This window comes from Indicator indicator, chromosome 23 (assembly GCF_027791375.1).
Source record: "Indicator indicator isolate 239-I01 chromosome 23, UM_Iind_1.1, whole genome shotgun sequence".
Classification (NCBI taxonomy): Eukaryota; Metazoa; Chordata; class Aves; order Piciformes; family Indicatoridae; genus Indicator; species Indicator indicator.
Genome location: NC_072032.1, coordinates 179,140 through 290,251, shown reverse-complemented (window position 1 = coordinate 290,251; position 111,112 = coordinate 179,140). Strand labels below are relative to the sequence as shown.

The 111,112-nt window shown below is 49.9% G+C and overlaps 2 protein-coding genes and 1 non-coding gene across 3 annotated transcripts; 1 reads left to right on the top strand and 2 right to left on the bottom strand.

Moving 5' to 3' along the window:
• Positions 1 to 427: 427 nt before the first annotated feature.
• Positions 428 to 20,898, bottom strand: PTCD3 (pentatricopeptide repeat domain 3). Its single transcript, XM_054391409.1, has 25 exons — positions 20,810 to 20,898; positions 20,632 to 20,760; positions 19,626 to 19,675; positions 17,951 to 17,990; positions 17,198 to 17,243; positions 16,500 to 16,568; positions 15,907 to 16,011; positions 15,367 to 15,490; positions 14,227 to 14,345; positions 13,433 to 13,506; positions 13,072 to 13,159; positions 12,928 to 12,988; positions 12,589 to 12,671; positions 11,815 to 11,959; positions 10,770 to 10,820; positions 9,808 to 9,891; positions 7,093 to 7,121; positions 6,622 to 6,725; positions 5,536 to 5,614; positions 5,358 to 5,448; positions 4,163 to 4,248; positions 3,616 to 3,764; positions 2,961 to 3,002; positions 1,469 to 1,627; positions 428 to 849 (listed from the first exon to the last, which is right to left on the bottom strand). Exons 1-25 carry the CDS (start codon positions 20,896 to 20,898, stop codon positions 795 to 797), a joined length of 2,151 nt encoding a protein of 716 aa, XP_054247384.1. The 3' UTR covers positions 428 to 794.
• Positions 12,744 to 12,884, bottom strand: LOC128974945 (small nucleolar RNA SNORD94). The gene has a single exon (XR_008489324.1). It is a non-coding gene; the product is annotated as a small nucleolar RNA SNORD94 (small nucleolar RNA).
• Positions 20,897 to 64,389, top strand: POLR1A (RNA polymerase I subunit A). Its single transcript, XM_054391513.1, has 34 exons — positions 20,897 to 20,973; positions 22,090 to 22,294; positions 27,365 to 27,514; positions 27,603 to 27,710; positions 29,259 to 29,344; positions 29,454 to 29,560; positions 31,009 to 31,095; positions 31,734 to 31,836; positions 32,813 to 32,972; positions 35,226 to 35,399; positions 35,593 to 35,715; positions 36,499 to 36,726; positions 38,713 to 38,967; positions 40,411 to 40,602; positions 41,357 to 41,500; positions 42,837 to 43,020; positions 44,194 to 44,276; positions 44,365 to 44,523; positions 44,854 to 44,952; positions 46,035 to 46,187; positions 46,531 to 46,613; positions 47,873 to 48,038; positions 48,531 to 48,752; positions 50,580 to 50,794; positions 51,379 to 51,546; positions 53,037 to 53,172; positions 54,116 to 54,273; positions 55,139 to 55,253; positions 56,789 to 56,905; positions 58,017 to 58,286; positions 59,060 to 59,260; positions 59,980 to 60,097; positions 61,928 to 62,092; positions 64,289 to 64,389. Exons 1-34 carry the CDS (start codon positions 20,897 to 20,899, stop codon positions 64,387 to 64,389), a joined length of 5,112 nt encoding a protein of 1,703 aa, XP_054247488.1.
• Positions 64,390 to 111,112: the final 46,723 nt, after the last annotated feature.

Genomic DNA, 111,112 nt, shown 5'->3' with positions numbered 1-111,112 from the left:
TTGAATGCCCATCCCTGCAGGTGTTTCAAGGAGGCAGAGCTGTGGTGCTAAGGGCCATGGCTTAGCCCCCGTCTTGGCAGACATTGGGCTGGGTGCTCCCAAGGGTGTTTGGCAGCTGTAGTGATTCCATCAGTCTGTGCCTTCCCCCCCAGGCTGTTTTCCTTACTCCCTGCCCTGCCTCACCCCACAGCAAGGTTTTATTTATCACTTTCCCCTGGAGTGTGGTTTAATACTCCCCCCACTAGAACCTGTTCAAAACAGCTCTCAGAATAACCTTCTGGCATCCTCTACAAGCTGAGGCTGCTGAGGGACAGGTAGGGGCACAGGTCCCCTTGCACCTGTCACCACAGCCCCTGCCCTCAGCTCCAGCTGTACAAATGGGAGCAGTTGAACACCTGCAGCCCAAGGAACAGCAGAGGGCTGAGAGCTGCACAGCTGCAGTGTTTACTTTGTATATGAAGTGTTGGAGCTGGAAAGGAATTGACTCCCGTGCAGGCTGCTGCTGCAGAAGGTGCAACAGTCTTGCTCAGGCTGTCAGATCTTGTACCTCGGGGAGCAGCCTCCAGGACTGCTCAGGTCACAGGTGCCTGGCAGGAGCTAGCTGTGGATGGCAGAGGCTGTGCTGGTACAGCTCAGGTGGGTTTAAGTCACCAAGACGACAGAGGACAGCTTCCAGCTCTCACACAGCAGCCTCTCTAGTGGAAGGCTCTGTGGTGCTCAGCAGCACCTCCCAGCAGCTGTCCTCTCAGTGCTGTCACTGCTCACAGCAGTCAATTTCCAAGGGGCAGTGACAGCTACTCATGGTCACTGTCACTGCTGTCGCCGTCTGTGATGCTCTCCAGGGCCTCCCTGCAGACACAAAGCAGCCCAGCAGTCAGGCACTTGAGCCAGTCCCTTCCTAGGAGAGCATTAGGACTGTCTGGTGCCTGTACTCCTCAGGGCAGGTCCACCCACCATGGTGGAAGCCACCTGCCTGCACCACCTGCCCACAGAGTTCTGAGCCACCTGCCAAGGCGCTGGACTCTGTTTACTCATTCTCTTGGAGCAGCCACAGGCTCCATAGTGTGGACCTCCCAGGCCCATGGGCTGAGCCTGGCTGCAGCAGCTCAGGAACAAACCCTGGTGCCTGGTACTGCAGACTGAGTATGAACCTCAAAACCTGTGAGGCATGTGCAGGGCCATCCTGTACCACCTCCCTGCTGTCACTAGCCTGAACTCAGTGTCTTCTGGGTGGCCAGACCCAGCTAGGAAAAGTCTGGGGCAGATGTGAGCAGTGGGTAAGGCTAACTCCAGCATGGGGGTTACCTTCCCTCCAGGGTGGGAGTGGAATCTCCACCTGAGGGGCCAGCTGGGGGTGAATCAAGCCGAGGCAACACAAAGGCATTCTGGGGCCAGTTCTCTGCTGCCCTGTCCACAGGAACTGCCTCTCCAGCAGCCCTTGGCAGTCACAGGAGGAACTTCAGCTTACTTCTGCTCTTCAGAGAGTTCAAATTCCTTCTTCATTCTGCTTTTCAGCCTTTGGGATGAAGGCAGACCAAGGGCTGCTGCCAGCTTTACCAGCTGAATTGCTTCATCTGGAGAGTTGCTCTGTTTAGCACAGGTCAGGAACTCATCCATCACCTGGTCACTGCAAAAGCAAAGGAGCTGCCTGGTCATGGGGAGGTGGCCACCAACAGCAGATGTTTCAGAGGAGGTGACAGGCTTCCAGATCACTCTACCAGCCCAGTCCTGCTCCTGCCAAGAACACCCTCAGCACTCACCCTGTGCCCTTGTGGTGTGCTGGGGACCTCCTGTCCTAGCAGAACGCAGCACTGCTCCTTGCTCCAAACCAAAGGGCAGCAGCCTCAATAACCTTCCCCCCCTTGCAGTCCCCACATCAGGCCCATACCCTCTTGCAGGTAGCTGGCAGAGGCCACAGTACCACAAGACTCACTGACAGAGGCTGCTGTGCTGCCCTTGGGCACTGGGAACAGCTGACAGCTGCCTCTGCTCTGCCAGCTCCACCTCAGTCCAAGTACTGGCTCTGCTCCTTCACCACCTGTGACAGCTGCTGGAGACACCTCTCCTGCTTTTAGGCAGGGAACCAGTCAGTGTTAGCAGCTGGTGCTGCAGGGAGCTGGGCAGAGGAGGGAAGGCAGGGAACTGCTCCACCAGAGCAGCCTCTAATGCATTCGGTACCAGGAGGGAAACCACTTTCCTTGACTTCACATCCATCATCCCTGGCATCCAAACCAGCTCTACCACCATTTCAGAAGAATTCTCCTTTTCTTATTCCCCAGATTGAGCTTGGGGCTCTGACACAGCTGGCAGTGCCAAGGCCTCCTTGGGCCACAGCAGCAGCAGTCTGCAGCACAGGGCAGCTGCAGAGTGCTGCCAGCAGCCATTGGCACTGCATGCCCCAGGGTGTTCCCCTACCCTAGTTTCACTTGATCTAAAGCCCCCAAACCAAACACAATGCTCCTTAGCAGCTGTTTTTTGCTGCAGACAGCATTTCCCCCCGCAAAGCCAGAGGGAAGCCCTGCTGTAGGCTAGCAGTGTGTGTGTGCCCTGAGACTCAGGGCTTGAGTCCACACAGTCTGCAGACACCCAGGTACCTCTGAAGCACCAGAGCCTGGTTGAGAGCATCCTGGCTTTGCTGAGCACACAGGAACACCACATTCCCAAGAGCCCTGCTCAGACTGAGTCATCAGTGGCACTGCCTCCATGTCCCAGAGCATCACCTGGAAGATCAGGCACTTCAGCCCCTCCCTGGCCTTGGAATGTTTCAGCTGAACAAAGCCCCAGTGGTGCTCACAGGGACAGACACAGCCTCTGAAGCAGCAGTGAGATATGGACCACCACTGTCATCTTGTGCTGGGGACTGAACTGGATGACCCTTAAATGGCCTGTCCAACTCAAACTGTTCTACCAGAGCAGTGCAAGATGCCAGTAGCAGGGAGACTCAGGACTGCTGTACTCACCTAGGAATCCTGTTGATCTGCTGGAACCGCTCCATCATGTTCCTGTGCAGAAGGGAAATGGTGATGATCCCAGAGAAACCCCACCACAGAGCACAGGCACAGACAACACAGCTCTGGGACAGGCCCTGCTGAGCACTGGGGGCAAGTTTCCTTTAATGGATGAGGTATTTTCAGGATACTTCTGTTTCAAATGGATCAGTGCAAAGAGCATCTGTATTTAAGAGCAAACAGCTCAGAACCTCACACTGCAGGCCAAGTATTTTAACCAGGACCTCAAGCTGAAAGCCAGGAAGACCTAGCTACTAGAGAGTTCCAAAAATATCCTCTTTAGAGTTACTTAGGGCTAACTCTAAATAAAAGGTTTGTTAAACTCCAATTAAGCTCTTTAGTAGTTTGCATGCCAAGGGATTGCAATGGTTAGCAGACAGGAAGCTGTGGGCAATCAGCAGTGTGCCAGTGACACCCAAGCCTGCCTTGACAGGATGCTCTGAGCCAGCTGCTACAGCAGCTTCCCAACCATTTTTGAGGCAGACAATAATACAGGGAAGGCCCCACAGCCACAGGGGGCTGAGCCCCTCCCTTTGTCTGCACTGACATTACAAGGCAGCTCCTGACTTCTGCACTAGCCCAAAGCTCCAGGCAGCCAGGCACCTACCAAGCATCTTGGGTTCTCCCAGCCCTGGAGAACAGCAGAGCCACATGGCCTAGGCTGCTGCCTGTCCACTGCAGTGGGGCTTGGTCCCTTCCAGCCTGCTCGTGGGCAGCTCTGATGTCCTCAGCACAGGTGGCAAATGCCAGCTGAATCTGTGAAGAGATGCTGCTGTTAATGCCCAGACCTCTCAGGGAACACCTCCTGTCCAGAGCAGCTCCTCCTGCAGATCTGCCCCAGCTGGGAGGGCACAGGGCTGGGACAGCTGGCACCAGATGACACATGTGATGGCATGGTCAGTATCTGCAGCTGAGGGGAGAAGAGGGACGGGGGGGGGCCTTGGAGTGATGCCTCTGCCTTCCTGAGTCCCTGCTCTCCCAGGGTGGCTGGAGCCCTGCCATGCTGGCAGTGGGGAAGGAGTCCCCAGCTGCTGTGTATGCAGTGTTTGCTTCCCCTGCCAAGCTGCCTCTGTCTTTCCCACCACCACAGAGAGAGGGAATGGGCTGTGTGGGGTGAGCTGCTGGCTGGGACTGCACCCTGAGAGCTCCCTTACCTCCTGAGGGTGCTGATCCCTGCTCATCAAAGACAGAAGCTCATCCAGCAGCTCTGGTTTCCTGCTGAAGCCCAGCTGCTTCATGTCTGTTCAGAGAGAGGCAGTCAGCAGCTGTGACCCCTGCTCCCAGCCCCTGGCAGCACCACCAGCATCACCAACAATGCAAACAGCTACTCTCTGGTCACCTTATTAGTTCCCTTTTCCCTCCTTATCAGGCCCTACATGTCCTGTGCACCAATGACATAAACCAAACAGGTTTCCTCTTCCCCTCTCTGCCAGCCCTGAGATTCCTGGGTGCCAATTGCTCCCCTCATTAGTGGCCTTCAAGGTCTCAGGGATCTGGCCAAGCCAGTGGTGGTGAGAACCCCATCATAGCCCAGGGCAGCTCTGCCTGTGAAATGAAACAGTTAGAAGTTCCAGCAGACCTGAACTGCTGCTGGATACTGAGACTTGTGGTCCCCCAGTGGCCAGAGACACCTCCAATGCTGTCTGCTTCCTCCAGTGTTCCTTGAGGCCAGATCATGATTTTCATGCTGATACAGCAAACCAATTACTAAGATTTGACCTGACCTGATCTGACCTGCAGAGTCCAGGTCATCAGAAGCCATAAACTAAGCAGTGCTATGGAATTCTGAACTGTGGCACTTGTGGAACTGTGCTACACTGATTCTGCTCACAGGAATCCTGTGCTCTTCTGATTGCAAGTTCTGTGCTATGCTACTCATAAAACCCTGTTAAGAAAATAAAACTTTAATTGTGACTACCAATTAATGCTGTCATTGTTCTGTCAAGGATCCTGGCAGGGATCCTGTCTGCCAGCTCACTCTTGGCTGGCAGCAGGGCATTTTTGGTGTTGCAGCCTGGATTTGCATTCTTGTCTCCTGTTCTTGAGGCAAAGAGCAGGCAAATAGTCTAAGTGAGTTCAGTCGGGAGTGCTGGTTGAAGCTCTAACCTCTGCTGAGCATTCAGTCTTCCCAGACACTGCTGTTGAGCTGTGACACAGCCATTACCTCTCCAATGGCCTGTGGTCACCTCTACCACACCAGCCCCACCACTGCCCTAAAGAGTCACCCCCCTCAGGTCAGAGCAGCATAGCATGGCTACCCTGAGCACTGGGAAGCTGCCCAACTGCCTCCCCCTTGGCACTGCTCCAGACTTGTCAGACTGACTGCATGGCCATGTGGCTGTCACCAACCTTCCCAGACTGAAGGGAGCATGTCCAGGTGGTTGGCTGCATCCAGTGCTTGAAGGAGGTCCAAGATGTTCTTGGCACTGGGATAGAAGAGCTGATAATGGAAGAGGATGGTTTCAGTGGCTGGAGCTGCTCTCTCCAGGTGAGAGCTCTGCAGCTCACTTACCCCAGCGCAGCTTACCGAGGGGGACATCTCTTTGTACCACTTCAACACAACATCAATTTGCTCCATCATGCACAACAAGGAAAAGAACTTTGACCTAGAGGAGGAGGAAATGTTCTTATTCAGTAATGGTTGGAGTGATCAAACCACACAGAAGCACCAAATGATGGTGTTCTGCTCAGATTTGTATTGCAGACCAGGGAAACCTCACTGCAGGGCTGCAACCCTCCACAACATGAGAAAAGCAGCAGCAGTTGTCACAGGAGGTAACTGGCAGCACGAATGAGAAGTCAGACACTGCATTCTGAAATCTCCAACAGAGGCCATCTCCCTGCCTGAGGTACCTGAGTCTGTCTCAAATGCAGCCTCTAGCTCAGAACTAAATAAACCTTGCTCCTTGTGCAAGTTTGAGTGCCAGCCTGAGACCTTCATCCTGGCTCTGAAAGTGTTCCTGCACCAAGGAATTCATTCCCTTTCATTTCCCTTGAATCATTACAGACTAAATAAGGTAACATTCCATGGATCATCCCACCCTGGAACAGCAGCTTGTGTGGAAGAGAATTACTGGAGACTCTTAGTTCCAACCCTTGAAGAGGCTTTTCCTCAGACCAGGGCTGCTCAGTGACTACAGCACTCAGTGATACTGTTTCAGATGCCATGATCAGTGTCAAGTGGTGGCACTCCCTGGGAGCTTGGTGCCCAAGCACCCCTTCTGCATTGCAACCTTTCCTGCTGGGTGCTGGACCAGACAACCTTGAAAGTCTCTTCTAACAACCATCCCACAAGTCTGTGAAGCCATGCAGGCAGCTTTCTGGTGTCACCTCCTAAGCTGTCATCTCAAGTGGACAGCAGGACTGCAGAAGCTGTCAGTGGTTGGTAGCTGCTGGATGGGCGTCCAGCTAGACTGATGCTCCAAGACACTTCATCTCCTTTTGGGCAAGGCCACAAACTGGAAACCACTCCTAAGCTACCCCTGTCCTGAAGAGGGATCCAGCTCCCAAACTGCACATACAGATGTTCAGCAGAGCACCCTGGTGAGCAGTGCTGGAATCCCAGTCTGCACTCAGCACAGCAGAGGCTGGGGGCAAGGAGCCCTGCACTCACCAGTAGGTGTTGAGCCGGTCCATGTCCAAGAACCTCCAGTTGTCTCCCTTCTCCATGGCCTTGTTCAGCCTGTAGGCCAGCTTGATGTCCTTCAGCTCACAGCACTGCAGCACAGCAGGCACAGCACTGAGCACAGCCCCTGAGAACACCCCCACGCACCTATGCAGAGCACACGCTGGCAGCAAACAGCTGCACAGCTTTCTAAGCCAGGCTAAGCCCTGCAGGTGCAGTCACCACTGCAGCAGCACTGGCAGCAGGAGGTGAGGTACAGCAGACAGGTACCCAACTCCAGCAAGAGGTGAGTGCCACAAGGATGCAAGGTACCAGCTTAGGAGGTAGCAAGCAAAGAACTGCAGAATGATGGAGGACAGTCAGAGGAGGTGATAGGCAGGTGAGGAATGTGGAGAGTTGAACCTTGCCTGATAGACTGGTGGGCTCAAAGGCAGGCTGCTGCAGGGCAGGGGTACTTACCACTTGCATAGCACTGGTGAAGAAGTTGCCTGAAAGGGAGAAGAGGGAGTCTGTTAGCTTGAACCTTCAACAGGACACAGAGCGGCTCACTGCCCCAGCCTGCCAGAGGCAGGCGAGACACAGTCAGCAAGCCGAAGAGTGCAGCAGAGGTCTTCACTTGATGTGTATAGACTTTGGTGTGGCCTGAGTTTTGCTAGGCAGCCTTTTGGGGGCAGTCACACCCCCATGCTTCTAGAGACAAAGCATTTCTGCAGCTCAGCTGCTTGACTTTGGGTAGTTCTGAAGAAGCTGTACTCTGGCTTGATTCAGGAGAGCACAGTCTGACAGGCAGGCTGCACAACGAGACAGCCACACCACTCATCTGCTATTAGCTCTAGGGGCAGAGAACACACACAGCAAAGAGCTTTTCAGGCAGGTTGTCACCCCTCTCCAGTACACCCCAGAGCTGCCCAAGGACATATAACTGTCCTTGGAGATGTTTCCTTCCCGTTCTGTGGGGCTTTGGCTTCTGCGGCTGACATTTGACAGCAGCAGGAAGCCTGGTGCTGCCTGAGGGAGACACAGGAAGCCACAGCAGGAGGCAGGACATGAACTACCCTCCTCAGCAGCTCACCTCATTTGTGTGAGCAGAACTGGGGACAGGTGGGTTTGGTTTGTTGGAGGAAACATAGGGGCACTGGATGCTATCAGAGCCTGAAACAGGGGCCAGTTGTGGGGAGCAATGGAGGGAAGAACTGGAATGCAAGTTACATAAACCCAGGAAGTGCAATGCACCCCCCTTGCCCTGGCAAGGCCTAACAAATCATCTAAATATTTTTAAGGTGGAAGAACCATTTCTGTGTTATGTAGGTATTTACTAGGCACTACAACTACAGCCTACAGAATCCTCCTGGCCAAGGAAAGGCCTTGCAGGAAACTCAGGTTGCTGAAGGTTAGTCAGTTCACATCAAAGAGGGGAAAAGAAGTCTCAGTTTTGTGCCAGTCTGGATTCTGCAGAAGCAATTACCAAGAGTGCAGGAACCCACCCTGAAGGGCAGGAAGCATCTACAGAAGGTTTTGCTCAGAGAAGTGGCTTTCAGCTAGCCTATGTGAGCAGCTTCTCTGTTTTTAAAAGCTCATTAGCTCCCACATCTCAGACAAGGCCTGGATCTGCTTACAGTTCACCACTGCCTTTGCCAGCAGTGGCATTTCTGAACAGAGTGTCAAGGAGGAGAGCAGGGTCACTGCCCAGGCTCCTGGCAGCAGCTTACAGCCAGAGCAGTTTAACACATGTGGCCAGGCAGAGGCAAAGAGAAGGTGTGCAACATTCTGCCAACTTACAGGCCTCTTTCCAAGGACAGAACCATCTCTGGCAGGATGCCCTAACATAACCTACCACTGTCTTTTCATCTGTCCTTTGCTCTCTTAAATACCTTCATCAGTGATCTGGGTGAGGGGAACGAGGGCAGCCTCAGTAAGCTTGGAGACAACATGCAGCTGGGTACAAGTGTTGATCAGCTTGAGGGCAGGGAGGCTGCACAGAAGGACCTGACCAGGCTGGATCAGTGTGACAAGCTGCAACAAGGCCAAGGGCTAGGCTACAACTCCAGGAGTGCTCCAGGCTGCAGGAAAGAGGCTGGAAAGCTGCCCAGTGGAGAAAGACGTAGGCAGAGTTGATCAACAACTGGCTGAAGATGAGCCAGGGTGTGCCCAGGTGGCCAAGAAGGCCTCCAGCAGCCTGGCCTGGATCAGCAGTGGTGTGGCCAGCAGGAGCAGAGCAGGGATTGTGCCCCTGGGCTCAGCACTGCTGAAGCCACACCTTGAGTACTGGGTGCAGTTTTGGGGCCCTCACTCCAAGAAGGACATTGAGAGGCTGGAGCAGGTCCAGAGCAGGGCAACAAAGCTGGGGAAGGGTCTGGAGAATAGGGCTGGGGAGGGGCAGCTGAGGGACCTGGGAGTGTTTAGTTCTGCTAGCAGAGGTTTATGTTATACCTGAGGAACAATTTCTTCCCTGAAAGGCTTGTCAAGCACTGGAACAAACTGCCCAGGAGGTGGCTGAATCATCAACCCTGGAGATATTCTGAAGATGTGATGCTTAGGGAGATGGTTTAGCAGTGCACTTGGTAGCATTAGGTTAATGGTTGGATGTGATGACCTTAAAGGTCTTTTCCAGCCTAAATATTCTATGAAATGCCCCAAAACACACCAAATTCTCACTAGTGTCCTGAACCACACAGACAGCTTCTTCATCCCAGCACACTCAACTGTCAGCTGCTCTGCTAACACAGCACAGGTACAAAGCCCTCTGCCACACCCATCTTCAGACTGAGGCTGTGTCTACTTCTGCACGTACAGAGAGGCTGTGGATGTCCTAGGACAAACCTGTGCATGCTGTGCACAGCAGGAAGGGCAGGAAGAGCTAGCCAGATGTGCCAAGGGCAGAATCCACCCACCCTGGCACCACCTTTTATTGCAATTTCCTGGAAAGGATCAGGAAGCACTGGAACAGGAACTCAGCCACACTGAACCTGCTGACTCCGGTGTGGAATATGCTCAGTGCGACTTCCCAGCACTGGAATTTGGCTGCCTTTGTCTCCAAAATGTTTCTAAAGGCACTGATACCAGCAAGCTGCATGCATCCTTCCTAGGAGGGCAGAACCACCTGGAGTCCACCAGTAGCTTTTCACTCTAGGTTCATGCACCTGACAGTCTGTATGCAGTGAGTGAAGGCCCTACCGTCATCAGGGTCCTGCGCCGTGAAGCTCCTGTTCTCAACGTCATCCAGCACCTCAGAGATGATGCCTGATGAGGGAAGGTGAACTGCAGCACAACAAGACAAGCAACATCACACCTCAGCTGTGTCAAGCCCTTTGGCAGTGAGGAGTCTGCAGGTTCCATGTGGAACCAGAAACAAGTAGCATGGTGATTCTCATGGTGCTCTGCAAGAGCTGCAGCTTTATGGCTCCCAGTTTTGCCTCACTCTTGCCAGACAGACATGCTAGAAGAGGGCAGGGTCAGAAAGATAAAAGGACTTCCTAGCAAGGAATCCAAGAGGCCTGGCAGCCTGGCTGTTAGAAGTCTGCACTGGGAAAATCAAAGGCCTTTCATAAACAACAACACTGAAAAAGGGGAAAAAACAGGAGAAAACCCAACAAGCAAACCCTGAGAGACTCTAGGCAGCTCTTCCACACTCGCTAAAAGGCAGGGACTGCAGTTGTCACTACTGTGCCCATCCTCTTCCCATGCCCAGAGAGTTTTGGCTGAAGGGCCTCAAGCACCTGGGCTCTGTGCTCTAACACAGCTCTATCCCTAGACAGCTCTGATGCACGGAACTGTTGCAAAACCCCAGCAGCTCTGTGCAGTTTCTTCCGAGTGCTCTGCAATCAGGTGCCTTGTGGTCAGATCCAGCCTCCAGAGAGACCCAGCAGCACCTGCTCTTTAGCTTTACCAAGTGGTGACCACAAATGGAAAGGAAGCCTGCTTCCCTTCCAGCTCTGCCCATTCCCAAGGGCTTTTTCCCTCCTGCAAGAGGCTGTGATCCCTGGGAGCTTCACCTTTAGCCAGGCAGAATCAAACTGCACAGGTAACACAAGGGCTGCTTGTACAAGAGCTGCCTCACTCCATAAAGCAGCTGCCTTCCCCCACTGCTCTGGGGAAGGCTGCATAGCAGCTGTGGCCTGAGCTGGCACTGCACCTACCGCCTCTGTAGAACACGGCCAGCAGGTGATCATAGGTGGCCAGGCTGGGCTCTGGAAAGCAAAAGCATTGAGGTCACTCTGACATCCTGGGCTGGCTTTATGCCCAAGCTCCAGTCCATAGTCTGCAGCCCTTCCAGCTGAACAGCAGGCTTAGATTGACTCTGCTCCTCTTCCTGCCCACCCTAGTGCTGAACCAGCCCTCATGTGCACACACTGCAGCTGGAAGGGTGGACAGCAGCTGGAGCATCCCCCTGCTGTGAGGTGAGCAGCCAAGCCTCCTGCTCTAACCTGAGAGCAGAAACACTGCACAGCTACTTTCACAAACACATATTCAGTATATCAGCAAGTCATCGAGTCAGCTGTGCAGATATTCCCTGGTTTTGCAATGTTTGCTTGACATCAAAAACATCACCTAGATCAAAAGCCTTTTGCTGTTTGAGGTGTGGGTACAGAACTGGCCTGGATGGCTTCCCTTGCTCCATGGGAAGCCAACAGACCCAGGTGAGTGCTGCAAACATACTCCTGCTACTCACTACCCTACAGCAGTGCTACAGTGAGAAGCCAGCTGAGCAAGCCTGTGGGTGAGGGGACACTCCTCTACCGCACACACACACAAGTCCTCAAGCAGCTAGAGGTGAAAAGCAAACGTTTCCTCCAGGCAAGAATGGTAGGAGAAACCTGCTCCTAACATAACATGCTGCAGTACCAAGATGCTTTCTTTCTTGACCTGAGGGGCAAAGCCCACCCACTAGACTCTAACCAACCACCAGCACTGACCAAGGACTGAAAATGATGGTTCAGCCTGAAAGCCACAGCCACTGGTTTGCTGGGCAGCCACAGCTCAGTTCTTCAGCAGTTTTATTTCTCAGTTTTCTTGCAAAAGGAAACAAACAGTGAAGCTGAGAAGAGAGTGAGAAATGCTTCTTTCCACAGGCCCCAGACTTCTGTCCTTCAAGTAGGGATCACTGTGGTGTTTGCTGCTCAACTCCCAGCTAGCTGCTCTGGAGGTGGCTCTGGAACACAACAGCCACTCTGGCTCTCTTACCTATATCCAATGCCTCCATTTCCTTTATTACCAGCAAGGACATACCCCTGCCCACACCACCACATCTTCTCAGAGTCTTCAGCAGGGCATTAAAAGTCAGCAGATTTGGCTGCACTCCCTGTTGAGCCATGTGGTTCAGGAAGACCTTAAAAGAAAACCCCCAAACCCTTACCTAGTGCTTCACACCCAAGGATCACAGCTCAGTTTTCATAGATGCATTTCCTCAGCCTAATTCTTCTCAGCCCCTGCAAGTGACTGACTCCGCCTCAACTGATCATTTACTGAGGGCATCGTATCCAATCTCTAATTAATTTCACTAATAAACCCCCAGGCTACAAAATGACATCAGATCAGATCTTGGAGAACTTTGTCTAGAAGACCGAAGACACTTTTCAATCCCTGTACATTTCTCCTTACTGATGAACTGGAGCCTCTAACACCACACCCAAAATTCCATTTTTATCCCCATCAGGGATTACAACAGAAAGATTTTTTTCTAAAATGCTTTGGTTTTATCTCCCAGCATAACCTTCCAGTTACTTTCTGTCTGAGCAGTCCCTGGCTCAGGTCCATTCTCACTCTGCAGGGGCTGGGTGGGACACTCCTTAGCAGTCTGTATGTTTAAGCTAGTGCACTTCCTTTGCACCCAACATTAGAATCTTCCTACAAAGCTCTCCTTTGTAGTACCCTTAACAACTACAAAATTCTAGTGGTGAAGCAGTCCCAGCCCCTACACTCTCCCCCTTCCCCACCTCTTTTGCTCTACCTCCTTACCTTGGCCAACTCCCATCTTTCTAGGAACCTGTCCTTCAGATGGGGGACTGCTGCAATCAGGGCATTGAAGGTGTGCACATCAGCTGGAAGAGGCAAGAGAACTGACTGGAACTGACTGGAACCATAAGCCTCTGCAGAGAGCAGCCTGTGCTCACACAGCTCAGCTTTTGGCAAAGTCTCGTGCAAAGCTGCTTCCCGCAAGCTGGCCACATGCCGGCTGCACTGGGAGAGCAGCCTGCACTCAGCTCCCATGGTGCAGCTGAGGTCCGTACCCCTGCGCCAATCATCACTGCCATGGAACAGCCACACCAGAGGAACACAGCTCAGAGTGACACTCACCCTTGTGTCTTTCATTCAGCAAGTCGATGTACATGTCATAGGCCTTGGCAGGAGCCCCATGCTGCAACAACAGCAAAGCAATCCATGAGCCTGTGAGACTGCAGGAGCTGAGGAGCGTCCTGCAGCCCTGCAGCACAGCTTTACCTTCACCATCCCTCGGATCATGGTGCAGTAGGAGTGGGCATTCCTCTCAGGCATGATCTTAAATATCCTCTCAGCATTGTTGTTCTCCCTAGAACCGAGGGACAAACTGAAGGTCACAGAACTTAGCACTAAGAGCCCTTCAGGAAAAGGACCCAAGGTGCACAGCACAGCATGGGCTGTGCTCCTGAGAGCTGACACTCAGGTGTTCCACCATCACATACTCCATGCCCTAGAAGAGCAGCAAACACAGAGGTATTTAACAAGCAACACCTGCATGCAGGGGCTAAGAAGCCTGTAGGTCTGTTTTGCCTCAGCACTATATGTGCACAGTGCAGTGATTACAAGAGTACCAGCTGCGTACCTCCACTCAGCCCTGGACAGCTGTGACCCTCTTTGGAGCTGCCTCTTGGGAGCCTTCTGCTCTGAAGTGTTGCCCTGGAGAAATTTTGGTAGAAGTAGGTTTCTCAAAGTTATGGTTAAACATCAGAAGACATGATTTGGTAACAACACACAGGTTCAGCAGCCATTCCTATGCTAGCAAAGGTGTTTTCTAATGGCTTGGATTCAAATTTCTATGATACCGTTCAGGAATCACTAAGCAGATCAGGAACACTGGAGATGTTATGAGACACACTAACAAAGGGAGATCCTCTGTGGAGCTGGGGGAACCACTGCAGCATAGCAAATACTCTGCAAAACACTTTCCCTCTCAAGAGCCTTCCCAGGGACAAGCACTGTGTGACCTGTCTACTATTGTACCCTGTGACCTGATGCTCAGGTCACACAGGATCCCTCCACGTCACTGAAATCGAGTTACTGTGCTTCAGACTGGCAGAAAATGAACCAGCTGATGGTACACTGGAGCTCTTCTGGACTTGCAGGCAAGTATAGAAACAAGGCTGGCAGTGAGAAAGTTACTGAAACACGGCTCAGCACAACTAAGCCAAGACAGGCTTCCAGCTACTAAGTTCAGCTTTATAGCAGGTCACAGGATTGTTGCAGTAACTGCCATCTCTCCAGGGACTTGCTGACTGCAGCTGACTCCCCTCACTTCACCTCCAAGGCAGGCAGGCACAGTACAAAAATCCTGGCATCACCTTCACGTGCTCTCAGCATGCATTAAAGAACCAAAGAGAGAGAAATAGGTTTGTCAACCTCTACTTCTTCTGAATCCTCTTTTTCTTCTTTCTCTTTTTCCAGGGTAGATTCTCCATCTCCACAGAAGCACAACAAATCCAGAAGGCTGTTTGTGGTCTCCAGAGACACAGGAGTGCCTACGGGAAATGAGGATGTAGATCAGCTGCAGACCAAGCAGAAACACACCAGCCTACAACTGTATTGGATGGAGAACTGCTGAACACCTGCTTAGGCCACTGTGCTCTCCTCCAGCAGAGCAGTGCTCCAGCCAGCCACCAACCCTATGGCTCCCACAGGCCCAGTCACAGCAGGAGACAATTCAGCACTGAACTGGAGGACCTGTTCTTCTGCTGAAGCCACTGAAAGCATAGAGTTTCCCTGACCAAGCAGGAAAGGGAAGTGGCAGCTGGCAGCCAAAGCTGTGAAGTCCCACAAGCCCAACACAGCATCAGAAACTTCCAGTGCTCTTCATGACTAGGAGACACCCTGCTGTGAAGACCACTTTGTGTGCGTCACTTTCTGTGAGAGAGATTTAAAACTAAGTAAATAAAACAACTCTGTGATGGACTCCTCTCCTTTCCACCTTGTAGCAGATACAATTCTCATCCTACCAGGAAGTTTTCCTCTGTCAGAGGCTGTGGCAGTTACAGGTTCCTGTTGCCTCCTCCTCAGCCACCCATGACAGAGATAAGGTCCAAATCAAGGAAGACCTGAGAAAGACTCAGCATTTCTTGAGGGCAGGCTCACAGCAGGGGCGCTCAGCTGCTACATGACACCAGTCCAACAAAGCAGCAAAGTGCTCAGCCCCACTGTAGCTCACACCAATGTCCTCAGGGGGGCCAGAGAGCAGAATGGTATCACTCAGTCACCCAGCATCTACACACCACAGGCCCTACTGCATCACAGTTCTGCTCTGGAACACAAGGAAGGAACTCAGCACTGTACTGTCTGCTTTCTGATCAGGAAACCATCTGCATCAGGCAAGCACTGCTAAGCAGGGCCTAGTAATTCTGGACAATCACCTCTACAGACCAGAGTCAGCTGTGAAAAGCAGCCACACAGTCAGGAAATTGTCTCCATAGCCTGTGGCAGCTACTAAAATATTTTTGGCACAGTTTAAGTGGACCTCCACCACAGAATCTGCAGGTTTCCACACACCTGCTTGCACGAGCTGATCAAACAGGTCCACAGACTCCTTCACCCTTCTGAGGTAGATGTGCTCTTTTAGAGCTTCCTCACTCACTCCTTCAGTCTGAGGTGTAAGAGTCTCTGGCATCAAGCACTGAAACAAAGACTGCCAGTTAGTCACGACCTCAAACCTTCTCCAAACTATTGCTGCAACAGCAGCTAGATATCCTTACTCCCCACCCTGGGCGCTGCTTGGAACATCTCCAACCCTAACAGCATCACTACTTTTGGTGATAAGGGACCACACCCCCCCACTTCCCACTCTCATGCTAGGAAGCCAGTGCTTAAACATTTCTTTTCTTACTTTTATCTAAAGAACTTGATAGGATACTGAGTTCCTTAGGGAAAATGTTTACTCCTGAAGCACAACGAAAATACATCACTGCTCTCATGGCTGTCTGCAGAAGTTACCACAATGGTCCTTTTATGGCAGTTTGGGAGCAGTCTGACAGCTGATTTCACCACCTGACAAAGCACACATGGAATTAAAATGGAATCCAAAGAGCTTACTGGTACATTGGGCTCTGCAAAAGTCTTGTCAAAATACTGAGGGAAGTGTTTAATGATGTATCTTGCAGCATTCCTCCCAGACTCCTTTGACAGTGCAAACAGCCGCTGCAGAGGAACAGAGGGTAGAGATGGACAAACAGGGTGAGGAAAAACATCTTCCACAGCACTGAGCATGCTGCTGGCATCAGCTGAACTCAGCTGTGCGAGACAACAGCCCAGGTAAACCTGTTATTGGTGCCTAAGTGGGAATGTTTGCTCTTGAAATGAAACTGTCATGTCCTTCCTGTACCAGTGGTCTGAAGTGCTGCACTGCTACCTCAGGCTCAGAAGCATCTCTCTCTGTAAAGAGTGACAACACTCAGAAGCTTCTCTCCCTGTCATTTCCAGGTCATTTCCTACAGGGCAGGGTGGATTTGTCCAGAGAAATGTTACAGACATCATGAATTCAGAAATGCACAGGACAGACAGCTCTGAACCAAATCTGACACTTCATTTCCTTTTGTGATTGAAACTAGACTCTAGTTAGAGTCTTCCTAGGCTAAACAAAGACAAGGGGGTGAGAAGCCATCAAGGATTTGAATGGGAATACTTACAGAATTGGCTGAATTTCTCGGCATAAGGAAAGGGTCATCCTGGAACATATAATGAGCAGCAGTAGGGTCCTGTAGAAAAAAAAAAGCCAGGATTGAAAGGTTTACAGTTGTTATACAGGCAGATCACCCTGCCTCAGGGGAAGGAAGGCACAATGACCACTTCCATCACAGCCACCACCTGATGCCCATCTCAGTCAAAAGCGTTTAGCCTGCTTGAAACAGTTATTAAAAAGCATTTTTATTATACACACACACAAGCTATCAGAGTGACAACAGAAGAATCCCTCCTATAACACAGCAAGCAATAAGGGCCCTGCAAAGCAAGTAGGACCCCAACTGTAACAGGCTTGGGGGAGCTGAGGGGACTTGTAGCACTGGATTCACTTTTCAGAGCTCAGGACAGAGCTCTATGCAAAGCCTGAAAGCAAGAAGAGGCAATCTGGACTGGGAGGCTGAACTGGTAAAGGATGCTGATGTCAGAAAAAGCCTTAGCCAATCATTACAGCTATCACTGGTAGCTGCAGCTCTCTCAGCCCCCAAATGAGGCTTTGTGGGCACAGCAAAAAGGAAAACCCCCCAAGAACTGCATGTGAAAGCCTCAGCATTCATTTGGGGCTAAAGCAGGAGAGGCTGCAGAGCCAAAGGCTGCTGCACCAGATGGGCAGCTGGAGCTACTGCCTTGCTCAAGAGCTACTCACCCTTCTCACAGTGGAAGCCAAGGTCTGCAGAACTGCCAGCTTATCCCTAAACAGAAATCAGCTTTCATTAGTACTTGCCTGCAATTTTCAGCGTTATGCAGAACAGGCACAGGATTATCCTGTAGTTTTCAGTTCTAGGAAATATTTTGCTGTGCTTAGAAAACATCACTTTGTGTAGCAGGAGGGAAAATTCAACTGCAAAAATGGTCAGCTCTGGAACCACCATATAGAGTGGGAAAATGAGGAAAACCAGAAACGGATGTGTGCTTCCTGCAGTGACTCCTGCCCTTACTATGCATTATCAAAGAAAGGCCACATAGAAGACACAGGAAGGTGACCTGGAATGCTTCTCTCAGAGCCTCCCATCTCTGAGGGGTGGATACAGGAGCTCCTCTCCAAGGCTTGGGAGCTAAAAAGAACCAAACCAAACCAAACTAGATTGCTCAGGACTCCTGTGCCTGTGGGTCCCTCAGACTTTGGCTGTGTTTCAAGCAAAGAAAGGCCAGTGAAAGTGTTCAGGTGCTCTTACTGCAGCCCTGATAGCTGTTTTTAAGGAAAGGTCCACAGTCTGCACAGAGAAGAAGAATAAAGAACATTCCCAGGGCTCTCAGTCAGCAAGAAAGCCAGCAGTGGAACACTAAATCCAGGAATAAGACAACCTGATGTTTTCTTCTGCTCTCTCAGATAAAAAACAGCTGTCTCACAAAGATTGTCTTCCAGGGTGAGATACATACTCCAACAGTAAACACTCACCAGGTTTTCTTTCGGGGGAGCACAATCTCTTCTTGAACAACTATGAGGAACAACATTAGAACTGGTATTAGACACAAACATCTGCCCTGTAATGGTTTGAAACTGTCTTTTTAATTTTTCCTTGCAAAGTTCAGAACAGAGAAAGTGAAAGAGTGTAAATAAGTCACTATTGGGTGTAAGAAAGCAAAATACTGATTGTTCTAAACACTTCCATTGGATAGATAGAAATCTTTAAGAACTATTACTCAAAACAAAGTGGGCACTCTGCACATTCTGTGTTCTGCAGTGGGGGCAGTTGCTGGGCTGTCTGGCTGCTGTTTCTTCTTCTCTTCTGGTTGAAGATAACACACTGACCTTGGCAGCTAAGTTAACAACTTTCTGCTCTAACTAACTCTGCTTTCTGTCCAAGGGGGGGTCTGGGGGGGAAGCTCCTGGGAGTGGGAGGCCCCTTTGGGAAAGGTCCCCTTGCAGGGAAGCAAAGGGAGATTGGTTGTGCTTTTCTGTTGGTTGTATATATTTGCAAATGTTGTGAATGTTGTATATTTGTACATATTCATTGCATTTCATCATAGATTGTAGATTCTGCTTTGTAAATACAGCTTTCATTTGCTTCCAGACTGGGCTAGCCTGGTTATTGTCGGTGGGGGGGGGGGGGCAATTTCAGCTCACACTGACACATGCCCAAAGAAAATCCTGACCTCATGACAAGCTGATCTAGCTGGAAGTACTAAAGCAAGGAATTTAAAACCATCATCTAATGTAGGCCACAGTTTATTGCAATATTAATAGAAAAGCCTGGTGGGGAGCTTAAGTGTCTTGTGACAAGACAGGATCGGGGCCCTGGGGTAAACAGATGTCCAAGGCATTGTACTCACTTACCTAGTCAGGCTTCTTCAATCATCCTTACCCTCCTTCTTGCCTCAGCCCTTCCTATTCCCCTGCTTTCCTACTCTTAGTCCTCTAGCTCCAAGTCTGCCCTCTGCCCACTTGGCTCCTCCAGCTCAGCCTGCCTAACCACCACAGCAAACTGCCCTCTCAAGGTCCTGCTGTGACAGCCTGACTCCAGCTGCTCCACTCATGCCACTGCATGGCATCAGCCTGCCCAGAGAGGAGAAAGACAAAAGCAAAATCTAGAGGCTGTCAGTGAAGTATATTGGGAAATTCATTCACAGAGGTGCATGTGGGACCCCTGACTGCAGCCCCCAGAGGCAGGGTCTGCAGAGGCACAGTGGGAACACTACCCATGTGTTGATGCTTCATGAGCTCTTACTGACTGGCAGGAGCCTACTCCTGTGTGCAGCACGGCTGTGAGCACCCCAGGCTCACACAGCTCACAGCAGAAACAGTGTCAAGCAGTACAGGAGAGAAGGGAGAACATGAAGGAAACTGTCAAAATCAAGGAGGAAAACTCCTTACTTTTCTTTTACAGTTTATTCCATTTCAAAGAGCAACCAGACAGCTCATGGAACTGAATAACTCAATTCATTCTCTCAGAGCACAGAGCTGTTTGGAGATGAAGGCAACCAAACCAGGAAATCTCTGCACAATGAAGATGGGGGGAAAGAAAATCCAAGAAAGGGAAAGAGAACATCCATGTCTTCATCTCCTGACACACTCTATTGTTTGGAGATTAGAAAAAAACAAAGGCAAGAAATGAGTAATTAAGATATCTTACCTTCTGAACTGGCCATAGTCTTCTCCAGGGCTGTACTACTGGAGGAGCACCTGTAAACCAGAGATGCAGGGTCATGATGTTACCATTCCAGATGGAAGTTATATTTTGCTCATAGTGGAGCAGAACCTTTCCAACTTTTCCAACGGATTCATACCCTGAAAACAACCACCCCTCTTCACCCCACCCCCAAACAGTGTGGCCAGCTGATCGGGAAAGTGGTTGTGCCTCTGTACTTAGCACTGGCAAGGACACCTCGAATCCTGGGGTTAGTTTTGGGCTCCTCACTCCAAGAAGAACATTAAGGTGCTGGAGCATGTCCAGAGAAGGGCAACAAAGCCAGTGAAAGGTCTAGAGCATGAATCTAGGAGCATGAGGTGAGGAGCAGCTGAGGGACCTGGAGAAAAGGTGGCTGAGGGAGGCCCTTCTCCAAATCTCTGCAAGGAGATCAGTCTCTTCTTCCAAGGAACAAGCAATTGGACAAGAGGAAACTCCATCGAGTTCTGCCAGGGGATATTTAGATTGAATGATCACAAAAACTTCTTCTCGGAAAGGGCTGTCGAGCCCTAGAATAGGCTGCCCAGGGACGTCACCACCCTGGAGCTTTTCAAAAGAAGCAGAGACGTGGTGCAGAGTCTCCGCAACCTGGTAGTCCTGGGTAACGGTCAGGCTCCGTGATTCTCTGATCGGCTTTCTCATGAGATTCAGCTCTAGAAAGCACTTCACAGCTCAAACTCACCCCTGGTGCAGCTCCGACCCTGTGAGCGCAACCAACAGCAGGGAAAAGCCCCAGAAGAGACGCTCCCCGCCCCGTTATTGCCGACTCGACCCTGCGGCCACCACCAGCGGTCCGGCCGCATGCGCCGAGCACCGGGCACGGAGCACGCAGCACAGGCCCTGCGCGGCCTTTCCCGCCTCAACTCCCCAGCACCCTCCCCCGTCGGCTCCGCCACCTGCCACCGCTCCGGGCCCTTCTCCTCCCTCTGGTGCGGTAGCGGCAGAGCCTTACCGGTAGCGCTGCCGCCTCCCGCCCGCGAAGCAGCACGGCCTGCCCAGCAGCACCGCTCGCCGCCATTCGCCTCCCGCCAGCCGCGCCGCCATGACCCTGGCGCAGTGCGCCTCGGGAAGAGGGGCGGTGCTGCGCCCCCAGCGGGAGGCTGGGCGGGACGCGGGCAGGCCGCTCCTACGCTGCCGCCGGACCGCGTGGTGCCTCCCGGGGCGCAGCGCTTTCGGTGGCGGAGAGGTATCGGCCGGAGAAAACTCTCTCGTTCACCATGAGGCCGCCGAAAGTGGTGCCGTGGCGGCGGCTGGTTGGGGTCTCCTTTGGGATGTACCCGGCCGAGGAGATCAGGTAGGGATCTGCGGGCGGTGTGGCTGTGCTCTGCAGCCGCCCGGCGGTGCCGCTGAGGACTACAGCTCCCGGCGTGTCCTGCGGCAGGCCGCCGGCGTCCCCGGCGGGCTGTGGGCTCGCGGCCTGCCGGGACATGCAGTTCGGCCGTGCCGCGGCCCTCGCTCGCCGCTGGCATTGCCGCAGCCCCCTGAGTGTTGGGAGCCGGGAGGCTGCTGAAGTCTCTGTGGGGCTCTCAGACCCATTGCGGGGCCTAGGACGGCTGGGAAAGCAGTTCCTCGCGTGGGACTGAGCGGGGCTGGAGGAGGCAGGGAAGCCGCCCCGGAGCTGTCTCGGGGAGCCCCGCACTGCCATTTGGAGTCGGGGCGGGGAGCGGGGTACAGCCAGTTCCATGTGCTGCCGGGGCCCAGGCTGCAGCTTAAACTCACTTCGTGAGGACAAAGCACTCTTGGGCGCCTCTTCTGAGGGGATGTGCCCCTGCACCGCAGTGCCAGCAGGGCCTGCCGGAGCCTTGAAGAAGCCCTGTGCTGGGAACTTTGGGCTTGATCCTTGATGGGCGCTCTCCTGGAATGCTGGCCAGGGACCTGAGCCTGAGTGTCCCGCACGGAGACCTTGGTGATTTCTGCGAGTGGAGAATGTTCAGATATTTTAGCACCAGTGTAACTATTGTAGAGCTGAGATCTCTGTTGCAGAGGGGCTAGCAACTTTTTTGTCCAAGTCATCTCTCATGGAGTACTAAAGAGTTGTCAGCATTTCCTTAGCTTTGGTGTGTGAGCATTGTGTGTAGTCAAGAACATAGAGCTGTTGCCATCTTAGATGTTTTCATTGTTTTCATACCTCCTTTCTGCTTGAGAGGACACACGGACAAATTAACCAAGCTTCTTAATAGAGTGGCTTTAGATCTAGAAGAAACACTTCCTGTGTTACTCGTGGTACGAATGTTTGTACTCAGACAGTGAAGTTAGTGATACAGAAATGCCCACAGTACTCTCACAAACGTGCTTCCATCAACAAAAACCATCACAGAGATACTAAATGCCAGTGCTAGCTGTACCATTCAAGTATATATCACCTGGCTGTTGGCTGCCACTGACTTTTGTTCTTTTCTTTCAACTTCAGGAAACTGAGTGTGAAACAGATAACAAATGCTCAGTATTTGGACAGTGTGGGGAATCCAGCTGCTAATGGACTGTACGACTTGGCTTTGGGCCCTCCACACTCCAGAGAAGTGTGTGCAACCTGTATGCAGAACTTCAGCAACTGCCCTGGGCATTTTGGCCACATAGAACTGCCATTGACTGTTTACAACCCTCTGTTCTTTGATGTATGTATGTTTCATTGTTGTCTTGCTGGTGAAATGGGTGATGGTGCTCAGGCTGCCCTAGAGTTTGTAGTCCTTGAAAACAGCAAAGGTGCCAAGATCTGTTTTCTTTCTTAAGTGTAATTAACAGCAAACACAGTAGAAGTTTGTCGTGCCACACTACAAATAGACTCCTTTGCAAAATTCATACTTTACTGCAGATATTTTACTCAGTGTTGATGAACAAGTGAGGGGGGATGCTGGTCACTAACTGTATGGCTGATGGGTCACATCTTTAATGGATGGTGCAGTTAAACTGATTGTTGTTTCTTTTAAACAACTCCTGCAAACTTACACCAGCAGCTGCCTACTTCTTGGATACCCAGAGCTTCTTTTTGCTCTGGATAGCTGTGTTGTACATTCTGTCCTGTTGATCCTCTTACTCCAGAGTAATTTTAGAAATGTGGATCAGTGTGGGCAGAACTCAACAACCTATCCAGTAATATGCTGAGGGACATAACCTGTGTGGCAAGTAAATAGGAAAAGTGTAAGTTTGGTGGCAGCAGAGTTAAAAATGCTGACTCCATCAAGAAATCCATCAAGACTTTTTCATTGCAAAAATGTAAAAGGTTGTCAAGAAGCTTTCTGGCATCTGGAAGTCAGACAAATGCTTCTCACAGCTTTTCAACTGTTACATTTAGATGGCTTGTGGGATCCAGAGCGGAGACCTGACTTGGTGAGCATCACGTGGGACAGGTGTCACAGGCTCGTTTAGAAAGTTCCTGGTCATAGACTGCACATTTCTCCTGAGTGCTTCCTGTGGGTGCTTTTTAAAAGGGTCATCTTCTAAATAGAAAATTATTTCTGGCCATAAGGGCAGAACTTGCCTTACTTTGGTCCTCTGAAAGTTAGGTTCGTAATATGATTGTACTTAGCTCCTTCTGGAGTTTGAGGAATGGCTGTGTGCAGAGGAGGATTCATTTAGGCTGTGACAGGAACCTGCACTGGGATGACTTTCCTTCCTGAAGTGTGGATCTCCCCATGATGCTGGCTCCTGCATAGGCTGTTAATTGAGACTAAAACCCTCGCTTTCGGATGACTGCAGTTAGATGAAGTCCATCCCACTTCTAATCTTGCCCCAGCTCCTTAAATTTGACTAAGAAATGAAATCACAGAATTGTCAGGGTTGGGAGGGACCTCAAGGATCATCTAGTTCCAACTGCCTGCATGGGCAGGGACACCTCACACTAGAGCAGGTTGCTCACAGCCACCTCCAGGGATGAGGCTTCCTCCACCTCCCTGGGCAACCTGTTCCGGTCTCTCCACCCTCATGGTGAAGAATTTCTTTCTGATGTCTAACGTAAATCTGCCGTCCTCTAGCTTGGATCCATTCCCCCCAGTCCTATCACTACCTGACACCCTAAAAAGTCCCTTCCCAGCTTTCTTGTGGCCCCCTTCAGATACTGGAAGGCCACAATAAGGTCTCCTCGAAGCCTTCTCTCCAGGCTGAACCACCCTCTCAGCCTGCCTCCATAGCAGAGCAGCTCCAGCAGAGGGCCTCGTGGCCCTTCTCTGGACACGTTGCAGCAGTAATTCTTGGCCTGCAGCTGATGTGTGCAGCTACAGCAAGTTGGGTGCACAGCTGTGCTGAAGCTTGAGGAGAGTGGTTGCATGAAGAGTCTAGATGGACACTGATAGTGCTTGTGACCAAAAGTTTGCATTTTACTGGTGCGGAGTTCTGGGTACCAGGTTGTCCTTTATGGGACAAGCTGCAGTCAGTCAGAGCACCTTGATCCCAGAGCTGCTGTGGAGGTGACAGATCTGACACCTACGGATCTGTTGTGGTTTAATGAGTGCACAGATTGCTCTCTTGCTCCAAAAGGGGTGACAGAATGATGCTGCCACAAATGGATGGGATGGTGATGGAGAGTTTAAATGGAAAGGCTATTCCCAAACTACAGTTACACAGTGGTGAGCACAGCAAAGCATATAAACCACACACAGTCTAGGCTTGACACATAAGCTCATTAAGCCAAGGCAGATACACCAAACCTTCCACCAAATCAGACCAAAACCCCACTACTCCTTTTCTCTCCCCACCTAGGGTTTACCATAAGCCCCAGTGCTCTTTCTCCCTCTTCCCCCTGCAACCCTGCACTGCTAGGCTGGTTTCAGGCTGACCAGGCCCAAACTGCCCCCTTTGTTTCTCTCTCCCAAGACCTCTCAAGGCCATATTACACTCCCCATGCCTAAGCAAAAACTACACACTAAAAACACCAGAAGATAAGAGAGGTGCCTCCCACAGGAGTAGAGGCGGAAGAAAGAGAAAGAAAATCACTTTGCAGCCAGCTGTATAGGGATGCAGGATTTATGGGAAGAAACACAAAGATCTCACCTTCCAGTACACCTCCTGGACACTTGAGTTCCTGGAGGTCTCAACTCTGTAGCTCTCTTGAAGGCACCTAGGCTCAGATGGCTGCAGTGGCCCAGAGGGAGATTTTGCAGATCACTCTTTACATGTGAGTTTGTGTGGCTGGAAGAGGTCTGTGGGGTTTTTGCAGCCCAATTCTTTATAGGTAACAATTAGTCTTGATTCTTAAATTATAGCAGAACTTTATTTGAGTCACAGAATGGCAGGGGTTGGAAAGGTCCTCTGGAGATGTAGTCCAGCACCCCACCAGAGCAGGGTCATGCAGAGCAGGTCACACAGGAACATGTCCAGGCAGGTTTTGAATGATTTTAGAGGTGGAGACTCCACCACCTCTCCGGGCAGACTGCTACAGTGCTCTACCACCCTCAAAGTAAAGAAGTTCCTCCTCATGTTTAGATGGAACTCTGATGTTCAAGTTTGTGTCTATTGTCCTGTCACTGGGCTCCACTGGAAAAAGCCTGGCACCCACCATCAGCACTGATGAGGTCCCCCCTCAGTCTTCTCTTCTCTGGGCTGAAAAGCCCCAAGTCCCTCAGCCTTTCTTCCTAAAAGAGATGTTCTAGTCCCCTAAACATCTTCATAGCCCTTTGCTATACTTCTCCAGCAGTTCATTGTCCTTGAACTTGGGAGCCCAGAACTGGACTCAGTACTCCAGACGTGGCCTCACCAGCCTTCTTGGCCACAAGAGCACATTGCTGGCTCATTGCCATCCTGTTGTCCACCAGCATTCCCAAGTCTTTTTCCACAGAGCTGCTTCCCAGCAGGTCCTCCGTCACCTGCACTGCTGCATGGTTGTCCCTCACCAGGTACAGGACCCTGCACTTGCCCTTTCTGATTTTCATAGGGTTCCTCTCTGCCCAGCTCTCAGTCTGTCCAGGCCACACTGCATGGCAGCACAGCCTGAGGGGCTCTCAGCTTCCCCTTCCAGTTTGGTGTCATCAGCAAACTGCCTGCAGGTCTGCTATGTGCCCTCATTCAGGCCATTGGTGAATACAGCAAACAGAATTGGCTCCAGCACTGACCCCTGGGTGACACTACTAGTTCTGGACCTCCAGATGGACTCTGGTGCCACTGACCATGGCCCTCTGAGCTCTGTACTTTAGCCAGTTCTCAACCACCCCCCCACTGCTCACTCATCTCACCCACACTTCCTGAGCTTGCCCATGAGGATGCTGGGGAGATGCTGAAGTCAAGGTAGACAACGTCCACTGCCCTCCCCTCATCTGGTTGTCCAGCCACGCCCTCCTGTCAGATCAGTCAGACAGTACCTTCCCTTGATGAGTCCATGCTGAGTACTTCTGATCACCTTCATCTCCTGCACATGCTTTGAGCGCACCCAAAACAAGCTGCTCCATCATCTCCAGGGGTGGAGGTGAGGCTGTAGTTACCTGGGTCTTCCTTCTTGCCCTTTTTGAAGACTGGAGTGACACTGGCTTTCCTTCAGTCCTGAGGCACCCCACCTTTCAAAGGTGATGGAGGGCAACCCAAGCAAGGACTCTGCCAGCCCACTGAGCACTCAGGTTCATTCCATCAGAACCCATGGACCTGTACATACCCAGTTTTATTTCATTGATTTCTAACTTCATCCTCCTCGACCAAGGGAGAGCCTCCCTTCCTCCAGGTTTTCTCTCTGCCCTCCAGGGACTGAGGTCCAGCCTTAGCAGTAAAGACTGAAGCCCTTCTTGTTATTTTTTATATCGTTTGCCAGATTTGATTCCAAGAGGGCCCTTGTGGCATCCCTACATAATCTGGCAGTGTTCCTCTATTCCTCTCAAGTGGACAGTTCCTTTTCCCATTTACTGTGGACTTCCTTCTTCCATTTGAGCTTTTCCAGCAGCCCCTTGCTCACCCCTGCAGTTCTCTTGCCTCCCATGCTTGATTTCTTACTCAGGGATGCACTGATCTTGAGCTTGGAGGAGGTGATGGATATTAAACCAGCCTTCTTTGCCTCTTTACATTCTAGAGCCCAGCCCCATGGGATTCTTCCAAGGAGGTCTCTGACTAGATCTGAGTTGACTCTCCTGAATTCCAGGGCTGCAACCCGACTTATTACTATGCTACTTCCTTACATGATCCTGAACTCCATCATCTCATGGTCACTGCAGCCAGGGCTGCCTCCAGCCTTCCCATCCCCAGCCTGATCTTTGTTCATTAGCACAAGGTCCAGCAGCACACCTGTCCTCATAGGGTCCTCCACCACCTGTGTCAGAAAGCTCTCATCCATGCATTGCAGGAACCTTCTGGACTGTTTGTGCCTCTCTGTGTTTTCTTTCCAGCAAGTATCTCAGCGTGGTTGAAGTCCCCCATGATAGTCAGGGCGTGTGACCCTGAGGCTGTTTGGAGCTCACTGATTTCCTGATCAGGTGGCCTGTAGTGAGCACTCACTGCAGTGTCACCCCAGCCACTTGCTTACTGTGCAAGCCAGGAAAATCTTCTTCACTGTGAGTGTGCTGGAGGCCTGGAGCAGGCTCCCCAGAGAGGTTGTGGAGTCTCCTTCTCTGGAGACTTTCCAACCCCACCTGGATGTGTTCTTTGTGCCCTGCCCTGGGTGCCCCTGCTCTGGCGGGGGGTTGGACTGGATGATTCAAGGTCTGTTCCAACCCCTAACGTTCTGTGGTTCTGTGAAATCTGACAGGATAGCTTTCTTCCCCTTTTCTCTCCAGAAACTATACCTTCTGATCCGAGGCTCTTGCTTGAACTGTCACATGCTGACCTGCACTCGAGCTGTGGTTCACCTGCTGCTAAGCCAGCTGAAGGTTCTGGAGAAGGGCTTGCTTCATGCTGTCCACGATCTGGAGGTTGTTCTGAACAGGGCAAGTACTGTGTGTTTCTCCATTCCTTTCTTAGTCGAGAGTCCTGCAACTAGAGCTGTGACAGTGGCTTTTATTCTGTTTCTTTCAGTTTTTAGAGCAGTGTGCAGATGCAACGAGCTCAGAAATCGAAGAAGAGTTGAATCGCCATGTTCAGGAAGCACTGGAGAGCCATCAGCTAAGGGATCAGTGCTCAAATGTGAGTACAGCTAGCACTTCTCAGGCTCTGACAGCACTTGTGCAGGAGAAAGTCTTCCCTTCACTGTGTAGTCTCTGGAGTTTTGAACTGTGTTATATTTAGAGGACTTTCTGGGTGAAATAAAGCTTAAGAAGGTATTATTTGTTGTTAGTATAACTGTGAGGTTTCACAAAATCCACTCAGTGTAGGGAATTGTTTGGGTGCTGTAAATATCACATAAATCCAGTCTGCTGCTGCTGGCACTGCAGGTCCTACAGGTTCTGGTAAGTCCCTGAAAGGTGCTGCAAAACTTTCTGGAGAACTCCTGGATCCAGCAGAACGGCAGAATTACTTCTAGTGGCATTTCTAGAGTGAGGGAATTGAGTTCTCATCTCCATTGAAATGCAGGGTGATGGACGTGGGTAACAAAAGGAAAACAGTGAAGAAGGTAATTAGAGGTCTGACATTTTAGAGCAGGTTTCTTTATAGGCCAAGTTTAATCCCTGAATCACTTCTTTGAAAAGCAGCCTTAACCACTTCTGATGAGCAAAGGAAGTGATTTTTCTCAATCTTCTGTCATCTTAAAACTATCATTAGAGGAAAGCTTAAAAAGCTTTAAAATTCATTATTGACTTGAGAAATATAGTCTATTTGTGAAATAAATTTCAAAAGGAGGGTGGTGATCCAGAATCCCAGAACACATCTGATTGGAAGAGACCTCCAAGCTCCTCCAGCCCAACCCTCCACCCAGCACTGCAGGCTCAGCATCAAACCATGGCCCTAAGCACCAGCTCCACAGGCTGCTGGAACACCCCCAGGGATGGGTACTGCAGCACTGCCCTGGGCAGCCTCTGCCAATGTCTGAGAACCCTTCCAGTTGAGAAAGATTTCCTGAGAGCCAGCCTGAGCCTCCCCTGCTGCGGCTTGGAACCACCTCCTCTGTTCCTGTCCCTTGCCACCAAGGAGCAGAGGCTGCCCCCTCCTCACTCCAACCTCTCTTCAGGGAGCTGCAGAGAGCAATGAGGTCTCCCTCAGCCTCCTCCTCTCCAGCCTGCACACCCCCAGCTCCATCAGCCCCTCCTCTAGCCCAGGGGCTCCAGTCCCTTCTCCAGCCTCATTGCCCTTCTCTGGACAGGCTCCAGCTCCTCAATGTCTTTCCTATGTGTTTTCAGCTATGTGGGAAGGTGATGAAGGAACACTATAGAACAAGACATGAATTAACTTCCTACAAGGATGTGTGTGCATTGATTCATAGAGTCATGGAATGGGTTGGGTTGGAAAGGGCCATAAAGCTCATCCAGTTCCAACACCCTGCTACAGGTAGAGACACCTCCCCCCAGCCCAGGCTGCTCAAGGCCTCATCCAGCCTGGCCTTGAACACCTCAGGGATGCGGCATCCACAATCTCCCTCGGCAACCTGTTGCAGTGATTTATATTAGCACTGTTTGTGTTGCTAGCTCCTGTTTATTGTGGAGTGTTTAAGGAATTCTTCATATCAAATGCTTGGATTTATTTTTATTATTTTCATTATTTTTAAGTCCTTTGTTGTTTTGTTGTTTCCTCTGTCAGGTCAAAAATGTTTGTGATTGTAGGAATAAACTGATAGCAGAGTTCTGGAAAACACACATGAGTTCAAAGAAATGCCCATACTGCAAGTAAGTTTGACTACCCGAGGAGGAAAATAGCTGGTGCAAAGCTCAGCACTGTGAGTGTTGTACTGACTGTACTCTCTGCCTCTCCTGGCTTTCCTCTTTTCCCTTGAAGATCCAGGAGATCCTTGGTGCGGAAGGAGCACAACAGCAAGCTGACAGTGACCTACCCCTCTGCAGTCTACTCCAAGGCAGGGGAGAAAGGCCTGGATGAGCCTGCAGGTACAGTATTGCTCCAAGACTGGGCACTGGGCTTCCTGTATCAAAAGCACAGATTCCTAGCAGTGACAGTGCCCTTGGGACTCATTTACAGTAAGTGTCACTAAACCAGTAAGGCCAGCAGTGAGGGAGGACATAAACCTGTAAGGTCAGCAGTAGGGAGAATCTGACCTCATCAGCTTTCTGTGTTTCTGAGCCTTGGGTGCTCCTGCAGCTCTCAAGATCCAAGTGCCAAAGTGTCTCCTGCCAGCTCTAATGTGACTGGGGCACTCTGGTTCTGGCAGGAGATGATCTTCTGCTAGATTTCAAAACAGACCAGATAAAAATCTGTCATGGGAGGAAGGTGGCAACCTTACTTTAGGAAGAAAATCAGGTGATGCTAACTCTAGCAGAATTTCCTCTGAAAGAGGGAAAGAAAGTGGCTCACACTTGCCAGGCTCAGTGAACATTGTGTCTGAATCACTTCAAGCTTTCTTTTTCCCTCTTGTATCCTTGGACCTTCACACAGCCAGGTGAAACTGGAGCTGCTTGGTATTGAAGTTCAAAAGATTCATGTAGAGATCTTGCTCTCTTTGCTAATCTGTGCTTTAAATACTAGACTAAACCTGGAGTTCTGGCTGAGGAAGCACAGTGTCAGGGCTGGGTTCGGCAGCAGGAAGGGCAGGACCTGCTCCAGCCCCTCAATGTCCTTCCTGCAGTGAGGGCCCAGAGCTGAACACAGCACTCGAGGTGTGGCCTCCCCAGTGCTGAGCACAGGGGGATGGTCACCTCCTGTCCCTACTGCCCACCCTGCTTCTGATGCCAGCCAGGAGGCCTTTGGCTTTCTTGGCCCCCTGGGCACTGCTGACTCATGGGCAGTGAGTGCCAACCAACACCCCCAGGTCCCTCTCCGAGCTGCAGCTTTCCAGCCACACATCCCCAAGTCTGTAGCTCCCCATGGGGTTGTTGTGACCCAGGTGCCTGACCTGGCACTTGGCCTTGCTGAACTTCACACAATGAGCCTTGGCTCATGGCTCTCACCGGTCTGGATCCTACTGCAAAGCTTCCATACCCTCTAGCAGGTGGACACAGCCACCGAGCCTGGTGTCATCTGCAGACTTACTGAGAGTGCCTCCATGTCCTCATCCAGATCATGGATAAAGAAAGAGGACAGACCCTAGCACTGAGCCCTGGGAGACACCACTGGTGCCATTAGTCACAGAGATGGCTTCCTTTTTTAATACTGAGATGGTTTTTACTTCAGTTGTTTCATATCCCCACAGCAAACATGTTCATGATACCTTTGTGTGGATGTCAGTCAGTGTATTTCAGATGTGTTTTCATTCCTTCTCTGAGCTGGGAGCACTTACTATAAGCAAAAATAAAATTCAAAGTAACCTTTGGTGATATTTTTTAAACACTTTTTTTTACTTCTCAAGAAAAGAAAATTACTCTCCCTTTTTGTTTCTCAGCTCTTGATGATAGCCAGCTAGGGAAGAGAGGCTACCTGACACCCATCACTGCCAAGCAGTACATCATGGCTCTGTGGAAGAATGAAGGTAAGGAGCAACATTACTTTGATTTCTGTATCATTTACTGGACAGTCTGCAAACATTGCCCTCTGGACTCCTCAAATCTTGGCCTTTGGCCTAAAGGGCTCCAGGCTAGCAGGCAGATGTGACTGGAGAGCTGGTGGGAGGTGAGTGCAGAGAGCTGGATTCAATGAGTGGTTTGATCAGACTGGGATTTGTTCTCAGACCGGGGCTCCCCACAGTGGATTTGGTGTTCATATGGTGCTGCATCTAATGTTTCCCACAGATCCTTTGATTACAGACTGGGAATGTGTCCAGTGGTCTCCTGAGCTCCCTGCAGGCTGCCTCTGTCTGCAGTTGCCAGCAGAAACCAAAGCAATTTGATGTGTGGGTCACAGCTGGCATCTGGGAGCTGTTTCTTCCTGCTGTTGTGCTTTTTCCCCTTGCTGTACTCCATGTTTCTGTTGGGAGTTGTTTCTAAAAACATCATCTGTGTGACCAAAAGGGACACCAGTGATTCTCTGTGCCTGAATGGTTTGGTTTTAACAAGCTCCCTGGTATTTCACTTAGTAGATGCTTTTGACTTGCCCAGGAGGGTCTGTGGGTTTGGATTCCCCAGCTGCAGCACTGCTCAGGCCTTTGTCTCTTCTGATGTGTCTTTTCAGGTTTCTTTTTGCGTTACCTCTTCCCTGGGATGGATCCCCAGGAGAATTCAGGATTCAGTCCAGACATGTTTTTTTTAGATCTACTTGTGGTTCCACCTTCAAGGTAAAATTGTGTCCCCCCAAAATCTGTGGCAACCCTGAGGCTTAGTGCATGCTGTTCACAGGGGTCAGAGATGCAGACACCTGCAGTGCCAACACTGCTCTGCTGAAATGGCACTGCAGTCTTTACATAACTAACAAAAATCACAGCAGCAACTGCTGCTAAGTTTATTTATTAGTTGGTAAAAGACTGAAATACTAATTATTAAAACAATTGTGTTTTGTATCAGTATTGGAAATCATTACAGAGCACTACCTGCCTGCTGCTGGTAGAGCTGCTTGTGAAGAATCATTCCTCTGTTAGCACTGTCCCAGTTTCACATGTGACTTGTTAAGGGCTCACTGCTAGTTTCTGGGGATTATTTTTGCTTCAGTGAACAATTAGAGTCACAGAATGGTTTGGGTTGGAACGGACCTTCAAGATCATCCAGTTCCAACTCCCTGTCTTGAGCAGGGACACCTTCTACCAGACCAGGTTGCTCAAGGCTTCATCCAGCCTGGCTTTGAATGCTGCTGGGGTTCCACAACTTCTCTGGGCAACCTGGTGGAACACTGGAACAGGTTGCCCAGGGAGGTGGTTGAGGCTCCATCCATGGAGATATTCAAGGTGAGGTTCAACAGGGCTCTGGGCAACCTGATCTAGTGGATCTCTGCTTATTGCAGGCGGGTTGGGACTAGAAGACCTTTGGAGGTCAGTTCCAACCCAAACCATTCTATGATTCTGTGATTCCATTCCAGAGCCACAGCATCCTCCTGGGGAAGAGTTTCTTCCTAATGCCTAATGTAAATCTCCCTTCTTCCAGTTGGAAGCCATCACTCCTCATCCCGTCCCCACATGCTTTTGAAAAAGGCCCCTCTCCAGCCATCCTGTAGCCACCCTAGCTCTGTAGGCCCTAGTAGGATGGGGGCTGTGTTGCATGGTGTTTGCCACGCTGCTGTGGGTGCTGCCCCTGAAGAGGCTGTGCCGGTCTGTGCTGCAGGTACCGGCCTGTGAACCGGCTGGGGGACCGCCTGTTCACCAACGGCCAGACCGTCAACCTGCTGGCCGTCATGAGGGACGCCAAGCTGATACAGAAGCTCCTGGTGTTCATGGCCAAAGAGAAGTGCCAGCCATTGAAGCTCCCAGAGGAGATACAAACAGTAAGAGCTTCTGGGGGGCTGACTCTGCTTGCTGGATGCATGGCTCAGGTGCAGTGAGGCTCCTGTTAAACCTGTCCTGCCTGCACTGTTGGAGGTGTTCGCATAGGGTTTTGATGTTACCCATGCCTCTTCCACTCATCCATCTGGTGCAAAGGGAAAAACATCTTACACACACTCCTTTGAACTGGTTTTTGTGTTAGATGACTGTATGTGAGACATAAAGGGCTCCTCTTACTGCGGAACAAAACATGTACAGCACAAACAGTTCACCACCAGCCTTCATCCTGGCTTGGATCAGAACCAGGATGGGCAGCAGGGACAGGAGGTGACCATCTCCCTGTGCTCAGCACTGGGAGGCCACACCTTGAGGCCACACCTGTGTTCAACTTTGGGCCCTCACTGCAGGAAGGACATTGAGGGGCTAGAGCCTGACCAGAGAAGGGCCTGGAGTCCCTGGGCTAGAGGAGCTGGGGGAGCTGGGAGACTGAGGGAGCTGGGGGTGTGCAGGATGGAGAAGAGGAGGCTGAGGGAGACCTCATTGCTCTCTGCAGCTCCCTGAAGGGAGGTTGGAGTGAGGAGGAGGCAGCCTCTGCTCCTTGGGGGCAAGGGACAGGAGCAGAGGAGATGGTTCCAAGCTGCAGCAGGGGAGGCTCAGGCTGGCTCTCAGGAAATCTTTCTGCACTGGAAGGGTTCTCAGACATTGGCAGAGGCTGCCCAGGGCAGTGCTGCAGTCCCCATCCCTGGGGGTGTTCCAACAGCCTGTGGAACTGGTGCTTAGGGCCATTGTTTGGTGCTGAGCCTGGAGTGCTGGGTGGAGGGTTGGGCTGGAGGAGCTTGGAGGTCTCTCCGAGTCAGATCTATTCTGTGATTTTGTAGCATCTCAGTTAAAATTGATGCAGGGTCAGAAAAGCTACTTCGTCTTTTAAGCCAAGTAGAGCCAGTTGTGATCATGGTTGGTTTTGATCATTAATATCTAAATAGAATTTAAACATTACCAAATCACATTGGTTAGTATCAGTGCTTGTTTGCTCCCAACCAGCTCCCATGGGCACATGAGTGGTATGGCACCGTGCCTCTTCTCATCATTAATAAGCTGCGTTATTGAGGGTTCTTTGATACTGGACTTAGCTTCATCTGAGCTTAGGTACAGCTGGAGTGTCAAACCCTTTTCATAGAATCCTCGAATGGCTCAGGTTGGAAGGGACCTCAGAGGCATCTGCTGCAACCTCCCCATCATGGGCAGGGACACCTCTCAACTAGTCCTCATCCAACCTGGCCTTGAACAACCCCAGGCAGGAAAGCAATAGCTTTCCTGGCCAGCCTGTTCTAAAGTCTCACCACTGAAGAACTTCTTCCTAAGCTCCAGTCTAACCCTGCTCTGCCTCAGCTTCAAACCGTTCCCCCTTGGCCTGCTCTGGACACCCTCATGAAAAACCCCCTCTGCAGCCTTCCTGGAGAACCCCTTCAGTTATTAGAAGGCAGCTCTAAGGTCCCCCCTGGAGTCTTCTCTCCAGGCTGAACATCCCCAGCTCCCTCAGTCTGTCCTCACAGCAGAGCTGCTCCAGCCCTTGCACCATCTTTGTGGCTTCCTCTGGACTCACTCCAGCAGCTCTGTGTCCTTCTCATGCTGGGGACACCAGAACTGGAAGCAGGATTGGAGGTGAGGTCTCAGTGGAGCAGAGCTCAGGGGCAGAATCTCCTCTCTTGCCCTGCTGCCCACACTCCTCTGGCTGCAGCCCAGCGCACAGCTGCCTGCTGGGCTGCAGGAGGGCACTGCTGGCTTTGAGAATGTTCTTCTTTTCTCAGAACTTAGCCACTAGGTGACCTTCTTTAAACATCTTGGTGGTGGGACAGAAGGTTCCTGAGTTTGGGATGGGAGTGAGACACTGACTTTAGACTGGAATCAGAGGGCTGTTGTGTTTGCATTTACATCGTTTTTTGTCTAAGAAGACTTTGTGGTAGCTCAGGGATTTGTAGCCTGTGTGAGTGACAGGCTGAGCAGTGACATCTCCTTTGGAAAGAGGAATGTCCCTTACCCTCTGGCACATGCAGCAGGCCTGTCTGAGGCACTGGGCTGTAATCATTTGGGAGTTAGCTTCACATTGTCAATCCTCTCAGTTTTTTAACCAAACTGGTGTCTTTAATGGGGTGCAGAAGAGTGGCCAGTGTTGATTTGCTGTTCAGCCCTGCAGTTTTAGCCTAGCAGGCAGCAGGGGTTGCATCAGGCCAAGTTTCTAACTCCTGTTTCTGTAGGAGGCAGGAGAGAACGATGAAGCTCTGGACCGTTCTATCCTGACGACAGTTCCAGGCCAGACTCTTGCAGATAAGCTGTACAACGCTTGGATTCGTCTTCAGAGCCACGTCAACATCGTGTTTGACAGCGACATGGACAAACTGGCGACAGAGAAGTACCCTGGCATTCGTCAGGTGGGTAGCAGGCAGGGCCTGAGGGGCTCTGGGCTTCGTGGCACAGCGAGGAGGAACTGCGGGAATAAGGAAAAGGTGCAGTCTTTGTGGGCAGTGTGAGGGCACTCTGATGGTGTCAGCACTGGCAGGTCTGGAGCAGCCTGGCTGTGGCTGCAGGCTCTGCCATGCTAACCTTGCCCCTCTGTGTCTGAAGCTGCTGGAGAAGAAGGAGGGACTGTTCCGCAAGCACATGATGGGCAAGCGCGTGGACTTCGCCGCCCGCTCCGTCATCTGCCCCGACATGTACATTGGCACCAACGAGATTGGCATCCCCATGGTGAGCACAAACACAGGAGGGCTTCCTTCTGCTGCGGCTGAGGCCTGAACTCCACTGACACACTTCCACCTACCTAGCTAAATGTGGAGATTTTCTGGCTCAGTGGGACTCTCTCCTCCCCAGTGTGTCATAGCTGTGTGCTACTGCTGTAGTAATAAGTACAGAGCAGGAGGTTGTCGCTGGTGTGCTGAGCACCACATCTGGGAGCCAGTACCAAAAAAAGCTGCCCTTGCTTCCTGGGGTTATGAACTGTGCATGAGCAGATCCTATTTCCCCTGTGCAGTGCATGCTGGAGGAGCTCTGGCAGCCGTTCAGGAAAGGCCACAGTCATGTCACCAACTTCATTCACCCTCAGTAGTTTTTACCCACACAGAGATGACACCTGGCCTGGACTTGAGCTTTTCATGTTACCATATTTCCTGCTTGCCTGTCTGCAGATTTGGGGCTGGGGATACCCCGCTTTTTCTCTGTATTTTTGGGGTATTTGCAGAACCTAAAATCATCCTTTCTTCTTTTCCAATGCCAACTGAGTTTTCCTTTTTGGCTGCAGTAGAAAATGGTAAAAAGGTGGTGTTCCTGTTCTATGGTAGGGGGTTTGAAAACAGAAATGTGTTTGTTTGTCATGGCATTAAGTTGAGGGGCAGATGCATCCAAGAGCTTAAAGTCCTTTCTGCTGGCCTTGTATCAGTTACCACCTGACACTGCTTCCTCAGCAACCCAATACTACTTCAAGGCAAAGCTGAACAAGGTGTTAACTTCTCACCTCTTTTCCCTCCTGTTTAGGTGTTTGCTACCAAACTGACTTACCCTCAGCCAGTCGCCCCCTGGAATGTCAAAGAGCTGAGGCAGGCTGTTATCAACGGCCCAAAGGCTCACCCTGGGGCCTCCATGGTCATCAGTGAAGATGGATCTCGCACGGTGCTGAGCGCCACCAGCCTGACCCAACGGGAAGCCATAGCTAAGCAGCTCCTCACTCCTTCTTCAGGTGCTCCCCAGTCAGGCCTGAAGATTGTAAGTGTGACAGAGGGCTTGTCAGAGCCCCCCTACCCCTCTGCTAGTTTAGTTTAAGTGGTAACACTGCTGACCTTGCTGCTGATTGCAGTGGGCCTGCTGGCAGAGCCTCCAAGGGCAGGGCTACCTTGGCTTTTGGTAGGTGGCTGAGGAAAAGAGAGGAGTGTGGTAGGGAGACAAGCTTGGTACTTCATCAGATACTACTCACCCCACTTCTCCATCCCCAGTTTTACTCCTTTAACAGGCAGTGCTGACATCCTGCCAAGATGCAGAGCAGGCTTTCTTTTGCAGCTGGCTGTTCTTGGGAGGTCTTTACAGCATGGAGTATAAAATGCTGCAGTCAGCCCTGCCTTCCCACCTCAGCAAATGCTGCTGGGGTTCTTTCCTCTCCTTTTGAAGTATAACAGATGTTCTGCTGTAGTTTCTGAGTGGCAGTTCAGAGAGCTGCAGTTCAGTGTCCTTGAAGGACAGGTGCAGCACCAGCAGGTGATGTGGGGTGCCCATGGGTGTATGTGCAGCAGAGTGCCCTGCCCCGTGTGTGCTCTGCAGCCAGGGGGGAGTGCTCTGTGTGTCAGCACTGACTGCTACAGCCTGGGGGCTATCTTCCCATCACCATCTTGGTTTACAACTTACAGATCAAGAAGTGAGCACACTGCTGCCCGTCTGTGCCACCATTAACACTTGGGGCACACTTGCTGCCTGTAGTGCTGGGGGGGTTTCACTTTTGTGTTACAGCTTAATCAGCCTTGGAAAGTTCTTGGCTCTGTCCCTTGCAAGAGCTGAGAATTTATTGTTCTCCTGCTAGGGCAAAGGTTTTGGTGATAAATCATCTTTTTACAGTGTCTGATACGTGTATTCCTATCTCTAGTGGAGCTGTGGTAGGGATGTAATATTTAATCTTTAGTATTTCAGACTGGCAATTTCTGTGGTGTCAGTGCTTGTGGAACTTGTCCCAGAGGCAGAGGGAGCAGTGTTTAGGCTGTGCAGAGAGCTGTTCATGTTGCTGCTGGCAGTAACTGAAGTGGATGTGTGGCTGCTGCTGGCAGAAGTGAAAACGAGACTGTTTTGAGGGACTCTTTTCTCTCTATTCACACTCTGTTATGTCAGACTCAAACCTGAAATCGTAACTTGGAGATCCCTGGCCTCTGCTTCAGCTACTGGATTATATGAATACCTTGTTCTGGGATGCCCAGTACTGGGAGAGTGATGGCAGGTGTTACCAGTTCAGACCAGTGGCTTTGGGTAAATAGATTATTTTCTCATTTACAAATTGTCTTCCAGCCTTTGGTCTCTGTACTGCCAAGGGAGAAGAGGGATTGGTAGAGTGTGGCTTCTGCTGTTGGCTTGGTTGGATGACAGTGGTCTGTGGGGTGATGTGTAGGCTTAGTGTGTAGGTTGGTAGAGAGCAGAGGGCATTCAGTTCAAGAAGGACCTCAGGGAACTGCTTGGCAGAGTCCAGAGTCACAGAGCTTCTGTAGGCAGTGGAACATCTCTCCCTGTAAGCCCAGGCTGAGGGAGCTGGGGCTTGGAGCTTGGAGCAGAGAAGCCCGAGGGCTGCTGGGGATAAAGATGTGCAGGGCTGGAGCCAGGCTCTGCTCAGGGATGTCCAAAGACAGCATAAGGGGCACTGGGGGCAAGCTGGAGCAGAGGAGGTGCCGTGGGAACAGGAGGGAAAACTTTGTCCCTGTGAGGGTGCTGGAGGCCTGGAGCAGGCTGCCCAGAGAGGTGGTGGAGTCTCCTGCTCTGGAGACTTTCCAACCCCTCCTGGATGTGTTCCTGTGTGCCCTGCCCTGGGTGCCCCTGCTCTGGCAGGGGGTTGAACTGGATGGTCTCTGGAGGTCCCTTCCAACTCCTGATGTTCTGTGATTCAGGGGCAAGTTTTCTCGATTCCCTTCAGCCCTCTGCACAGTGTAGACTCTAGCCCAGAGATGCTCTGGGTGTGTGCCCTGTCAGCTGAGGGTCCCTGCAGCAGTCCCTCTCTGCCAGGTGTGTCGGCACATCAAGAACGGGGACGTGCTGCTGCTGAACCGGCAGCCCACGCTGCACAGGCCTTCCATCCAGGCACACCGTGCCCGCATCCTGGCCGGGGAGAAGGTGCTGAGGCTGCACTATGCCAACTGCAAGGCCTACAACGCTGACTTCGACGGCGATGAGATGAACGCCCACTTCCCACAGAGCGAGCTGGGCAGAGCAGAAGCCTACACCTTGGCCTTCACTGATGAGCAGTATCTGGTTCCAAAGGTAAAGACAGCTTCCAGAGAGCTTTACTAACACCTGAAGGCATTTGGATCTTTTTTTGTTGGCTTGGAATGTGCCAAGAAAGCAAATGGCCTCCTGGCTTGGATCAGAAGCAGGGTGGGCAGCAGGGACAGGAGGTGACCATTTCCCTGTGCTCACCATAGAGGAGGCCACAGCTCTAGTGCTGTGTTCAGCTCTGGGCCCTCACTGCAGGAAGGACATTGAGGGGCTGGAGCCTGTCCAGAGAAGGGCAATGAGGCTGGAGAAGGGCCTGGAGCCCCTGGGCTAGAGGAGGGGCTGAGGGAGCTGGGGGTGTGCAGGCTGGAAAAGAGGAGGCTGAGGGAGACCTCATTGCTCTCTGCAGCTCCCTGAAGGGAGGTTGGAGTGAGGAGGGGACAGCCTCTGCTCCTTGGTGGTAAGGGACAGGAGCAGAGGAGATGGTTCCAAGCAGGGACACCTCTCAACTAGTCCTCATCCAACCTGGCCTTGAACAACCCCAGGCAGGAAAGCAATAGCTTTCCTGGGCAGCCTGTTCTGAAGTCTCACCACTGAAGAACTTCTTCCTAAGCTCCAGTCTAACCCTGCTCTGCCTCAGCTTCAAACCGTTCCCCCTTGGCCTGCTCTGGACACCCTCATGAAAAACCCCCTCTGCAGCCTTCCTGGAGAACCCCTTCAGTTATTAGAAGGCAGCTCTAAGGTCCCCCCTGGAGTCTTCTCTCCAGGCTGAACACCCCCAGCTCCCTCAGTCTGTCCTCACAGCAGAGCTGCTCCAGCCCTTGCATCATCTTTGTGGCCTCCTCTGGACTCACTCCAGCAGCTCCAGTCTAACCCTGCTCTGCCTCAGCTTCAAACCATTCCCCCTTGGCCTGCTCTGGACACCCTCATGAAAAACCCCCTCTGTGATTCTATGATGAGGCAGAGAGGAGTCTGTTTATGGATCGTTGAAATGGATTCCTGGTTTCTGTTCTGCCTCCACTTGTTTCCTTCATCTAAAGGAGGCCCAGCACACCCCAACAGTCCTGTTCCTTTTAATCACAGAATCACAGCGTGGTCTGGGTTGGAAGGGACCTCCAATGGTCATCCAGTCTAACCCCTCTGCAGTCAGCAGGGACATTCTCCACTGCTTCAGGTTGCCCAGAGCCCTGTCCAGTCTCACCTTGAATATATCTCCAGGGATGGGCCTCAACCACCTCCCTGGGCAACCTGTTCCAGTGTTCCACCACCCTCCTGATGCAGAACTTGTTTCTAACATGCAATCTGAATCTGCTCTGCTCTAGTTTGAAGCCATTGCTCCTATGTCAGTGTCCAGAAGAGGTTTAGCAGAGTTGTGCTAGGCTGATGATTTCTTTGTCTTCTGTCATGAAATATCCATCTAGAATAACTTTGGAAGTTGCTAGCAGATCAGTTACTACTCCTTTCCAACTCTCTTTCTTGTTACCTCTCCAGGATGGGAAGCCACTTCCTGGCTTGATCCAGGACCACATGATTTCTGGGGTCAGCATGACCATCCGGGGATGCTGCTTCACCAGGGAGCAGTACATGGAGCTGGTTTACAGAGGGCTAACAGACAAGACAGGAAGAATTAAAACCTTTCCTCCAGCCATCATGAAACCACAGCGCTTGTGGACAGGAAAGCAGGTAGCTTCCAGTGCACTGGGCTATGGAATGCTGCTGCTTCCAAAGCGGGCAGGGTGCTCATGCTGGAGCCAGTGCTGCTGGGAGCTGCTGAAAAGCCAGATCCCAGCATCTAACAGCAGACACCTCAGGGTGTGCTACTGAGAGTCACTTTCCATTTCAAGTGACAGTGCTGGAGGAGAACTTGTGCTGCTTGCTGCTCTGCAGAGTGTCCCTGGTGGAAGTGCAGTGCTGCAGCTCACAGGTGTGGGAGCAGAGGAGCAATCTGTCGCTCATAGTAAACTAAGCTTTTCCAGGCAGTGCTTTTGAATCTCTGAACTTAGAATTGTAAGGAAAGGTTCTTGTGCTGGAGTTTTGGGTGGATCCTTAGGTTGATGTCATATCTGAGGTGAGTGCTCCACTTTCTGCTATTGAAGAGAGTTGAACATTCAGTCCAAGTGGTACATCTCAGAGCAGAGCAGGGGAAGTTCTCTCCCAGTTTGTCTGGTGAAACCCAGCAGACAGCTCTTTATTTCCCATATCCATGTGGATATCTCTCATTACTGGAAAAATACCTGGTGCCATCTGCTTCTGCATATTGAGGTGTCTCAGCTCATTGATCTTTCAAAGGCAGAGGAGCAAGGGGATGTTCCTGTCTTGTAAACAGCAGATTTCCAAGCCTTTAAAGCTTTGCTATTAGTGGAAAAATGTGTGTAAGATACTGCTCTTCTCCTGCATCTCACACCTAGGCTCCTTCCACTCTGCCTGCTTCTCACAGGTTGTCTCTACATTGTTAATAAACATCATTCCAGAAAACCACGTCCCACTGAATTTGACTGGGAAAGCGAAGATTGGAGGAAGAGCCTGGGTAAAGGGACCTACAAACAGATGTCTGAACCTGGACTCCATGTGTGAATCTCAGGTATGCTGGGGCAGCAGCTCTGGAGTCTGGGCAGGGCTGTAACAAAATGCTGTAGGCAGCAGAGGAATGGGAAGGGAAGGAGGAGTGTGGCCAAGGGAAACCAGGTACAAACAACAGTGGTGATTAGAGGATAGGGCTGGGTACCAGGAAAAGCTCTGCTCTGATCCTGCCTAATCCATGGTCAATAGGACAGAGTCTAGTTGGAGGCCTGTGCTAGTGGAGTCCCTCAGATGTCAGTAATGGGACCAGTGCTGTTCATCAACAACCTGGCTGGGGGCACAGAGGCAGTGCCAGCCAGTTTGCTGATGACACCAAACTGGGAGGAGTGGTGACACCCCTCAGGCTGTGCTGCCGTTCAGTGAGACCTGGACAGGCTGAGAGCTGGGTGGGGAGAAACTGAATGAAATCCAACAAGGGAAAGGTCAGAGTCTGGCATCTGGGGAATAACATCCCCAGGGACCAGGACAGGTTGGAGACTGACCTGTTGGAGAGCAGCTCTGAGGAAAGAGACCTGGGGGTCCTGATGGACTTCAGAAGGGTGCTCAGGAGCCAACAATGGCCAATGGCATCCTGGGGTGCATTAGAAGGGCTGTGGTCAATAGGTCTAGAGAGGTTCTCCTGCCCCTCTGCTCTGTCCTGGTGAGGCCACATCTAGAATATTGTGTCCAATTCTGGGCCCCTAAGATCAAGAAGACCCTCAGGGAACTGCTTGAGAAAGTCCATCCCAGAGCCACAGAGCTGCTGTAGGCAGTGGAACATCTCCCTATGAGGTCAGGAGGAGGGAGCTGGGGCTTGGAGCTTGGAGCGGAGGAGCCTGAGGGCTGCCCTCATGGCTGGGGATAAAGATGTGCAGGGCTGGAGCCAGGCTCTGCTCAGGGATGGCCAAGGACAGCAGAAGGGGCACTGGGGGCAAGCTGGAGCAGAGGAGGTGCCGTGGGAACAGGAGGGAAAACTTTGTCCATGTGAGGGTGCTGGAGGCCTGGAGCAGTCTGCCCAGAGAGGTTGTGGAGCCTCCTGCTCTGGAGACTTTCCAACCCCTCCTGGATGTGTTCCTGTGTGCCCTGCGCTGGGTGATGCTGCTCTGGCAGGGGGTTGGACTGGATGGTCTCTGGAGGTCCCTTCCAACCCCTCACATTCTTGGGCTCTGTGACATTGTTTGACTGTGTAGCTGGGACATTACACATGGTGTTAGAGGTTTTATTTCTGCTCTCAGTGCTGTGTGTAACTACCCTGACCATGTTTAACTGTTCACATGGGGATCACCCCGTAACACCTGCAGGGATCACAACAAGGTCACCCTTTCTGTTTTCCTCAATAGCTGTGCTCTGTTTTTCAGGTAGTTATTAGAAATGGGGAATTGCTGTGTGGAGTCCTGGACAAAGCTCACTTTGGCAGCTCTGCCTATGGCCTGGTCCACTGCTGCTATGAGCTCTATGGGGGTGCCACCAGTGGGAAGGTGCTGACGTGCCTGGGCCGGCTCTTCACTGCCTACCTGCAGCTCTACAGGGGCTTCACCATGGGTGAGTGCCACAGGGACTGCAGCACCTCCCCAGTTACAAAGCAGGTGTTGTTGGACACCATAGATTCATGGGATTGGTTGGGTTGGAAGGGACCTTCAAGATCATCCAGTTCCAACCCCCTTGCCAAGAGCAGGGACATCTTCCCCTAGCCCAGGTTGCTCAAGGCCTCATCCTTCCCTGGCCAGGGAAGGGACATCCACAGCCTTCCTGGGCAACCTGTTCCAGTGTCTCACCACACTCACTGGGAAGAATTTCTTCCTAATCTCCAGTCTTAATCTCCCCTCTTCCCGCTCTAAGCCATTGCACTTGTTCTGTCACTACAAGCCATTGTAAAAAGTCCCTCCCCACTGGAAAGCTGCTCTAAGGTCTCCCTGAAGCCTTCTCCAGTCTAAACAGCCCCACCTCTCTCAGCCTGTCCCAACATAGGACGTGGGGAGAGTCCTGCACCAGTACAGGTGAGGGGCTAACATGTTGGAAAGCAGCTCTGTGGAGAAGGACCTGGGAGTGCAGAAGGACAACAGATTCCCCACAGCCAGCAGTGTGCCCTTGTGGCCAAGAAGGCCAATGGCATCCTGGGGTGCATCCAGAAGAGTGTGGCCAGCAGCCTGAGAATGGTTTTTGTCCCCCTATATTCTGCCCTAGCAAGGCCACATCTGCAGTCTAGTTCTGGGCTCTCCAGATCAGGAGAGACAGGGAACTGCAGGAGGGACTCCACCAGAGGAACACAAAGATGCTGAGGGCACTAGAACGTCTCTGTGATGTGGAGAAACTTAAAGCCCTGGAGCTGTTAGCCTGGAGAAGAGCAGACTCAGAGAGGATCTTCTCAATGCTCAGCAAGAGCTAAGGGGTTGGGGCCAAGGGGATGCATCCAGACCTCCTGTCAGTAATGTCCAGTGACAGGACAAGGGGCAGTAGGCACAAACTGGAACCCAGGAGGTCCCATCTGAACACGAGGAGAAAATTCTTTGGTGTGAGGCTGCTGGAGCCCTGGAGCAGGCTGCCCAGAGAGGTTGTGGAGTTTCCTTCTCTGGAGAGATTCCAAACACACCTGGGCAAGGTGCTGTGGGTGTCCCTGCTGGAGCAGGGGGGTTGGGTGAGATGATCTCCCTGGGTCCCTTCCAAGCCCCACCATGCTGGGTTTCTGTGAATCTCTGTGCTCTGTGTCTCTCACAGGGATTGAAGATATCTTAGTTAAGCCTGAAGCAGATGAGAAAAGAGACAAAATCATTGAGAGGTCACGACAGGGTGGAGTTGGGGTAAGTCTCTTGCAGGATTTGTTTTCTTCCCATCATTGAAACTGTTTGCAGTCCTGCCCTGTTTAACCTCCCTGTATTTTACTTTCAGGCTGTTAGAGCTGCTCTTAATTTGCCAGAAGCAGCTTTGTGTGAGGAGGTGCAGGGGAAATGGCAGGATGCCCATCTCTGCAAAGACCAGAGGGACTTCAACATGGTTGATCTGAAGTTCAAGGAGGAAGTGAACAATTACAACAATGAAGTTAACAAGGTTGGCATCAGGGCACCTGTGTTTGCTAATCTGGTCTGGAGACTTTCTCATTGAGTTAATGGAATGGTGCTGAGGGCTGCCTGACTCTTCTGGAGGCTGAAGCTCTCCATCTGTCTCTAGCATGAGGTTTCACATGCTGCCTTGCTATCCCAGCCTTGTCCTCCCTGAAGGAGAAGATAGTTTGATACTCAAGATGCTTATAAAATGCTGAATAGTTTGTGGTCGCTCAGCATCTCACTTACTTAAAGCCTTCTGCAGCAATTGGGTTGGTTTATTATTTTATTAATAGTGGTTTGGTTTTGTTTCCCTTGCCCCACCACAACTCTTTAGGTTTGCATGCCCCAAGGTCTCCACAGGAGCTTTCCAGAGAACAATTTGCAGCTGATGGTGCAGTCAGGAGCCAAAGGATCCACTGTGAACACAATGCAGGTAACACAGCTGAATACTCAGCATCTGCTTCTCTTAGGAGGTTTGTCCTGCAGTGTGAGCTACTTAGAAGCTCTTGTGTGGATAGCTGATACCACAGCAAGATTTTTATTCTGGACTTTTGAAAAGAGAGGCCTTTGGCATGGAGAAATTGTAGAAGAATTGTGATAAAGAGCTCAGTGAGTGATGGAGGAGAGTCCACATTCAGTGAACCTTCTGGGTTTGAATTGGTGCCCTCTGCATTGGGCTCTGTAGAATCAGGAGACATCCTTTTGGGAGAGAATGCTGCAGGTCATACAGACAGTCCTGCTGCAGGAGGAAGCTTCTCCTGGCCTCTCTTGGAGTCTGATTCCTCTGTACCATACTTCCACTACTGAACAGGAACAACTAGGACAAAAGGAACAAATAGGTGACCTTAGAGCTGCCTTCCAGTACCTGAAAGGGCCTGCAGGAAGGTTGGGGAGGGACTTTTGACGAGGGCTTGTAGTGACAGGATGAGAGAGAATGGATTGAAGCTGAAAGAGGGGAGATTGAGACTGGAGATTAAGAAGAAATTCTTGATAATGAGAGTAGGGAGACACTGGAACAGTTTGCCCAGGGAGTTTGTGGCTGTCCCCTCCTTGGAGGTGTTCCATGCCAGGCTGCATGAGGCTTTGAGCAACCTGGGCTGGTGGAACTGGGTGATCTTGAAGGTCCATTCCGGAATGGTGGCAGAGGCAGCAGGCAATGCTGCACAATGCTGTCTCAGAATGGCCAAAGCTCAGGACACGGTTTTGAGGGCTTGGGTTTGGTTTTAGTACACTGCTAAGAGGTGTTGTAGGGGCCTTAAAAATATTTCTAGTACTTGTACTTTCACGTCTCTTTGTCTAACAATAAACATCCAGAAGGAGGGTGGAAATGTTGAAATGAGGGAGGGCTGGAATCTCTTCAGAAGCCCAGATGAGGTTTTCCTGCCTTTCCTGCCCTTGAGCAGCAAGGAAAGTTAATGAACACGTTGGCATTAGTTTTTCCAGAAAAGTTGTTGACTGAAGTGAGCAAAAGATGTGATGGAAAAGTGATGTCTCCTTTTTCCTGCCCACATTTAGATTTCCTGTTTGCTGGGCCAGATCGAGTTGGAAGGCCGAAGGCCTCCGCTGATGGCGTCTGGCAAATCGCTGCCCTGCTTCCAGCCTTACGACTTCTCCCCTAGCTCAGGAGGGTTTGTGACTGGCAGGTTCCTCACTGGGATCAAACCTTCTGTAAGTTGAATACTGCTGTGCTAATACTGAAGTGTATTTAAATCTCGGCATCAAGAGGCTGTCCAGGGCAGTGGTGGAGACACCACTCCTGGAGGGGTTTGAAAGCCATGGAGATGTGGCCCTAAGGGACATGGTGCAGTGGTGAGCTGGCAGTGCTGGGTTAAGGGTTGGACTTGGTCTTGAGGGATTTTTTCAACCTGAACAATTCTGTCATTCTGTGGTTTTAATACAGAGTGTCTGCAATAAATCAGCCTGGTTCCTATGTACATTTGAGAAGGAGCAAACCATGCCAGCCATGGTGTCCTCCTCAGCAGAATTCTGATGGTGTTGTGCTTACCTCTAGGAGTTCTTCTTCCACTGCATGGCTGGCAGGGAAGGTCTTGTGGATACAGCTGTCAAAACCAGCCGGTCTGGCTACCTCCAGAGGTAAGAGGCTTGGCTTAGAATGGGAGACTTCAGAAGGTGCTTTACTTTGTTTGGGATGGTGGTGTTGGTGTTCTGTTGAGCACTGTAGACTGGAAGCAGTGCCATAATGCTCAGCTCCAGTTCAGTGTCCCTGCTTCAGAGAGCAGCGTTTGCTGGCTGAGTGTTGAGTGTTTCTTCTGAGGTCTGGATCAAGTGAAACTTTATCCTTTCTGACTCATCTCTGGCACATAGCAGAGGCAACTTTCCTTTTGGAAAAATCTTTTTCCTGCACAACTAAAAATGCACAAACTGTAGGAAGCTCCAGTTTTCCTTGGCCACGTCCTGTGGCCCTTCTCTTTATTCAAGCAACACCTCTGGTATGTAGAGGAAGAGGCTGTAAAGAAGAGATGCCTCTTCCTTTCAGACAACCCTTTCAGAGGGACAGCAGAAACAGGATAATTTGCTGGTTCATTTTACTCCAAGGAAACTGAAGGGAGAAACATGCAGAAAGGTTTGCAGTATAGAATTAGAGTGGATTGGGTTGGAAGGGACCTTAAAGATGATCCAGTTGCAACCCCCCTTGTCATGGGCGGGGACACCTCCCACCGGCCCAGGTTGCTCAAGGTCTCATCCAACCTGGCTTTTGAGGAGACATCCACACCTTTGGGCAGCCTGTTCCAATGTGTCATCACCTTCACAGTGAAGATTCCTTCCTGATACATAATCTAAATCTACCCCTATTTGGGGCCATTCATCCTGGAGCAGAGGAGGCTCCAAGGAGACCTTAGAGCTGCATTTCAGTATCTGTAGGTGACCTACAGTAAAGCTGTTCAGAAGGGCCTGTGGGGATAGGATGGGGGACAATGGTTTGGAGGTGGAGCAGGGCAGAGTTAGGTTGGATACCAGGAGGAAGTTTTTCACTGAGGGTAGTGAAATACTGGAACAGATTGCACAGAGAGGTGGTGGAGGCTCCATCCCTGGAGACGTTCAAGGTGATGAGGCCCTGAGCAACCTGATCTAGTTGAAGAGGGTTCCTTCCAACACAATGTGTTCTATGATGCTGTGATCCTGCCCTTTCTCAGGGTCTGTCACTACCTAATACCACTGTGCAGGTCACCTGTGTGCTGTCTGTATGAGTTCTGGCTTCCAGAATTCCTGACCAGCTCTTAAGTGCACTTAAGATATCAATGAAACAGTGTTTCTCATGTTAGGGTTCGATATCCCTGTTGCTCGGTAGCCTCCTAACAAGGTTTCTTGTTTCCCCTTTCCCTCTGGCACAGGTGCATCATCAAACATTTGGAAGGGCTGGTGGTTCAGTATGACCTGACTGTGCGAGACAGTGATGGCAGCGTGGTGCAGTTCCTGTATGGAGAGGATGGGCTTGACATCCCTAAAACCCAGTTCTTACAGCCTGAGCAGTTTCCTTTCATTGCAGACAACTATGAGGTGCAACACCTAAACCCTGAGTGTTTGTGTGGGGTGGAGGGGGAGGCTGGAATGCATAGAGACCATCTGGCACATCTGCTAGGGATCCAGTGACACAGCTGGATCTCAGGCACTCTCAGACTAACCTACATTTTGAATTGCCATTGTGTGCACAGTATGGCAGATCTGAAGCCTGGGGCCTGATTTGGCAAAGAACATCAAGAGCTCTACCTGTTCTCACCTACAATACTCTGCACTTGGATTCAACACTGACAGCTTCACACTCCTGCCAAGCATGATTCACTTCCTTTCAGCAGTGTCACCACTGCTGGTCAAGAATGGCAGGAGTCAGATAAAGATAATTAGGAGTTTTGCCTCAGTTGGGTTGAAAAACAGTTTTGAAAATGGTTTTACAGCAGCTGAGCATTTTGAGTGGCAGCAGCTTTCAAGTTTGCCTCTTCTGCCACAATGAGCATAGAGAAAAGGATAATCATACACGTGACTTTCTCACAGGTAATCCAGAAGACAAACCATCTGGATGAAGCTTTAGCAAGGATGGAGCCTCACCAGGCTAACCAGCAGTTCAAAGCCATCAAGAAGTGGCAAGCCAGGCACCAAAACTCTGTGCAAAGACAAGGAGGCTTCCTCACCTTTTCCCAAAAGAAACTGGCAAGTGTGAAAGCACAGATTCCAGGAGGAGAAATCAGAAATGGGAGAGATCCAGCAACCTTGCAGGTAACACAGGAGTAGCTGAGCTGCCTGAGCCCTTGAGAAAGCTGCAGAATCCCGTGGTTCTTTTTTTTTAATGTCTTTGTATGTCCCAGAGTGGTTCATAGTCTGTTCATGTGAACTGCCTTTGGAAGGAACCTCCTCAGTTGTGGCAGTGGTGAAGCTGATACTCATTTATTAAAGTCTGTAGGCCCAAGAGCTATGGCAGAGGTCCAAAGGCCTGAGGGCAAGCTGGTTATAGAGAACAGCCCATGTCCCTGGGTGATCTGGGGGATTGGATTTGTTTCCTTGGTGGTAGCTTGGATGTGCTGTGGGTTTTTTCCCATGAACAGAGAGTGTATCTCTCCTGGATGGACTGATGCATGCTCACTGGATGAGAGCCTGTTTCTATACAAAGACTGGAGGGCTGAGCCAGCCCTGCCTACTGTTTCAGCAAAGTACTCTTGTTTAACCCTCTTGTACCTCAGGGCTCTCATCTGTGTGCTGGGGCCTTGCTTTCACAGGGAGTTTACCCTGGTAGAACATGGACACTTAACATGAACCTCTAAGGTGATGGTGTTGAGAGAGAGCTGTGAGCTTGTCTGCAAATACCCTGCAATCCCTGCTTGATCCATTCAGGGATGCTGAGGTTATGTTCCTGTCGGCACTTCTGATAACATTCAAAATTACTTGGCCTGGGGATTCATTCACTCTTGTTTTTTCTTTCAGTAGCTAGGCAGATGAAGCTCCATGTTTGTCTCTGTCTCAGCTAAGTGGACAGACTTCCATGCCATGAGCAAGCTCTTCCTTCACAAAGCAGCAGGGCCTGGACAAGACAGGTTCAGCACTTTTGCCATGCTGATTTTTTTTTAAATTGGTATTAACTTTTTCCTTTATTAAATGCAACAATTGAAAACTTGAAAGACTAGCAAGCTGAAGAACAGAAATGGAGTCGGTCCAGAGGAGGGCTGGAGCAGCTCTGCTATGAGGACAGGCTGAGGGAGCTGGGGCTGTTCAGTCTGGAGAAGAGGAGGCTCGAGGGAAACCTAATAGCAACCTTCCAATACTTGAAGGGGCTACAGGAAGACTGCAAAAGGACTGTTTGCAAAGGCCTGCAGGGACAGGACCAGGGACAGTGGCTTCAAACTAGAGCAGAGCAGATTGAGATTGGATGTGAGGAACAAGTTCTGCGCCATGAGGGTGGAGGAACACTGGAACAGGTTGCCCAGGGAGGTGGTTGAGGCTCCATCCCTGGAGATAGTCAAAGTGAGGCTGGACAGGGCTGTGGGCAACCTGATCTAGTGGAGGATGTCCTTGCTGACTGCAGAGAGGCTTGGACTGGATGAGCTTTGGAGGTCCCTTCCAACCAGGAGCATTCTGTGATTCTACGAATCAAGAAAATGCAAGCTGTGTGTCAGATCTCTGCTGTGTTGTTGGGCTTGAATGTGACAGCTGCAGACCTGGGAGGCTCCTTTGTTGTGGCCGGCTTTAGACAGGCGAGGTGGTGATCAGCTAGAAGTAAAGACTAAATTAACTCCCTCAGTATCAAATCATCCTTAGAGGGCTGGTTTTCACTGATGTCTGGGGTAGTCACCATGAATAGGCAGGTGACTATTTCAGGCTAGCAAAGAATCTTGAAATCCTTTGAGGTCACAAGCGTGAAATACCAGAAAGTGGAGAGCACCACATCTGTAGCCTGAGTGGTTTGCCACGTTGCATCCAGCCTGCAGATCTGTGCAGGGTGTCCTTCCCTGCTTCACCGTTGCCTGATCATCCCTGCTGGAAGCACTGTCCCTTGGGTTTGCTCTTGCTGTAGGTAAACCACTCTGCTTCACCATCTCCTCTTATTTTCAGTTACTGAAGATGTGGTATGAGCTAGATGAGAAGAAACGAAGTAAGTACCTGAAGAAGGCAGCAAAGTGTCCTGACCCAAGCCTTGGGGTTTGGCGTCCAGACACTCACTTTGCATCTGTGTCAGAGACCTTTGAAAAGGGAGTTGCAGATTATGTCAGCAAGTGGGAATCTGAGAGCAGACGAAGCTGTGTGCACCCAGCACTTCCTTCAGACAGGTGATGACTTCTGTGTCTTCTCTGCACTGAGTCAAAGCACAAAATAACCTTTCTGTACTGTTTGCTAAAGCTGAAAAGTCTTTGTCAGCTCCTGGTTTGGCTGTGCCCTGTATGAAAGAGCGCACTGGGGCTCAGAGTGGCCCCTGCCAGCCCAGTGTGCTCAGTGTGCAGAGGTGAGGCCCTGCGTCTGCATCCTCCAAACCTGCCTTTTCCATGCTTAGCCAAGCCTTTGGGGACTAACAGCAGCACCTTGTTGTCACCCTGCATGTAAAATGGTACTTCAGGAGTTCTAAACCCCGAACTCTGCTCTTGCTACACCTTGGAGTTAGCAAGGTAGTTCAGATGAGCAAGCTGGGAATAAATGGACTCTCTTTTGCCATTCTGGCAGCAGCACTGAAATTTTGGCCAAGGCCGCAGTCCTGTGTGTGTCAGACCGGAGTGGGACAGAGTTACAGCTGGTGTGTCCATAAGATACCAGGGAAGGAGCTAACCATTGGACTGAGAAGGCTCTTCTCAGTTTAAGGCTCTTCTGAGCCCTTTATTTTGTACTACACTGAGCTAAACCTCTTCTTCCTTGTCTTCAGATTGAAGGACTTGCTCTATTTGAAGTGGCAGCGATCTCTTTGTGACCCAGGAGAAGCTGTGGGACTTCTTGCAGCTCAGAGTATTGGGGAGCCTTCCACACAGATGACTCTGAACACCTTTCATTTTGCTGGCAGAGGTGAAATGAATGTCACACTGGGTATCCCAAGGTGAGGAATCTGAGCTGTGTTCTCAGTGGGTCCTTTGCCATTTCTGGCGCTTACCTAAAAGTGCTTCACATGGCTGGCAGGTGCAGCTGTGATCTTGAGGGCAAAGGATCCTTCAGCTGAGTTGCAAATTGAGCCTGTTCTGAACTGGTTACAATGATTTACAATTTTCTGGTTGTTTTGGTTTACTTTTCAGGTAGCACATCTCTGTGCAGGCCTTTTATTCCTACCAATGGACAGCAAATGGCTTTTTTCTTCCTGTGTTTTAGTCAGTGCAGTAGAAGCCTAAGGATGTGGTGCTTTGTGGGTTTGCCCTCTGCTTGCCTCTTCCTCTTCCTAACAGCTTTGGAACTTATTCCTTTCACACACCTAATGTCACTGCAGCTGTGCAATCTGGCATGTTCAGTACTCACCTATGCAGAGAGAGCCCTAGTTTCTGGCAGCCAGGTTTCCCCTGGCTCCTCTGTTTGTGGCAGTGACTTTGTCAGCACATACCTTTGCCAGTCATCAGCTGGATATGAGTAACAGGGTAGCTAACCCTGGCCACCTGCACAGGTGTGTGGGACCTTGGGTGGGAGATGGTTGTTATGGCAGAGAAGGAGGGAAAGGAGACAAAGTGCAAGGAAGCATCTGTAGGAAGCAGGTTTCAGCAGCTCTGTTCTTGGAACAGTTTCTCATTCTGCCTGTTCTGTTCCCATAATTGGGTGATAATCTAATTGAGGTGGAGGAGCTGCTGCTGTACTGTGCCTGATGAGCAACCAAAGATGAGAAGCTGTTCAAGGTCACCTCTTGAGAAATAATGACACATTGAAGCAATCACTCCTGGTACCTAAAACCATATCACATCTGTGACAGAGGGCAGTGGAAGGAGCGCTACTCAGACCCCTGCATTATCCATCTCCACACTCCTAATGGGAAAGAGAATGATCTATCCCAGGAAACTCTCTTGTCTCTTTGGACACCATATTACATTCTCTAAGCCTGGGAATGAAGTAAGATAAGAAGTGGGCAAAGTTTTGAAGCCATATTCTTAAGTAATATGGACATCCATAAAGGTCTGTGGGATGGGTGCCAGGATGAAGGTGCCAGGCTCTTTTCAGGGGTGCCCAGTGGTAGAACAAGGAGCAATGGGTACAAGCTAGAGGAGGTTCCATCTCAACCTGAGGACACCCTTCTGTATGGTGAGGTTGACCAAGCCCTGGAGCAGTCTGCCCAGAGAGGTTGTGGAGTCTCCTTCTCTGGACACTTTCCAACCCCTCCTGGATGTGTTCCTGTGTGCCCTGCCCTGGGTGCCCCTGCTCTGGCAGGGGATTGGACTGGATGAGCTCTGAAGCTCAGTTCCAACCTTTCTGTGATTCTGTGTGCTGTAACCACAGTGTGTGACTGTGGCAGAGCTGGCAGTTGCTCTGTGCTGCCTAATGAAATGAAGTGGTGCTTGCTGAAGTACACAGTGCTTTTATTGCTGAATTTGAAATGTCATTCTTGATTTAAAGGCTGAGGGAAATACTGCTGGTGGCTGGTGCCAATATCAAAACACCAACCATGAGTGTTCCTGTGTTCAATACCAAGAAAGCTCTGAAGAAGGTGAAGCAGCTTAAGAAACAGCTCACAAGGGTGTGCTTGGCTGAGGTGAGCCTCCTACTCAGTCCTTTGAGGGGCTACAGAACAAACTTGAGCTTTGTGGCAGTTCCCAGGTTTGAAGGCTTATCTTACGGACACAAGAGCAGAGGGTCCTTTCTTTTCACCTCTTGCATACTGAACCTGTAAGATCTACTAGGACCTGGGGCAGTGGAAGCAATCACAGTTTCTGTGTCTGCATCAGACTTCAGTCTAACCTGTAAAGCCTCATCTTAGGCTACAAACTATAGAGCATAAAGGAAAGGCAAGAGTTTAGTTACAGCAGCACTGTAATGGCAGGAGGGTTGAAGCTGGCTGCCACAGCCTTGTTTGGCTTTCTCTCAGGCCCCTGGTGAGTCTCTAGAGTGGGCAGGCTTTTGTTCAGTCTTTGAGACAGTCTCACCTGGCTGTGACTGGCACAGCAGGGACCTTTCTATTTGGTCCCACCCCTTCCTTATAGAATTGCCTGTGCTCAAGAGAAGCAGAACCTGTGGCTCTGGAGACTCCATGTACTGAAGTGTGATGTATTCTTTGCTCCCTTTTCCTAGGACTGCCTAGGGCTTTCTAGGCTTTACTGGGCCCTCCTGCAGGCCCTGTCAGCAAGGGGCTGAAAGCAGCAAGGACAGTTAAGTCTCAGTTCTGTGCTGAAATAGTGCCCTGCTGGATGAGCATGGGTCAGTAGAGGCAGCTGTTGGCGCAATGAGAAGTGCAGTCTCTTGAGAAGGAGTCAGGTGGGAGGCAAGGCTGTTCCCCAGCTATTGTCTAAGTTAATGGTAGGGAGGAGCTCAACCCGAGAACTGTGTGGTCAGTTCTGCCCTGGAGCTGCCAGAGCCTGCAGGAAGCTTTGCCGGTTTGCCTGCTGTGATTCTGGTCTCCTGTAGATAGCATTGGGATGGTAGGGAGTAAACGAAGGTCTTTGTCAAAGGAGTAAAGCTCCTGCCTGGGGTTTCTGTAGGTCCTGCAGAAAGTGGAGATCGAGGAGTCGCTGTACATGAAATGCAAGCAGGACAGACATCGCCTCTGCAAGGTCAGGTTCCAGTTCCTGCCCCATGAGTACTACCGGGAGGAGAAGTGTGTGAAGCCCAGGCAGATCTTGCACTTCATGGAGACAAGGTGAGTCTGCTTCCAGATGGTTCAGTATGTGCCCTTCTCTTGTCTTTCCCTGGGCTCTGACTCACTCTGTGCTGATCATTCCTGCTGCTGTGGCTCTCAGAGCAGCAGCTCCCTACGGACGTCCTTGCACAGCTGCTCTTCATGTCCTGAATGAAGCCCTGGCTCTGTGGGGGCTTATCCCAGTGCAAGTTTAGCTGGTATCAAGGGAGATCAATATACCTGGAGAAGAGCCATATAAACAACCTCTCATCCCTTTGCATGCTTAAACCAGCTTGTCAGCAGCAGAAAGGTTTGGATAGCTCAGTTATCCCTTCATGCTGTTGTTGAACAAAACCAAACCTGAATTTCCTTTAGTATTAAAACTAATCAGAAAAGGCTGGCTGCCTTTTTTGTCATTTTGCCCTCTGCTTCCTTCCCCATGTCTGACCAGATTTGTACTGTTAATAGTAGAACAATTAGTGATAAGGGGCTGGTGAAAGCTGTTCTTTGCAGAGGGGCTGTATTGATTTCTTCCTCCCCTAGGCCAGGTGGGCTCAAGCTGTGCTTCTTTATTAACAGTTTTGCATGTGCTTGATGATTTACAAACCCAGACCAGTAGTAACCCATCTCTCCTGGAGGGCAGTTTGATGTGCAGATTTTGTCTGGCTGAGCTGTTCTGAGCTTTGGATGCATGGCAGCACCTGTGATTTCTAAAGGAAAGGGAAAGGGAGGGGAAGAAAAATTCTTTGCCTTATCCCATAAGTACTTTCATCTCCACCAGAGAATATGGCCTGTTGTGGGCTAATTGACTTCTTAACTTTCTGACAACTCCAAATTCCCTGCTGTGGTGCTGAGCTCTGATACTCTGGGTTGCTTCTTCTTTCAGGTTCTTTAAGTTGTTTCTGGAAGCAATTAAAAAGAAGAGTGCCAAGATGGAATCTTTTACTGCAGTCAGTGCTCGGAGGGCAACTCACAAAGATGTAGACAGTGACCAAGACAAGGTACAGAAAAGCACTGCCTGAAGAGTGCTTCACTCGCTTTGTCTGTATTTGAGAACCATGTTTTCATTGTGAAAATGAGATGTGTGCATACTGAATTACTGCTCTGTATGCATGAACTGTTTGCATTCTTCTGAGATCCACAAGGCAATGAAGGTTACTGTGCGTGAAATCCTGATTCACTGCAGACTGTACTCCAAAGATGCCTCTTGATTTTTAGCTTCAGTGAGGTAAAAGCATAGCACAGTTGGCTCCCCAGTCGCACAGAATCACATACACAGAACACATCCAGTTGGAAGAGGTCTCCAAGCTCCTCCAGCCCAACCCTCCACCCAGCACTCCAGGCTCAGCACCAAACAATGGCCCTAAGCACCAGTTCCACAGGCTGTTGGAACACCCCCAGGGATTGGGACTGCAGCAGTGCCCTGGGCAGCCTCTGCCAATGTCTGAGAACCCTTCCAGTGCAGAAAGATTTTCTGAGAGTCAGCCTGAGCCTCCCCTGCTGCAGCTTGGAACCATCTCCTCTGCTCCTGTCCCTTGCCACTAAGGAGCAGAGGCTGTCCCCTCCTCACTCCAACCTCCCCTCAGGGAGCTGCAGAGAGCAATGAGGTCTCCCTCAGCCTCCTCTTCTCCAGCCTGCACACCCCCAGCTCCCTCAGCCCCTCCTCTAGCCCAGGGGCTCCAGGCCCTTCTCCAGCCTCATTGCCCCTTCTCCAGCCTCATTGCCCTTCTCTGAACAGGCTCCAGCCCCTCAATGTTTTTGCTGCAGTGAGGGCCCAGAGCTGAACACAGCACTCGAGGTGTGGCCTCCCCAGTGCTGAGCACAGGGGGATGGTCACCTCCTGTCCCTGCTAGCCATCCTGGTTCTGATCCAAGCCAAGATGCAGTTGGCTTTCTTGGCCCCCTGGGCACTGCTGGCTCATGGTCAGTGACTGCCAACCCACACCCCCAGGTCCTTCTCCAAGCTGCAGCTTTCCAGCCACTCATCCCCAAGTCTGTAGCTCCCCAGGTGCCTGACCTGGCACTTGGCCTTGCTGAACTTCACACAATGAGCCTTGGCCCATGGCTCTCACCGGTCTGGATCCTGCTGCAAAGCTTCCATACCCTCTAGCAGATGGACACAGCCACCGAGCCTGGTGTCATCTGCAGACTTACTGAGGGTGCCTCAATGTCCTCATCCAGATCATGGATAAAGATGGTAGAGTCACTGTCCTGTTGTAGCAGTCATGAAAACTGGGGGGAAGGTCCTTCTTTCACTGAAAGGCTTTTGCATGTTGCCTGTGCTGCTGCTCTCCCATCAGGGAGCCATCCCTAGCTGGCAGCTGATGTATCTTGCAGATACTCACTTTCCTTGCTGTTACAGCTGCCATGAGTTTATCACTGCCTGATAGCAGTGGAATGAGAGAAATTAATTTGCTCTTACAGGTACAGCGTGCAGCAAGGGACTGGTAAAGTTCAAATGTTTGGCTAAAGCCTTTTGATGCAGTTGATGCTGCCTAGCAGTAAGCCTGATTATCTGCTCTGTCCTGGGTTTCTAGGTACAGAACCATCAGGAAGCTCCAGCAGAGGAAGAGGAGAACATTGTTGATGCAGAAGCTGATGAAGGGGATGGTGATGCTACAGAAGCCAAACGGAGGAAGAAGCAGGAAGAGGAGGTAATGGGTTTAGAGGAGCCTAGCACTGCACTTTAGTTCCCAGTTTCCTTTGCCTTGGTTTGAGTTGGGATGGAAAACTTCCATTGAAACAAAGTGCTGAAAAAACCCAATGCCACTTGAAAGGAGATAGGAAAGTCTGTGCTGGTCAGCTTTGATTTGGATGGGGAGAACAGGAGCAGAAGGTCTGAGCTGAGACTTGTTATGACCATGTTCACCGTGGCTGAGCCTGGTCACTGCTGTCCTTGTAAGAGTCGTTCAGAGCTACACAAGTCAGAGATGGAAGGGATCTGTGTTTTCCCAAAGCCTTGTTCTTCAGGCACTGGGTCTGGCAATCGGGTTGGCCATGCTGGAGTGCACCTAAGCTATACCTCTGGCTAATTTTTAAAACTTTGCAGTGGTTCTTAATGAACATTCTCTGTGGCTCTGCATGTTCCTCCGTGCCCCAATGGTAGGTTGTTGTAATTTAACCAAGAGGTTAAATCCTCATTGAAAATTCTGAGGGAATCCCATCATCAGTTGGATTATGGGAAGAGCTTTTTGGGGGGGAGACAAGTAAATTCTGCTACAGTCCCAGTAAGATGCAGTGTCCCAGACTGTACTGAGTAACAATGGCAACATTATGGGTTGCTGTGAACAATCTGTGAGCAATTCCCTTGCTGCAAGAGTGGTCAGGTATTGGAACAAGCTGCCCAGGGAGGTGCTGGAGTCACTATCTCTGAAGGACTTTAAGGACTCTGGGGAACCTGATCTGGTTGAGGATGCTCCTGCTGACTGCAGAGGGGGTTAGATTGGATGACCTTTGGAGGTCCCTTCCAATCAAAACCATTCTATGAAATGTGGACATGGCACTTGGGGACATGGTTTATTGGTCATGGTGGTGTTAGGTGGATGGTTGGACTTGATGATCCTTGAGGGCTTTTCCAACCTTCCTGATTCTATGATAAGCAATAGAGACTGCACTGGATCTGCTGTGTTACTTGCTGTGCAACAGAAGCATTTTCACTGTGCTGTAGCAGAGAGGCTTGCAGCTTATGGACAAAAGTGTTCATGGTCTGCTCTGCTTTGGTAAGTGTCCTGGCTCAGGTGAACACAGCATTGTTTATAATTGCAGGTTGATTATGAGAGTGAAGAAGAGAAAGGAGAAGAAAACATGGATGAGAATCTAGAAGATGAAGAGGCTGAATCAGAAAAAGAAGAGAGGCCTCCTGGTGCTGAAGACGAGAGCGGAGCAGCTGCTGAGCCTCAGTCCTTTGTGTCTCAGGCTAAAAGAGAGAGAGGTCACTCGGCTCAGTCCGCAGAGCTGCGAGTGAACGCTGTCCTGGACAGCCATCCCTCCATCCAGGGCTACAGCTTTGACACTGAGAATGACCTGTGGTGTGAGGTGAGGTGGGGCCTGCAGCAGCTCTTGGGGCCTGCAGCATCACTTTGTGCCTGCACACTGCTTGCAGGTTACTCCATAACAAATGGAGTTTGGCACTGTGCTGCTGCTGCTCTCTCTGAGCTGTCCCCTGTGATTACAGAAAAGGGGCAGCACAAAGGTGCCTCTTGACATCATGTTTTAGGAACTTCTAGCTGTCAGAACTTCTGAAGAAACTGGGTTTGAAAAGCAGGATTGGGACAGGTTTATTGTGGTTTCATCTATAAATGTGTGATGCAACCCTAGGTAGCTCTTAAGATGCATAGAGTGGTTTAGGTTGGAAGGGACCTTGAAGATCATCTAGTTCTTAAACAAAAGCGATTAAAGAGTCTAAACTTCTTAAAACCAACCAACCAAAGCAACAGGTTTTGGACAGGTTTATTGTGGTTTAATCTCTGAATAGGTGATGCAACACTGTGCAGCTCTTGATGAACAGAAGTGATGGCTGGACTGATGAAAGAGGCTAAGCATCTTAAAAACCAGCCAACCAAAAAAACCCCTAACAAACACATGCCCCACCCCACTCTCCTCAGAATAAGCCACATAAACCCCCCAGTCTGTAAGTTCAGAGGTGTTAAAAGCAGTGTGGAGGAGCAGTGCTGGGGTGCAGTGTTCACATAGGTGTCACTCAGCTTTCACCCTAGGCAGGCCCTAGTGTAGTTCCATTGTCTGCTTTTTGCAGGCTGGTTACTGAGCTGTTTCCTAGAGCGACACTCTTGTTGGGTTTCTCCTTTCAGGTCTCCCTGAGACTGCCCCTGCTGAAAGTGTACTTCGACCTGAGCTCCCTGCTCGTCTCCCTGGCGCAGAGCACCGTCATCCACGAAGTGAAGGGCATCACACGCTGCTTGTTGAATGAAAGCACCTCCAAGCATGGAGAGAAGGAGCTCGTTCTTCACACAGAAGGCATAAACCTTGCAGAGCTCTTCAGATACTCTGATGTATGTAATGGACTTCAAATCCTGAAGCTGAGTCAGCTTTTCTTGTTCTATTTCAGTTTAGCAGGGGTGTTGTGGAGCCTTTGCAGCTCTAAAGCTCCCTTCCTCCTCATTTTTACCCCCAGATGTGTTCAGACCATGGTTGAGCCTTTTCTTAAGGGCTGCTGGCAAACCAGGTTTTGTACAGCACCCTGTGGTCTAATGACAGATAATGTCACAGCAGGCTTCCAGCTGTCTCTGATGATCCTTGAGGGAGTTCCTCCACCTGAATAATTGCAGTACTGGGAGGTGAACAGCTCTGTTATGCCATCCAGCCCTTAAGTCTGCAAACACAAGAGTGGTTCAAGCTAAATCTCTACTGCTTTTGCTAGAAGCTCTTGCTAGCTGAGGAACACTGGGCACTCATGTGGTGCTTAGAAGACTCTGAACATGTTCCTCTGCTGCTTAGGATGGTTTCTTAGTTTGTTTTTTCTGATTTCAGATCATTTTCTCCTGTTCTGAGCTTGGATTGCAGTACTCTTATCATGGATATCATGCTCTGATCACTACCTTAAACACCAGAATCATTTTTGACTGTTTGAGCTGATGCCTGGTTGTTCTGTACCTGTTGGTGCTGCTTATGAATAATGGAGAGAAAAAGCTGGCTGAATTAGGCCTCAGTTATTTGGAGGTGCAGAGTGCCAGCTGCCCTCACCTGTATCCATGGCTTTGTTTGATTTCAGATTTTAGACCTGAACAGACTATACTCCAATGATATCCATGCCATGGCCAAGAATTATGGGATTGAGACTGCCCTGAGGGTGATCATAAAGGAAATAAAGGATGTGTTTGCTGTATATGGTAAGACTCCTTGGGATTTTTAAAGCCATTCTTTAATGTCATTCAGATGGGAGAAGCCATTCAGATGGAACACAGTCCTGGTTTTGCAGGATCCCCTCACATATGGGTGTGGTTGCAATTTGTACCTTTTCATCATTTTAATCATTATCACAGAATCACAGAATCACAGAATGGTTTGGGTTGGAAGGGACCTCCAAAGGTCATCCAGTCCAAGCCCCTCAGCAGTCAGCAGGAACATCCTCCACTAGATCAGGCTGCCCAGAGCTCTGTCCAGCCTCACCTTGAATATCTCCAGGGATGGGGTCTCAACCACCTCCCTGGGCAACCTGTTGCAGTGTTCCAGCAGCCTCATGGTGCAGAACCTGTTCCTAAAGTCCAATCTGCTCTCCTCTAGTCTGAGAGTGTGACTTCTGTGAAGACTTTATTAGTTAATTGTTAGGTTCCATTTAATCAGCAGAAAATTCAGAAGACAAGGCTGAGTTGATGTCCCCTACAGAGAGCTTTTCAGGTTATTTCTTTTTTACAAGCTGTAAGGTGCAGACTTCTGAGGAAGGTAGCTAACTGATGGCCCTGAGGATAGGATTCATCTTGCCTCACTGTAGCTGTTTAATGATGGGAGGCTGGGCTCCCTTGTAGCTGAGGTTTTATGTTTTTCCCTGCCCTGTGTGACTGCTCTCTCTGCAGAGATGAGTTGGAGAGTCCAGCAGCTAGCCTAGGGAAGATGCCTGGCCTCATAGGCATGCTGGATGTGCCTTCAGGGAGCTAAGTCTTGCTACTGAAAAGAGGGAAGCTTAAGGCAGTGGGAATTGGAGCAGCCAGTCATACCAAACATATCTGTCCTCTGGCAGCCCAGAAAGGTCTGCCCCAGGAAGTGCCAGGTACATATTGACTGCTGATGGTCATCACTCATGGCACTGCCCCCACTGCTGGTGACAAACAAGGGCATGCTCTATTTAGCCCAAACTTCCATGGGTGCTTAATGTTCTGCACGGAAGAGGGCACAGAGAAGGGCCCCACAGCTGGTGAAGGCTCTGGAGAGCAGGTCTCATGGGGAGCAGCTGAGGGACCTGAGGTTGTTCAGTGTGGAGAAGACGAGGCTGAGGGGGGACTTCATTGCTCTCTACAGCTCCCTGAAAAGAGGCTGCAGTGAGGCAGGGGCTGGGTTCTTTTCCCTAATCTCAGGTGATCCAGCAAGAGGAAATGGCCTGAAATTGTGCCAGGGGAGGGTTAGGTTGGAGATGAGGAAAAATTTCTTTGCTGCAAGAGTGCTCAGGGATTGGAACAGGCTGCCCAGGGAGGTGGTAGAGTCACCATCCCTGGAGGTGTTCAAGAAACCTGTGGCCACGGCACCTGGGGCCATGGTTTGGTGGCCACGGTGGGGTTGGGTTGCTGGTTGGACTGGGTGAGCTTAGAGGCCTTTTCAGCCCAAACAGTTCTGTGAGTCTATGAAAATATCAGAACTTCTCTGCCCCCAATGTCCAGCTAAAACAGAGCAGCAGGGGAGGGGTTGGAGCTCCATCCCATCACAGGTGGGTGGATGTGTGATCCCCTGTATGAACAAAGCTGACACACACCTCATGGAATTGATGCAGAGAAACTCTACGGCCATGCAGCATTCCTGACACCTTGGCTTCCTTGAGAAGAGGCAGTGAGGCCTGCCTCTCTTGGGTGTGTGAGGGAAGCAGCTCTGCACAGCAATGGGCAATGCCAGGGGAAGGTTACCAGAGATGTTCTCCACACTGATTCGATTCAGGGAGTTTAATTGTGACCTGATTCATTAACCCTCAAGCTTGTCCCTGGGCCAATGTGAGGGTTGGTGTCTGTTGGCAGGCATCGTGGTGGACCCTCGACACCTCTCCCTGGTGGCGGATTACATGTGCTTCGAAGGCTTCTATAAGCCCCTCAACCGCATTGGCATCCAGTCCAACTCCTCCCCTCTGCAGCAGATGACATTTGAAACCAGCTACAAATTCCTGAAGGAGGCAACAATGATGGGTGAGTGGCTGAGTCTGGGAGGGCTTGCTGCAGCCTTTCACACCTGCTTGCTTCTCAGCAGAACTTTCCACTGGTGCATAACTACATGAGGAAAAGATGCCAGAGGCTGATGCTGTAATTAAGGCTTTGCCTAGCAAAGTGTTCCAGATGTTTTTAATTAAATTCTGCCAGCTGAGATGAAGGCAGCTGCTCTGTGGGGCCTTGGACTCCTTTCTTTAAGAATTAGATAGGCATTTGTATAAACAAGCCTTAGGATTTGCCAGGACAAAGCCTTTGAACAGGTCACTACGTGTGCCTTTTGCTGTCTTTGCCACTGACGTTGTCAGCTCCGCTTTGATTTCCTGTGCGTGGAGCTCTCACATTTCCATCTCTTCTCTAACCTCACCATTCAGAATCTTATTGTGAGATCAGTCCTCTTTTAACTTGGGTTCTGGTTTACTTCTGCTTCCTTTGTTTTTCTCAAGCACAGACAAAGGGTCAGGTTCATTTACCTAGTGGTAGGTTTCTAGGGACATGGGAGATGCTTAGGGCTGTCCTTGTGGCCTCTGGCTGCTGCTCTCGAAGGTGCAGAGGTGACCTGGCTGCATGGATCATTTGCAATGGCACCATGTTCACATCTCCATGCAGGAGCTGTACCCACCAAGCTTGTGCTTTAACCCTGGCTTTAGACAGTTTGCTTCATCTCATGCTTTGGACACTGTGCCAATAGGCCTGGCTCCTGTCCCTTGCCAGCTGGATGATGCTGTGCTGCTCCTGTGCTGCCTCTGCTGCCTTACATGTGGGAAAAGCAGGTCTCAACTTCAGCTCTTCAGCTAGAACCTGAAACTGCTTTGCACAGATGCTAGAGAGACTTTTATCACTGAATTCCTTTGCGTTCCTGCTGCCTTTTACCTTTCCTGGGAAATCTGGGTTTTCATGAATAATACTGGTTCCAATGGACTTAAAATGCATCTGAGAATCAGAAAGGCAGAGGGTAAGTCTGGGCTGAAATTAACTGGAAGAGGGAGCTTTGTGCCCAGCTGTGCTCCCTCTCTCTGGATTTATGTTCTACACACTGACTTAGAAATGGGTGAAAGGTAGATCTGTTTATGGGCAGTACTGTGAATAAAAACAGGAAATGCATGCTGGCAGAGGGCACAGTGAACTGGCAGGAAAGCTGCACTGGGTACAAGTGAAGGGAGTTACTGATTTCACCATTATGGAAACCAAAGCCGTAAATGTGGATTGCAACACTCTGGGTCTGCTTTGCTTTAATGGAGCTGATACTTGAGAGTCAATGCCAGGTGCCCTCTGTACCCTGAGAGTGCAGTCACAGAAGCAGTGCCAGGGAGCAGCCCAGGCTGCCCCAGCAGTGCGATGCCTTTGTCTGGTTGCTCCCAGCATGGCTCTGTGACCAGGAGCAAACAGGACACTTGTGGCTGGTCACAGAGGAGCTCCTTCCCCTCCACTGACACAGTAAGGACTGAACTGTAGTTGAGGTGGAAGCCACAATCACTGCAGTGCCATGAAGTGTGCTGTGGTGCAGCTCCAGGTCAGTGCATTGTGCTCGGAAGAGTAAGGAAGAGCCAAGTTCTAGGTTCCTGTAGTTAGGATGAATGAAAAACAACCTGGATGCCTATAAAACAGTGAAAGCAAAGCAGTAGATGTCATCTGGAGAGCTTCCAGATTGCTGTGACACCATTTTGCTGCAGTGAGTAACCACAGGATCAAAGGAATTCATGGAATGTCTCTCCAGTGGAAAATTCCCTGAGGATTTCAAATGCACATCAGAAGGGTTCACTCCAATGAAGGCAGAAGGCAGCACTGAGAAGGGTCTCTCTGGGGCTTTGCCTCCTGCAGTCTATGTGCCCAGCAGGATGCGTTCACCAGGAGGGGAAATCTGTGGTCTCCCAGCAATCAGGACACGTTGGCTGCTCCTGCTGAGCAGGGAGAGCTCAATCATGTGTGGCCCAGTTCCTTGCTTGCCCAGAAGGGCTGGGCTGAGGGAGCAGTGGCTGCAGAGCTGTGGGCAGCTGCAGGCTGCAGCTCCCAGAAGTACAAACCAGTCTCAAGAGCAGGTGGCAGTGCCCTTCTGAAACGGGCTGGGGCTCACCCAGGGGACTCCTGGGGGGAGACCAAACTGCTGCCTCTGCAGTGCTGGCCTTTGAGAAACCTTTGGAAGCATCCTGATGGGATTTTGTCTGGATTGTTTTGCAGGTGCCCATGATGAACTGAGATCCCCTTCTGCTTGCCTGGTGGTTGGAAAGGTTGTTAAAGGAGGCACTGGCTTATTTGATCTGAAGCAGCCCCTCAGGTAGAGCTCTGGGTGTAACTGCAGGGTTCTGGCTGCAGTGCTCATCGTGAGATGCCTGTGCTCTGCAGCTCTGAAGCAGGGGCACACACTGTGTCCCCTTCCCTCAGCCCAGCAGCTTTGTTAATCTGCACACTTGGTAGGCCTCATGGATCTGATGGGACTGCCTGCATCTGTAGGAGCTGTGCTGTGACCCAGAGCAGCATTTATCTACTGTTCATTAATGTAAAAAGAGAGATTTTTTTTTTATTTACACAGGAAAGAATAAGATCAAGGAGAGCGTCTGGGTCTCAAACAGGCTGTGCAGCAACTGCAGCAGAATCTGTTTGTGTGTCTGATCTCTGTGGGGCAGAACCCTACCCAGCTGGGCAGTGCCAGCTGCCACACTGTTGTTAGGTGACAAATCTCCTGTGCTGAACTGACAGCCAGAGCCCAGGGCTGTAGCTGGGCAGCACCATGCTGAACTTCTGTCAGTGCCTGAAGCACAGCTGCTGCTGCTGCACCTGGGGGCATTGCTGTGGCTTCTGATCTGCATTTGCTTGTCCTGCTGCAGTGATTAACAGTGATGTGTCTGTGACACAACTGAGACATTTCTTCATCAGCCAATGCTGGAATCCAGAGTTTCCCTGGTTTCTGCAGGCACTTTGCAGTGCCTGTGGGACAGATCTCTGGCATTTCCTAACCATTCATTCCTGAAGTGACAACATCAGCTGCTGGGAGAGTGGCTACACAGGAGTCTCCTGCTACAATCACTGAAACAGAATTTGCCAACTGTTTTTGCTTCCATTTGCTGTATCAAAGAGGATATTTAATAAAGGATACTGCAGAGAGACTCTGAGGCCTTGCTGTGTGGCTGTGGTACCCAGGGCACTTTGTCCTGCAGCCCACAACCATCCCTGTGACTGCTGGACCTGGCTGAGAGCTGTCACTCTTCAGACACCAGACTTTGATCTTAATCAGAATGAAATGCCCAGAAACAGCTAAAATGCTCTGGGGGTTGCTCACTACCATCCAGGCAGGTTTTCTAAGAGGTTTCAGTCTCTGATCATTCTTCAGTGCTCCCTTAAAGCTAATGGCAAAGGGCCAGAGCTCCCTTAGCCAGCAGAGGAGCTGCTTCCACTGGAGCTGCACCGACAGGGATCAGATCAGGCAGTGGGAGACCTTGGCTTGGGCTGTTGAAAGAGGATCTTGATGGGCTCCATTCTGCCTCAGCCCCTTAGCATTGGGTCAGTTGCAGTGCCAGTGGTGCTGAAGCTTAGCAAATGGGTAGGCCTCCAGTATTCATAAAAGGTTTCCTTGTGTCCTTCTCTACCCTTAGCAGCTGCTGTGTGTTTGTTTTAAAAACCTTTGCTCTGTGAACAGCCAGGAAAGAGTTGCTTGGGTACAGTTTCACAAATGGTTAGCTGGGAAGGAACAAGGGTGATAACAGACTTCTGACTTCAGGCTGCAAGCTCTGCTGCCACAGACCATTTGCTGAGAAGGAACCCCAAGAGGTATTCACAGCCCTGCAGTGAGGAGCAGCTATACCACAGCTGTCTGGAGTTGTGCTGTCCTGCAGTTCTGTGAAGAGTTTGACCTAAATAACTCAAGTATCCAAGTGTTCTATTATAGAACCACAGAATGCTTTGGGTTGGAAGGGACATTCAAGATCATCCAGTTCCAACCCTCTGTCATGGGTAGGGACACCTCCCACCAGCCCAGGTTGCTTAAGGCCTCATCCAGCCTGGCCTTGAACCATTCCAGGGATAAGGCAGCCACAGCCTCCCTGGGCAACCTGTTCCAGTGTCTCACCACCCTCGACAGTGAAGAATTTCTTCCTACTCTCCAGTGTCAATCTGCCTTGTTTCATTTTGAAACTTTTACCTTCATCCTGTCATTTTGCTCCCTGATAAAGAGTCGCTCCTCATCTGTGCTGTAGCCCCCTTCAGCTACTGAAAGGCTGCTCTAAGGTCTCCCTGGAGCCTTCTCTTCTCCAGGCTGAACAGCCCCAACTCTTTCAGCCTGTCCCCACAGGGGAGGTTCTCCAGCCCTCTGATCATCTTGGAGGTTTTGGTGCTGCCCCTCCTGGTTTCACTGTGTGTTGAAAACTCAATTATTTCATGGTCACTGGACCCCAGGCAGCTCCCACCACCACATCTCCCACCAGCCCTTCTCTATTTAGAAACAGCAAGTCGAGCAGGGCTGTACCCCTGGTAGGCTCGTGTAACACCTGGGATAAGAAGCTATCCTCCATACACTCCAGGAACCTTCTAGACTGCCTCTTCTCTGCAGTGGTCAATTCCCAGCAGATGTCTGGCAGGTTAAAGTCACCCACAAGAACAAGGGCAAGTGATCTTGAGGCAGCCTCCAGCTGCTTGAAGAAAATTAAATCAACGTCTTCTTCCTGGTTAGGTGGTCTATGACAGACTCCAACCAGGATGTCAGACTTTTTGGCCTTCCCCCTAATTCTTACCCATAGGGACTCAACCTGATCATCCTTAGTCTCTACCTCCATGATGTCCAGAGTCTCCCTTCCAACCCAAATCATTCTGTGATTCTGTGTGGGTGCAGGTCAGGACCTGAAAACCTGTTCAGATCTGTACTGAGGAAACTGCCATTGCAGCAAAGTCTCTAATGCATCAGATCTCACCTCAGGAAAACAAAAATGCCTGGTCCTGTTCCTGGAATCAGTTTGGGCATACAGGACCCTGAAGAGCTGGCAAGCAGCTGTGATTCTTACAGAGCAGAGGACTGAGAGGCCAGAGGGATGAGCTAGGGAGTGCCTTTGAAGTGTGAGAATGCAAACACCTCAAGGAGATGGGAATTTGTAACTGGGACAGCTCACTGTGATTTTTGCTGCTTCCTTGATGGCAGACCAAACTCAGCTAAGTAATACATACTGAAGGACCGCGTTGGATGGCACTGAGAGCTCCCCGTGGAGTTCATGCCTGCTTTCTGCAGGATGCCTTTAAGCACTGTGGTAGGTTTAGGCTATGCCTTTAAAATTTTTCATAGATCTTGAACAGAAAGTAGAATGTAAATAAATCTGTGTTGGGTGTAAAAAGGAAAATAACAAACATTCTTAAACCATCCCTTGGGAGGGATATCTCCCATAACATTTGGTTCCCAAAACAATCTCTTCTTGCTTCTTTGCTCTGGGAGATACTAACTGGCTTCACTGACCTTGGCTGCATCGCTTCTGTTTTGACTGGTATTAATTTCTCTGCTTCTGTCTCTTGTCCCTTTTGTACAGGGCGCTAAGGGGGAGGCAGGGAAAAGAGAAGCTGTTGCAGCTCCCCTGGTCTTTGGTCCTTGTGCTGTTCATTAATTGTAAATCCCTGTAAATATTGTAAATCCTGTATATTTTGTACATATTCATTGCATTCCATTGTAGATCATAGTTTGGATGTTCCTCTTAGTGTTACAGAAGTCTGGAACCAGACAAGCAGGTGGGGCCAAACTGCAATCAGTGCTTCCCTCATCTCAAAAGCAAAGCAGGGAGCAGAAACATTTGGATTGCTGGGTCTGTGGCTGCCATGGTGTTCTGCTGTGCAGGGCAGGAACCAAGCAGTGGCCACAACACAGCTTTGAGGGGTGCTTGGGTGTTTGGAACCTTCTGGACAAACCATTGGATGCTTCCCAGTATCAGCTGAAATCTGGAAGCTGCTAAGGAGTTTGGCAAGGGCGTGTTGACAGCCCAGAGACACTTGACAGCAGGTGTGGCTGTGGTGAGCAGACCCCATGAGGTGAAGGCACCCTTGCCCAGAATTATGCCCCCAAACATCAGCAAACTTGTCCCAACATGTTTTGGTAAGTCCCCCCTGTAATGAATGCACCATATGCCCAGAATTATGCCCCCGAACACCAGCAGACTTGTCCCAACATGTTTCGGTAAGTCCCCCCTTCCACCCTCCTTTCAGGAGACGAGGACAAAGGCCCAGGTGCCAACCTGTCTTCTAAGGGGTAAACAACTGCATGCACCCATTGCATGGCATGCTCATGCTCTGTCCATCTAAGGGCATAATTCTAGCTTCATCCTTTCTATAGGTGGAAGCAGGTTGTTGACAAGTGTGCCCATTGGCCAGATCCAGCCTTGAGAAATCTGTAAGTACTACTCCATTTGTTTACTACTTTGCTCTCTCCTTTTGCTTTCTCTCGCTTTGGCCGAGCTACAGAAGCTCGCAACCCCTAAGTCTTCTCACTCCCACATGCAAGCTTACTAGAAGCCTCTGCACCACAGACAGAAGCCAGCTCACCGAGCTGCTCAAGGAACCAGCAAACAGGATGATCCCTTCGCTGAGAACCAGCATCGTAAGCCCAGTCGAAAGGACTGAGGAAGCCCCGAGAGAGGGTAAGCTCTAGCCTGGAAGGGGAAGGACTAAGCCCAAGCCTGGCAGTCCAGATCTGCTGCAAGCTAATTACGTAGCTAATCAAGCAGAAACACATCTTGTGTAACCCCGGCCGTTTGAGGGAGAGAAAAGGAGCCGTAGCCGCTCCACAGCCCTGTGTCGTCAGGGCAAAGCATCCGGGATTTCCCCGAGAGAAAGAGAGAGCGAAAGATAGCCTCTCCGTTGAGATCAAGCCAAAGACTGCAGCATTGTAACCTTAATGGAAAGCAGTCACCGATATTTGGCAGAGTCATCTCGAGCCGAGCTGAGGGGGAAAGTGTCGCTTCACTGCACCCCCCACTGAAACCGGCCTACCGGGAACCGTCACCTCCCCGCGACTGTGGGAGAAGGAAAGCCTCGTCCCTGCATGGCCACAAGAGGAAAAAGAAAGCCTTTCCCCCACCCGTGGAGCCAGGGAGGGAGAAAGAAGGGCACCACCCAGTGGGAGCATTCCCAGGCAGACAAGCAGCGAGCCAGCGTAACCCAGCAACTTGCCTCATTACAAAGACAGAATGTATCTTTCCATGTGTGCAACATTCAGTAACCTTCTATTCAAAGCGCCCACGCGTAGCCGCGTGATATTTCTAGCTTGCCTCGTGATAACATTATAAATATCTCTGTACGTAGTTAGCAGCTGCCAAGTGTCTTGTCGAGTCTCCATCTAGTGGACAAGCAGCGGAACTGCACCTTTCATTCCCTTAATTAGATACCGATTCTGTAAATATTCTAATTGGGTATAACTGTATATGCTGAACCAGTTATGGACTATATTTTTACAACCATGCATTCGAATCAGTATATATGCAATGATTAATAGTTATTAATAATTTTAATAATAATAATTTTCATAATTCATATTTTATATTTCATAATTAATAACCATCATCCTCCAATCCCTAATAATCCCCTCTCCACAACTCCCCCTTCCACCCTCCTTTCAGGAGAGGAGGACAAAGGCCCAGGCACCAACCTGTCTCCTAAGGGGTAAACAACTCCATGTACCTATCACATGGCATGCTCATGCTCTTTCCATCTAAGGGCATAATTCTAGCTTCACGCTTTCTATAGGTTGAAGCAGGTTGTTGACAAGTGTGCCCACTGGCCAGATCCAGCCTTGAGAAATCTATAAATATTCCCCTCTTGTTTACCAACTTGCTCTCTCCTGCTTTCTCTTGCTATGTAAGCTCACACTGCGTAAGCTGTAAGTCTTCTCACTCCCACATGTAAGCATACTAGAAGCCTCTGCAACATGTTGTGTCGGTGTGAGCTGAAATTCCCCCCCCACCAACAATAACCAGGCTAGCTCAGTCTGGAAGCAAATGAAAAGCTGTATTTACAAGCAGAGTCTAAAATCTACAATGAAATGCAATGAATATGTACAAATATACAAAATTCACAACATTCACAAATATATACAATCAACAGAAAAAGCACAACCGATCTCCCTTCGCTTCCCCCCCAAGGGGACCCTCCCAAAGGGGCCTCCCTCTCCCAGGAGCTTCCCCCCCAGACCCCCCTGGACAGAGAAGCAGAGTTTAGTTAGAGCAGAAAGTTGTTAACTTAGCTGCCAAGGTCAGTGTGTTATCTTCAGCCAGAAGAGAAGAAGAAACAGCAGCCAGACAGCCCAGCAACTGCCCCCACTGCCGAACGCAGAATGTGCAGAGTGCCTACTTTGTTTTGGGTAATAGTTCTTAAACATTTCTATCTATCCAATGGAAGTGTTTAGAACAATCGTTATTTTGCTTTCTTACACCCAATAGTGACTTACTGACATTCTTTCACTTTCTCTGTTCTGAACTTTGCAAGGAAAAATTAAAGACAGTTTCAAACCATCACACATGGAAAGAAGCCAGCCCACTGAGCTGCTTGAGGAGCCAGCAAACAGGATGATCCCTTCACTGAACCAGTGTTGTAAGCCCAGTTGAGAGGACTGAGGACATCCCGAGGGTAAGCTTTAGCCCAGAAGGGGAGGGACTAGCCCAAGCCTGGCAGTCCAGAACTGCTGCAAGCCATAAGCAGCTAATCAAGCAGCAACGCATTCTGCGTGACCCCCGCTGTTTGCGGGAGATAAGAGGAGCCGCCCACTGTCACTACTCCTCAACCATGTGCCATCAGGGTAATGTAACCTGGGATTTCCCGAGAGAGAGAGAGAAAGACATCCTCTCCTTTGAGATCAAGCTAAGGGTCACCTTAATGGGAGCAGTCTCCGAGATTCGGCATAGTCAGCTCACTTCAAGCCGAGGGGGAAGCGCCGCTTCACTGCACCCCTTCCCCGACCCTGCCTACTGAGAACCGTCACCTTGATCGTGAGGGCCGACCCCGAAGGACCTGAACCCGGCCCTGTCGCGCAGGACCACTCCCTGGACCAGCCCTGCCGGGCCAACCCTGCTAATGGAAGTTGCCGATCGGCGGAAAGCCTCGTCCCACCCGCATAGGTGGGAGGAGAAAGAAAGGCACCGCCTGGATGGACCAGCCCCAGGCAGACAGACAGCAAGCAGCTAGAGTAACCCAGCAGCTAGAGTAACCCAGCAACTTGCCTTGCTACAAAGAAAGAAAGACACAGTGTATCTTTCCATGGGTGCAACATTCAGTCACATTCTGTTCAAAGCTCCCGTGCCTAGTCGTGTGAGATTTCAGATTGAGTTGCCTCTTGAATAACATTACAAATGTCTCTGTACATAGCTACAGCTGCAAAGTATCTTGTCGAGTCTCCATCTAGTGGACAAGTGGTGGAACTGCACCTTCCATTCCCTTAATTAGAAATTAATTCTGTAAATATTATAATTGAATCAAATTGTATATATTAAGCCAGTAATGGAATATATTTTTACAACTGTGCACCAGAATCAATGTATATAAGGTGATTAATTTAATATTAATAATTTAATAGTTAATAAATAATATTTTCATATTTCATAATTCATAATTAATAACCATCCATCCTCCATGCCCAATCACCACACCCTGCTGCCAGGTGTGGTGGCAGCAGATGGATCAAGCCAAAACCTTTCTCAGGTGTTGGATCAGACAGGAGATCTTGTGCACATCACCCATAATGGTTGAGATCCACAAAGTGCTTGGAAGGAGTGAGTGCTGAATGTCTGTATCTTGGAGGTATGTGAAGGCTGGGATCCGTAGGTGTGAAGGTGACCACTGCAGTAGGTGACAGTGACATCTCCCTCCCCCAGCTTGCCATATAGCTGTGACAGCCAGAAGGGAACAGTGGAGACTTTGTGTATCTTCAAGCCCCTCCTTTTCTTTGCTGTTCACATCCCTGCTGCTTCCCTCTGAGGACCCCCAGGTTTGGTTTTGTAGATAAAACAACAACCAAATAACAACAACATAAGGACACAGGACACCTTCTTTGGGCTCTCTGCAGTGCCCTGAGGGGCTTCAAACCCACCTTCTGAGTGCCCAAATCACAAACCCACAGCAGGGAAACTTCCATTTTCCTGCGCTTCAGCTCACTGCTGCTTCTGGGAGGTCAGGTCCCTCCCAGGGGAAGCAAGAGGAAGCTGGGGCTGTCTTGGAAGACCAGAGAGACCTTTCTTGCAGGGTTTGTGCACCCTCATCCAGAAGGGCAGAGAGACTTCCTGCCTCAGAACAGGGTTGGAGCTCTCTGCTTCCCAGAGTTCAAGACATTTGCTGTGACAGGCAGGGGCTGTGAGTCCCTTGGGCAGACTGTGGAGGCTTCTGCTAGGAATGAGCACTCACTGCTGTGGCAGGCAGCCACCCAGCTCCTCCTGCACTGCCTTGCTGTATCTGGAGTTCCTCTGCAGTCACTATGCACTCCTGCTCTCAGGGGCAGGTGGCCACTGGTGCTGCAACACCCAAGCCTGGATGCTGAGCTGGAGGTGTCTGGTATGCTCAGAGTGCTGCAGGGTGAGAAACCAAGGCCCCCACATTGCTGCAGTGGCTGCAGGGCAAGGGGCAGCTCAGCAGTAGCTCTCAGGAGTGCCAGAGTGATCAGTGGGGCAGGGCTCAGCTGAGCCTCTCACCAGCCCCACAACCTGCTCCTGCTCCAGTCGCAGCGGCTGCCACTGCACCAGGATGAAGCAGGCTGCTGGTTAATGGCATCTGACCCTTCTCTGGCTGAGCTCCCTGGAGCCAGCTGTCTCCAAACTGCCTGCGAGGTCTGGTGCTGGTCAGAGCTGTCCCTTTTTCCGGGGTGCAGCTGTGCCAGCCTCAGGGAGACAAAGCATCCTCGGCAGAGCTGGGGGGGCTGTGCCTGCTCTGCAGTGACCCTGCTGGGCTTGGACCATCGCCCAGCACTGTGACAGGAAACGAGTGAGCAAAGAGAGAGCAGGTAGTGAGCACGGAGACAGTAGGGAGTGAGGGCCAGCTGCAGGAACTGCAGGGCTGCATTATTAATGAGGCATTAAAACCAAGAGGGCAAGGAGAGCAAAGCCTCTGCTTTGTGCTGACAGCACAACAGCTCTGCAGAAGAATCCCAGGGCTGTGCCTTGGACAGAAGTCAATGCCCTGTAAAGCTCTTCAGCCTTGGCTCTGCTTTCTGTTAGCTCCACTGTCCTGAGCCTGGGAGCCTGGATTGTGAAGCATTTGAGATGTGCTTAAGACTCAAGAGCCTTGTGAGTGTAAGCAGTGCTACAGACCAAGGCAGTGCCCTCAGCCTCCAGTGGGAATCCGCTGTGGCTAAGTTGATCTGCTTTAATTTGGGGTAAAGCTACAGAACCTCATTTTTATGAGACTGGAAAAACAGCAGAGACTTAATTCCTCCTCTTGCCAAGCCCAGGCGGGGCAGGAGTTGGTGGCTGGACCAAGAATGGTGACAAGAGAAGAGCAGCCACTGAGTGCTCATTTCAACACCTCCTTGCACAAGCATCAACTGGAACAGGTTGCCCAGGGTGATTGTGGATGTCCCCTCCCTGAAGGTATTTGAGGCCAGGCTGGATGAAGCCTTAAAGGTCCAGTGCAAGCCCCCTGTAGTAAGCAGGGATGTGTTTTAGCAGAGCAGGTTGCTCAGAGCACTCTCCAACCAGACCTGGCATGTTTCCAGGGATGGAGCATCTGCTGCTGCTCTGAGCAACCTGTTCCACCCTGGGTTTGTTACAGGCTGATTAAGGTGGAGCAGCTCCCAGCTCCCAATAAGTGACAGGGAAAAGCTGAGTAGTTAAAGCAGATGTTTTCAGTGCTCACAAGCTCTGGACTCTGTTCCCAGCTCAGCTGCAGATGTCTCATGATCTCAGATCCCATCACTGCTCTACACACAACGGAGGCTGGCTGCTGATGCACTTGCTTCCTTAGCACAGGCCCCTTGCAGCACGCTGTGAGATGTGCCAGCAGAAGCCACCTCTCCTAGCTAAAGGTTCCCCCCCCTGCCCCTGGTTTCCTGACTGCTCTTGCTTTGCATTTCTGCTTTGCTGCTGCCCCAAGGGCACTCACTGCTGGCTGTGTTACTCCGCAGCCTGGTGCTGAGCTCGCTGGCACTCCTTGCTCAGCCCTTACCTTGGCACCCTGCAGCATACAGCCAGCCTCCTGCTGTGTGCTCAGGGGGGCAAGAAAAGATGGATGGGCAGGAAGCAGCCTGTCCAAGCTGTACTGGTTGTGTTCTCCTGTTAAAGACAGAACAGGCCATAAGCACTTCTGCTTTCATCACACCTGTGCTGCACTGCTCCAAGCAAGAGAGAACATTTCCTGGTACAGAAGCTCTTTAGCCAGCTGCTGTCCACAGGAAATCCACCCAGACCCCAAGACAATCTAAGGAAGACCTGGAGCTTGGGGGGCTTCTGCTTCCTGGCCGCTTGCCTTGGCCATTCCATTTCAGGTCATCTCAGCGAGCCTCCAGGATGTGTAATGCTGTTTCTGCAAATCTGGGGAGTATGGCAGAGGACTTGGCCAACTTTTTGGGTCTCCACAGATTAGTGTCCTGCAGACTGCAGTCATCTGCTCTGCTCTGCTGTGCTCTGCTGAGAAGAGCAGCATGTTTGGGAAGCAAGCAATGCATCTGAACACAGCTTCCCTCTGCCAGATAATTCCCTTCTGGGAGAGGGAGGTGCAGAGATGCACTGAGGAGATTTAACTCAATTCCCAGGGCTCATTAGTGTTTTACAGCCATTTACTCCTCTCATTAAACCTTTCAAATGAAAAAAATACCCTGGAAGCCACCTAGCCCCTAAGAGAGAGGACCAGGAGGATATGGTAAGGTTTCCTCAGCCACTAGCTTAGATCTCTGGCAGCTCCACCAGCCCTACCTATGCCCACTGCTGCACCACTGAAAGCTGCTCTTGGCCTTGCCTTGCAAGATGCTGCCTTAGAAAACCTCTCTGCTCTTTCCCAGCTAATAACCCTGTGTGGTGTGGAAAGCCCCAGGGCAGAAAGCACCCAGCTCCAGAAGCCAGGGCAGGAGCACTGTATCTGGGGCTGTCTTTAGGGCTTGGGTAATGACTTGGAGCCACTTGCATGCTCCCAGGGGGAACTCTCCTGCAGTTTGTGAGCATGTGGATGTGGTAACCATGCCCCCAGGAGCAAAGCTTCCCAGCATCAGCTGGGCAGATGCCTGAGATAGACCCTATATGGCTCTGCTAGATCCCTGCTGGCAAATTCCTCCCCCTCTCCACCCATCTGTAAGGCACAGGCAGCCCAGGGCTTTTTTTTCGCTTCCCTGTGGCATTTGCAAAGGTTTTGTTCCTGCTCTCATGCCAGCTCAGAAGCCTCTTTCATTAAGGACAAGCAGTGGCATTCAAGCCCTGATGAACTGAACCAACCATTGCCATGAGCCCATATCATCCTGAGGCTTTTGCCCATGGCTTACCAAAAGGGCTTTCAAGGCTTTTCAGCCAGCATGCATTGGGCATGGTGGCACTGCCCCCTGCCCTGGCATGCCAATGTCAGGTTACATTTGAAAGGCTGGGATCAGAGTTTGCTTGCTGGCCAGCTGCTCAACCTTCAGCAGCTGCTAACTCCACACTTGAGTTATGTTTCCTTCTGCACTGGGAGTGTTCTGGGCAGTGGGGTTCCACAGATGCCTTGCTGAGGTCGTGGCACATGCTGACAAATTCATTCAGGGCTGATGTGAACCATGGAGATGCATGGTTTCTCCTAGGGCCATGAGGAGCAACTTGGCTGCTGGTTTTGGCTGTGCTGTGGCAGCTCTGAGGAGCTCTCATGTGGCACAGCAGGGCTCCCTGAGCCTCTGCCAAGCCGTGGCCAGTTCCCAAGCCCTGCTGTGCCCAGTGCCCTGGGTTCAGAGGTGTGTAAGGAGGTGGGTGGCTGTAGGTAGCCTCAGTACTGTTTTGCATTCTCTGTATGAGGGGCTTGGTAATGCTTGCACACTGCAGATGTGAAGATTGGTGGCTAAGAAGTCATCTGGAAAGAAGACTGGGCAGGGTTAGGGGTTTCTGTTGGGAGAACACTCTGCTCAGGAGTGAACCAGTGCATTGCCAGCACCTCTTTCATTGCCCCAGGGAGACTCTGAATATAGATAGGAGCTGCGTGGCTTTGCCCACCAACAGAGCAATTCCACAAGCCCATAAGCTCTAAACAGGCTGTTCCCCATGACTGAGCAACCCTGTGACATCACAGCCAGCCTCAAACATCTGGGGGGCTCCAAGTGTCTAACTGTGCCCAGGGTCTGTGTTTAATGCTCCAGCTGTGACAGTTTTGCCCTGTGGTGCAGTGGTGGTGGCTGTCATGGGCTCATGGCAAGTGGTGATGGGAGCAGTGTCTCAGGGGGTTGATGCCTCGAGAATGTTTGTCTTTTGAAAGAGGAGGTTTCTTACTGTGATGGTTGCTGTTAGGGACTTCAGCAGATGAGCTCGGATCAATAAAGGCAGAAAACAAAGTGAACTCCAAATGTGTTACCTTGCAGAACTCTTAGGGCATTGAGTAGCTTCAGATTATCAGTATCTGAGATTATTAATACTAAAAATAAGGAAACTGCTCCTTAAATGAGTAGTGAAGATCTGGGAAGATGGCAAAAGGCACAGCTGAATGGATAGGAGGCAAGAGTCCAGGTGTCTGATCAGCTAACCAGGGGATTTCTCTTCAATGTGATTGAAATCACAGAATTATCAGGGTTGGAAGGTACCTCAAGGCTCAGCCAGTTCCTACCCCCTTGCCATGGGCAGGGACACCTCACACTACATCAGGTTGCTCACAGCCACATCCAGCCTGGCTTTAAAAATTTCCAGGGATGAGGCTTCTACCACCTTTCTGGGCAACCTGTGTCAGTGTCTCACCACCCTCATGGGGAAGAATTTCTTCCTGACATCTACTCTGAATCTCCCCTCCTCTAGCTTGGATCCCATGGTCTTTGACACCCCAAAAGATCAAACCATCCTGCTGGGTTGTAGCTATGGGTGTAGCAGAGCTGGGCTGTGTCCTGGCCACTGCTGTGACCACCAGCCTCCTGATGACACTTTTGACCACGAGGTTCTGCTATGCGTTGCCTTCCCAAGCCACCTCACCCTGGCCACCACCCTTGTGACTTCTGGCTTGGCGGGAGCTGCCAGCAAGGTGCTCTTCCCAGGCACAGGGGCTTCTTCCTGCATGGCAAATCCATTGGTGTAGATTTGAATGGCAAATGCCGGTATGGCCCCTGAGACTCAAGCTCTGGTGCACCATCAAGGGGAGAAGATTGGCATCCACCATCTCTGCTCCCTCACTCTTGCTGGGTGGGCACAGAGTGCACCTGGCTCTCTGAGGTGGCCAAGTCTTCAGCCCTCAGCCTGTGGGGAGAGTTAATAATGAATTGCTGGAGCAGAGTGCCAGACCTTGAGGTGATGTTTTACTGTCTGGGAAAAATCAATACCTGGGATTTGCTTTGGAAGCCTCAGAGCAGGATGGTGGTCAGCACAGCTCTGCTGGTCTGCATCTCACTGGCCAGAGAGGGGAGAACAAAGGCTGGAGGACCCCTGACTGTGATGTCCTGAATTGCCAGTGTCCCTCATCCCTGGTACCTCTGTGCCTTCTTTAGTCGCTACCTTGAAACATTTATGGCTGCATCCCCATCCTTCCCACCACCTCTCAGCACCCTACCCATGACTGAAGCATCACTCTCAGTTTTTCTCCAGACTGCAGGCAGAAGTGGTGGGGAGCAAGTGTGGATGTCTCCAATGACAGTCCAAGGGTGGCTTCTGCCAGGTGACAGCACTGAAGTGTCAGAGTGCTGAGCTCTCAGGAGCACTCTGAGGATAGTGATGTGCTGTTTGTATGGCGCCCTCAAACCCATTTCCTCATGGCTGTCAGAAGCTCATGCTGCTTCCTCACCCCTCCTGCCTGCTTTAAAATGACTTCATTTTGAATCTGCAGTGCCCTCTGTCAGCAGAAGCACAGCAGGCTGCCTGGAATGTGCAGATGTGTGGTGACACAGATGTGTGACCATACACAATGTGCATCCCTTCAACTGTTGATGAAAGACTGAGATGCAAATAATATCCCTGATGAGAGATCAGAAGTGTTGGATCCCTTGCTCCAGCTTTGGTCAAGCTGTGCAGATGTGAGTGTGCCTACAATTGTGCACCCAAGTGCAGATAAACAAAATCAGTCCAGCCAGTAAGGAATCAGTGAACTGCAGCAATCTCTGCAGAGCAAGGATCCATGCAAATAAACTCTCTGGAATCTGCCTGAACAGCTGCAAGTGGAATTGCTTTGGCACTGCAGGTACATTTTTGGTGCCTCTGCCAGGCTGTGAAGGAGCAGGTGTGGAGCACCTGCAGTGCCCTGGGGACACTGCACAGACACTTGCCTTTATATCCCACTTGGCAGCAGGCAGAGCAAGGCCTTCCTCACAGAAACTAACAGTGCAGCTTTGCTGGCTCTTGCAAGGGTGGAACACCAGAGCCCTGAGTTGGAAAAGATGGAAAATGATGGGAACTGTGATTCATGAAGAGATCCAAACACTGCAGCTGGGAAGTTTGCCGAGGGTAGAGAACAAGGCCATTCAGCCACCAAGGCAGAAAAACCACACAGCAGTACTTTTCCCAAACACTTTTTTTTACCTGAGAATTCAAAGCCACCACAGCCCTGGGCCAAAAAAATTAATTATTAACTACTTAGCAGGAAAGAGTCCCTTTCATGTCAGCTTTCAGTGCAAAATCCTGCAGAGTGTTGGCTGGGACATTCTGGCTTCCCCTGTGCCCCACAGCCTCTCTCTCTTCCCCTGCAGCCTCTTGGTTTCCTGCTCCCTCACCCTCAGCCCAGGAGCTGGATGAATGAGCTCCCAAATTCCCATTCCTTTCCTTTTCCACTCAGATTTGTTTTTACTAGCTGGAATCCTTGCCCTCTGAGCAGCCTCCAGCCGGTGGTGGCAACGCATCCCTGAGCTGGACAGTCCATGCTTCACCTTCAGGGGACACTGGCAGGGAACAGCTTTAGCTGCACCAAGGGAGATGATTCCAGATCCAGCAGTCCTGAGCCCTGAACTCCATGTTAGGAGATATGTGAGAGATGAAACCTCTAAAGGGCTTTGAGAAGAGACGAGGCCACTTCACAGAGGAGAGGGTCCTTGGCAGCTTGGCTGGCCTGATTACATCCTCTGGTTCCTTACGCTGCTCCTTGCCAGGGTCTGAGAAACAGTCCCAGCCAAAGGACCACCCTCTGCCTGCCCTTGCTTCCAGTGGCACTGCTGGAGAGCCTCCCTGAGCTATGGACATCTTGGACGTGACTCAGTGTAGGTGCTTTTATGGGGTGTGATGGAAAGTTTATTAGTTTATGAATTATGAAATATGAATTATGAGAAGGAATTTATTATTATAAAAACTATTAATAACCTATTAATCACTATTTTATCTATATATTTTATATTCTAGTGCACGGTTGTAAAATACATCCCATAACTGGGTTAGCATGTACAGTTATGGACCCAATTAGAATATTTACAGAATTAATTTCAATTAAAGGGAATGAAGTTGCAATTCCTACACTTGTCCACCAGATGGCGACCCGACAGGACGCTGCGGCTGCTGTAACTATATACAGAGAAAGATTTACAACATGTTTCAGAGGCAATTCAAGGTAGAACACCGTGCGGCTCGGCGCGGGCGCTTTGAACTGAATGTGAGCGGATGCTGCGACTTCCCCTTGTTAGGCTCAAAGTGAGCTGGCATTGCCAATTCTTCTCGACGACTGCTTCCCTGTTTAAAGTTATGAGGCAGTCCTTTGCTTGGCTCAAAGGAGCGGACAGGACTCTCTCTCAAGGTGGTCCCGATGTTGTGTTACCCTGGCATTACAGGGCTGCTCCCTCTATCTCCCACGAACCGCGAGGTCACGCAGGGTGGCTGAGTGCGGCTCCGGTACATGCAAAGTCGTGGCTCGTCGGTCTGCTGCTTACAGCTTTAGCAGAGACCTGGACAGCCCGGACTGGGGTAGTCCTGCCCCAACTGGGTCACAGCTTACCCTCAGGGGCTCTTCTTCTGATCCAGGGGGATCTGTGCTCTCAACACTGTAGCCTTCTGTAGCTTCCAGCAAAGGGTTCTCCTTTGCAGGTTCCTCAGGCAAGCTAAGCTGAGGCAGGGCAGTGTTCCCGGGGTGCTGGCTTCTTCCCTGTCCTGCAGAGGCCGCTAGTATGCATGCATGTGGGAGTGAGAAGACTTACAGGCAATGAGCTATGGGGCATAGCACCAAAGGTTTAAGCACTATGAGCTTACAAGCTCGGGCAAAGGGAGAACAACTTGATTACACGTTGGGGTAATACTTACAAGTTTCTCGAGGCTGGGTTTGACGAATGGGCACTCTCACTGACAACCTGCTTTAGCCCAGAGAAAGCGTGATGCTAGAACAGTGCCCTTACTTGGAAGGAGCATGAGCATCACATGCAATGGGGGCATGGAATTGCTTACCCCTTAGGAGACAGGTTGGGGTTGTTTTGCCATTTGGCCTTTGTTCCCCCTCCAGAAAGAAAGGTGGAAGAGGGAAACTTGCCCAAACATGTTGGGACAAGTTTTATAGTATTTGGGGGCATAATTCTAGGCATATGGTGCCTTTACCACATGGGGTCACCAGATCAAGTCCCTGGGCCTGGCATGTGGCTCTCTGAGCCCATGGCTGTCAGACACCAGCCTGATTTCACAGGGGTTGTGACCAGAGGTTACTGGTTCAGGGCAGTACCAACTCCCCAGACACCAGCAAGGATTCCCAGTTTACGACACTGCTCATCCTCACCAGCTGCTCCTGCTGGACCTGTCCAAACCAAAAGCAGTCGCTGACCCTTGCCCCACCACAAAGCCCCCAAACCTCTTGAGTTCAAAAGTTCTTTCTTTTATTTTTTTCCCCCCAGGACTTTGCTGGTGTCATGGGCAGGATTGACATGCAAGGTACTCAGTGGCTTTCCTTTTTAAATCACAGCCCCTCTTGGGGACAGGGAACTTTCAGAAGGGTTTCTCAATGCCTTCGGCTCCCCTTCTGGCTCCGGGGAATGTGACCTTGCTATAGACCCTTGTAGCCAGCAATGAAGACTTCCTGGTTTTCTGAGACCTCTCCTTGATGCCCATTGTGGTTGTGCCTTGCCCTAGGGTTCAGTGCAGCCTGCTACTGTCCCAACTTCTTGGTCCAAATTGCTGGGCCAGATCCTGCCCAGTGATGTTCACAGCTTCTGCTCCCCATCACTTCCAATTCCTTCCTGACAGATTTGGTTCCAGCCAGTCACCCTTGCTTCAGAAGTGCATTGCTGCAGTCAGTTGTGGCTTGGGGCAGGAGCTGAGCCTGCTGAACTCTCTCAGTCCTTCAGTCTGATCATTTATGTTTCTTCCTATTGAGGTTCCATGGCCCATGCACTGGTTTATCCCTGGCACTGGAGATGATTATTTAGTGTGAGTGCTACCCCATGGTCCTCCCTGATCCACCAGTGTCCCAATGCCGTGCTGGGGGGGGAGCTGCAGAAAGAGGTGGCTCTGGAAAGTGCTTTCCTCTACACCATCATTCAGGGCCATATGGTTGCTTTTGGCTTCAGGTCCAGCCCTCACCAGTTGTGCCATCAGGTTGTTCGCAATAAATTTGCTCAGGCCTGAAGCAGCCCAGTTGAGTGGAGGTTGCTGACTCTGTGGCTAGCAACACCTCCAGCATGAAATAGATCGACCAACCCCCATGAAATAAATAGACCAACAGAAAGCCAGGGGTTGAATTCTTTATTGAAGCACTGCATCTGGCTCAGCCTGAAGGCCTCAGAGGAGCATGGAACACATTGGTGTGGACTGCTCCTGGCTACAGCTGCAAGTATCACCAGAGCTTCCCAGCAGAATTAGTATGGCTGCAGCTCACTTTCCAGCTCTTCTGCTGCCAGTTGGTCACCAGTAAAATGCTCTTCAGCATTCTAGCAAGAGCACTCTGTGTTTTGCTCCCTGTGGTGGTGTGCCACCTCTGGTGCCAGCGGTGCTGCCATCCCAGCACATGGCAGCAGCGGGGCTGGATGCCTGAGTGCTCTCCAACATCTCCTTAATCAGAGGCTGGGTGAGAGATGGAGCTGAGCTTTGGAAGAATGAGCTGAAGGGACAAGGAAGACTTTCCTCTGTCACTCCACTCCTCTTAAAATGGCAACACCATCACTGGCATCACCTCCTGGTTGATTTGGTGGACTGAACTCTCCTCCAGCTGGTCCCTTAAGGCAAAGCCTCCAGTCCCCTCCTGTTCTCTCTCCAGCCAAGGACCATCTCTCTTCCAGAAAACAAGAAGAGAAACATAAACCCAAGTGAGAAGGAGAAGTGGTAGAGCAAGCAATGATTTGTTAGGAGGCCAAGTATGTGGAGAAACAGAAGCAGGCAGTAAGTGAGGAGCTGATGGGAGCAGGCGCTGGGGCACTCTAAACCAGACACCAAACAGACATGCATCTGCTGCTGCTCTCAGTAGGAAAGCACCTGGGCAGATAGCTGCAGCCAGCACCAGCCTGCAGATCATGCCCATGGAGATGAATCAGTGGCACGTTAGTCAAGGCACTGCCATGTTCAGAAGGTAAACCTCATCCTGTGGATGGGATAGAAACCAGGCAGGAAGAGCTGATCTAGGAGACAGTGTTCAGGGAGGCTAAGGATCAGCACTTCTGGGCAGATGAGGGTAAGTATGGCTCTGCTTTGCTACCAGAAGCAGTGTCGGGTCACTGCACAGGCAGCAGAACAAGGTCCTGGCGCAGACTTGAGTCTGTTCCTGACCAAAGCGCACTAGGGCTGTGATAACCCCAGGGATGCAGCTGGGGCAGGGGGAGCAAGGCTACCACTGCAAGGCTGGTGGCTCAGGGCACCTGGGCTACAGCCAGAGCATGGAAGGAGAAGGTGCAGACTGTCAGACTGTCTACCTGACCTGCGTTCTGCATCCACGGCATGCAGGCTGAAGGCCAGCAGAAGGCAGGCCCAGAAGGGCACTGGCATCAGGGCCAGGTTTGCACAGTGTCCTGTGCAGAACTGGCTGTGCTATGCAGCCTAGGAAGCAGAATGCTTCAGCTGTATACTGAAGTCTCTGCAGGCACTCTTTGAGCGCTGCCAAAGACTTAAAGTGGTCATTTTGGTAAATTTTAGGAAAATTCTCATCATTAAAATAAAATAAATTGGTAAGCCAAAACTGAAAGATCAGAGAACTGCAGGAGCCCTCCCCAGCAGGGCTGAACAGAGCCAGCTCCCTGCTTAGTGCCAGAGCTGGTTCCTGCATTAGTTTCAGTGTTGTTTGCATGGAAAGCACGTCAGCTGAGGCACAGAAGGAGCCAGCTGGGTTTCAGGAGCCCCACTGACCCTAGGGCTACAACCTCTGCTGTGCCCTCAGTGAGGAACAGGGGAGGACCTGGCCGGCTGCACACAGCACAAGTGCAGCAGAACAGAATGGGCACTGGCATTAGGTGTCCAGCTGGCCTCGCAGCTCAGTCTTGTGAGTGCAGCTATTTCTGGCACTGCCACTGCAAGCAGACAGCTGGAGGAGCAGGACACTGGCTCTGTCCATAGCAGCTGGAGAGCTGTCACTGCCAAGGACATGAGCAGACAGAACCTTCAGTGCCTTACAATGATAAAGAGCTTAAAATGGGAAAGGATATTTCTTGGCTGGAGGTTTATTAGATGACTTTTTTCTGGTGGGAAGCTATGGCAGAACTGCTGCAAGACAAACTGTGGTCATCCAGGCTGGATGAGGCTCTAGCCAGCCTGATCTAGTGTGAGGTGTCCCTGCTCTTGGCAGGTGGGTTGGAACTAGATGATCCTTGTGGTCCCTTCCAACCCTGACTGATTCTATGATTCTATGACTCTAAGATGAAGTTGTTGTGCTCAGGTGGTAGAACAAACCCAGCACCAATAGCTCTCTGTACCCAGCCTGTCCCTGGCTGCACTCAAGGCTTGTGCAGCTGATGCTGAGAAGCTCCCATGGCCTGAGACTTCCACACAAACACCACTTCATTCCACCTTTACCTCCACATGTCAGGAATGCCAAATGGTGATGTATTCAAAGCCAGGAAGCACTGAGGATGCCTATGGTGGATCAGATCACCTCTTCAGCAGACCTTTCAGAAGCTTTCTTGAATTATTAAAAGCTCAGGGTTTTTTTTTTTTTGCTAAGGGTAGATAGAACTGTCTGGGGCAAGTAAACTCAACTCTGTCAGCTTACCACTAATTAAGTGTCAGCAATATTGATTCAAAAGAAAGCCAAAGAGCTCATTTTCCAGGCTGGTTGCCCACCTTCCCCTCCATATCTCTCAGCAGAAACAATAAAACACCCTGCCACACAGGGAAGTGATTGGGAGAGCATAGATATCAATACAATTACTGGAGAACACAATTCAGTTATCATCAAGGTTTATAACCCCATTTGATTTAAATAGCCACATGCCATGGCTCTTCTGTGTGCTCCACAAACAGGCTGCTCCCTAGGAGTTCTGATTAATTTTTATACCTCTGCTTGCTGCTGCAGGAAAGCTGCAGACAGGTGACTCAGAGCCACACTCATGCCTGAGCCATCTGACACCACGTTTCCTCATCTCCAGTTCTGCATATCCATCAGAGGCTGCAATGCCTAATTAAAGGAGCTCTCTTTCCCCCCCAACCCTAGTCCTTTAATATTCTTCAGCCTTATTTAAGGCAAGCTCTGTGTGTCAGTCTGCCTGATGTTCATCTGAAATTTGATGCTGGCTTCCCCTCAGCTTCATCTGACCTAAATCCAGGTCTCCCACAGCGATGTGGATATTTGAGCCAGACACTCTTGGCTTCCTGTGGCAGCAGCCAACAGAAAAGGCCACCTTTAGGGTAGGATTCACCCTTCCTTATGTAGCAAGGTCTGCAGCAGGGTGAGAAGACCCCACACTGTAAGTAGGAGCCCCACAATTGTCCCTGACTCCATCAAGTACCTCCTGAGATCAAGGGGAACATGTGCAGGGAATTTTCTCAGGGCTTTTAAATGTAGGCTGTGGTAGAAGCATCTGTCCACATAACCACAGCTCCTGCAGTTACTGCTGGGAGAAGGTGCTCTAGCAAGTGCTCTGGAGAAGTAATACTCACAGAAAACCATGCGGGTGCTGTAACACTGCAAGAGGTTGCCCAGGGAGGTGGTTGGAAAGTCAGAAAGTCATCAGCAAAACCCATTGACCTTTCAACAGTCCAATCTGTTGTGTGAAACAATGTGAGAAAGCAGAATGGAGAGTGGCATCTGACAGTTGATTTCCATGTCTTGAATGAAGTGACTCCACCCATGAGTGCAGCTGTACCAGACATGATAGAACTCCAATATGAGCTGGAATCCAAGCAGGCCAAATGGTTATGCTACCATAGACATTGCTAATGCTTTCTTCTCTATTCCCATAGCAGAGGAATGTAGGCCTCAGTTTGCTTTCACCTGGAGAGGCATTCAGTACACATTCAATCGTTTGCCCCAGGGGTGGATTCACAGTTCAACCATCTGCCATGCAGTGATCCATGATGCTTTGAAGAAAGGTGGAGCTCCAGAACACATTCAGTTCATCGATGACATCATCGTCTGGGGTGAAAATGCTGAAGAAGTCTTGGAGAAAGGTAACAAAATCATTGACATTCTCTTGCAAGCCGGTTTGGCTATCAGGTGAGACAAGGTGAAAGGACCTGCCAGGGAAATCCAGTTTCTGGGAGTGCGGTGGCAAGATGGTGGCCGTCACATCCCAATGGATGTGATAAACAGAGTCTCCACCATGGCAAATCCCATGAATAAGAAAGAAACTCTGTGTTTCTTAGGCATAGTGGGATTCTGGAGACTGCACATTCCTGGATACAGTCAGATTGTGAAACCTCTCTATGATGTGACTCGAAAGAGAAACAGTTTCCAGTGGGGTCCTGAGCAACAAGCAGCCTTTGACCAGATAAAGCGAGACGTAGCCCAAGCGATGGGTCTGGGACCTGTCTGAACTGGTCCAGACATTAAGAACATTCTGTACACAGCCGTCAGTGACAATGGTCCAACCTGGTGCTTATGGCAAAGAGCTCCAGGTGAAACACGAGGACGTCCTCTTGGTTTCTGGGGTCGTGGCTACAGAGGCTCAGAAGCAAACTATACTCCAACAGAGAAAGAGATTTTAGCTGCTTCTGAAGGAGTGAAAGCTGCTTCTGAAGTGATCAGAACTGAGTCACAACTTCTTCTAGCTCCTAGATTGCCAGTTCTGAATTGGATGTTCAAAGGCAAAGGTTCTTCACCACATCATGCAACAGATGCTACCTGGTCTAAGTGGATGGCTCTGATAACACAGAGAGATGGAATGGGAAATCTTGAAAGGCCTGGTTTGGTGGAGGTGATCACAAACTGGCCAGAAGGCACAAGCTGTGCAAAACCTCCAGAGGAGAGAGTAACTCGTGCTGAGGAAGCTCCTCCTTACAGTGATCTGTCTGATGATGACAAGAGATAGCCTTTGTTCACAGACGGTTCCTGTTGTCTGGTTGGAAACAAGAGGAGATGGAAATCTGCAGTGTGGAGCCCAACGCGCAGAGTTGCAGAAGCGAGAGATGGAGAAGGAGAGTCCAGTCAATGTGCAGAGGTAAAAGCTGTCCAGCTAGCTCTTAACGTAGCTGAACATGAGAGATGGCCAAAGCTTTATCTCTACACCGACTCGTGGATGGTAGCCAATGCCTTGTGGGGTTGGCTAAAAGACTGGAAGAAGAATGGATGGCAGAGAAAAGGAAAGCCTATGTGGGCTGCAGATCTGTGGCAAGACATTGCTGCTCGCATTGAGAGAATCCCAGTGAAAGTGAGACACATCGATGCTCACATTCCTAAGAGCAAAGCTACTGAAGAACAACAACACAACCATCAGGCAGATCTAGCTGCAAGAGTTTCCCAGGTGGACACAAACTCTGATCCTGATCTTGACTGGAAACACCGAGGTGAGCTGTTCTTAGCTCGGTGGGCCCATGACTCGTCAGGACATCAAGGCAGAGATGCAACCTACCGATGGGCTCGTGACAGATCCATTGACATTTCCATGGATGCTATCACTCAACTCATCCATGACTGTGACATTTGTGCTGCTATTAAGCAGGCTAAGCCAATCAAGCCCTTATGACATGGTGAGAGATGGTCTAAATACAAGTATGGTGAAGCCTGGCAGATTGACTACATCACTCTACCTCGTTCTCCATCTGGTAAGCAGTATGTGCTGACTATGGTAGAGGCAAGCACTGGATGGCTGGAAACTTATCCAGTTCCTCATGCAACTGCACCTAACACCATCCTTGGTCTGGAGAGACAAATCCTGTGGAGACACGAAACTCCAGAGAGGATTGAGTCAGACAATGGAACTCATTTCAAGAAAAATCTTGTAAAAAACTGGGCCAAAGAGCATGGCATGGAGTGGATATTCCACATTCCCTACTATGCACCAGCTGCAGGGAAGATCGAACGCTACAACGGTTTGCTGAAAACCACTCTCCAAGCCATGGGGGCTGGACCCTTGATAAACTGGGAGAAGCATTCAGCAGAAGCAACCTGGTTGGTGAATAGTAGAGGTTCAGTAAATCAAGCTGAACCTGCTCCATCAGATTTGTTACAAAAGGAGGAAGGTGATAAAGTTCCTGTTATCAGAGAAAAGAATCTGTTAGGCAAAACTGTTTGGGTATTTTCTCCTTCAGGAGAGGCCAAACCTGTCTGAGGAGTGGTTTCTGCTGAAGGTCCTGGTCACACTTATTGGGTGATGCAAGAGAATGGTGACATTCTGTGTGTTCCACAAAGAAATCCAACTTTGGCTGAGAGAAGTTAAATTCAGAGTGTTGTGCAGATGTGCAGACATCGCACCCAAGAGGAGAATCCATGAGAGCTACGGTGCACGAACCCTGAGAACCCTGAGAGCCCTGAGTCACCTGAGAGTCCCTGTTTCTTTCTTTGCTCCATCTGTGAGGAAACAAGCTGCTTGCTGTTTTTTCCTGTGATTCAAGCTTTTGAATCATCTACATCTGAAATAGCTGGAATGGACTATGGACTTTATTCACTCGTTGTTGTAGATATTATTTTAGATTAGATGGAGAGTAGTAGCAGCCAATGGAATTGTTTAGAAGGGGTGGATTGTGGTGGTTTTAAGGCTGTGCCTTTAACTTTTCTTCACAAAGTTCGAGCAGAAATGTGAAAGAATGTAAATAAATCACAATTGGGTGTAAGAAAGCAAAATAATGATTATTCTAAGCACTTCCATTGGAGAGATGGAAATGTTTAAAAGTCAGTACTCAAAACGAAGTACAGGCAGTCTCTCTGTCTGTCTGTTTCTCTGCTGGGCAGTTCTGCATTTCTCTTCTGGCTTTGGGAGATAACACACACCCACATACTGAACTTGAAAAGCTAAGTTTAACAATCTCTCTCTTCTTGGCTTTCTTCCCCTTTGCCTCCTAGCTCTGGAAAATGGGGGAGGAGGAGGCAGAAAGAGGCAGGGCCCCTGTGGAGCCAGGGGGCTTTGTTGTGTTTTTCTGTTAATTGCACATATTTGTAAATGTTGTGAATAGTGTATATTTGTACATATTCATTGCATTTCATCACATATTGTAGTTTTGCTTGTAAAATACAACTTCATTTGCTTCCGAACTGAGCTAGTCTGGAGTTGTTAACATGGGAGGGGAATTTCAACCCACCATACCACAACACCAGTGTGCCTCAGGAACAAACCTTCCCCAGAGGGGCCTTTTTTCTTCTTCTTCTTTTTTCATAGAATCATATAATCAACCAGGTTGGAAGAGACCTCCAAGATCATCCAGTCCAACCTATCACCCAGCCCTAAGCAATCAACTAGACCATGGCACTAAGTGCCTCATCCAGGCTTCTCTTGAACGTCTCCAGTGATGGCGACTCCACCACCTCCCTGGGCAGCACATCCCAATGGGCAATCACCCTCTCTGTGAAAAACTTCCTCCTACCATCCAGCCTATACCTCCCCTGACACACTTGAGACTGTGTCCTCTTGTTCTGCTGCTGTGGCCTGGGAGAAGAGACCAACCCCCACCTGCCTACAACCTCCCCTCAGGTAGTTGTAGACAGCAATGAGGTCACCCCTGAGCCTCCTCTTCTCCAGGCTAAACAGCCCCAGCTCCCTCAGCCTCTCCTCATAGGGTTTGTGTTCCAGACTCCTCACCAGCTTCGTTGCCCTTCTGTGGACACGTTCTAGTACCTCAACATCTCTCTTAAATTGAGGAGCCCAGAACTGGACATAATACTCAAGGTGTGGCCTGACCAGGGCTGAGTACAGGGGAAGAATAACCTCCCTTGTCCTGCTGGCTACGCTATTCCTGATACAGGCCAGGATGCCATTAGCCTTCCTGGCCACCTGGGCACACTGCTGGCTCATGTTCAGCCTACTATCAACCAGCACCCCCAGGTCCCTTTCTGTCTGGCTGCTCTCCAGCCACTCTGTCCCCAGCCTGTAGCGCTGCTTGGAGTTGTTGTGGCCAAAGTGACCTTGCACTTAGTCTTGTTAAATTTCATCCCATTGGCCTCTGCCCACCCATCCAGCCCGTCCAGGTCCCTCTGCAGGGCCCTTCTACCCTCCAACAGATCAACATCTGCTCCTAACTTGGTGTCATCTGCAAAATTACTGATGATGGACTCAATTCCTTCATCTACATCATCAATAAAGATATTGAATAGGATAGGGCCCAGCACTGATCCCTGGGGGACACCACTAGTGCCTGGCTGCCAACTGGATATGGCACTGTTCACCACCACTCTCTGGGCCTGGCCCTCCAGCCAGTTCTTGATCCATTTCAGAGTGAATCTGTCCAAACCACGAGCTGCCAGCTTTGCCAGGAGCTTCTTGTGGCAGACAGTGTCAAAGGCTTTGCTGAAGTCCAGGCAGGCTACATCCACAGCCTGCCCTGCATTCACCAGACAGTAACCTGATCATAAAAGCAGATCAGGTTGGTCAGGCAGGATCTGCCCCTCCTGAATCCATGCTGGCTGGGCCTGATTCCTTGACCATCTTGCAGGTTCTGTGTGATTGTACTCAGGATGACCTGTTCCATAACCTCGCCTGGCACCGAGGTCAGGCTGACAGGTCTGGAATTTCCTGGTTCCTCTTTCAGGGCCTTTTTGGGGATGGGCATCACCTTGGCCAGCCTCCAGTCATCATGGACCTCACCTGTGAGACAGGATGGCTCCACTTCTGGCACATGAGCACAGCCTGTTCCTGTGCCTTCAGTTCTTTCTTGAAGTAAGTCAAGCCTTCCTGGACCCCTTTGTTTTTAAGGGCTGTTTCCCAAGGAACTTTCCGAGTTAGTTCCTTGAATAAGCCAAAGTCTGCCCTTCGGAAGTCCAGGGTGGAGGTTTTGGTGCTGCCCCTCCTGGTTTCACCATATATTGAAAACTCAATTATTTCGTGGTCACTGCAGCCCAGGCAGTCTCCCACCACCACATCTCCCACCAGCCCTTCTCTATTTGTAAACAGCAAATCGAGCAGTGTTGAACCCCTGGTAGGCTCGTGTAACACCTGGGATAAGAAGCTGTGATGGTTTGAAACTGTCTTTTTAATTTTTCCTTGCAAAGTTCAGAACAGAGAAAGTGAAAGAATGTAAATAAGTCACTATTGGGTGTAAGAAAGCAAAATAATGATTGTTCTAAACACTTCCATTGGATAGATAGAAATGTTTAAGAACTATTACCCAAAACAAAGTAGGCATTCTGCACATTCTGTGTTCTGCAGTGGGGGCAGGTGCTGGGTTGTCTGGCTGCTGTTTCTTCTTCTCTTCTGGCTGAAGATAACACGTACTGACCTTGGCAGCTAAGTTAACAACTTTCTGCTCTAACTAACTCTGCTTCTCTGTCCAGGGGGGTCTGGAGGGAAGCTCCTGGGAGAGAGAGAGGCCCCTTTGGGAGGGTCCCCTTGGAGGGAAGCAAAGGGAGATCGGTTGTGCTTTTCTGTTGATTGTATATATTTGTAAGTGTTGTGAATTTTGTATATTTGTACATAGTCATTGCATTTCATCGTAGATTTTAGACTCTGCTTGTAAATACAGCCTTCATTTGCTTCCAGACTGGGCTAGCCTGGTTATTGTTGGTGGGGGGGGAATTTCAGCTCACACCGACACATCTTTTTATTTTTTGGCGCTCCAACTCGGGGCTCGATTGCTTGTATGATTTATTTCTGCTCAGATTAGGAAGCAAAATGAAGCTGTTTTGGATTCTGAGTCATTCTATTTCATCTATTATCAGTGTGATTGTCTACAGATGGGCCGTTTCCTGCATGATAGACAAGATTGTGAGATATGTGGCATATAAGTCGTTTCTTTGGGTTAAGAACAAGTTACTGAATGTTGGTGAATTCAGTTGTGGTCTTATTGGGCTAAGAAGCTATGGTAACTCAACTATGGATCTGCTAGCAGACACATTTGAGTTTGTTACTCCTCTTACAGCTACAGAGGTTCTTTGGTACCTTAGACATCTTGTGCTAATCTTAATTTTGTTGCTTCTTGGAATAATCATATGGCTACTGATAGCACTGTGTCAAGAAAGACATAAGGCTACTTGCTCTTCCAACTCTGCTGTGAATGTGAAAACCAAGCCAGTAAATTTGGTGGCCACTGTAAGCAGAAAGCGTAAAGGAGCTGCAGGAGGAGATGCAGATGCTGCAGGAGATGGTGCAGATGGAGATGAGGGTCCTTCTACTCAGGGTCCCTCTGTTAAGAAAGATCCTTCTGGTGAGGAAGAGAGGGTTAGCCTTAAAACTCTGGCAGACCTCTTGAGACCCCACATGGATGATGGAGATGTAGGTCAGGATGTAGACCCTACTAAATTAGGAACTGCTCCAGTGCTTCTGAACTCAAGGAAATTCAACGGAGGATTACAATAGGATTATGGGGACAGCGATCTCAGGATGATGATGATGAGGATGATGAGGATGACATACAGTCAGCTAATGCACCCAGACAAGAAATTAGACATGTGAGGAAGGATTACATCAGAGGAGATAATGAGCCAGTCCTGTCTTGGCTAGCCAGGTGTTTTGATATGGGAGCCCCAGCATTGGTGGTAGGTGACAAGTCGGCCTCTCAGTTGGGGAAGCTCTCAAAGGATACTGGCAAAGACAGGCACCTAGGCAAGTGCATTGGTAAAGCTTCTCTGTGGGCACGCCTCCTACTGGCAGTCTCCCTGAGGTACCCCAGCAGAGATGTTTTACCATGGAACCCTAAGCCTTGGACCACAATAGCTGAGGGAATCAAGCATCTGAGAGAGTTTGCTCTGAGAGAAATAATGTATGGAGATCATAAGACTCTGAATCCTGATGAAATTCCTGTTGGAACAGGCCTTGCCTAAAAGCTCATTAAGCTTGCTCCTCCTAATTATGCTACTATTCTGGCAAGCAGGATTGTGGCAAGAAATTATGGTGGAGTGCCTCCTACTGTTGGCCATTTCACTGACCAAATGAGGCAATTGGAGGATAGTCTTGCATGTTCTTCTTTGGTTTCAGCCATTGAAACTTTGTCTGGAAAGACTGAGAATTGCATGAAAGAGCTGAAAGAGGAATTTAAAACCTCCATATCCAACTTGATGAAGGGGGATGATTCTGATTCCTCTTCCTCCAGATGGATACAAGTTTCAGCTGTCAGGAACAGACGTGCTCCAAGAAGGCCATTCCAGAACAGGTCAAACCAAAACAGACATCAGAGGCAATCACGTGGCAGTATCTGGATAACTGCATGATCAGTTTGGTGAGAACATGAACAGATGGGATGGTCAACCAACTTCTGATCTTTTCAAGAGGTTATGGGAGCTGCAGAGGGGCAGATCCCGAGGTAGCAATATTAGGAGGGTAGCTGTCACTTCCTCAGTTTCCCAGAACAAATCTGATAGCTCCAACAGTGATCCTAATTCTGGTGCTGGATGTTGTGCCAGCTGTACGTGAGGAGGTAATCCCCACCATTAGGGGTGCCCTGCCTTCCACCAGGGGGAGGTAAGGGATAATGGGGATAACAGAATCTATTGGGATGTGTACATCCAGTGGCCTGGCACTTCAAAATTTCAGAAGTACAGGGCCTTGGTTGACACAGGAGCTCAGTGCACCATAATACCATCAAATTATCAAGGGGGAGAATCTATAACTATTCAGGGAGTCACTGGTGGATCTCAAGAGTTGTTTAAGATAGAGGTTGATATAAGCTTAACTGGGAAGCAGTGGAAGAAACATACTATTGTAACAGGACCTAATGCACCTTGTATTTTGGGAATTGACTTTCTGAGAGAAGGGCGTTTTAAAGACCCTAAGGGGTACAAATGGGCTTTTGGAATAGCAACTGTAGAAATTGATGGAGGAAAATTGAAGTTGTCTATTAGACCTGAGCTTTCAGATGAATCTGCAGTTGTGGGACAACATGTGATAGAGGATGTAAAGCTGCTGGTTGCTTCTCAAACTGTACATCACAGACAATACAGAACCAACCGTGACTCTTTGGTGCCCATTCAAAACTTGATTCGTCAGTTGGAGAGTCAGAAGGTCATCAGCAAAACTCATTCACCTTTCAACAGTCCAGTCTGGCCTGTGAGAAAGCAGAATGGAGAGTGGCGTCTGACAGTTGATTTCCGTGCCTTGAATGAAGTAACTCCACCCATGAGTGCAGCTGTACCAGACATGATGGAACTCCAATATGAGCTGGAATCCAAGCAGGCCAAATGGTATGCTACCATAGACATTGCTAATGCTTTCTTCCCTATTCCCATAGCAGAGGAATGCAGGCCTCAGTTTGCTTTCACCTGGAGAGGCATTCAGTACACATTCAATCGTTTGCCCCAGGGGTGGATTCACAGTTCAACCATCTGCCGTGCAGTGATCCATGATGCTTTGGAGAAAGGTGGAGCTCCAGAACACATTCAGTTCATCGATGACATCATCGTCTGGGGTGAGACTGCTGAAGAAGTCTTGGAGAAAGGTAACAAAATCATTGACATTCTCTTGCAAGCCGGTTTGGCTATCAAGAGAGACACGGTGAAAGGACCTGCCAGGGAAATCCAGTTTCTGGGAGTGCGGTGGCAAGATGGTCGCCGTCACATCCCAATGGATGTGATAAACAGAGTCTCCACCATGGCAAATCCCATGAATAAGAAAGAAACTCTGTGTTTCTTAGGCATAGTGGGATTCTGGAGACTGCACATTCCTGGATACAGTCAGATTGTGAAACCTCTCTATGATGTGACTCGAAAGAGAAACAGTTTCCAGTGGGGTCCTGAGCAACAAGCAGCCTTTGACCAGATAAAGCGAGACGTAGCCCAAGCGATGGGTCTGGGACCTGTCTGAACTGGTCCAGACATTAAGAACATTCTGTACACAGCCGTCAGTGACAATGGTCCAACCTGGTGCTTATGGCAAAGAGCTCCAGGTGAAACACGAGGACGTCCTCTTGGTTTCTGGGGTCGTGGCTACAGAGGCTCAGAGGCAAACTACACTCCAATAGAGAAAGAGATTTTAGCTGCTTCTGAAGGAGTGAAAGCTGCTTCTGAAGTGATCAGAACTGAGTCACAACTTCTTCTAGCTCCTAGATTGCCAGTTCTGAATTGGATGTTCAAAGGCAAAGGTTCTTCACCACATCATGCAACAGATGCTACCTGGTCTAAGTGGATGGCTCTGATAACACAGAGAGCTCGAATGGGAAATCTCGAAAGGCCTGGTTTGGTGGAGGTGATCACAAACTGGCCAGAAGGCACAAGCTGTGCAAAAGCTCCAGAGGAGAGAGTAACTCGTGCTGAGGAAGCTCCTCCTTACAGTGATCTGTCTGATGATGAAAAGAGATATGCTTTGTTCACAGATGGTTCCTGTTGTCTGGTTGGAAACAAGCGGAGATGGAAATCTGCAGTGTGGAGCCCAACGCACAGAGTTCCAGAAGCGAGAGATGGGGAAGGAGAATCCAGTCAATTCGCAGAGGTAAAAGCTGTCCAGCTAGCTCTTAAAGTAGCTGAACATGAGAGATGGCCAAAGCTTTATCTGTACACCGACTCATGGATGGTAGCCAATGCCTTGTGAGGTTGGCTAAAAGACTGGAAGAAGAATGGATGGCAGAGAAAAGGAAAGCCTATGTGGGCTGCAGATCTGTGGCAAGACATTGCTGCTCGCATTGAGAGAATCCCAGTGAAAGTGAGACACATCGATGCTCACATTCCTAAGAGCAAAGCTACTGAAGAACAACAACACAACCATCAGGCAGATCTAGCTGCAAGAGTTTCCCAGGTGGACACAAACTCTGATCCTGATCTTGACTGGAAACACCGAGGTGAGCTGTTCTTAGCTCGGTGGGCCCATGACTCGTCAGGACATCAAGGCAGAGATGCAACCTACCGATGGGCTCATGACAGATCCATTGACATTTCCATGGATGCTATCACTCAACTCATCCATGACTGTGACATTTGTGCTGCTATTAAGCAGGCTAAGCCAATCAAGCCCTTGTGGTACGGTGACCGATGGTCCAAGTACAAGTATGGTGAAGCCTGGCAGATTGACTACATCACTCTACCTCGTTCTCCATCTGGTAAGCAGTATGTGCTGACTATGGTAGAGGCGAGCACTGGATGGCTGGAAACTTATCCAGTTCCTCATGCAACTGCACCTAACACCATTCTTGGTCTGGAAAGACAAATCCTGTGGAGACACGGAACTCCAGAGAGGATTGAGTCAGACAATGGAACTCATTTCAAGAAAAATCTTGTAAAAAACTGGGCCAAAGAGCATGGCATGGAGTGGATATTCCACATTCCCTACTATGCACCAGCTGCAGGAAAGATTGAACGCTACAACGGTTTGCTGAAAACCACTCTCAAAGCCATGGGGGGTGGATCTTTGAAAAACTGGGAGAAACATTTAGCACAAGCAACCTGGTTGGTGAACAGTAGAGGTTCAGTGAATCGAGCTGGACCTGCCCAATCAGATTTGTTGCGAAAGGAGGAAGGTGATAGAGTTCCTGTTATCAGAGAAAAGAATCTGCTAGGCAAAACTGTTTGGGTATTTTCTCCTTCAGGAGAGGCCAAACCTGTCCGAGGGGTGGTTTCTGCTGAAGGTCCTGGTCACACCTATTGGGTGATGCAAGAAAATGGTGAAATTCAGTGTATTCCACAAAGAAATCTAACTTTGGCTGAGAGAAGTTAAATTCAGAGTGTTGCGCAGATACAGCATCGTGCCCAAGAGGAGAATCCATGAGATCTACGGTGCACGAACCCTGAGAGCCCTGAGTCACCTGAGAGTCCCTGTTCCTTTCTTCACTCCATGTGCGAGGAAACAAGCTGTTTGCTGTTTTTCCTGTGATTTGACTCTTTGAATCACCTACATCTGAGATAGCCGGAATGGACTATGATCTTTATTCACCTATTGTTGTAGGTATTATTTTAGATTAGATAAATGGTAGTAGCAGCCAATGGAATTGTTTAGAAGGGATAAGAAGCTGTGATGGTTTGAAACTGTCTTTTTAATTTTTCCTTGCAAAGTTCAGAACAGAGAGAGTGAAAGAATGTAAATAAGTCACTATTGGGTGTAAGAAAGCAAAATAATGATTGTTCTAAACACTTCCATTGGATAGATAGAAATGTTTAAGAACTATTACCCAAAACAAAGTAGGCACTCTGCACATTCTGCGTTCGGCAGTGGGGGCAGTTGCTGGGCTGTCTGGCTGCTGTTTCTTCTTCTCTTCTGGCTGAAGATAACACACTGACCTTGGCAGCTAAGTTAACAACTTTCTGCTCTAACTAACTCCGCTTCTCTGTCCAGGAGGGTCTGGGGGGAAGCTCCTGGGAGAGAGAGAGGACCCTTTGGGAGGGTCCCCTTGGGGGGAAGCAAAGGGAGATCGGTTGTGCTTTTCTGTTGATTGTATATATTTGTAAGTGTTGTGAATTTTGTATATTTGTACATATTCATTGCATTTCATCGTAGATTTTAGACTCTGCTTGTAAATACAGCCTTCATTTGCTTCCAGACTGGGCTAGCCTGGTTATTGTTGGTGTGGGGGGGGGAATTTCAGCTCACACCGACACAGAAGCTATCCTCCATACACTCCAGGAACCTTCTAGACTGCCTCTTCTCTGCAGTGGTCAATTCCCAGCAGATGTCTGGCAGGTTAAAGTCACCCACAAGAACAAGCGGAAGCAATCTTGAGGCAGCCTCCAGCTGCTTGAAGAAAATTAAATCAACCCCTTCTTTCTGATTAGGTGGTCTATAACAGACTCCAACCAGGATGTCAGGCTTGTTGGCCTTCCCCCTAATTCTTACCCATAGGGACTCATCCTGATCATCCTTAGTCTCAACCTCCATGATGTCCAGAGTCTCCCTAATATACAGGGCCACTCCTCCACCCCTCCTCCCTCTCCTCTCTCTCCTGAAGAGTCTGTAGCCCTTGATTACAGCACTCCAGTTGTGAGCGTCATCCCACCACGTTTCTGTAATGGCAACATCATAGTTTTCCTCCTGTACCAAGACTTCCAGCTCCTCTTGTTTGTTACCCATGCTGCGTGCATTAGTGTACATACGTGTGTCGGTGTGAGCTGAAATTCCCCCCCCACCGACAATAACCAGGCTAGCCCAGTCTGGAAGCAAATGAAAAGCTGTATTTACAAGCAGAGTCTAAAATCTACAATGAAATGCAATGAATATGTACAAATATACAAAATTCACAACATTCACAAATATATACAATCAACAGAAAAAGCACAATCGATCTCCCTTTGCTTCCCCCCAAGGGGACCCTCCCAAAGGGGCCTCCCTCTCCCAGGAGCTTCCCCCCCAGACCCCCCTGGACAGAGAAGCAGAGTTAGTTAAGCAGAAAGCTGTTAACTTAGCTGCCAAGGTCAGTGTGTTATCTTCAGCCAGAAGAGAAGAAGAAACAGCAGCCAGACAGCCCAGCAACTGCCCCCACTGCCGAACGCAGAATGCCTACTTTGTTTTGGGTAATAGTTCTTAAACATTTCTACCTATCCAATGGAAGTGTTTAGAACAATCGTTATTTTGCTTTCTTACACCCAATAGTGACTTATTTACATTCTTTCACTTTCTCTGTTTTGAACTTTGCAAGGAAAAATTAAAAAGACAGTTTCAAACCACCACAGTCCACCCCTTCTAAACAATTCCATTGGCTGCTACTATCATTTATCTAATCTAAAATAATATCTACAACACTAGGTGAATAAAGACCATAGTCCATTCCGGCTATTTCAGATGTAGATGATTCAAAAGAGTCAAATCACAGGAAAAACAGCAAACAGCTTGTTTCCTCGCAGATGGAGCGAAGGAAGGAACAGGGACTCTCAGGTGACTCAGGGCTCTCAGGGTTCGTGCACCGTAGATCTCATGAACTCTCCTCTTGGGCGCGATGCTGTATCTGTGCAACACTCTGAATTTAACCTCTCTCAGCCAAAGTTATATTTCTTTGTGGAATGCACTGAAATTCACCATTTTCTTGCATCACCCAATAGGTGTGACCAGGACCTTCAGCAGAAACCACCCCTCGGACAGGTTTGGCCTCTCCTGAAGGAGAAAATACCCAAACAGTTTTGCCTAACAGATTCTTTTCTCTGATAACAGGAACTCTATCACCTTCTTCCTTTCGCAACAAATCTGATTGGGCAGGTCCAGCTCGATTCACTGAACCTCTACTATTCACCAACCAGGTTGCTTGTGCTAAATGTTTCTCCCAGTTTTTCAAAGATCCACCCCCCATGGCTTTGAGAGTGGTTTTCAGCAAACCGTTGTAGCGTTCAATCTTTCCTGCAGCTGGTGCATAGTAGGGAATGTGGAATATCCACTCGATGCCGTGCTCTTTGGCCCAGTTTTTTACAAGATTGTTCTTGAAATGAGTTCCATTGTCCGACTCAATCCTCTCTGGAGTTCCATGTCTCCACAGGATTTGTCTCTCCAGGCCAAGAATGGTGTTACGTGCAGTTGCATGAGGAACTGGATAAGTTTCCAGCCATCCAGTGCTCGCCTCTACCATAGTCAGCACATACTGCTTACCAGATGGAGAACGAGGTAGAGTGATGTAGTCAATCTGCCAGGCTTCACCATACTTGTACTTGGACCATCGGTCACCGTACCACAAGGGCTTGATCCGCTTTGCCTGCTTAATAGCAGCACAAATGTCACAGTCATGGATGACTTGTGTGATAGCATCCAGGGAAATGTCAATGGATCTGTCACGAGCCCATTGGTAGGTTGCATCTCTGCCTTGATGTCCTGACGAGTCATGGGCCCACCGAGCTAAGAACAGCTCACCTCGGTGTTTCCAGTCAAGATCAGGATCAGGATCAGAGTTTGTGTCCACCTGGGAAACTCTTGCAGCTAGATCTGCCTGATGGTTGTGTTGTTGTTCCTCAGTAGCTTTGCTCTTAGGAATGTGAGCATCGATGTGTCTCACTTTCACTGGGATTCTCTCAATGCGAGCAGCAATGTCTTGCCACAGATCTGCAGCCCAGATTGGCTTTCCTTTCCTCTGCCAGCCATTCTTCTTCCAGTCTTTCAGCCAACCCCACAAGGCATTGGCTACCATCCACGAGTCGGTGTAGAGATAAAGCTTTGGCCATCTCTCACGTTCAGCTATGTTAAGAGCTAGCTGGACAGCTTTTACCTCTGCGAATTGACTGGATTCTCCTTCCCCATCTCTCGCTTCTGGAACTCTGTGCGTTGGGCTCCACACTGCAGATTTCCATCTCCGCTTGTTCCCAACCAGACGACAGGAACCATCTGTGAACAAAGCATATCTCTTTTCATCATCAGACAGATCACTGTAAGGAGGAGCTTCCTCAGCACGAGCTACTCTCTCCTCTGGAGGTTTAGCACAGCTTGTGCCTTCTGGCCAGTTTGTGATCACCTCCACCAAACCAGGCCTTTCGAGATTTCCCATTCGAGCTCGCTGTGTTATCAGAGCCATCCACTTAGACCAGGTAGCATCTGTTGCATGATGTGGTGAAGAACCTTTGCCTTTGAACATCCAATTCAGAACTGGCAATCTAGGAGCTAGAAGAAGTTGTGACTCAGTTCCAATCACTTCAGAAGCAGCTTTCACTCCTTCATAAGCAGCTAAAATCTCTTTCTCTGTTGGAGTGTAGTTTGCCTCTGAGCCTCTGTAGCCACGACCCCAGAAACCAAGAGGACGTCCTCGTGTCTCCCCTGGAGCTCTTTGCCATAAGCACCAGGTTGGACCATTGTCACTCGCGGCTGTGTACAGAATGTTCTTAATGTCTGGACCAGTTCGGACAGGTCCCAGACCCATCGCTTGGACTACCTCTCGCTTGATCTGGTCAAAGGCTGCTTGTTGCTCAGGACCCCATTGGAAACGGTTTCTCTTTCGAGTCACATCATAGAGAGGTTTCACAATCTGACTGTATCCAGGAATGTGCAGTCTCCAAAATCCCACTATGCCTAAGAAACGCAGAGTTTCTTTCTTGTTGATGGGATTTGCCATGGTGGAGACTCTGTTTATCACATCCATTGGGATGTGACGGCGACCATCTTGCCACCGCACTCCCAGAAACTGGATTTCTCTGGCAGGTCCTTTCACCTTGTCTCGCTTGATAGCGAAACCAGCTTGCAAGAGAATGTCAAGGATTTTATTACCTTTCTCGAAGACTTCTTCAGCAGTCTCACCCCAGACGATGATGTCGTCGATGAACTGAATGTGTTCTGGAGCTCCACCTTTCTCCAAAGCATCATGGATCACTGCATGGCAGATGGTTGAACTGTGAATCCACCCCTGGGGCAAATGATTGAATGTGTACTGAATGCCTCTCCAGGTGAAAGCAAACTGAGGCCTGCATTCCTCTGCTATGGGAATAGGGAAGAAAGCATTAGCAATGTCTATGGTAGCATACCATTTGGCCTGCTTGGATTCCAGCTCATATTGGAGTTCCATCATGTCTGGTACAGCTGCACTCATGGGTGGAGTTACTTCATTCAAGGCACGGAAATCAACTGTCAGACGCCACTCTCCATTCTGCTTTCTCACAGGCCAGATTGGACTGTTGAAAGGTGAATGAGTTTTGCTGATGACTTTCTGACTCTCCAACTGACGAATCAAGTTTTGAATGGGCACCAAAGAGTCACGGTTGGTTCTGTATTGTCTGTGATGCACAGTTTGAGAAGCAAGAGGCAGCTTTACATCCTCTATCTCATGTTGTCCCACAACTGCAGATTCATCTGAAAGCTCAGGTCTAATGGACAACTTCAATTTTCCTCCATCAATTTCTACAGTTGCTATTCCAAAAGCCCATTTGTAACCCTTAGGGTCTTTAAAACGCCCTTCTCTCAGAAAGTCAATTCCCAAAATACAAGGTGCATTAGGACCTGTTACAATAGTATGTTTCTTCCACTGCTTCCCAGTTAAACTTATATCAACCTCTATCTTAAACAACTCTTGAGATCCACCAGTGACTCCCTGAATAGTTATAGATTCTCCCCCTTGATAATTTGATGGTATTATGGTGCACTGAGCTCCTGTGTCAACCAAGGCCCTGTACTTCTGAAATTTTGAAGTGCCAGGCCACTGGATGTACACATCCCAATAGATTCTGTTATCTCCATTATCCCTTACCTCCCCCTGGCGGAAGGCAGGGCACCCCTAATGGTGGGGATTACCTCCACATGTACAGCTGGCACAACGTCCAGCACCAGAATTAGGATCACTGTTGGAGCTATCAGAGTTGTTCTGGGAAACTGAGGAAGCGACAGCTACCCTCCTGGTATTGCTACCTCGGGATCTGCCCCTCTGCAGCTCCCGTAACCTCTTGAAAAGATCAGAAGTTGGTTGACCATCCCATCTGTTCATGTTCTCACCAAACTGATCACGCAGAGTTATCCAGATACTGCCACGTGATTGCCTCTGCTGTCTGTTTTGGTTTCACCTATTCTGGAATGGCCTTCTTGGAGCACGTCTGTTCCTAACAGCTGAAACTTGTATCCATCTGGAGGAAGAGGAATTAGAATCATCCCCCTTCATCAAGTTGGATATGGAGGTTTTAAGTTCCTCCTTCAGCTCTTTCATGCAATTCTCCATCTTTCCAGACAGAGTTTCAATGGCTGAAACCAAAGAAGTACGTGCAAGACTATCCTCCAATTGCCTCATTTGGTCAGTGAAATGGCCAACAGTAGGAGGCACTCCACCATAATTTCTTGCCACAATCCTGCTTGCCAGAATAGTGGCATAATTAGGAGGAGCAAGCTTAATGAGCTTTTTGGCAAGGCCTGTTCCAACAGGAATTTCATCAGGATTCAGAGTCTTATGATCTCCATACATTACTTCTCTCACAGCAAACTCTCTCAGACGCTTGATTCCCTCAGCTATTGTGGTCCAAGGCTTAGGGTTCCATGGTAAATCATCTCTGCTGGGGTACCTCAGCGAGACTGCCAGTAGGAGGCGTGCCCACAGAGAAACTTTACCAATGCACTTGCCTAGGTGCCTGTCTATGCCTGTATCCTTTGAGAGCATCCCCAGCTGAGAGGCCGACTTGTCACCTACCACCAATGCTGGGGCTCCCATATCAAAACACCTGGCTAGCCAAGACAGGACTGGCTCATTATCTCCTCTGATATAATCCTTCCTCACATGTCTAATTTCCTGTCTGGGTGCATTAGCTGACTGTATGTCATCCTCATCATCATCATCATCATCATCCTGAGGTCGCTGTCCCCATAATCCTATTTTAATCCTCCGTTGAATTTCTTTGAGTTCAGAGGCACTACCAGCAGTTGCTAATCTACCAGGGTCTACATCCTGACCTACATCTCCATCATCCATGTGGGGTCTCAAGAGGTCTACCAGAGTTTTAAGGCTAACCCTCTCTTCCTCACCAGAAGGATCTTTCTTAACAGAGGGACCCTGAGTAGAAGGACCCTCATCTCCATCTGCACCATCTCCTGCAGCATCTGCATCTCCTCCTGCAGCTCCTTTACGCTTTCTGGTTACAGTGGCCACCAAATTTACTGGCTTGGTTTTCACATTCACAGCAGAGTTGGAAGAGCAAGTAGCCTTATGTCTTTCCTGACACAGTGCTATCAGTAGCCATATGATTATTCCAAGAAGCAACAAAATTAAGGCAAGCACAAGATATCTAGGGTACCACTGGTTCCAAGGACCTTCTGTAGTTGTAAGAGGAGTAACAAACTCGTATGTGTCTGCTAGCAGATCCATAGTTGAGTTACCATAGCTTCTTAGCCCAATAAGACCATAACAGAATTCACCAACATTCAGTAACTTGTTCTTAACCCAAAGAAACGACTTATATGCCACATATCTCACAATCTTGTCTATCATGCAAGAAATGGCCCATCTGTAAACAATCACACTGATAATAGATGAAATAGAATGACTCAGAATCCAAAACAGCTTCATTTTGCTTCCTAATCTGAGCAGAAATAAATCACAAGCAATCGAGCCCCGAGTTGGAGCGCCAAAAATAAAAAGTGTGTCGGTGTGAGCTGAAATTCCCCCCCCCACCGACAATAACCAGGCTAGCCCAGTCTGGAAGCAAATGAAAAGCTGTATTTACAAGCAGAGTCTAAAATCTACAATGAAATGCAATGAATATGTACAAATATACAAAATTCACAACATTCACAAATATATACAATCAACAGAAAAAGCACAATCGATCTCCCTTTGCTTCCCCCCAAGGGGACCCTCCCAAAGGGGCCTCCCTCTCCCAGGAGCTTCCCCCCCAGACCCTCCTGGACAGAGAAGCAGAGTTAGTTAAGCAGAAAGCTGTTAACTTAGCTGCCAAGGTCAGTGTGTTATCTTCAGCCAGAAGAGAAGAAGAAACAGCAGCCAGACAGCCCAGCAACTGCCCCCACTGCCGAACGCAGAATGCCTACTTTGTTTTGGGTAATAGTTCTTAAACATTTCTATCTATCCAATGGAAGTGTTTAGAACAATCGTTATTTTGCTTTCTTACACCCAATAGTGACTTATTTACATTCTTTCACTTTCTCTGTTTTGAACTTTGCAAGGAAAAATTAAAAAGACAGTTTCAAACCACCACAATACGCTTCAGCTGGGCTGCTGGTTTTGCCCCTGTCTGTGGCTTACCACCCTCAGCCTCCTTTGGTTCATCTCTAGTACTGTTGTGCTCACTCCCTTCCCCCTTCAAGCCTAGTTTAAAGCCTTTGTACAAGCCCTGCCAGCTTGTGTGCCAAGATCTTTCTCCCCCTCTGCAACAGGTGTACCCCATCTGTTGCTAGCAGACCTGGGACCATATAGAGTTCCCCAAGATCAAAGAATCCAAAATTTTGTTGGTGACACCAGCCTCTTAGCCACTTACTAATCAGGAATGTTTTCCTGTTCCTGTCAGCATTCATGCCTGCAACTAAGGGTAGAGATGAAAAAATTACCTGTGCCCCCGATCCCTCTACTACTTTTCCCAGTGCCTTGAAGTCTCTTTTTATTGATGTAAGTCTTCTGGTATTGACCTCATCACTTCCCACCTACATAACTAGCAGGGGATAGTAATCAGAGGTCTGTACTACGTTGGGCAGCTTTCTGGTAACATCCCTGACCCGGGCTCCAGGGAGGCAGCAGACTACCCTGTGGAAAGGATCCGGCTGACATCTGGGGCCCTCTGTTCCTTTCAGAAGGGAATCACCAATCACAATTACCCTCCTCTTTTTCTTTTCTGTACAAGTTCTGATGCGAGGGGGGGACTGATTTGCTTTAGTCGACCCCCCAGATGGTGTTGCTTTTGTTTCCAGGATCACCTCACCCTCAACCTCTAGTGCCCCATATCTGTTGTGCAAGGGCACCTGAGGAGGTGAGGGGGGCTGGAAGGGGCTTACGTAACCTCTTCTGACAGGCACCTGTATCCAATCCCCGCTGCCCCCAACAGAAATAAAAAGCAAATGTAAACAAACCCAGAAAGAACAGAGGATGCAAACCTAAGCCAGAGGTAAAGGCATCACAACATACTGAACACCCAAAGCATGGAGGAGCTCCAGAGATGGCCCCAGGCAGTCCTGCAGCTGGGCAGTTTCAGGAAGAATTCTCTATGAACCTATGACAGTGTCAAACACTATTTCTGCTTCCCCACTTGAAATGCCACATCTGAAGTCATTTGGCAGCAGTGGGCAGGGCAGAAATGGCAGGTGTTGGCTCAGGGCACTGGGGTTTGAACTGGCTCAGCAGCCCAGGTGGCAAACAACTCTCCTCTGTCTCAGTGCTGATTTATCTGGGCTCAGGCATCTATTTTGTTCTCTGGCAGAGCTTCAGGGATGTTGGTGAGCAGCCATGATCTGTCCATTTCCAGCTTCACTCCTGCTGCCAAGGCAGGACACCTCCACACACAGGAGCTGGTTCCTGGCTGTAGGACAGGGCAGAGGCTGGCAGGAAGCCCACCCCCTGCAGCGGGGTCCTGGGAGCACTGCTGAGCTCCCAACTTAAAATGCACACCTGAGCCTGAGAGTGCATGAAAAGAGGGAGGGAGTAAGGAAGGAAAGAACAGAAGGAGGGAGGGAGTCAGGCAGAGTGTCTAAGCACATGATGGCAGACCATGCCACCCTGATGGGCTTGGCATGGGCAGGGTACCAGACACATTTTCTGGGGAAAATCTTTGCTAGAACAGCCTTGTTCCTGGAGAGGAGAGCCACTTGTGGGGTTTCTTGAGTGTCTGAGAGATGTGTCAGCACTGCCAAGTGCAGTCAGTGACCTCCTGCTCTCCTGTCCTTCCCCATGGGGCTGCAGTGAGCAGCATCACTTCCCTAGAGGATGGAAACGAAACGGTCCCTCATGGCCTCCATCGTCTTGGTGCTTTTGCAGGCTTGCTAATTGCTTTGCCCTGCTTTGATTCCTATTACAGCACAGAGGAATTGTCTGCTGCAGAAAGCCTTTTTTACATTTGTTATGCAGCTCAGAGGAGTAAAAGAAACTCTTCAGTGGCAGACCCTTGGCAGAGCCTGAAGACCCTGCGAGAGCTCTCGTCATGGCCAGGCACCGTTATTCACAGCGTGACACAGAGCAGAGCCCTGGCTGTGCCTGACACATCCTGAGAAACACCTCCTCATGCTTTCTGCGGTTGAGAAAAGCCTTGATAGGCTTTGGCAATTGCTCATGTGCCTGTCAGGCAATGCTTAAATCAGCTCTTCCCTCCTCCTCCTCACTCCTTTTGGCCCTTGGAAAGCAGTGGAAATACAACACATGGCAACAGGAACAAAGACATTTGGGAGCTGGGTGGGTTGGAGGTCGATGGTCACCCTTCAGTGTCTTCTGTAAATAAAAAAATCCTCCTCCTCCCAAAGCAAAGCTGAGACTTGGATTTCAGGGCAGCCCCCTGGGACCTGGCCTGAAGATGTGGCTGCAGTTCAGCAGCTGTAGCACTGCTGCCCAGTTAGGAGCTGTTATGCCCAGACAGGGACAATTCAGGACTTTACATCAGGCAAAGCCACTTCCGGGCAAGCAGACACTAAAGCAATCCACAAGCTGCACTCCTGATCAGTTTCCCACCTGGGAAGAGGCACTCTCAGCCAACAAGCACTTTCCCCTTCTGCAACAGCTTTACTCCATCTACATCAGCCTGAGGGAGTTCATGCCTGGCAGCTACAGCCTCAGGGCAGTTTTCTCTCCATTGGCTACCTGCAGCCGTTTAAAGCCTTATTCACAGCAGACTGATACTCTGCTGCTCACACTGAGCCACTGAGCACTTGTAAAGCCTTACTCACAGCAGGCTGATACTCTGCTGCTTACACTGAGTATTTTTTGCCATGGCTTTCTGACTCATCTTCGATAAAGCCCCAGTAGCAGAGGTGCTCCTGGAGGCTGCAGAAAGGAAGGGACAGGAGGATTCTTTCAGTCACAGCCTCACTAGCTTTTCACTGCAGGAATGAATATTTGCAGGAATGAATGTTTTAGTGTTTTAATTGCTGCACATGTGGTTTACCTCAAGCCAAGATGTGGTGAAGATTGCAGTGGTGGTTTTCTCACCAGTATGGTGCTGGTTTAGCAGTTCCCAGCAGGCTGAAGCAGTGTGGACACCAGTTCTGCTTTGGTAAGTTGGACTGGTTGGATTTTTTGTGGCTGAGTGTGGGCATGAATAAACCTAGTCTGGCAGTGACCTAGCTGCAAACCATTCCTGTATCTCACATAGATATTGGTGACACATAGCAATGGATGGGTGCCAATGGACGGCTTGAGAGAACTTGACACATGGAAGTCCATGGAACCTGACAGGCTGCATCCATGGTGCTGAGAACTGGCTGATGTCCTTGCAAGGCCACTCTGATATCTCTGGAAGATCTTGGAGACTGGAGGAACTCTCCTACAACTGGAAGAAGCCAAATGCCAAACATACTCAAAAGAGGCCAAAAGTTCAACCTGTGGAAAACAGACAGGGAGGTCTCACTTCAAACCCTTGGGAAAACTGTGGAGCATGTCCTCCTGGAGCACATTTCTGGTCATGTGAAGGAGAAGGTGACAGGAAGAGGTCTGGATTTACAGGATTATTCCCAACCAACACTATTCCTTTCTGTGACAAAGTGATTGGATTTGTGGATGGGAGGAAAGCAGCAGGTGCCACGGACTTTGACTTTAGCCATCTTTCAACAGTGTCTCCAGCAACATTCTTGTATCCAAGTGAAGATGTTATGGTCTGGCAGGGTGGGCAATGATATGGGTAAACACCTGCCTGGATGATCCAGCTCAGAGAGCAGTTAATGTGGTATCCTCCTCCTGGAGGCTGCTAACAAGTGCAGTACTGCAGGGTCCTGTCCTGGGTCCTGTCCTGTTTAACATCTCTCCCTGTGACCTGGAAGAGGTGACAGAGTGCACCCTCATCAAGCCTCCAGCTGACAACAGGCTGGGAAGACCAGCTCATGTGCTTCAGGGTTTGGAAGGAACTACAAAGGCTGGAGGAATGGGATGCCAGATATCTTGTGAAATTCAAGAAGGACACATGGAAAGCCCTGGACTAGAGAAGGTAGGACCCCTGGCACTAACACATGTTGGGTAGTGACTGGGTGGGAAACCTCTTTGCTGAAAAGTATGAGGTCTTGGTATATAGCAAGCTGCATAGAGCCAGCTGTGTGACCTGGAGGCAAGGAAGTGTTCACTGGGCAGCACTGCCATGGCAGGGGGTTGAAACTAGATGATCTTTAAGGTCCCTTCCAACCCAAATAATTCTGTGGCTCTGTGAAAGAGCATCCTGGGTGCTATTAAGAGAATCAGAGGCACTTTAAATGAGACATCTGGAGGTGGCCACTGAGACGGTTGAGCATGCTAGAGCATGGCCCATGAGGAAGGACCTTGGATATTTGTCCAGTTTGGAGATGAGATTCATAGGAGATCTGATTGCAGCCCCCCAGTACCTGCAAGGAGGTCATCAAGAAGATGGAGTCAGGCTTCTCACTAGGGTCCATGCCAGGAGCGTGAAGACACAACAAATGTCCGTCGAAACAGAAGTTCTGACTAGATGCAAGGAAAAGCATTTTCCCTGTGACAACACCCAAACTGTGGAGCAGGCTGCCTAAGGAGGTTGTGAAAACTCCATCCTTGAAGACTGAGTAGATAACACCTTGAGCAAGCTGGTCTGACCTCAGAGCTGACCCTGCTTTGAAAAGGCGGCTGGAAAAGAGACCTCCTGAGGTCCATTCCATCCTGGCTTGCTGTGTGATCCTGCTGTATGTAACTTATCTGCAGAGCTGCTTATCTAAAAGCTGGCAGACAAGGTGGCTTGAAAGTTTGCTTAACTGATAAAGAAGGGCACAGAAAAGTGTGTGCTGTGTTGTGTGCAAACTCCTGCTCAAACAGCTGTTTTTTTAGTTCCTTGCTTCAGAGATATGCCCAAGGTTACAGCAGATATGCTCAGCAAACAGGCTGAGCAAACCCACAGCACAGGAATTTAAACCAGCAGCTGATGAGAGCTTATCCTTCACTCTGAGGACAGTGACTACCCTGCCTGAATTCAATCCAGGTTAAACATGACCACTTGTCTCAGTGACTTTGACTGGGTTTAGAGAGAACTGCTGCAGCAGCTGCACAGGAATTAGGAATTTTCTAGAAAAAAAAGAAAAAGGATGATGCAGGTAAAGCCTGCTATGCAAATCTCCAGGCTTGCTCCTTTTGCTGGGTGTTCTGGCTGGGCTCAGTCTCCATCTGAACATGGACATTTCCAGGAAGGGCTGGGGCAAGGGAGAAAGGAGATGAAAGAAGACAGAAAAGCCTTCCTGTGGACTACACCTGGTGTGACAGTATTGAACACTCACAGAAGTAGCAGTCGACAGCCAGTCTTGTCGACAGGATGTGTCTCCTGGCCAGCCAAGCTGTGGAGAGAGAGGTTGTGACAACCAGCCAAAGCTGTGCCAGATCCTGCACCTGGGCCACAACAACCCCATGGGGAGCTACAGTCTCGGGGATGTGTGGCTGGAAAGCTGCAACTCAAAGAGGGACCTGGGGGGGTTGGTTGGCTGACCATGAGCCAGCAGTGCCCAGGGGGCCAAGAAAGCCAAAGGCCTCCTGGTTGGCATCAGAAGCAGGGTGGGCAGCAGGGACAGGAGGTGACCATCCCCCTGTGCTCAGCACTGGGGAGGCCACACCTCGAGTGCTGTGTTCAGCTCCGGGCCTTCACTGCAGGAAGGACATTGAGGGGCTGGAGCCTGTCCAGAGAAGGGCAAGAAGGTTGGAGAAGGGCCTAGAGCCCCTGGGCTAGAGGAGGGGCTGAGGGAGCTGGGGGTGTGCAGGCTGGAGAAGAGGCTGAGGGAGACCTCATTGCTCTCTGCAGCTCCCTGAAGGGAGGTTGGAGTGAGGAGGGGGCAGCCTCTGCTCCTTGGTGGCAAGGGACAGGAGCAGAGGAGATGGTTCCAAGCTGCAGCAGGGGAGGCTCAGGCTGGCTCTCAGGAAATCTTTCTGCACTGGAAGGGTTCTCAGACACTGACAGAGGCCGCCCAGGGTAGTGCTGCAGTCCCCATCCCTGGGGGTGTTCCAGCAGCCTGTGGAGATGGTGCTTAGGACCATGGTTTGGTGCTGAGCCTGCAGTGCTGTGTGGAGGGTTGGCCTGGATGAGCTTGGAGGTCTCTTCCAACTGAATTTGTTCTGTGATTCTGTGGCAGGGCCTGGATGCTTTTCTCCTCTCAGAATGTCTCACTCCATGAACCCTCAGATCTTAGATTCTCAGAAAAAGTCTCAGACATCATAAAATGATTTAAGGTTGTAATTTATCTCTATTACTAATGCTCTGTGGCATTAGGTGATTGCTTAATAGAGTGTTTAGGAAAGCATTAATCTGTTTTTCTCTGCAATGCATTTTTAATAGACACAACACAGTCCCTGCTGGTAAGGCTTTGTGCAATTATTAGTAGATTTAAAACAACAGAACTGCGTGGAAAATGTTTTCTTCTAGGAAAAGCAACTCAGAGAAACACAAGCTGTGTCTGCTCTGTCTTCATTAAAAGTTGCATATTTGTACTGACATTTTTTAATTCCAACAGTCCTAAGGCTGTCTGCAGCAGTTAAAATGAGTAGCATGAATCCTAGAATAGCTCAGGTTGGAAGGGACCTCAGGGATCATCTATTGCAACCTCCCCACCATGGGCAGGGACACCTCTCAGCTAGACTCAGCTGCTCAAGGCTTCATCCAGCCTGGCCTTGAACACCTCCAGGCAGGAGGCAGCCACAGCTTCCCTGAGCAGCCTGTGCCAGAGTCTCACCACCCTCACATTGAAGAACTTCTTCCTCAGCTCCAGTCTAACTCTGCTCTCCCTCAGCTTCAAACCATTCCCCCTTGGCCTGTCTCCAGACACCCTCAAGAAAAGTCTCTCTGCAGCCTTCCTACAGGATCTCTTCAGGTACTGGCAGGCAGCTCTAAGGTCCCCCTGGAGATTTCTCTTCTCACAGAATCACAGGATCACAGAATCCATAAGGCTGGAAAAGACCTCAAGGATCATCAAAGTCCAACCTGTCACCCAAGACCTCATGACCACTAAACCATGGCACCAAGTGCCACGTCCAATCCCCTCTTGAACACCTTCAGGGATGGTGACTCCCCCACCTCCCTGGGCAGCACATTCCAATGGCTAACAAC

What these genes read in the sequence shown, in the direction of transcription:
- PTCD3 (XM_054391409.1), bottom strand. Translation starts at nt 20,898, where the DNA reads ATGGTGAACGAGAGAGTTTTCTCCGGCCGATACCTCTCCGCCACCGAA. An exon ending in GACTATGGCCAGTTCAGAAG is followed by an intron (nt 17,991 to 19,625) that starts GTAAGATATCTT and finishes TGTTCCTCATAG; the next exon opens with TTGTTCAAGAAGAGATTGTG. An exon ending in CAGATCAACAGGATTCCTAG is followed by an intron (nt 1,628 to 2,960) that starts GTGAGTACAGCA and finishes TTGCTTTTGCAG; the next exon opens with TGACCAGGTGATGGATGAGT.
- POLR1A (XM_054391513.1), top strand. Translation starts at nt 20,897, where the DNA reads ATGAGGCCGCCGAAAGTGGTGCCGTGGCGGCGGCTGGTTGGGGTCTCC. An exon ending in TGGAGGTTGTTCTGAACAGG is followed by an intron (nt 27,515 to 27,602) that starts GCAAGTACTGTG and finishes TGTTTCTTTCAG; the next exon opens with TTTTTAGAGCAGTGTGCAGA. An exon ending in CTTGTGGTTCCACCTTCAAG is followed by an intron (nt 31,837 to 32,812) that starts GTAAAATTGTGT and finishes TCTGTGCTGCAG; the next exon opens with GTACCGGCCTGTGAACCGGC.